Source organism: Erythrolamprus reginae, chromosome 11 (genome assembly GCF_031021105.1).
Source record: "Erythrolamprus reginae isolate rEryReg1 chromosome 11, rEryReg1.hap1, whole genome shotgun sequence".
Taxonomy (NCBI): domain Eukaryota; kingdom Metazoa; phylum Chordata; class Lepidosauria; order Squamata; family Dipsadidae; genus Erythrolamprus; species Erythrolamprus reginae.
The window spans coordinates 17,851,934-17,996,112 of NC_091960.1; the positions used below are offsets into that span (position 1 = coordinate 17,851,934).

General features: G+C 44.4%; 1 protein-coding gene and 1 long non-coding RNA gene across 5 annotated transcripts in view; both read left to right on the top strand.

Moving 5' to 3' along the window:
* The first annotated feature begins 44,156 nt into the window (after positions 1 to 44,156).
* On the top strand, positions 44,157 to 94,141 carry LOC139174255 (mitochondrial peptide methionine sulfoxide reductase-like). Of its 4 annotated transcripts, XM_070764515.1 has the most exons (8): positions 44,441 to 44,469; positions 48,610 to 48,737; positions 58,407 to 58,475; positions 59,076 to 59,195; positions 65,879 to 65,983; positions 76,879 to 76,985; positions 91,905 to 92,099; positions 92,402 to 94,141. In XM_070764515.1, exons 2-7 carry the CDS (start codon positions 48,674 to 48,676, stop codon positions 92,061 to 92,063), a joined length of 624 nt encoding a protein of 207 aa, XP_070620616.1. In that variant the 5' UTR covers positions 44,441 to 44,469; positions 48,610 to 48,673; the 3' UTR covers positions 92,064 to 92,099; positions 92,402 to 94,141. The 4 variants fall into 4 exon arrangements, with proteins under 4 accessions (XP_070620612.1, XP_070620613.1, XP_070620614.1 ...); XM_070764512.1 differs by lacking the exon at positions 48,610 to 48,737 and having other exon boundaries at positions 44,177 to 44,469; XM_070764513.1 differs by having other exon boundaries at positions 44,369 to 44,469; positions 91,905 to 94,141.
* A 43,241-nt stretch (positions 94,142 to 137,382) lies between these two features.
* LOC139173878 (uncharacterized) overlaps positions 137,383 to 144,179 on the top strand; it is a 30,338-nt gene continuing 23,541 nt past the window's right edge. The window contains exon 1 of the long non-coding RNA XR_011560253.1: positions 137,383 to 137,462. This is a non-coding gene — a long non-coding RNA (uncharacterized lncRNA). The remainder of the gene's footprint in view (positions 137,463 to 144,179) is intronic.

Below are 144,179 nucleotides of genomic sequence, written 5' to 3' on the forward strand. Positions count from 1 at the left end.
TATCCTCCCCCATCACCTTGGACTGGCCTCAACACACCCCATCCTGGCCCAAGCAGATGAGAATCTAATCAATATTTGTAATTCATTCCTTTGGAGTGCAAAGCCATCAATCATGCTGTCTGTGGCTGTAGGAACCACCCTCCCCAAGCCCAGTGGAAAACAGGAAAAAATCATAATAATGGGGCTCACTCAGCAGGGGGGACTAGTTTGGGGCTCCGACTGCTGCAACCCCACAAGAGCAGAAGGCTGTGAGGATGCTTAACTGCAGGGTGCAAAAAAATTTGACATCCGTTAGTAGCAAAGTGAGCTAGAAAGTTCAATCTCTGCTACCTTCCAGATGTCCCATGCAATTCTTCAGACGTTTCCTTTCCTCTTGTGCTTTGTTTTATCATTTATTTATTTGTATCCCGCCTTTATTATTTTTACAAATAACTCAAGGCAGCAAATATATCCAACGCACCTTCTTCCTTCTATTTTCCCTACCACAACAACTTGGTGAGGTGGATTGGGCAGAGAGAGGAGGGGACGGACTGGCCCAAGATCACCCAACTGGCAGGACTTAAACTCATGATCTCCAGCTTTGTAGCTTGGTTGCCTTCATCACTAGATCAAACTGGTTCCCCTGTTTCAGTTATTTTGGCTCGTCCGAACTTATGCTAAACCAGGAGTGGGCTCCTATGGCAACTTGACAATAGGTCGACTTCAACTCCCAGAATTTCTGAGCCACTTCAATTGAGTCAGGAGCCACAATTGAACATATCTTTGCAGAATTCCACATATTTGCCAAGGGGCATGAAAGCTCGGTGGTTAAAGACACTGAGCTTGTCAGATGGAAAGCTGACAACTTGAGTTCGAGACCTGAGTGCTGTGCGATGGGCGAGTTCCCATTTTTTGCTCCAGCTCCTGCCCATCTAGCAGTTCAAAAACATGCAGCTGTGAGTAGATTAATGTGCCACTTTGATGGGAAGATAACAGCATTTTGTGCACCTCAGCATAAAGCCGTTCTGCTCTGCACTATCTGGATTGGAACAAAGGGAGAATCCATGCACTGAGATTTCAAATAACATACTTTTATATAACAAACAGGATTTATACAAGCTAACTCATGCATTTCAGTCCATCTTGGCAGCTTTCCTTGTGAAATCGTATCACAGATAAAGGTCCGGGCAGCCACCGAGAGTCAAAGCTAATTACCATTCCTCAGTAAGATAAGGATTATTCAGTTATACACACACACACTCATGATTCTCCAGGTTTTGTTCACACAGCTACATCTCTGTCCGATGAATTTAGAAGGATAATAGCAGGTTTCCAGTGTGACATTTCTGGAAACCCAAATCTAGGACTGCCACCCTTATGAATGTTGCAACACCACACCCTGTTACCCAGAAATCCTCCTTTATATTCTGTCTGGGTGTGGTCCTAGAGATATAACTGTCTAGACTAGTAATGGCAAACCTTTTTTTCCTCGGGTGCTGAAAGAGCATGCATGCACGCTATCGTGCATGCGCAAGTGCCCACACCCATAATTCAATGCCTGGGGAGGGCAAAAACAGCTTCCCCTGCTTCTGAGAGCCCTCTGGAGGCTGGAAGCGGCCTGTTTCCCAAGTTCTGGTGGGCCTAGTTGGCTCGTCTTTTGCCCTCCCAGGCTCCAAAGGCTTCCCAGGAGCTGGGGGAGGGTAAAAACACCTCCCCCCACCCCCTGGAGGCTGTCTGGAAGCCAAAAATGCCCTCCCAGAGCCTCTGTGTGAGCCAAAAATCAGTTGGCCGGCACAGAGATGCACATTGGAGCTGAGCTAGGGCAACAGCTTGTGTATCAGCAGATATGGCTCTGCTTGCCACCTGTGGCACCTGTGCCATAGGTTTGTCATTACTATTTTTGGCTCTCACAAAGGCTCTGGGAGGGCGTTTTTGGCTTCCAGAGTGCCTCCGGGGAAGTGGGTTGGTTTTTTTACCCTCCAGGGAAGCCTTTGCAGACTGGGTAGGGTTAAACACAAGTCTACTGGGCTTACCAGAAGTTGGAAAACAGGCCATTTCCAGCCTCCAGAGGGCCTCTGAGGGGGCAGAGAAGCTGTTTCCGCCCTCCCCGAGCATTGAATTATAGGTGTGGGCACTCGCGCATGCGCAATAACACACAAGCTCTTTCTGCACCTGAGGAAAAATATTGTAGGTTCACCGTCACAAAAATCAGCTGGCCGGTGCACGCATGCACATTGGAACTGAGCTAGGGCAACAGCTCGTGTGCCAGAAGATATGACTCCACGTGCCACCTGTGGCATCCATGCCATAGGTTCGCCATCACTGACCTAATAGATCATGTTTAGAATATTGGGCTCTACCCTGCCTTCAGAAAATCCCTTTTGAAATACATAATGATTTTGAAAATAAAAAAGACTCTAGAACTACACACCATAATTTTGTCTGTCATAGAGTGCCAAGCAACAAGAAATTGCCCATTTTTTTTGCTCTCACATGTTCATCTGTTTCCACTAGACAAACTAGAATTCATGTGGGGACAATATTAGCTCACTTGGGACCAGAAAAATTGGAAGAATTGAGCAGCTGGAACCCATCTCTCCAAATGTTTTGGATTACAGTTCCCATCTTCCCCAAGGAACACTCCTACCTTGTGTTCTGTCTGGACCCAGCAACCAATCAGAAATCAAGAGCCACACATGGTGATTCAAACCTTGATCAAGCAAAATCTATTGGTAAAGCAAATCATGCAATCCATTAGTCAATGCTAAGGAATTTCATGCTGGCAGCGGCTTCTCTCTAATGAGCTGAAGATAAGAAAAGCCCGGGCTGCGAGCCAGAGAGCTATAAATGTAGTCCTTGGAGTGTTTCTGGCAGCTTGGACAAAACTTACTGTTCAGCAAAACTGTGCAAAGCATAAAACAGGCATGAAGGGAAAGGATTTGAACCCAGAAAGTCCTCTCAGCTTCAATTCTGCAGCAGCCATGTCGAGGAATGTTGTTCGCCATGCCCCCTTTCCCTTAGAAAGTCCCTTATATACCGGCAAGGCGTGGCCAAGTGTCCCATAGATCTATTAATACCAAGAACCCCTTCTTTTCAGATATTCCTGCCTACACCACATTCTTGTGACTCTTGCATCTAACAGGGGGGCCTCCTCTGATTCCCCATTGTCTTCTGACTCACTAAATACCATAACTGGGGGATGCTACAGTCTCTGGTGGTTCCTCAGTCTCCAATTCCCCTTCACTCTCACTCTTAGACTCAGATGTAAAGAACACAGGCTTCTGATGCCAGTATTCATCCGTCTCCTGGTCCTCAAAGTCTGTGACCAGCTGAGCTGGATGTGAACCACTCACAACACTTTGAACCCACTGCTCCAAATGTTTTGAATTACAGTTCCAATCTTCCCCAAGAAACGGTGCTACCTTGAAGCAGCTCTTCCAATTGTTTTGGATTACAGTTCCCATCTTCCCCAAGAAACGGTGCTACCTTGAAGCAGCTCTTCCAATTGTTTTGGATCACAGTTCCCATCTTCCCCAAGAAACTTTCCTACCTTGAAGCAGTTCTTCCAATTGTTTTGGATTACCATTCCCATCTTCCCCAAGAAACGCTGTTACCTGATGGAGGTGATGGAAGAGGCTGCCTAACCCTTCCAAATGATCACCCGGTTGGGGCAGATGGCCAACATGATTTCAGTGGCAGCTTCATTAAATGACCCACTTTCATTATACAGAGGAGGTTGGTGGGGACTCATTGTGGGAAGCAAGGTAATAAATATGTCCCTTGATTTCACCTCCTTTCGGGTCATCTATAACTCAGAGAGGTCAGCTGAGGCACAGCTGCACAGGCCCCATGCTTCCTCCTCTGCCTAATGAATGGAAATGAAAGTGTCTTTGCCCACAGCCTCCCAGAGCAGACCCGCTCAGGCCACGAGGTTTTTGTGCTTGTGCATTGGGCCTTGAAGAGTGTTTTTGTTTGTCTGCTTGAGGAAGAGGGATGCTAGCTGGGTCCAGGTTCTAGATCAAGGATGGAGAGAGAGCTGGGATTCACCCCATCATCTCCCTCAGATATGCCTTCCAAACCCTCTCTCTGTTTTGATTTTAATTCTAGGAGTTCTGATTCTAGGAGTTTGATTTTAATTCTAGGAGTTTTGGTTCTAGGAGTTCCAGATGGTTTGCCTACCAATTTCTCCTCTAATGTTATCATCACAGTCACAAACATGTTAAGTAGGCTGGATGGAGAAGCAGTGAATGATTCCCAGTATGATCTGTCCAGCTGTCTATATACTCCTTTCCTTTCCTTTCCTTTCCTCTCCTCTCCTCTCCTCTCCTCCCCTCCCCTCTCCTTTCTTTCCCTTCCCTTCCCTCCCCTTCCATTCTTTCCTCTCCTCTTCCCTCCATTCCCCTCTTTTCTCCCTCCTCCCTTCCTATGCCTTCAATACCCAAGCACAGACATCAAAACAAACTGTCACTAACCATCTGACTAGCTGAGTTTATTGGGAGAGAATGTCCTCTAAGCCAGCAGCCTGACAAGAGAGGCAGCTGAGGTCTAACAAAGCATAAATTTCCAGTGAAGCTGAGGTTGCACAAAATATTGTCAGTTAGACATTGTAGCATGTTTAGTCTTTAATTCACAGAGCAATCCCACTTGCCAAGTACAGAGATCCTGAGCTGTAAAGGGTAAAGCTTCAACCTCATCAAAGAGATTTCAAAAAGGAAAATATTTGCTTATTCTTTTTGTCCTCCAGAGTCGCGTATGGCCAGCAAGAAGCTATGAAAGTGGAAAGCCTTGTTCTCACCTCCCTCACCTGCCAGATCAAGGATTGAAGTCCACGTTGTATCCCTAGCAAGTCTCAGAAGGCCCCTCCCCTGATCTTAAAGGCACATTGTCATCTCTGTAACACATCACAACTTTATTTGTTCATTAAACTCAGGGGTGAAATCCAGCAGGTTCTGGAGAAATGGTAGTGGAAATTTTGAGTAGTTCGGAGAACCAGCAAATACCACCTCTGGCTAGCCACACAGTGGGGTAGAGATGGAGATTTTGCAGTATCCTTCCCCTGCCAGGCCCACCAAGCCACGCCCACCAAGGCACACCATGCCCACCAAGCCACGCCGACCGAACCGCTAGTAAAAAAAGTGGATTTCACCACTGATTAAACTTATATGCCATCTATCTCACCAAAGACTACTTGAGGCAACTTACAATCATTCAATAAAATGACTTGTCTACCTATCAAGTCCTTACAAGGACCTGGGATAGGCAAATCTGGATGTTTGACAGTATTGTTGTTGTAAAAGTCTTCGAAAAAGGGCGGCATACAAATCCAATAAATAAATAAATAAATAATAATGATTATTATTATTATTATTATTATTATTATTATTATTATTATTATTATGTCAATACAACACAGCAAACGAGATCACTATGCTGGATTTCGTATTTCATCACCAGTCGGGCGCTTCCCAAGCACCTAGGACTGTGTGATGTAGTGGCAAATTATGTTTGCCGATCCGAGTAAAGCGGCCTTTTGCAATTGACAGATGGAGATTTGGTCAGTTCCGATGGTTTTCAAATGTCCGCTGAGATCCTTTGGCACTGAACCCAGCGTGCCAAGTACCACTGGGACCACTTTCACTGGCTTATGCCAGAGTCGTTGCAGCTCGATTTTTAGATCTTCGTATTTCACTAATTTCTCTAGCTGCTTCTCCTCAATTCTGCTGTCTCCTGGGATTGCGATGTCCATGATCCATACTTTCTTTTTCTCCACAATCAGGATGTCTGGTGTGTTATACTGTACTTCAGAATTCGGTCAGTCGGAAGTCGGAAGTCCCACAGTAGTTTTGCTTGCTCATTTTCGACCACTTTTTCGGGCTTATGATCCCACCATTTCTTTGCCACTGGTAAATGGTAGTTCCAGCACAGGTTCCAGTGGATCATCTGTGCCACAGCATCGTGTCTATGCTTGTAGTCAGTCTAGGCAATCTTTTTGCAGCAGCTGAGTATGTGATCGATTGTTTCATCTGTTTCTTTACAGAGTCTGAACTTTGGATCGTCTGTTGATTTTTCAATTCTGGCTTTGACAGCATTTGTTCTAATGGCCTGTTCTTGTGCCGCCAGTATTAGTCCTTCTGTCTCCTTTTTGAGTGTTGCACTTGTAAGCCATGACCAGGTCTTTTCTTTATCCACTTTGCCTTCAATCTTCTCCAAGAACTGGCCATGCAATACTTTGTTCCGCCAACTGTCCATACGACATTGAGTTACATTTTTTCTGTACTGGTCCTTAGTTTGCTTCACCTTGAGAAGCTTCCTATTGTCGACATCCAACAACGCTGACTCTTTGCTTCAGCTAATGCATGCTTCTCTTCTTCCACTGTCTGCTTCACTTGCAAAAGTCCTCTGCCACCTATTTTCCTTGGTAAATACAGCCTGTCAATGTCACTGCAGGGGTGTAGTGCATGATGGATTGTCATTAATTTTCTGGTTTTCCTGTCCAAAATGTCCAGCTCTGCTTGAGTCCAGTTCACTATGCCAGCTGTGTATCTAATGACAGGTATGGCCCAAGTATTTATAGCCTTGATAGTGTTGCCACCATTCAGTTGGCTCTTCAAAAATTTTCTGGTCCTCCTGATGTACTCTTTGCTGATCATAGTTTTCACATGACCATGCTTGATATTATCCAGTTGCAAGATGCCAAAGTATCTGTAGGCTTCTGGCTGGTGGCACTTGATGATTTGACCATTTGGCATTTCAATGCCCTCACTTTCAGTGATTTTCCCCTTTTTCAGTGTCACCGTGGCACATTTATCCAGGCCAAACTCCATGCTGATGTCATTGCTGAAGATTCACACAGTGTTGGTTAGTGACTGTATCTCAGTTTCTGATTTTCTGTACAACTTCAGGTCATCCATATACAGCAGATGTGAAATTTTTGGTGAATTCCTAGGTTGGTAGCCTAGGTTTGTTTTCTGTAGGATGAGTGATAGCGATGATGAATAGCAGTGGGGTCCCCCTGGAAGATGCCCCTTCTGCTGTTGATCAATCCATAGCTTTCAGTCCCAACAAAAAGCTCAGTCTTCCAATATTTCATCACCTTTTCTATGAATTTCCTGATGTTTTCATTGACGCCAATGACTTTTAGACATTTTATGATCCAGCTGTGTGGCAATGAGTCAAAGGCTTTCTTGTAGTCAATCCAGGTCATATATAGGTTTGCTTCCCTGTTCTTACAGTTCTCCAAAATCATTTTATCAATTAGGAGCTGGCCTTTTGTACCTCTGCTTCATCTTTTATTGCCCTTTTGCTCCACTGGCATGATGTCATTTTCTTCTAGGTAGTCCTGAATTCTGTCAGCTATGATACCTGTCAGCAGTTTGAGCATGGTTGGCAAACATGTTATTGGCTTATAGTTTCCTGGTATGGCTCCTTTTGCTGCGTCTTTCTGTATTAAATATGTTCTGCCAGTTGTAAGCCATTCACTGATATTTCCTGTCTGCAGCATTTTGTTGAACAATTCGGCCATTTTTGCATGCAGGCTGGTCAGGTATTTCAGCCAAAAACCATGCACTTGATCAGTGCCAGGGGATGTCCAGTTCTTTACTTTCTTCACTCTTTTTGCAATCATTTCAGGTGTTATTTCCAGCTGCTGCATATTGCTCTTTGAGAATTTTTTCTCAAACTCCTTTATCAACCCAGCAGTTTTGTTATAGTCCTTTTTGACCTCCCAGAGATCTTTCCAGAACTTAGTTGTTATTTTCACCTCTGGCTTTTCAATTTTCTTATCTGTTTGCTGATGCAGGTTTTGGTATAACTGCCTCTGGTTGGATTGAAATATTTGATTCTGCCTCTACTGGGTGATCCTAGCTTCATATCACTCAATTTTCCTGGCTGTCGCTGTTATCTGCTGCTTTACAATTTCCAGAGCTTCCTCGATCTTTCTTGTACTAACCCAGTACTTTTTTGTCAAATAGTCTCTGATCTTCTGATTGTTCAGTTTCTGCTCCTTGATGTTCTTCAAGTTACTTGCATCTGATCTCAAGCTTTTGATTTTCAGTTCTAGTCGGATTTTCCATTTTGGTTTTCCAGTTGGTTTTCTGATTGGTTTCTGTTGCAGTAACCCTAGTTCTTCAGATACTATCACAGCTGTACTGTAGGCAAGCTGATTCAATTCTTCAATTGAAGTTACATTGACAGTTGCAAGTACAGAGTTAATATCTTCCATCAGTGGGACAAGTTGTTTCTTGCTTATGGGGTGCCTTGTGAGGTCGGTCCTCTCTTCCCTGCTATTTAATATCTACATGAAACCGCTGGGTGAGATCATCCAAGGGCATGGGGTGAAGTATCATCAGTATGCTGATGATACCCAGCTTTACATCTCTACCCCATGTCCAGTCAGCAAAGCAGTGGAAGTGATGTGCCGATGCCTGGAGGCTGTTGGGGTCTGGATGGGTGTCAACAGACTCAAACTCAACCCTGAAAAGATGGAGTGGCTGTGGGATCCCAAGGACAATCCCATCTGTCCATCCATAACCCTGGGGGGGATCATTGACCTTCTCAGAGAGGGTACGCAACTTGGGCGTCCTCCTTGATCCACAGCTAACATTAGAAAACCATCTTTCAGCTGTGGCAAGGGGGGCATTTGCCCAGGTTCGCCTGATGCACCAGTTGCGGCCTATTTGGACCAGGAGTCACTGCTCACAGTCACTCATGCTCTCATCACTCGAGGTTCGACTACTGTATCGCTCTCTACATAGGGCTACCTTTGAAGAGTGTTCAGAAACTTCAGATCGTGCAAAATGCAGCTGCGAGAGCAATCATGGGCTTCCCTAGGTATGCCCATGTTACACCAACACTCCGCAGTCTGCATTGGTTGCCGATCAGTTTCCAGTCACAATTCAAAGTGTTGGTCATGACCTATAAAGCCCTTCATGGCATCGGGCCAGAATATCTCCGAGACCGCCTTCTGCTGCATGAATCCCAGTGACCGGTTAGGGTCCCGACGACTAAACAATGGTGTCTGGTGGGACCCAGGAGAAGAGCCTTCTCTGTGGTGGCCCTGACCCTTTGGAACCAGCTCCCCCCAGAGATTAGAATTGCCCCCACCCTCCTTGTGTTTTGTAAACTTCTTAAAACCCACCTCTGCTGCCAGGCATGGGGGAACTGAGACATCTCCCCCGGGCCTATACAGTTTATGCATGGTATGCTTGTGTGTATGTTTTCTTTTTAATAAGGGTTTTTTAAAATTACTTTTAATTATTAAATTTGCTTTATATTGTGTTGTTATTGTTGTGAGCTGCCCCGAGTCTGCGGAGAGGGGCAGCATACAAATCTAATAAATTGAATTGAATTGAATTATGTTTTTTAAGGCTGGCAGTCTCTTTCACTCTGCATTGGACCCTGCATGAGCAAGTATTTCATCTGCAAGTGTCTCATCTGCAGTTTCTTGCTGTCTTTCCAAGTTTTCATCAGGCTCCAGTTGTGCAGTGACTCCAGATCTTATTGGAGCTTCTAATGGTGCCAGATCAGATTTTGGTGTTTCTATTTTGCAAATTTTCTGTATTTCTTCTAATTCGACTTCACTGAATATTTTGTTCCTGATTATGAGTCGTCGCTGATCAGCCAGTCGAAGTTCCATTATTTTTGAGTCTGCATATTCTTGTTTCCATAATTGGTACATCTGTCTTTGATATCCACGTTTTTCAGGCTCCGAGTTGTAATAACACTTCATGATTGTGCGATTCTATGACATTGAGAATTTCTGCCGCTTTTTGATTTGTAAACTTCGTTTGTTTTGTTCCTGTAGCTCTTTTGTCGATGGCTGCCCAGGTTCCACAGCAGCCACCATGGTCCTTTTTATCCTGGGTGACGACCAAGCCAGTATGGATTTCCTTTTGTTTTGTCTCTCCGTTAGTTTAAATGGGTTGGGTACGTTTAGTCTGGCTCCCCTGCTTTAACCACTCCGGCAAGGTTAGACCTACCAGTAGTTTACACTACCGCCAGCACAGCTCTCAGCTTCACTGAAGCACACAAGACAAGGCGTACCCATCAGTGGGGTAATAATAATAATAATAATAATAATAATAATAATAATAATAATTTACTTGTAATATGGATACAGTGGTACCTCTACCTAAGAATGCCTCTACTTACGAACTTTTCTAGATAAGAACTGGGTGTTCAAGATTTTTTTGCCTCTTCTCAAGAACCATTTTCCACTTACAAAACTGAGCCTCTAAATCTGTAACCGGAAAAGGCAGGGAGAAGCCTCGGTGGGGCCTCTCTAGGAACCTCCTGGGAGGAAACAGGGCTGGAAAATGTGAGGAGAAGCCTCCGTGGGGCCTCTCTAGGAGTCTCCTGGGAGGAAACAGGGCCAGAAATGGCAGGGAGAAGCCTCCGTGGGGCCTATCTAGGAATCTCCTGGGAGGAAACTGGGCCGGAAAAGGCAGGGAGAAGCCTCCGTGGGCCTCTCCAGGAATCTCCCGGGAGGAAATAGGGCCGGAAAAGGTGGGGAGAAGCCTCTGTGGGGCCTCTCTAGGTATCTCCTGGAAGGAAACAGGGCTGGAAACAGCAGAGAGAAGCTTCCGTGGGGCCTCTCTAGGAATCTCCCGGGAGGAAACAGGGCTTGAAAAGGTGGGGAGAAGCCTCTGTGGGGCCTCTCTAGGAATCTCCTGACAGGAAACAGGGCCTCCACCTCCCTATGGCTTCCCCAATCACATGCATTATTTGCTTTTACATTGATTCCCATGGGAAAAATTGCTTCTTCTTACAAACTTTTCTACTTAAGAACCTGGTCACGGAATGAATTATGTTCGTAAGTAGAGATACCACTGTATTTGGTTTTTCTTCTGGAAGCTTAGCCTTTGTCTTCATTGCTTATTTTCTTAAGAAACTGACTGTTTAATTTGCTGGTCAGGGATCATTACAAAGAGCATCTATTTATACATATATTAGTAATATCCTGGTTGGAAAATGCTTAATTGAGAGCCGCAATTAAAGAGCTCAGCCTTTACATGTTGTGCTCGTTTTATGCACATGAACGCACACACTTTGATTATACACACATACACACACACATACACACATACACACACATGTATATATATGATTTGTGTGTGTGTGTGTATATATATATATACACTTCCTTTTCATTATTACCAAAAATATGTTACACACACACACACAATCAAATTTAAGAAACAACTCTTCCAATCATATCAACACTGACCTACGCAGACCTGCTTGAGATCAACACATGCATTAGCAGAAATATTCAGCACAAGAACGGAATTCAGGACCTCTAAAATGAAGAGAAATAGTCCGTGTCAGTTCCATAAAAAAATGAAGAAGCCAAATAGATTAAAATCAATAATTATTATGAAATTAATGAAAAAGAATGAGAAATATGATTGTAGACAAAAAGAAAAGGAAGTAGCCTCAGATAATTATGTAACACAGACCTAAGATTTAAGAATATGAATACTGTACTTGAATTAAAAATGAAGAGAATTTGTATAACTGTTTGTTTGTTTGTTTGTTAGATTAAAATTAGCCATTGAAGTAAAATCTTATTTTTTTCTATATAAAATCTTTATTCTTATTAGTTTGAATGTTAGAGTAAATGGAATAAATATTGATGAGATGAAAATAGGATTTAGGATTTTTTTTAAATTAATCAATTAGCATATTCTTAGGCATTGATGTTATATGTGTTTCCATGTACTGTATATGTTTTTTATGTTGGAGAAAAAAATAAAAAAAATATATACCTGGGGGAAAAAAACAAATGAAGAAGCCACAGGAGGCCACGACATTCCCTTTCTGATTTTGTTTAATTAATTTGCTACACAGAGCAGGAAAGAAGGTCAGAACTACAGCTCGTCCTCGACTTACAACGGTTCATTTAGTGACCTTCGGAAGTTACGGCACTGAAAAAAAGGATTTAGCACCCTATATTCACACTTAATGACCATTGCAGCATCCCCATGATCACGTGATCAAAAAATCCAACACTATTGGTTCATATTTATGATGGTTGCAGTACCTCAGGGTCATGTGATCCCCTTTTGTGACCTTCTGAAAAGCAGAGGTCAAAGGGGAAGCCGGATTTACTTTATAGCCCAGTTATTAGTGACTCACTTAACAACCACGGCAAGAAATATCATAAAACGGGACAAAACTCATTTAACAAGCATCACTTAGCAATGGAAATTTGGAGCTCATTTGTGGTCCTAAATTGAGGACTCTCTCTGCAGTGACTGTAATGATGTGGACTGAAATATTCAAGTCCAGAAATTGAACACACCCGCATTTATTTGAAAGGCTTTTTGAGGCTGATGGTGTAAAGGAATAGTGACAGTGAAGGGCTGCAAAATTTTTTACTACCACACTGTGGGCATGGCTTATTTTGTGGGTGTGGCTTGCTGGCCATGTGACCAGGTGATATTGGCTTGACAGTCATGTGACCAGGGGGTGGCTTAAAGGTCATGTGATTGGCTTAAAGGTGGCCAACTTGAAGTCACTCAGGTCAAGGGTTTGGGTTAGGGTGCCTGGCCTCCCCTCGCCTCAAAGAGATACAATTTCCCTATCTATTTACTATTACTGAACATCCAAAATATACTATTTAATTCTATGTGTATATGCCATATGTGTACATACATATTACACACAGGCACACAAAAATATACATTATCTACTATATAAACTGTATGTGTATGTACACATAAACGCACGCACCACATTTACTGTGATAGGAAAAACTTACCCAGAGCCCAGAAGGAAAAAAAGAAAAAAAATCAAAATTTTTCTACCGGTACTGTGTACCTGATCAAAATTTTTCTACTGGTTCTGCGTACCTGACGGTTCCTGTAGGAGCTCATCACTGAATAGTGACCTTGAGGTCAGAAAGAGCATTGGCCAAAGAAAAGTAATATTATCGTGCTGATTTCATAATGTACTCATTTTTAACGCATGGGCTTTTTCAAAATTTATTTCTCATCTGAGACAGGCTTGTTATCTACACAGACAGCTAAAAGCACAGCCGGCAGGTGATGGCATATATTACATTGCAGGATTATGGGAGAACAATGTTCTGGCTGATAGAGCTGGTCCATTTGAGTGCCATCTGAATAGACGCAAGAATTGAGCCAATAGCTGGAATTAGTATCAATCAATCCTTGTTCCGATGGACAAACTATGAGGATCGCCCAGAACGTAATGCACCATTTTTTTTTTCTCAACGTACAGTAATGGTACGAATGCAAAACTTAAGATATACATTATTTGAAATGTTAGGAGTGCATGTGTAAATTTTGCATTTCTTCAGACAGATAGCATAGTTGCAGCAGTGTTGGCAGCGGCACTTACATGGTGTCTGTAAGTGATGTATGTTACAAGCAGCGTGTCGTCATTGAATTTCTCCCTGCAGAGAAGGGACCATTGGCCGCCTTCAAGCCGGTGGCGTTTGCAGTGGTGGCAGGAGCATGGAGGACACATGTGCACCAGTGTCCCCCGCCCCCAGCATGCCTCGGGCATGACGTGTATCTGGGAGGCGAGCGGCGACCCCCAGTATAAAAGGGGATGGAGTGCTGCTTGCCTCCCTTTTCTCATGATGCCGCCTGTCTGTCTTGCAGACACCCACCTGCACTCCCCCAGCCCCAGTGTGACTGGTGGTCACCTCCGGGGGCCGCGTAGGAATTTTTGGCAGCCGTAACACTAGGAACTAGGCTAATTCGTCCAGAATTTGGAGCATCTAATTGGTCTCATATCCCTCCGGTCACGGGGATTAGGCAGTAAGGGGCAGAAAAATTGGATACAGCAGCAACTGTGTGATTTCCTTTAGGCACCTTTTGGAAGGTGATGGGCCGCTCCCCACCATGATTACAAGGCTGGACCAGCCTGGATATGGAGGCGAGATGCCCTTAGGGCTCACCCACTGCATGCCCAGAGATGACAACCTGGGTGGGTGAGCCTCCCCACATGCATGGGTGTGGCAAAGAGCAAGGGAGGGTCAAGTTCAAGTTCAAGTCCAGGTTCAAGGTTATGGGGACCCTCTCTTGCTTGGCAGGAGGCTTTTGCCCTATAGTTGCTCAGGAATTTTATGGAATGGTTGTTCCACCCTCTTTCATTTTACCTCTACAGGTCTTAAGTTAAATTAATAAAGTGACCCTATGTCCCAGTTTCTGTGTCCGTGTGCTTACTCCATATCTATCGCAAAGAAACTATTGGGAACATTCATAAATGTTTGTGTACAGTTTCTGGAGGATCTGCAGTCGACAGAAGTATGGTTAGTCGCTGGGCCCAGAGAGTGAGGCCATTAGAGGTGATTCGCACAGTGCAGAAATGGCTTGGTGACCAGAACAAGGAGTGGTACCGGTAGGGCATACATGCCCTTGTGTCTTGCTGGAGGAAGGCCATAGAATGGGACAGAGATTACATGGAAAAATAGGAAGTGTAGAAGAAACATCATTCTTTCTTGTGTGTAAGTTTCATTGTGTTCAATAAATAATTGTTGAAGACAAAAAATGTGGTGCATTACTTTTTGGATGATCCTCGTACTTTAGATTTGGAGTCTGTAGATGAGAAATGGTCCCTGAGAGGGAAAAACAACTGTCAGAAAGTCTCAATAATTTTTTTTCCTCTTGAGGACAAAATGTGACAGAAGTTGAAGAAAGAGATAGACAGGCTCCATCCAGAGGTGATATTCACTTATTTTCCCTACTGGTTCACAAATGAGAGCGCTGCTAGCACATGCGTGTTGCCTTCTGTACATACGCTGCGGTTGCAAAACCATGGCTTGCACACGGCTTCAAAATGTCCTTAAATGGGACAGTATAGTGCCAGGGTAGATGGGCGTCACCCGCAGGTCGTTATTACTGGTTCACCCGAACCAGTTAGAACTGGTTTAATACCACCTCTTGGTCCATCAAAACTTTAAGTGGAAACACTTATTCTCACTCTTCCTTGATTTTCTCTCTTATTTCTCTTAAATGTCAAAAAAAGAAAGAAAGAAAGAAATAGAGGCAGATATTCTTCTCAGAGATGATCTCTTGCAGAAAAGTTTTGAAATTAGGTTGAAAATATCCTGGAATTAGTAGCAGGGTTTGATTGTACAATCCTTAGTACAAGGGAGCAATTCCCACTTTAGATAGATCATTATTATGTAGACCGGAAAATTAACCAGATCACTAGAAAAGCCAGAATAATTTATGCTACCAAACTTGAAATTTGGGACCTAGACAACTTAGAACTACACCGCCTTTGGTCTGACCTAAGCATAGTTCATAAAATTATCCACTACAATGTCCTACCAGCTTCGACCACAACAATACACGAGCACACAATAGATAAAAACCTATGGCTCCAAACTTGACTGCAGAAAATACGACTTCAGCAATAGAGTGGCCAATGGACTAGCTGACTCTGTGATTTCTTCCCCAAACTCCCCAAACTTTAACTTTAGATGGTCTACTATTGACCTCACCCGATTCCTAGGAGGTCTGTAAGGGCCATGCAGAAGTGCACTAGCGTGCCTACTGTCCCTGTCCTAATAGTCTTTTTTATTCGTATCCATTTCATGTATACTTAATCATATTTATACTCTATTGTTGTTGTTATGTTGTTATATTAACCAAACAAACAAACAAACCTGGCAGAAAGACCACTAGCATTGTTATTGCACACAGAGACTGTGTGTTTTAGCCCCAGCTCAGTTTGGTGCAAGGAGAAGCACTGGGTTCTTCTATTCTCTAGCAAGGAGGACACCTTTTAAATATTATAAGCAGACCCAACATGATAGTTGTTTTTTTTCTCCACAAAAGATGTCACTGGGATTTAGTGGTAGACAGGACACGCAGAACATGTTTGAACTTTTAGATACAAATATCACATATTTATCACATTGCAGATAATATTCACAGACGCAGCCCAGCTAATGAATCTAGAGGCAGCAACGACTTACAAGCTGCTGTTAGAATTGTCAAGTCAAAAAATCATTTGCAGATGCTTAGCTGTTCACACATCTGTATTTATAGGAGTAAAAAGACCCTATGTCAGTGATGGCAAATCTATGATGCTTGTAGCCATATCTGCCAGCATGTGAGCTGTTGCCCTAGCTTAAATCCATTGTACATGTGCACTCCGGCCAGCTGATTTTTTTTGGCTCATGCAGAGGCTCTGAGAGGGTGTTTTTGGCTTCCAGATGGCCTCCAGGAAGCAGGGAAGGGCATTTTCGCTCTCCCCAGCCTCTGGAGCCTGGGGAGGGTGAAAAACGGACCTACTGGGCCTACCAGAAGTCAGTATATAGGCCATTTCCAGCCTCCAGAGGATCTCTGGAGGATGGGGGAAACCGTTTCTGCCCTCCTCAAACATTGAATTATGGGTGTGGGCACTCATGCGTGTGTGATACTGCATGCACACATGCTTATGGCACCTGAGGGAGAAAAGGTTCGCCATCACTGCCCTACGTCAATCCTGAAGCCATTTTGGAGCATCTTCAGGGCTGCCACAGCTACATTTCCTACTGAGTAATTAGTTCCCATATTTATCAGAATAATAGAGTTGGAAGGGAGCATGGAGATCTTCCAGTCTAGAGGTCGGCAACTTTAAACACTCAGAGAGTCATTTGGACCCATTTCCCACAGAAAAGAAAACACCGGGAGCCACAAAACTATTCTCATGCCTGACTATTTCCTGAGTGGCCACAAAACTAGCATATGTAGTTGAATTAAAGATTTTATTTTCTTCTGAAACTTTCCTTTCCTTAAATTTATCCATGGTTGGCCTACCAGGGGTTGAAAAGCTTAATAAATTGCATATCGGTGGTGTTGCACATTGTTAGTTGTGATGCATATTTTGAGCAACAGGGAGCTGCAGCAAAGGCATGAAAGAGCCACAAGTGGCTCCAGAGCTGTGGGTTGCTAACCCCTGTTCTAGTCCAAAGTCCTGTTCAAGCAGGTGACCCTATACCATTTCAGGCAAATGGTTATCCAACATCTTTAAAACTTCCAGTAATGGAGCATTTACAACTTCTGGAGAAAAGCTGTTCCACTGATTAATTGTTCTACCTGTCAGGAAATTTCTCTTGGCTTCTCTCTTGATTAGTTTCCATCCTAACCAGCGAAGGTCTCCCATCTTCGGTGCTACTGGTGGGTCCTCCAAGGCTGTCATCGGCACAAGATTTGGCTTCTGCACATATGCAGCAAGCAAAATATTGGGTGTGAGAGTGAGATTTTGGTGATTTTTGCCGTTATTTTTGCTTCCGCATATGCGCAGAAACGAAAAATTGAAAATCTCGCTCATGTGACTGTCTTCCCATGAGATTTTGCTTGCTGCAAATGTGCAGAAGCCAAATCTTGCACTGGGGTGTACATGTGTATGTTAGAGTGTGCAACTGCGCATGCATCCCAAAAATCGCTACCAGAAAATAGCATCTTACCCTTTCGGTAGCAAGCCACCACTGATCCTAATCTTCTTCTCCTCCACCCTTCAGGTGCTTTGGAGAATGGGTTGACCGCCTCTTCTTTGTGGCGGCCCCTGAGATATTGGGACCCTGTTATCATGTCATCCCTAAGTCCTTCTTTTTATTAAACTAGTCATACCCAATTTCTGCAACTGTGCTTTATACATTTTAGAATATATCAAAGGAGGTGGCAAAACTTTGTTCAATCTGCATTTATACCTGAGAAGAATTGTTGCAAAACTTTGAAAAATCTATTCTTGTATGATTCATTGTTGTGTATTAATAGTTTCTCCTTTAAATCAGTATCCTCTCCTCCCCTGCTCTGTATAAATGGCTTCTTTTCTTTTCTTTTTTAAAAGATGGGTCTTTGATCATAATAAAATTGAACAAAAAGATTGGAATCAGATAGGACTTGATGTTGGCTCTAGGAGCTAAGCAGCATTATCCACGCAGTGGTAGGAAATGCTGCTTAATCAACAGGGGACATCAGCAAAAAATGTAAATAAAACAGAAGAAACCAAAATCTTCAGCACAAAGAAAACTTATAGATCACAAAATAGTAGAATATTTTTAGACACCAGACTTCTCAAATTTGAGAGAAATTTGCAGGGAAAACAATTCCCAGTTGCCATAGAATTCAGGGAAAGCATGTGGCTTGTTTAAAAAATCACAGGGAAAAAAAAGCTATATATTCATATTTCTCTGAAGCAACTGTAGGGAGCTGACTCCAAAGGACTCTCCCATTGTACAGTGTATGTTATAATACTATTTTGTTAATCTGTCCTTTTAAGAGCACATTTTAATAAAAAGATCTATAAATTTTTAAAATAATTTTTATTGGTTTTAAAAATATTTATCTATGAAATTTTATACATTTTATGCATTCTTTGGATGTTACGATCACAATGGAAAGCCAGCATCACATTTTCTCAGTGAACAAATATGTTAACAAATGTAAATGCTACAAGATGGCGTGTTGCATGAAATTGAGCCATGTATTTCTAATCCGATGGGCAAAATTTTGACGGCTCAGGTTTTAAATTGTTACTTTGTTCTGCAGCATCTCTGTTCTATAATGCTTGTCAATAATTTTGATACCATAATATTAAACATCAATCTGTGGAACCTAATCCTTTTATGTTCAAACAGAACCCTAAGGGCAAAGCTAGGATTGTTGGGGGGGAAATCTCAGTTAAGGTTAATATCATTTTAAGTGATCGAAAGCAAATTCAAGAGAACAGAATATGGAGCCATGGTAAATTTGCTACGAGTTGACTACTATAATAGCTTGTTTAACAGACGGTTTTAGAATTTCAGTTCTGTCTTTCCTTTGTTACTAATAATTTTATTACTTTTCTACTTTTACATAATATTCTTATGATGATGATTATTATTGTTCTTCCTCTTAACTTGTTATTAATACAGCATATACGTGACAGGCTAACAATTTATAAATAGATTTAATAGTTTAGTAGTTTAACATTTTTTGGCCTCTTTCACAAGGGGTGGGAAACTAACATTCTTAGTATTATATAAATCTGCATCCAACTATGAAGGACATTATAGACATTATGTGTATAAGTGTTAGTCTCCTTTTTTTAATATAAGGCGCCATCTCCTTTTTAATGTCTTGCTCATTGCAGTTTTTTCTTTTCCTGTCTCTTTTATTTAAATATTTTGGTGTTTCGTATTTTAATTTTGGTCTTGAATTTTTAAAAAAAAGTTATTGAGGAAAAAAAAAGAGAGAGACCAGAATGTGGAAGACATATTCTCTCCCTTCTCTCTACTGCTTCCCTCCCTCTTTTTCTCTCTATTTGATCAGACTCCCACCCACCCCTTGGTTGCCTGCTTGGGCATCGGAGTGAACAATTCCAAGCGCAATTCCAGTTTGCAAAAAAGAAGGGATGCGTCTGCATGAAAGAGAACGAGTCAGCCATGCTTTTCCACTGGCTTCATATGCAATTCTTTCGGTGCCAACATATATCCGGCTTTAGCCCTGCAGTATGCAGACAAATTCCTTTTGTGGGGGATGGTTGAAAGATTCAGTTTCACCAGGGCGATGCTTAGCTGCTTCTATATAGGTCAGCTGATATGATGTTTAATGCACAAACCATGGGGCTGTTTCTCCTTCCTATAGGGAAAGGATGAATGGGGGGGCGGGGGGGGGCGGGGAAGGGCGGGGAAGCAGGAACATTAGTAAGTGATAAGATGGGACACATTTGCTTGCTTTAAACCAAATATTTTACAGATAACTTCATTTTTAGAAAGATTTAATGTTTGGGAGTGTGTGTTTAGTGGTTAATTATGGACGTTTGCATTTTAATTCTGAAGCACATTCTGGATTTGGTGTATTCAAGCATGGGGCTTTGTCCTAATAATCAACCAGAAAATTCTTGAGCTGACTACATGGCTCAATGCACTCAGACTTGTATGATTTCTTCTTCATGGTAGAGGTTCTCCAGCCAACTCTCAAAGCGTCCAGCTGGAAGGAAAGGCAATCCCCTTTCTATCATTTATTGGTGTTGGTTATTACCTATAAAGCCCTACATGGCTTAGGATCAGATTATTTACGGGACCATCTTCTGCCTTACGCTTCCTAGCAATCAATTAGAACCTACAGAGTTGGCCTCTTCTGGGTCCCATCAGCCAAACGACCACGGGAAAGGGCTTTCTCTATGGTGGCTACGGCTCTCTGGAACCAACTCCCCCACCCAGTGCAAGACCAGGTAACCAGCTGTACAATGGGCTTCCCCCACCATCGGTTTGATGTTGTGGCCTGTTAGCATCCTGCACAATTAGCAATGGATCTAGAGGACTCAGAGACAGTGGAGGCACAGTACAAGTGACCTGTGTTCCTGGCACCCGAAACTGACAGTGATGTGGTGTCAGAGGTTGAAGAGCAACCAGGACCTTCTGCACCTCCTGAGATAAGTGACTCAGAAGAAGAGCATGAGCCTCTTCTTGATTCTAGGATTTGCAGGGCCTATAGGAGGCAAGAGTGGTTACTCAGGAGGAGGATTCCTCATGAATAACACTACTGGTTACTGGGCCATGCCCTCAGGCTATTTAAGGAAGAGTCACATGATGCTTTGGTGCAGAGCACAACACAGTTCTTTCCAGAATCATGTACTGTCTGCATTAATTAGCTCTGGACTTCCAGCCAGCCTCTGTAAGTCTATAATACAGAACTTTGCTACAATCTAATAATTACTGTTGTGCTTACCTATTCTTGGAACTCTGGCTAGCTGCCTTTGTTAGATTTTACTCGCTTTTATTCAAACTGCTAAGACTTTTGGTAGTAATAAAACTTTTAGTACTAAATCCAGTGGTGTGCATTTTATTTTGGGGGGCTCGATGCTGGGACAGAACAGTTTGGTATCAAGAATTCCCCATTGGGAGTCAGGTGGAGACAGAAGAGCTAGCAGTTATTCTTGTCCCTTGTGCTTTTTGGAAGAGAAAGAGGTTTTATCTGACAGAGAGCAAGCCAACTACATACGAGGGTCACCCAGAATGTAATGCACCACATTTTTTTCTCAACCTACAGTAATGGCACGAATGCGAAACTTTAGATGTACATTATTTGAATTGTCAGGAGTGTGTGTGTAAATTTTGTCTTTCTTCATAGAGATAGCATAGCTGCAGCATTTTTTGAAATGGCATCTGTAAACGATGTACATTACAAGCAGCGTGTCGTCATTCAATTTCTCACTGTGGAGAAAGAAACTGTTGGGAACATTCACAAATGTTTGTGTACAGTTTATGGAGAATCTGTAGTTGACAGAAGTATGGTTAGTCATGGAAGACATTTTGAGGATGATAAAGAGGTGATTCGCACACTACGGAAATGGCTTTGTGACCAGAACAAGGAGTGGTACCGACAGGGCATACACGCCCTTGTGTCTTGCTGTAGGAAGGCCATAGAATGGGATGGAGATTACATGGAAAAATAGGGAGTGTAGAAGAAACATCACTCTTTCTTGTGTGTAAGTTTCATTGTGTTCAATAAATAATTGTTGAAGCAAGAAAATGTGGTGCATTTCATTATGTTCAATAAATAATTGTTCAAGAAAAAAATGTGGTGCATTTCAGGGTGACCCTTGTAAAATTGTTTTTTCCAAACTGCAAGGATCTATTTGCTGGTGGGGGTGGGTGGGCTGGACTAGATGACCTACAAGGTCCCTTCCAACTCTGTTAAACTGTATCTGTATTTGCAAATATGTCCATTGCTCCATATGATGTTTATTAGGCACCTTTGTGTTGTATAATATCAAAGGCCAAAGAGACAAGCAGGAACACTTTGAGAAACAAGACATTGAAGCTTGCAAAGGTATTCAGTCTATCCCAAGGTACATTTAGTGAAAGAAAGCAATAAAGTTTACATCTGCCACAACATTCCTCAATAAAGCAGGCTCCATCTGCCCCATTCGATAACTGTCAAATCTGAACAAATCAAAGATCAAATATCCTAAAACATGGCCCATGGAAACAGCAACTATAATAATAATAATGATCAAAAAGGATCCTGGTTTCTGACATTCTCCTCTCAAATGTGCATGGCTGGGGGGCAGGAGGAAAGGGTGTTAAATCCTCCCCCCTCCCCTCCTGCACCCAAGGCTTTCCTCCTTCACATCAGCTCTCTTGAGCTCCCTGCTTGCCTAAAAGAATAACTGTAAAAAAATGGAAAAGATTGCTAGGCTGGAAGAGAAGGATGTTCTAAGCAAGAGCCGAAAGGGAGAAGGAACTTCATGCCCTCTTTATTATTTTTTTTAAAGGGGGAAAAATGGGTGAGTGAAGCAACTGTCTCTTTAAGAAGCTTCCTCAGGCTTCCAAATTTGGGTCAGGCTTGTGCATTTGACGTGAAAGCAAATCTGCTCTCAAAAACGTTTCAATTAAATAAGCTGCAGTGCAAAGGGATTATTCCACAATTTCTCCATCAGCCCCCATGAGCCCACATCTGGTGTTTGCCTTGCAACCAAAGAGATTCTCTGCCTTCTCCAATGGAGTAACAGATAGGAGTATCAAATTAACAGAGTTGGAAGGGACCTTGTAGGTCATCTAATCCATGCCCCTCCCAGGGGTGGGCTACTGCCCGGATGGGGGGGAACGTAGTGGGGTAGCGAAAATGGAGCTCCACCCCAGAGCACCCAATTTGCACTGAAAGATGTTGAAAGAAAGTGCAGGGTGTCCTGCATAAGCCACGGCCACAGTGTGGTAGTAAAATTTTTGGTAGCCCTTCACTGCCCCCACCCCACCCTAAGCAGATGACCCTACACCATCTCTGACAAATGGCAGTCCGATCTCTTCTTGAAAGCCTCCAGTGATGAAGCTCCCACAACCTCTGAAGGTAACATCTAGACCAGGAGTTCTAGTCCTGCCTTACTCACAAATGAATTGGGTGACCTTAAATCAGTCCCTTTATCTTAACCCTAAGAAGGAGGCAAGGCACAGGCACTTCTGAAATTGTGTCAAGAAAACTGCAGGGATGTCTAGACCAGTGTTTCCCAACCTTGGCAACTTGAAGATATTTGGACTTCAACTCCCAGAATTCCCTAGCCAGCGAATGCTGGCTGGGGAATTCTGGGAGTTGAAGTCCAGATATCTTCAAGTTGCCAAGGTTGGGATACACCAGTCTAGACAATCACCAACTAGCTCAATGGGACCACACTTTTTTTTAAAAAAATAAAAGTACAAGGATCTATTTGCTTAGGGCAGGTTTGACTAGATGACCTACAAGGTCCCTTCCAACTCTGTTAAACTGCAGCTAGAGCCCTTTGGAACCAACTCCCCCCAGAGATTAGAATTGCCCCCACCCTCCTCGCCTTTCGTAAACTTCTTAAAACCCACCTCTGCCGTCAGGCATGGGGGAACTGAGATATTCTTTCCCCCTAGGCCTTTACAATTTACACATGGTATGTCTGTATGTATGTTTGGTTTTTATAATAAGGGTTTTTTAGTTATTTTAATATTGGATTGGATTGTTACATGCTGTTTTTATCATTGTTGTTAGCCGCCCCGAGTCTACGGAGGGGGCGGCATACAAATCCAATAAATAAATAAATAAATAAATAAATTCTGTATTTGAAAATATGTCCATCACTCCATATGAACTTTATCAGGCACCTTTGTGTTGAATACAGTGGTACCTCTACTTACGAACTTAATTCGTTCCGTGACCAGGTTCTGGTCTGTTTGTAAGTAGAAGCAATTTTTCCCATAGGAATCAATGTAAAAGCAAATAATGTGTGTGATTGGGGAAACCACAGGGAGGGTGGAAGACCTGTTTCGTCCCAGGAGGTTCCTAGAGAGGTCCCACAGAGGTTTCTCACTGCCCTTTCCGGTTACTGTTTCAGAGGCTCAGGTTTGTAAGTGGAAAATGGTTCTTGAGAAGAGGCAAAAAAATCTTGAACACCCAGTTCTTATCTAGAAAAGTTCGTAAGTAGAGGAGTTCTTAGGCAGAGGTACCACTATATTCAGTAGTTCTCATCCCTGGGGGACCGGCTTGAAGAAACATTATGATTTAAATTTTGAGTTAAGTTTTGGTGATCTGTGGCCATGAAAGTTATTTAAAGGGGCTCCATCACAAATAAAAAGTTGAGAACCCCACTGCTCTAGTTATTGGTGATTTTCCCAACTTGCTTAAAAGGTGTGGGTTTTTTCTTTTTTAAAAAACAAAGTATGTCCTTTAACATGAGACTCATGTACAAACCTTGTATTTTGAGCATTTGGAATGAGCTATGTAGTTCTTTGTAGGTAGAGGTACTACTGTAATATCAAAGGCCAGAGTGACAGCAGGAACAATTTGAGAAACAAGACATTGAAGCTTGCAAAGGTATTCAGTCTATCCCAAGGTACATTGTGCTCATAATGTGTGCATAATAATCATAAACGTCAGCATTTGGAGTGTTTTCTCCACCCACCTTCCTGTTGGAAGAGCAGTGGAGAAAAACAAAGTAGATGGGTGCTGTTTACAAAAGGAAGACCAGTTCCCCAGCAATCATTCTGCCCTAAAAAGTTTTTTAAAAACCTTCTTTTTGGAAGTAGCAATTTTGAATTGTCCCTCCCAAGGTGACCCCACTTTGAAAATCCTAGGACATTTATTACGATGTTCCTGGTATGATCATCTCTCTGCAGATTTCCCTTGGTGCCGCAGAACTGGAGCCTGTGCCTACCAACTGCTGAGTCCTTTAAAACAGAAATACTTTTGTATCTTTTAAACATTCAAATTCCCAACCCAAAACGATTTGGTCGTGCCCAACCTTCCTCCTGTTACAAGGAACTTACTGAACCACTTGGTTACAGCATTGCCACTTGCTTAACTGTGGTCTTTGCTGAAAATCTTGGATAGTGGATGAAATGATCTTGCCGGCTTAAGAAAAAAAAAAGCTTCAAGTCTTAAACACATAGTGATACTATATTGCATCGAAGACTGAATATTCGTTCAACCTGCAACCTGCTGATAAATGAGGAGGCATGGTTTCTTCTGCCCTACTCTCAATTGCTAAACTATGCAAGTAAATTTATTTGTGCACATTAGACCCTAGAAGGGGGATATTCTCGAAAACACGATATATATTAGAAAAGAGGGACCATTTCAAAGGTAGATTCCTCAAGCGCCAGTGGAGAGGTTTCTACCCTGATTTTTTTTTTTTAAATCACAGTCCGTCCCCTCTGGACTTTATGCTCTAGGATTGTCTTTAGCCCAACAGGCCTTATGAACAGTTGGAGGGAAAAGATGCTTCAGGATGCTGAACCAGAAGAGAGCCTCTTGATTGGCTGCCAGTGATGTCATAGCCCTGCCCACATTCCCTGGGTGGTCTTTGGCCAAGCTGCTACTTAGATTGCACTCACGGTTTCCACTGCAGCATCTGCCTTCTTCCCCTTAGAAGTGCAGCAAGCATGAACAAGAGAAGAAACCACAGTTTGCTTGGGAATCTGGCCTCCTGTTTCTCAGAGTCCCATTTCTAGGTTTCGGTCAAGGAAGGAGGAATACAAAACCTCTAGAGCAGTAGTTTTCAACCTTTCTAATGCTGCGAGCTCTTAATACAGTTCTTCATGTTGTGGTGACCCCCAACCATAAGTCTAGTGCCAATTCTCCCAACAGAGTTTTAAGCTGATTGGCAGGAAGGTCAGAGGGACACCCCCACTGTAAACGCCTGTTTGGTTGGATTGTAAAAATATGTTCCAAGGCACCAGAATAGAAGCTTTAGTTCCTAACACCATGGGAAAATTGTCTTTTCCCATGGTCTTAGGTGACCCCTGTGAAATGGTCGTTTGACCCCCAAAGGGGTCTCGACCCCCAGGTTGAGAGCCACTGTCTAGAGCAGTGATGACGAATCTTTTTTTTCTTGGGTGCAAAAAGAGTATGTGTGCGGGCCCACACCCATAATTCAATGCCTGGGGGGACAAAAACAGCTTCCCCCACCTCCCAGAGGCCCTCTTAAGGCCAGAAACAGACTGTTTCCCAACTTCTGGTTGGTCTAGAAGGCTCTTGTTTCACCCTCCCTGGGCTCCAAAGGCTTCCCTGGAACTGCAGGAGGGTAAAAACGCCAACCCCGATCCCCCTGGAGGCTCTCTGGAAGCCAAAAACGCCCCCACCAGAGCCTCTGTACGAGCCAAAAATCACCTGGCCAGCACACACAGGCACTTTGGAGCTGAGCTAGGGCAACAGCTTGCGTGCCAGCATATATGGCTCCGTGTGTCACCTGTGGCAGCCAAGCTGTAGGTTCGCTATCACTGGTCTAGAGTTTTGGATTTTTTAAAAACTCTCCAGTATTGAGTAGCAATAGAACTAAGACCAGGGGGTCCCCAAACTTAGCAACTTTAAGACTTTTGGACTTCAACTCCCAGAATTCTCCTGCCGGCATGTGCAGAAGCAAAAAATCGGCAAAATCCACTGAAATCTCACTCGTGCAATTGTCCTCACACAAGATTTTGCTTGCTGTGCATGTACGGAAACCAAATCGTGCATGGTGACATGTGTGTGCGCATCATGGATGCACAGCTGTGTGTGCATCCCAGAATTGTTAAAATTATTTTATTTTATTAATTGGATTTCTATGCCGCTCCTCTCCGAGGACTGTTAATTTCCTACTGGGACGGAGCACCGGACCGTGTAAGCAGCAGCCCATCACTGATGCCCACCCAGCAACTGGGCAGCGAACCAGTTGCTAAATTTTTTCAATCCCACCACTGCAATGGCTTCCGTCCCCCTACAATGCATTACACAATCCAAGGCAGGACTTTGAACCTGTAAAAAGCAAACCAATGTTTCAAGAGTATTCATTTCTTCACACTCATTTGTATCGGGAAAACTTAAGCACGAGCTCTCCCCATGTAAAAGTTCTCTCCATCTACCTAGCTAGAATTCATCTTCCTCTTTTTGGATTTTGTTTCAAAGGCTGTTTCCTCCCCCCCAAGTAATATCAGTTTTTTTTAAATAATGAGGGAACTGAAATCAATGCACATAACACTTTTTCAATACTGAATTGAATCAGAATGATCCAAAATATTGAGGTTGACTCACACAGAATGCAAAACGCCAGTTGATTTAAACTGCAGATTGCTAAACAGAAAAAAAGGTAATTGTATAATACAGCTAAGTCATCAACCATACCTTCCCAATCACAATATCTAAGTTTATGTAATACACTAAGCCGATTCTAAATGAATCATGGATTACCGAAATATAAGGACCTAGTTTAAGAATTTATATTTGCAGCAAGTATTTGATCCTGGGAAATACTGGAATGGGGATAAATCTACCAGTCAAGTTGTTTGAATGGAATTCCATGAGGGAAAATAAAACAATAAATAAATTTAAATAGTGTGTTGCACAATAAAGGCCGTTTTCAGAAAATGCCCCTATTTAAAGTTTGTTTAAATTTGATCAGAAATGACTCCAAGGTTCCTTCTCTTAATGGAAGAATCCATTATTTGACTATTTCTCAAGGACAGATGCCCCTTTTTGGAATGATGGTAGCTGTAATGGAATTCTCTCATCCTGGGACTGGGAATCATAAAAAAAAAAAAAAAAAAAAATGCAGAACAGGAATATTTGTACATTCCTTCCTATCATGTGAACAGGTAGTGCTATCTCACCTGTGTCAAGAAACAGTTAGATAGAGGACATATAACAGTGATGGCCAACCTTTTTTTCCTCGGGTGCCAAAAGAGTGTGGGCGCACACTATCATGCATGTACGAGTGCCCACACCCATATTTCAATGCCTGGGGAAGGTGAAACAGCTTCCCACCCCCTGGAGGCCCTCTGGAGGCTGGAAATGGCTTGTTTCCCAACTTTTGATGGGCCCGGTAGGCTCATGTTTCACCCTCCCCAGGTCCCCAAAAGCTTCCCTGGATCCGGGGGAGGGTAAAAACGCCCTCCCCACCAGAAGCTCTCTGGAAGCCAAAAACGCCCTCCCAGAGCCTCTGTGTGAGCCAAAAATCAGCTGGCTGGCACACACATGCACACTGGAGCTGAGCTAGGGCAACTACTCATGCACCAGCATACATGGCTCCGCATGCCACCTGTGGCACCAGTGCCATAGGTTCACCGTCACTGACATATAACATGGAAGCTCTGTCTTAATGTATTTATGACTGGATCAGGGAGGGGTTGCCTCTACCACTGCTACCAGTGTGTTGGTGTGTATCTTCGGCTATCTGGCATGTGCACAAGTGAGTCCCAGTGAGATTTTGCTTCTGCGCATGTACAGGAAGCAAAATCTTGTGAGAAGATGCGTGTGTGAGATTTTGGCAATTTTTTCTTTCCGCACATGCACAGAAGCAAAATCTTACGCAGAGCTACGTGTGCATCACTGTTTTTACTACTGGTGCGAGGTGTGGCCCGTACCGGTAAGGAACCCAATACTAATCTTGACGCCTCCTATTAAATACCAGTTACTGAAATTTACCACTGGATTGCAAGAAAGAAAAACTAACTATACAATTTCCTGCTTTGGAGAAACTCAACATAATAAGTAAAATGGAGGCATTAAGCCTCTAGCAGAATTTACCTTGTTTTAAATGAAAGGTAAAGCAAAAATATTATTCAGATTTATGTACCTTTTCAATAACAAGCCAACTCTATGTGGTACATATGTCAGTAAACAGGTGAAAAAAAAGACAATAACATAACAATGCATAATCAACACATATTGTGCTAAAGAATAATTGTACCAAAATAACTAACCCTTGTTTGCTACAAGGGGGATGTCAACTTTCAAAAGAGATGCTAAAAACTGGGGTGATGGGAAACAGGTCCTACAGGCTGACTAAGGACCCCTAGAATTGATATTGTCCTGTTCCTGAAGGGGATGTTGCTTCATGGAAGGAGGTCAACAATGGAAATTTCTCACTTTGTGGCCCCTGTTGGTGGCATTTTTGTAGACAGGGTAGAATTGGAACTGGAAAAGATCAAGCCCACTTGTCTGCACAGTGCAAAAACCCACAATTAAGCCATCTCCAGGACAGATGATTGTCCAGTCTCTGGAAGTTTTTATCTCCATGTTAGATGCTTCCCCAGTTGAATACATCTTACAACCAGGACATACATTTCTTGTATTGATGCATGGTTCAATTAGTTGCAACTTGCACCCACAATTTCTAATCGTAGATTACTTTCTGGCTAGCTTCCTTATGGCATCCTTCCCTATACTTGGACCAGTGAAAGGCTGCAAATTTTTTTACTACCACTGTGGGCATGGCTTATTGTGTGGTTGTGGCTTGCTGGCCATGTGACCAGATGGAAGTGGCTTGACGATCATGTGACCGGGGGTGACTTAAAGGTCATATGACTGGCTTAAAGGTGGCCAACGTGATGTCACTCATTTCAAGGATTTGGGTTAGGGTGCGTGGCCTCTCCTCACCTCAAAGAGATACAATTTCCCAATCTATTTACTATTACTGAACATCCAAAATGTACTATTTAATTTTTTGTATATATCCCATAGCTGTACATACATACATATTACACACAGGCACACAAAAATATACATTTTATACTATATAAACTGTATGTATGCACACACAGAGAGGGAGAGAGAGAGAGAGAGAAAGAGAGAGAGAGAGAGAGAGAGCGCTCTTCTAAAATTATACACATTCAACCTCATTTACTGCAATAAAAAAAACATACCGAGAGCCCAGAAGTGAAAAAATGAAAACAAATTCAAAATTTTTCTACCGTTTCTGTGTATCTGACCAAACCTTTTCTACCATTTTTGCGTACCTGACCCAAATTTTTCTACTGGTTCTGCATACCTGACCGTACCCATAGGAGCCCATCACTGACTTGGACATTGAACTAATCTCTCCCTTTAATTCGGAGTTTCATCCAGAGCTCTCTGCATTTTCAGACAATTCCCTCCCCCTCCCCCTTCTCTTCCTTTCCTTGCAGCCTGTCACATTTCTGTGTCCCTGCCATGCCCCCTGCAGTTCTTGGAGAAAAATAAATAAATATATTTAAAGGATGATTTGGACAACAATGTCACTCACTATGTTCTAAATACACAGGTCATTCTGTGAATGGTAAATCTGGAATCACATGGAAACCAGCAAAGAAAAGACTAGTTCTGCTCTCCAATATTCCGATCCCCTTTCAGAAAACTATCAGGTTAGAATTAGAGCTATTGTTTTATTGATGATGACTTTTGGGTAAGATGTTTTTGTCAATGAGTTCTTCATCTATGCAAGCTAAAAGAAGCATGGAACTTGATATCAACATTTTCTCTGTCACTAGACAAGTTAAAAAGAGAGAAGACAGGGACTGTGGGTCGAATAGAAAGTACAAAGCGGGCATTCTGATCCCCCCCCCTAGTCACCCTTCTGTATGGCCATGATGCTTTGATGGTGAACGCTATAGATTATGCACTCTCCTGCTCACTAACCACTGGAATTTATTGAACTGGTTCTAACCTTATAAGGGATGGAGAAATACATTTCTAATTTATTTCTCCTCTTTATAATTTATTGGAGACACTTCTATAAAACTTCCTTACTCACCTTTTGGTAAGGGTAGGGGAAGGGATGTTATTAAAAGCTCCTCAACTTGTACCTTGATAAGATAGTTGTTCATTTTGGTGACAATATCATTCCCTCTGCATTGAGGAACAAGTAATCTTAAACAGGTTTAAATTTACCCTGGTCAAAATATGAAACACATCAGGTGAGTTCCTATTTCACAGACCTACACACCTTCTCAAACGTGAGAAGTATTAAACTTCCCCAACCTTCTTTCTTAAGGTGAGAGAAGGATTTGAATGCACTGCATTTTGTGGGTGTGTGCCTTGGGTAGGAGCGGATGACACAACTGGAAAGTAATATAAAAACTCATCTCTGGATGACTGGACGAAAACCTCCCAATGGCTAGGAACTCTCCATGGTACTGAAGAGGTGGAGCTATTCATCATGGTTTCTGTTATTCCAGAGAAAGACAAGAACGCTGTTTCTGTTCAAACACAGGTTTAAGCCCTGCTTGAGTTTCATCCACACTTAATCATAAATCAGGTCTGTTTACATAGTAGACTAAAGCAGGATTTTAAAAAAAATATTGTTCATGTTTATTAAGGAGATTTTTGCAGAGCGAAAACAAATTTCAAGAAAAAAAACAGAAAGAAAAGTGGTGAGTGAATAAGTACCGTGTTTTCCCCCAAATAAGACCCTGTCTTATATTTTTTTGAACCCTGAAATAAGCGCTTGGCCTTATGGCCATGCACTCAAATGTCCAATTGGGCTTATTATCAAGGGATGTTTTATATGGGGGAAAACAGGGTAATAAAGAAAAAGAAAGAAAACAAAAAAAAATTAAAGGCTTTGATTTTTCTTTACAAAAGTTATAAATGTATTTATATTCTAGTCTCTCTATATACAGTACATGTCTATAGCTTTATCTTGGCTCCATGCTTTCTAGGGTATGTTTTATCCTTTCTAATCATCCAGCACATTAATCACAAGTTCGTTTTTCTCTATTTTCAGCAAAAGGTCCAAATAAACTCATAAAACAGTTTCTGAGTTTGCAACAGCATGCTAAAATAAGTCACAAGTGGCTTAGGTGTATTGTGTGAATCACATTTTGTTTGGGTAAGAAAAAAAACAAGTAAACTCCTTTTAAATAGGAAGAAGGGGACTTTGGCCTGCTTTAATAAACTTTCATACATATTGGCAAATTCCTATGCTGCAAACAACGAAGGGTTCAAACGTATGGAATACCTTTTCAAATGTGGTGTATTATTGATATGTTAAGACTACAATTGCTGTCGTTCTGAGCACCGCCAGTGAGAGGATAATGGAGTCTGTAGTCAAATCTATCTGAAAGGTACCGCTGTGGGGAAGCTGAAGTCTTACAATTAATTTACACTTCATTTGCATTTCTAACGTTTCCTCTGCCTATACGCATGATCGGCTGAGAAACCATGAGGTAGCAGTTACGACACAAGAATGATGTGATCGCATGGACCGAATCCCATCAAGCTTTAGGACAGGATTGGATTTATATCCTACACCTCCGCAGCTAAATGCAAGTTTTAAAAAACGTGCATTGCATAGAAAAAAACCCAGGCTGAGTTTCAAGCATTACATTGCAGCTGCCATTTTGACTTCTTCTTTTTTGGACGTCAAATTCCTGACTCAGACACCGTTGAGCAAAGGAGCAAGCTGAATGAAGCCAGCATCGGGCAAGAAGGCCAGAAATGGACAAAGTAATGTCCCCCCTGCTTCCTTTCCCCCCCTGCTTTCTTTCCTCCTTTCTTTTAAACCATAATCTGTCCATCCACGTTCTTCTCCCCCTCCTTGTCCTCCCTTCTCAACTTCCTGTTCTGTGCTTTGAACCAGATTCTACACTTGTGCTAAAGAGAAATCGGGGCACAATTTCATGTTGCAAAAAATGATTCCGTGATGATGATGTAGGCATTTAAATGACAGGAATAAAAATGAGGATTGCATCTGCGACAGTGAACATGGGTAGCCAAATGTGGAGAGCAAGCCGGTGGAAAGGGTGCGTTAGTGAGCAATCCTAGGCCCACTCAGCCTTGACATAAGCAGGCCAACAAAGCTGTTTGCCCCCATTCCGATCATCTACCAACCCCTGGGAAATCATCTCCCACCCCCACCCAAACTAATCATGTGAGAAACCTATGGGATAAAATTCAGATGCATCAGCAGTGCCACTGGACTCCTGGTTCAATTTCATCTTCCCATTAGCCTTTGAAGTAGACCAACAAAGGAAAGGAAAAAAGATGTGAGTTGCAGCTGACTCTCACTTGCAGAGACAAACCATCTGTGTTTTGGGGGTTTGGGGGTGGGATTCCGTTTTATTTTACTATCGGTTCTGTGGGCATGGCTTGGTGGACATGGCTTGGTGGTATCGTAGGGGAAGGATACTGTAAAATTTCTATTCCTTCTTCACTCCAGGGGAAGGATACTGCAAAATCCCATTTCCTCCCAATCAGCTGGGACTTAGGAGGCAGAGAATAGATGGGGGAAGGGCCAATCAGAGGTGGCATTTACTGGTTCTCTGAACTACTCAAAATTTCTGCTACTGGTTCTCCAGAATTGGTCAGAACCTGCTGAAACCCACCTGTTTTTTGATTACAGCCTCTCTCAACTTCCTTGGTGATAGAATGCATGCTTGTTCCACAGAAATTCCTCCCCACCCAGGTTTTGTTCATTGTTGTCTTTCAAGGTCATTATTATTATTATTTTTTTGAAGTAGGGTGGCATCTGAAAGAGGAGCTATAATTCAGAAGGGGCTGGTGGGATGGGGAAATGGTTCTTTTGTCCCTCTTAAGAGATTGTTTTAAAGGCAGTCTTTGGAAAATAGGACAATCCAATCCAAGGCAGCGATGTCAGTCGTTGCTCGAGTCAAGAGTAAAAAGATGGGACATACATTTAAAGTCTTCAAGAAAGAGTGCAAGTAGGAGTCTGCTAATCAATACTTAAGAGTCGTTGGGGTTTCCTGTGTCCCTATCATTTATTAGCCACACAAAAGATGATGTTTTTCATATAGAATAGGATAGGATAGGATAGAATAGAATAAGAATAAGAATTAAGAAAGGAAAGGAGAGGAGCAAGAAGAATAGAATAGAATAGAATATAGAATTAGAGTAAGAATAGGAGAGGAGAAAAAAGAATAGAATAGAATAGAATAAGAATAAGAATTAGGAAAGGAAAGGAGAGGAGCAAGAAGAATAGAATAGAATAGGATAGGATAGGATAGAATTAGAATAAGAATAAGGAGAGGAGAAAGAACAATAGAATAGAATAAGAATAGGAATAAGGAGAGGAGAAAGAAGAATAGACTAGAATAGAAGAGGATAGGATAGGATAGAATGAAGTGGAATAAAATAGTACAGAAAAGAATAAGAATAGGAAGAAAGAAGAATAGAAGAGAACAGAACAGAATTGAATTCTTTATTGGCCAAGTGTGATTGGACACCCAAGGAATTTGACCGTTGTGCATATGCTCGGAAAAAAATGAAACACGTTCATCAAGAATCATAAGCTACAACACTCAGTGATAGGTTACTAAATTGAGTCAAACAATCAAAAACTGGGCATGACCAGGTTTTGAGTTCTAATTCAGATACCTATAAATAGCTTCCCTGGCTCAGCATGCACATCCACGCTCCCTTTATTTCTCCTTTCCTATTCGCACTGTTATCCTGACTTTGACTTTTGTATAATTTCAGGGTCTAGCACAAAATCACACCCTGAAGCCTGCACGGCCTTCTAGGGAACAATGGGGCTGCTGGGATGAGGTCGGAGGGCAAGCGGCGTTACTGAAAAAACACGCCAAGGGGGAGGGGGGGTCCAAAACGCTGCCCTCGCCGCCAGTGGCGCAGAGTTTCTGGCCTTTGCTATAACAACAGGAAGGACAATGGAAAAAAATTTACCCTGGCAATCCCAGGGGTGTGCTAATGCAAATGTGCAGAAGGCATGCACAAAACTGCGAGTGGGGTGGGGGCGGAAGAGGAGGTAGGGTGTTCATGCAGATAAGAAAGCAGAGGGACCCGGGAAGAGAAAAAGGGCGCAGTAGGACAGCAGGATTCAGAGGAGGAGCCGTAAGAAATAAAGCTGTATGGGAGCCAGAACTCGCTGCCTTGTGCCTTGTGCCAGCTGACTGGTTCGTTTTTAGCTGGATAGAAACTGATGTCAGTAGAGAGGGTGGGGTGGATGGCGTGCGGGGTGGGGGAAGTGGGGAGCTTAGCTGTATGACAATACATGCAGGGTGGGAGGGGGTTGGGTATCCGTCACGGGGATAAAACAATTGCTTTCATTGCCGGTCTCTTTGGGGGATGCCAAAGCTTTCCAGAGGTATGCGGCTATTCTTGGGTGACACACCGAACACCATCTATAGCCAATGCTGGGTTGGACCAGCAAAAGAACACAGATAGTGCTGAGCCTGTAGCATGTGTATATGTGCACTCACAGTTCTCTCACTTTTACACAGACAGACAGACAGACAATCCCACATGCACAGGAACACTCCCTCACTTAAAGGGCTACCAAGCAGGCTTTCTCATCCCTCTCCCAAGCCCCCTTTCCAAATTGCCTATTTAAGAACTGAAACAATAGTGTATTCAATACAGGACAGTGTTTAGCCATCTCTCTTTCTCTCTCTCTCTTCTGCCTCCCCCACCCATCTCTGAAATCCCTCTCCCCCTCCTTCCTCCCCCCCAACACCCGCTGAATCATAATTACCTTAATGTTTGAACTGCAGAACATTCCAAGCTGTTCCTTCTTGGTGGAGAGGAGAGAAAGATGCAGAGAGAGAAAGAGAGAGAGGTGGGGGAGGAAGGGAGGGAGGGAGGAGACTGGCTCACAGACAAATAAAACCCAACTGAGAGATGGTCTTAGCAGTGAGCTGATGGGTGACACCCAAGGTGTCAATGTCGCCTTTCCAAACGGAATGAGGCCCTTGTAAGGCTGTGCCCCACTCCACTGCCCCGTTCCCACCAACTCATAAAGTCTGCCTGTGTGTAAATTTAACTCCTTTGTGATAAAAGTCGCAAAAGTGTCTTCTGCCAGCTCCTACCAAGACAGGATGGAGCAGAAAATAGACCTGAGATTAAGAGCGGCAACCAGAGATGGACTCAAGGAGGACCATCCCTAAGATACGCCTGGGATTCAAATCCAGCTTTTCACCACCTTATTAGCAAGAAAAGGGTCTTTTGGTTTGGCTTTTGGAAATGGGGTTCCTCCAAGGTATGTCGGGGAGAGGCAGTGTGCAGATATGGAGAAGTCCTCTGCATTACCTGCCTCACCTGATGGCCTAGCTAGGGTGAATTTTTCTTTTCCTAACCAACTCTGGCAATATTACCAGTAGCCTTCAAGGACTGTAGTCAGCAGTTGTGGGTTCTTTTTGTCCTAGCTCTGCTGCAGATAAACAAGTCAAGGTCTTTCTGATGCCCCATTCCTCACAACTCTGAAAGGAAAAGACAATAGGGAGATGGATTTTTTTTTAAAAGCAGGGAGTTTTGGTTTTTTTAAATGTTTGCTTTTAACAGATTAGGGATTGAAATTGGCAACCGGATAAGGTTTGGGAGAGAGGGAGAAGGTGGGTTGACATTCAAGATGTTTCAAGTGTAAAAAAAAAACCTTCCTTTTTTAAAGGCTTTTTCAGATGTGTGGATCTGTGTGTAGGCTGGTATGTGTGTGAGAGAGAACAAGACAGAATGAACGGTGAAAGGGAAAACTCTTGGCTTCTTAGAATGTATCATTTTGAGCCATTTGCTTAGGACTCAAAACAGTTGAACATTTATGTAACAAGATTGGATTTTGGAAAAAAAAATCTGTGGGGAAGTTAGCTCTACTTTTAAAAACAATCAGGTCTGAGTCATACCTTCTTCTGGACGGATGAATGATTTTGGTGTAATAAATACAAAACATCATTTTTTTTGCAAATGGTTCTGCTTAAACCACACTCTTAAGAGCTTTTGAAAAAAGCGTCTCGGGAGCCACTAGATATTTTGAGTCTTCCGATGGTGCTGACAGAGGTCCAACTTAAAGAGAATATTATTACCTCACGGGGAAGAGATAATACAAAAAATTACAACCTGTGCTGAGACGGATAAATTAACGCTGGAAATTCAAAATAAAGAAGAATCCGATTTTTACAAGTGTTGGGATATGTTCTACCATTGCTTAGAAAAAAGGATTAAGTAATTAATGTACATTGGATTAATATTCTAATAACAAAGTTATTGCTGGTAATTGTATATATTGTAAATATATATATATTAGAGATAGATTGTTTATTTGATTTAGGATTTTCATTAACAAAACTGGTGTATATGACCTATCGAATATGAGCTGTATTAGAATGTCAACATAATTAGAACCTCTATTAGGATTAGCCACTTTCATCCAACTTTCTTTTCTTTTTTAAATGTTTTTGTGTTGTTTTGTGTATTGTGTCAATATATATATTTCAATAAAGTTAAAAATAAAAATAAATAAATAAGAATATTATTTATTTGTTTATTTAATATTTATTTATTGGATTTATATGCTGCCCCTCTCCAAGGACTTGGGGCGGCTTACAACATATTAAAAAAACCAATGAAAACATCTTAAATCCAATTAACTATAAAATTAACTAATCTAAAACCCAAGCTTCTTACAAATCAATTACTCCCATTCACACAGTAAACATACATTTTGTTCATCGGCCAGGGGGCAAGTAAATAATAGCCCCAAGCCAGATGGCACAAATGAGTCTTTAGACTCTTGCGAAAGGCAAGGAGGATGGGGACAGTATGAATCTCCAGGGGGAGCTGACTACGGAGGGCCGGGGCCTTCACAGAGAAGGCTCTTCCCCTCGGTCCCGCCAAGCAACATTGTCTAGTTGACGGGACCTGGAGAAGGCTGACTCTGTAGGACCTGACCGGTCGCTGGGACTCATAAATCAATCACGCAAACCTTGAAGCTGGTTTGAGTCAATTTCCTTCTGATGAAAGCAAAGAATAACAAGAGTCGGAAGGGACCTTGGAGGTCTTGTAGTCCAACCCACCAAGCTCAAGCAGGAAACCCTGTATCATTTCAGACAAATGCTTGTCTAATATCTTGTTTAAAAAACTGCGGTGTTGGAGCAACCCACCACTTCTGGAGAGCAAAGTCATTCTCACTGTCAGAAAATGTTTGTTACGGGGGCTTTCTAACCATCCTTCCATCCAAACTAATTGCTGTCAATACTGTGGAGCATTTTGTGCAAAGACAAACCTGTGCAAAGACAAGAAGCAATGGGTGAAAACTAAATAAGGAGAGAAGTAATTTAGGACTAAGGAAAAAAATTCCTGACAGTTAAAACAATTAACCCAGTGCTTCTCAAACAGTGGGGTGGGCCTCCCTCAGGGGGGCACAGAGCAATGCGGGTGGGGGGGGTTCCCCACATTTTTTGCCGCAGGGGTAGGGGTTTTTGCATTGAACAACAGCACACAGCACAGAGCAGGAGATATGTAGTGCAAATAACAAACCCTTAAGAGGCACCACAGAAACATATTTAACAGGGAGGAAAAGAAAGGAGGAGAGAGACGGAGATAATGAGACAAACGTAAGTCTCCTGAAAGCTAAGATGAGGAAATATGACGAAGCGTAAGCAGAGCTTGGCTTTACTGGGACTACAGTGGGAGACAAGGAAAGACTGGTATGTTTACTTTGTCTAAAAATGTTGGAAGTAGGAAGCCAAATAAATTAAGGGATCACTTAACCACATTACACCCCAATTGCTTGAGATTTTTCAGCAAAAATTTACCAAATATTGCAAACAATTGTCCCAGCAGAGAGGGGGGGCGCGCACAGTGTTTACTTCTTTGTAGAGAGGGCATAACAGAAAATAATTGAGAAGCACTAAATTAACCAGTGGAATAGCTTGCCTGTGGAAGTTGCGAACATTCCAACACTAGACTTTTTAAGAAGATGTTGGATAACCATTTGTCTGAAATAGTATAGGGTTGGACTAGAAGACCTCCAAAGTCCCTTCCAACCCTGTTGTTGTTGTTGTTGTTGTTGTTGTTGTTATTAAATCTCATCTTTGAGAATGGATGGCATGGAAGGGTAAACACGGAAACTGAAGGAGCCATCTTTATTAAAATGTTTAAATCAACAATGCTACACCAATTTTTCACCCACCAAAGGACAATACAGTATCTCTTCTTTGAGTTTGGTGCCTTCTATCTTCAATTTGGGTTCCCTCTCCACCCCTGTCCTATTATCATTTTCAGAACATGTTGATTGTGACCTAAATTGCTTGCACTGGGATTTTAATTCATTCTCAGCAGCGGTAACCATTGGAATTTAAGCTTTTCTTCTCCTCCCTCCCACATGGTATAGTTTCCCCTGCAATTTAATCTACAAAGTCATTTCCCCACTGAGGGATCCTTTTAATGACACAGTTGTTCCTGTTACAAAGCAGCCCTTCCACCCCCGTGGAGTTTTCTTTATACATTTCAATGATGTGTCAAATATTATTGGAGAACCTAATAAACTGTGGAGCCCTCTAGCTTTAGCTGACTGCTGTATGGGTCACAAAGCAGAGCCAATTCCACGTCACTTTCATTATTATTATTATTTGCTGGGGAGAATGCTAAATGTTTTTATTCAGCAATGGATCTTTTCTCACTATTTTTCTGGACAGACTAATTTATGTCAAGCCAAACAGTGGATCACCTGTCATTTTATATCAATGCAACTAATACCTGAGGATTTGAATCATTGCCAAGTTGGATCAACCTTAATAAGTTGGATATACAGTGGTACCTCTACTTACGAACTTAATTCGTTCTGTGACCAGGTTCTTAAGTAGAAAAGTTTGAAAGAAGCAATTTTTCCCATAGGAATCAATGTAAAAGCAAATAATGTGTGCTACTGGGGAAACCAGAGGGAGAGTGGAGGCCCTGTTTCCTCCCAGGAGATTCCTAGAGAGGCCCCAGAGAGGCTTCTCCCCACCTTTTCCAGCTGTTTCCTCCCAGGAGATTCCTAGAGAGGCCCCACAGAGGCTTCTCCCCACCTTTTCCAGCTCTGTTTCCTCCCAGGAGATTCCTAAAGAGGCCCCAGAGAGGCTTCTCCCTGCCTTTCCTGGTCCTGTTTCCTCCCAGGAGATTCCTAGCGAGGCCACACAGGGACTTCTCCCTGCCTTTTCTGGTTACAATTTTGGAGGCTCGTGTTTTTAAGTGAAAAATGGTTCTTGAGAAGAGGCAAAAAAATCTTGAATACCTGGTTCTTATCTAGAAAAATTCATAAGTAGAGGCATTCTTAGGTAGAGGTACCACTATATTGAAACATAAATGACTGGGTGGAAGAGTCCCTGGAAAGTAAGCTTTCTAAGTTCAAAGTATGACCAAACAAAGAGTTCTGTTTTTTTAAAATCAGGCAGCACTATAAATTTGAACCCCTATTGCAGGAGTCTCCAAATGTGGCAATGTTAAGACTTGTGGACTTCAACTCAATGTTGGCTGGGGAATTCTGGAAATTGAAGTCCACAAGTCTTAAAGTTGCCCCGTTTGGGGACTGCTGCCCTAACCCTATCACTCCATTCCTATAAGAACTAAGTTTTGATCCTGGGTACAATCCAGTGCATAAAGCATTGCAACCAAATGAGTAATGGAACAATTCATCCTTATATTTTGGCAAGTCCCACGCATTTCAGGGCTCCCTTGACTCAGTCTTTCTTGGCAGATTCCATTCTGGATTCCCATATATACTCTACACACAAAAACAGTTTGTTTGATTCGGGATTGATGTAATGCAATACTGTATTTTTCTAGCTGGCAACTTTAAATTGAACGGACTTCCAGAATTCCTCAACTAGCTCATCCTAAAGTTATCAAATTCAAAAATCATTCTAATAACCCTTCTGTAGCTTGTTCCACAAGCCATGGTTAAGACATTGACTTATGATGATTTGCAAATGTCATCCTGGGGCCTAAATTGTAGGCAAGGGAGATTTTATTTTGTGTTCCAAGTGTCAGCCTCCAACCTCTTAATTTTATTTGTAAAACTCAGGCTGGGCATTTTTCTTCCTGACAATGGTTGCCTTTCCTTCAGGGTTACCTCTATGGCAGTGCTTGCTGCTGGTGCATTGCTCAAATCAGCCTTGGGTAAGGCCAGGGCAGGCCAAGGGCTTCTGCCCAGGGATCTGTTGGCAAAAGAACAAATCCTTCAGGAGAAATGGGAAGCAATCCCCTTGCAGTGGGCTTTGGAAAGTCTGCCAAGTGGTAGAGAAGTGTGGATGAGTGTCATTCAAGATTAGATTGAGAGCCTCAGATTGGTTCACCTAGCGTATATCCTCAGCAGTGTATCTCAGGGAATTCAAAACCCTAAATCTGGATTAACGGACCAGAACTGCTGCCTTTGCTTAACACACTATGATGAACCAAACACATTAGGGATCGAATTTCATCGCCTGGTTCCCATCACATGATTATACCAGGAGTGAAATGCTCTCAGTTTGCTCATGCCTGTTGGTTGTGGGTGAGCCAGTCATAAAGGAAGCAAGAGGCTCCGCCCATCTGCCCGGATGCCATTTAGATTCTTTTGCCCTTTGTGCATGCGCAAAGCATTCTATGCATGCACAGAGGGTAAAAGAATGAAATGGCAGCATCCAGGTTGGTGGGTGGAGCCTTGAACTCCCTTCGCGACCAGCTCTCCATTGACCAACAAGCACGAACGAACCGGGAGCATTTCACCCCTGAATTAGACCCTGGCTTGGACTCCATAACACATTGAACCATGAGCTATCAAAACCAGATACAGATTAACAGAGTTGGAAGGGATGTGTGTATAACAAGTTGGGTTTTACAATATATAACTTAAGCCAGCAATGTATGGTTAAAAGAATTAGCACACTGCTGCTTTAAGAGCTGGTGTTGCAGTCAGCTCTAAAAGGGAGTCAGCAGCATCTTCCTAGTGAGACTCTCCGATCTTTCTCTCTCTGGTAGGGACTACTACTTTATGAGGACTATTCCATTGTAAAAATTACGTTGTTCTAATGTTGGTTTGTATAAGTATTGAGTAAGGCTTGCATTGTATATGTATTGCAAATATTGATGGCTGTATTTGTGAACGACTAGGACAGTTACTGACAATATTTGCCTACTGTAAATAATATTTATACATTTAATGTATGTGGTCTGGTTATTTGAAGTACTGCTCATATCCTTGGGATATTAGCTGGATATATTCTACCTCCATGTTTTCCTCTGTGCATCCTGTGTAACTAAGAAGTAGCACAGCTTACTCCCTCATCTAACAATCCAGTCCAACCACCCGCCCAAGCAGGAGATCCTACACCACTTCTGACAGATGCCAGTCCAGTCTCTTCTTGAAAGGCTCCAGTGATGAAGCTTCCACAACTTCTGAAGGCAACTTCTGTTCCATTGGTGGATTGTTCTCACTGTCAGAAAATTTCTCCTTATTTTCAGGTTGAATCTCTCCTTGATCAGTTTCCATCCATTATTCCATGTCTGGCCTTCAGGTACTTTGGAAAATAGCTTGACCCTCTTCTTCCTCTCTGGGGCAGCTCCTCAAACATTGGAACACTTTTATCCAGTTTCATTTACTGTATTGGACAAATTCAGCCAACCCGGAAGGAGGGACCGACTGACTGACTGACTGACTGAAGAGTGCATTGGAACAATAGCTCATTTAGGGGGTTCCGCATCAGTTTTTGGTTGATTTTATTCTGAATATTCTGAATATTTATTATGAATTTGAGAATTTGATTTTATTCTGAATATTCTGAATATTTATTATGAATTTGAGAAACATTGGGAAACAAATTGACTCCAGGAGTTCCATCTGTGAACTATGGGCAGGGGTGGGTTCTATTTACCTTCTATACCAGTTTGCATTGTGATGGATGCAAATAATCCTCTGTGCATGCTCAGTGCTTAAAAAAACCCCTTCCATATTACAAATGAGGCAAGGAGCAAGGAAAACAGCTGAGGAGAGATAATTCAATCTTCAGCTCCTGATCAGCTGGGCTTTGGTAGCAGAGATAAAGGTCAGTATAACCCAGAGGCAGGTGGGAAAGCTGACTTTCATGGATACAGAGGACTGGTTCACTCTCAGCTTGGAAATAGAGCTACTGGTTCTAAAGAACCAGTCAGAACTGGCAACAACCCACCACTGACTATGGGATACCAAGGATCCTTGAGAAAATACAAACAAGAAAGGGAAACATAAAACTAGCATATCAAGCTTATACAAAATCTAAACATACAGTGGTACCTCTACTTAAGAATTTTTCTAGATAAGAACTGGGTGTTCAAGATTTTTTTGCCTCTTCTTAAGATCCATTTTCTTCTTAAGAACCCAAGCCCGGAAAAATTTCCCAGGAAATTTGAGAGTGGCATGAAGGCCCAGCCAGTTTCCTGCCATTCCCCCTGGGTTTCTCTCCCTGGTGCAGTGTATGGGAGGCAGCCTCGTGCCGGGTGCATGGGAGGCACGTGCTCCTCCTCGCCGCCTCAGAGTCCCTCTTTTTTGAAAGCCTTAAAGTTTTGGATTTTTTTGATTCCCCTCACCTCACCTTCTTCCTTCAGCAGTGACTGTCCTCCTCCTCCTCCCACCCAAATTCCAAGCTTTTATTTCTTTTCTAATGGGTTTGCACACATTATTTGCTTTTACATTGATTCCTATGGGAAAAATTGCTTCTACTTACAAACTTTTCTACTTAAGAACCTGGTCACTGAACGAATTAAGTTCTTAAGTAGAGATACCACTGTAATTAAAAATCCTTATTGAATCATGTGATCTGCCAAATTTGAGGCCAATCTTCCTGGATATTAGGTACCTTTTCTTCCTGGTTAGATTAGGCCTCTTCCTTTACTCCACTCCATTCCTCCTGCAGCCAGGATGGAATGGGGATTTTACAACATCCTTCCCCAGGAGTGGGGAGGGGGTGGAGATTTTGCAATACTGTATCCTTCCCCCAGATATTGGGAGGGAATGGGGATTTTATTTATTATTTATTTATTAATTGGACTTCTATGCCACCCCTCTCCAAGGACTGGGGTGGCTTATAACATATAATAAAACAATGAAGAGTATATTAGATCCAATTAATTAATTTAAAGTCTAACCACCACCCCAAAACCCATAAAAACAGTCATTCTATTCACTCAGCATTCTCTCAACACATTCATTGGCCAGGGGGCAAGAATCTAATAGCCCCAAGCCTGGCAGCATAAGTGAGTCTTAAGACTCTTACAGAGATTCGTGGGGGCAGTAGAATCTCCAGGGGGCGTTGATTCGATAGGGCTGGGCCCCTCACAGAGAAGGCTCTCCCTAGATCCCGCCAAACAACATTGTTTAGTTGACAGAACCTGGAGAAGGCCGATTTTTCAATGTCCTTCCCCTGAAGTCTGGAGGAATGGGCTTTTGCAATATTCTTCTCTCAGGAGTGGGGAGGGAATGGAGATTTTGCAATATCCTTCTGCCATTGGGGAAGGAACAGGGATTTGACAGCATCTTTCCCCTGCCACGCCATAAGACCAGACCGGTAGTAAAAAAAATTGGATTTCACCACTGACTAAACATCTGCTCCCGGGGACCCACCGACACAGATCGGATCGTTGCAAAAACTCTTCCGAATCAACTGGGACTTCATACATAGGTTTGCAGCCGGAAGCCTCTCCTTGCGCAAAGCGGAGCGACTGAGCTTGTCCCCTAGCCAAGATGCTTAGGCGCACCCGCCCAGTCTTACGCAGGTTTGCAAGGAGCCGCGTGGGGGAAAGCGAACCCACGCGGGCGGTTCAGACGCGCGTCGGAATGCCACCCGCATGCCGACGCTGCACAAGCTTCTCTATTCCTGGCGCCGTCGCCTCGCCTCCCCTCCCCGCCCTGCAAAGGCCAACAGCCCCACCACCCCAGAGCCTACGTCACGGCCCACCTCTCGTTCCCCGCCTCCCCCAGCTGGCTTTGCAACGTGGCAGGAGGGGTCACCGTGGACGGTGGGCGGCTTCTTCAGGGGGCCGGGGAAAAACATGGAGATGCCGAGCCGGGACGGAGCTCCGCCGGGCAGAGCTGAAGCCATCGTGGTGCAAGGTACCCCGCGAAGATGGGGCCATGCGTGGCAGGGAGTTGGGAGCTGGTGCTTTCGAGAGCTCCGTTGGGACGTCATCTCCCATCGTCCTTTGCTGAGCGGGGAACGATGGGAGTTGAACTTCCAGCAGAGTTGCAAACTCGAGACGGAGCTGGGTATGCTGCGCGTAAAACGCGTGCGTAGTGCTTAGAACGGTACGCTGGTCTTAGGGAGCCTTGGCGAGGCGGGTGGGTTTCTACCTGCAAACAGACGCGGTTTGCCTCGCCTGCCGTCCTTGGAGCAGCCCCGCCTCGTGTCTGCGAACCGAGAGACCCAAAGTCCCAAGATCGGGCCGTCCACGTATTTTGCATAAGCGTGTAAAGGTCTCAGGATCGTTAATCCTGAAGCTAAAAGTCAATTGGAACCGCCAATTCTTTTTCCAAGCGGGACACGGAAGGACTTAACAAACTCCACCAACGTGGGAGGACACAACACTTGTTAGCAAAAAAAATACCGCTATATTGTAATGTATAAATAATAAATTTATTTATACATTACAATATAGTAATGTATAAATAATAATGTAATATATGTATATTGTAAAAATAATATTGCAACCATTATATTGTAATGGTGTGCAGAAACGCACCATTGTGCCTTTGGTCCCTGTCCTACCATCCTAATGTCCTGTTATCATAAACAATAAACAATAACAATAGAGTTGGAGGGGACCTTGGAGGTCTACTAGTCCAACCCCTTGCCTAGGAAGGAAACCCTACACTACTTCAAACTGATGGTTATTCAACATCTTCTTTAAAACTTCCAGTGTTAGAGTATTCACAACTTCTGGAGGCAAGCTGTTCCACTGGTTAATTGTTTCTGTCAGGAAATTTCTCCTTGGTTCTAAGTTGCTTCTCTCCTTGTTCAGCTTCCAGCCATTGCTTCTTGTTCTACCTTCTGGTGCTTTGGAGAATAGGTTGACTCCTTCTTTGTGGCAACCCCTGAGATTACTTTTACTTATGTTTATACAAACTACTATCCTATACATGTTTGACAAATAAAATAAAATAAATAAATAAAATATATTACATTACATATCTTAACCGCAGCAAGGAGCGGCATAGCACGATACTGGAAACAGAAAGAGGTCCCAAGTGAAAATATAGCAATTTAAGAAAATTTTGGAATGTGCAGAAGTAGAAAAAATGACAATGAAATGAAAAGAAAAGGAGGATTCTGGAATACTGTGAAATTTGGAATCTCTTTTATGATTGGCTGGAAAGGAGGTAAATAAATAAAAGAAAGTAGTAAATACCTAACATAGTAGATAACGTTACTTTGTATATACACTGCTCAAAAAAATAAAGGGAACACTCAAATAACATCCTAGATCTGAATGAATGAAATATTTTCATTGAATACTTTGTTCTGTACAAAGCTGAATGTGCTGACAACAAAATGAAATTGATTGTTTTGCTTGCTAGGTGGACAGTTTGATTTCACAGAAATATGATTTACTTTGAGTTATATTGTGTTGTTTAAGTGTTCCCTTTATTTTTTTGAGCAGTATACAGTATTATGTTAGTATAACTATAGCTACTGAGTTTCAAAAGGAAAAGCATTACTGGAAAAGATGATAGAAATATGTAAATTGTAAAAATTATATACATATAAAGCATCAATATTAATTGCAATAAGATAACCCTTACAGTTGTGTTGTATGGGTGTTTGTTATTGTTTTGTCTTGATGTGCTTCTTTTTTCTTTGTTTTTTTCTTTGTTTTTCTCTCTCTTTGTATTGCTCTCTTTTTAAATGTAAATAACTTCATAAAAATCATTTTTAAAAAACCAACAAGGCAGCGAGGAGAACAAAGGTGAAGAAGTGATTTCTGGGGACTATTCTCCTTTTGGCTTTGATTTATTTTTTATTGCTTAGCAAAACATCTCTCTCTTTTCCTTCCCTGGTTTCCTTGAAAACTCCCTTGTCCCATAAAGAAGAACGGAACGGGGAACCCGCCCCCAATAAATGGATGTTGCCCTCAAAATGGACATTGGCAGAGTGTATAAGTTTCCTTGTATGCCTATTTTAGGAAAACAACGGGCACTTCTGAGTGGACGTCAGGAATGTGGCTAGCTTCAGGGTTACCGATCCTAAAACCTTTACACATTTATGCAAAAGACGTTGACGGTACGATCTTGGGACTTTTCGGTCTCTCGGTTCGCAGACACGAGCCGGGGCTGCTGAAAGGACGGCAGGCGAGGCGAACTCGGCATCTTTGGAGGGAGCTCCCTAAGACCCGCGCACCCATCTAAGTGTAGTGCACGCATTTTACTGTACAGCATACCCAGCTCCTCCTCGGTTTTGCAACTCTGCTGAAGTTCAACTCCCATTGTTGCCTGGGGTAGGTCCAGAGGTGGGATTCAGCAGGTTCTGACCAGTTCTGGGGAACCGGTAGCGGAAATTTTGAGTAGTTCGGAGAACCGGTAAATATCACCCCCATCTATTCTCTGACTCCTGAATCCCAGCTGCTGCTGCTGCTGCTGATGATGAAATTTATATGCCGCCCTCTCCGAGGGCTCAGGGCAGCTTACAGCATATAAAAACAATATACATAGAGATATAATTAATTAAAATTGGGAATTACATTTAAAAACTAAAAAGCCTATTAACATACACACATATCCATTCAAACAAACCGACTATACATTCATTGGCCAGGGTGTAGAATCTAATGACCCCAAGCTTGGTGGCATAGATGAGTTTTAGACTTTTATGGAAGGCGAGGAGGGTGGGGGCAACACGAATCTCCGGGGGGAGCAGATTCCAGAGGGCCAGGCCCCCCACAGAGAAGGCTCTTCCCCTACGTCCCACCAAGTGCTATTGTTTTAGGTGGGGAGGGGGAATAAAACTCCTTAGCACCAGAGTTTGTTAATAATAATATAAGAAATAACTAATAATCTCATGGTCATTTCAAAAAATCATTTCTTATCAAGCACATACAAGACCAGAGGAGCATACATGCCAAGTTTCAAGTTTGTAGGCTTTACGGTTCTGGAGATTTCATGATGATGCATGAGTGGTATTTGGCTTTTATATATTTTCAAATTCAGCAAAAACATGTGACACACACACACACACGCATTCTGTACTGTCCAGGGGAAATGGATTAAGCAGCATACCAGTAACCCTCAACTTACAACCATTCATTTAGTGACCATTAAAAGTTACAACGGCACTGGGAAATGTGCCTTTCAGCCAATACTTACAACTGACAAAGCTTCCCATTGGTCCCAAATTTTGATTGCTGGCCATCCAGCATGTATTTGTGATGGTTGCAGCATCCTGTGGTCAGCGAGTGGCCATTTAGAACCATCCTATCTGGAGTCCTTGGAGAGGGGCGGCATACAAATCTAATAAATAATAATAATAATAATAATAATAATAATAATTATTATTATTATTATTATTATTATTATTATTATTATTATTATTATTACAATAAGCCAAGTCAATGGGGAAAGCTGGATTCATTTAAAGACTTTATGATTCACTTAACAACCATGGGAAAACTGGTCGTAAAATTGGGTGTGACCCATTTAACTGTAGGAGATAGCCAGGCTGAGCCTGAGGGAGAGGTCAAATGTGCCATCAGTCATGAATCCCTTCCTGCCCACAAGAGATCTAAGCCCAGCCTACCTTGAATTCCTTCTGCTCTTATCTCCCACTAATTTCCCTTGCCTATTAGTAGTTCAGATTCTTGTAGAGCAGCATCCCCCAACCTTTGGGGCACTAGGGACATGTTCTAAAGAGAGAGCTTTTTTGATGGACCAGAGGAGGCATGGTTTCATGTGCTGCCTGCATCCCATGGATGGAGTTCCATTTGTTTCTGGAACCCAGTTTCTGGCATGCCATAGTCCAGTGCTGGTCCACAGACCAGGGGTTGGGGGCCTCTGTTTTAGAAAGCTTAAGTTTGCACTAAATCTTTATACTCATTTGAACTGCCTGAATCTTCTGATTTCCCTGACGGTTAACATTAACAACTGCCTCAACTAACAACAGAAATTCTGAGCTCAATTGTAGTCCTAAGCCGTAGACCGCTTGTATAAATATTGTGAAATAAATAAAAATAAAATGGCATTACTTCTGGCCTCAAATGTACGCAGGCATGCCTGATAGAAGGGAAGATGCTGAAAAGGCTGTTCCACCCCTGGACTTTGGAAGTCAAATATGAGTTATTTGCCACCCTCCTGCTCCTCCCCCCCTCCTGCTCCTCCTCTCCACCATGTGAAAGGTTAGAGAATTGATCCTCAGAGAGTACAGCATGCATTTTTCAGCCACTGAATCTTGGACAGTGCTGTTCCTTCCTCTGCATTCCCTCTGCAGTTGGCAGTCTCTTGCTCAGGAATGAGAGCTGGGTGTACAATATGGTGTGTGTGAACGTCTGTGGTTTGCTGATTTCCCAGCTGTTCTTCCTGACCCCGAGTCATCTCTGTTTACATTCTGAACGTGTGCCAAGAGCCAATGCTCTGGAATGATATCCTAGCTGCTTCCCATGTGCCAAATGGGATGGGGCATACGGCCCTTTCCATGGCAACGGATACTGTTGCTAGGAGACGGAGGAATAAAAGACTTGGAGGGATGCCTGGCAGCCTTCCTACCCCCTCCTCCTCCTCCTCCTCTTCTGCTGTCTCCCCATTTGGAACAAGATGATTCCTGAAACATGGCAAGCACAGTTATGACCATGAGACAGGAACACCAGGACACGGAGGAGTTGGGGACAATGAAAGGCTGAGCATTTTGGGGCCCATCTCTTGGCTGCGTGGGGGACCAATTGTTTTATGCTGAGTTTATTTGAAATGATGGCCTGCTCATCAATTGGGGGGATGGCTTGCCTTTAATCTAAAGAAAGATGCTAGTCATGGATATGACCATAATGGGCTCTAAAATAAGAATCTTGCTGGCTCAGGTCTCTTCTGACCTGAGGGTGAGGAGGACCAGTGGTGGGTTTCTACCAGTTCACCCACTTCAATCGAACCTGTAGCAGTAGCAGCGAGAGGCTCTGCTCACCTGTCCAGATGTCATCATGGACATTCTGTGTATGTGCAGAAGGTTCTGCACATGCGCAGAAGGGTTGCATGTACTCCCATTCCTAAACTGGTAGCAAAGGTAAGTGAAACCTACAACTGGTGAGAACAGTCCCTTCTTAATAGTTCCCACTGTATTAGCAATAGCAGTAGCATTTAGACTTATATACCGCTTCACAGTGCTTTACAGCCCTCTCTAAGTGGTTTACAGAGAAGAAGCACATTGCCCCCAACAACCCTCATTTTACCGACCTTGAAAGGATGGAAGGCTGAGTCAACCTTCAGCCTGGTGAGATCCGATCTGCCAAACTGCTGCAGATCATACTAGATATGATTGGACTGGATGAATGTGTGTGAGTGTACATGGGGTCTTTTAAAATGTGGTTTTTAGTACATTTTCATAATTTTTATAGTTATTTAGATTTCTCATATATTGTTATATTTAATGTTGTATGCAATCCTGAGTTGCCTCGAGAAGGGCGGCATAGAAATCTAAATAATAATAATAATAATAATAATAATAATAATAATAATAATATAAAAATAAATATAATAAAAACAACAACAATAGTAATAGTAATAACTGGGCTTAACTTGAACCACAATTTGCTTCATCAAGCCAAAGGTTGTTTCAGGAAACAGAATTAGCAGTAGGTTTGTGCAGGTCAACAGTGGAACCAGACCTCGAAATATACCGTAATGGAAATTGACCTGCAGTACTGCACTTTAACCACTGCACCACCGTGGCTCTACAGTATTGAGTAGATGCATATGCTAGAGCAGGGGTGGGCAATTAATTTTGCCATAGGGCCACATGAGAAATTGAGATGGTTTTAGAGGGCCCGACTAATATAATTAATTTAGTTCCACCCAATACTGAGTTAATTATATTATAATTGTATATTATATATTATATCTTGAACACCCGGTTCTTATCTAGAAAAGTTGGACCAACCTCTGTGGGCCGGTCACAGACAGCGGGCGGGCCGCATCCAGCCCTCGGGCTGCATCTTGCTAAGGTCTGTGCTAGAGTGTTTAGTCTGGCAAGATTCTGTCCATAAGTGAAAAATAATAAGGAACTTAGCTTGGAAGAATCACTATGTGTCATTCTTGGTTTGGAGGCCTGAGAGATTTTAAATCAAATAAATTAGGAGTTTCCATTTGTATTACTCTTATCATTTCCCTGTCTTTTAAAGGGAAAAATTATTCTGGAAAATTATTTTAGATGGGCAGACTTTTGTAAACTCTGTTGTTCTTTTATTAGTTCAAGTATGAGAATGGATCGATTTAAGTTGAAGGAATGTAAGAAATAGTTTTAGGACATTTGTCTTGGGGTATTAGTAGATAATGACTGGGCAGGACAGAAGCAAATGTAATCCTATTTACCTTTCGCTTAGAAGTGGAATAAACATTTACTGCAGTTACTGGTAGTTAACGTATCTAGAAATTATAGTCTCTCTTATTATTCTAATGATAATCTTATCTGCCCCCAGTAATACTTAAAAAAAACAACAATTAGATGCTCTACAGCAGATCATTGAAAATTTTAAAAAAATGATTTAAACAAACAGCAAATAAAAAAAAACAGACTGGAGCAAACCTTGGAAGAAACAACTATAGAATTCTTTATTGGCCAAGTTTGATGGGACACACAATCAGTTTGTCTCCTGTGCACAAATATGGCATGGTTTGGGAGTTGCTTCACTGTCCCATGCTTCTGATAAAACCTTTGCCCTAAGGGCAGAAATGCGGAACGATGGCCCCTTTATGACTTGTGGACTTCAACCCTCAGAATTCCTGAGCCAGCATGTCCTCAGCTGATCAAGCAAACACTTTTGTTTCAAAACAAACAACTAAAGAAGATAGGGTCATTTTCAGAAAACTCAAAAGCTGTCTCCGAAGACCAATACCAAGCCAGGTTCTTAGTTTCCCACAATTTGCTGGCCTCAAGGGATATGGCCAGGAGGGAGCTGGTATAATATTGAGGAGAAGAAATTCTCTTCTTTTGGAGTAGAATTGAATAGAATTCTTTATTGGCCAACTGTGATTGGACACACAAGGAATTTGTCTTTATTGGTCAAGTCTGATTGGACACACAAGGAATTTGTCTTTATTAGTCAAGTGTGATTGGACACACAAGGAATTTGTCTTTATTGGTCAAGTGTGATTGGACACACAAGGAATTTGTCAGTGTACATAAAAGAGACATTTGTCAAGAATCATAGGGTACAACACTTAATGATTGTCATAGGGCACAAATAAGCAATCAGGAAACTATCAATATCAATAATCAGGGTACATATAATAATAAAGATTTTGAATTTTCATAATTCACTACTATTGGAAGAAGGACTCTTCCTGACACACTCATTCAGTGTTTCTCAAACTTGGTTTTCCCAACCTTTCATGGAACCCCAATAGAGCCCCACATTTCTGTTGCTTATCAAGGCAACTGCTGAGCAAATTTTGCCCTGTTTTATGAACTTTCATGGCCCAGTGGTTAAGTGAATCGTTGCCGTTGTTCGGTTAGTAATGCGGTTGTGAAGCAAGCCTGAGTGCCTTGTTGACTTTGCATGTCAGGTTGCAAAAAGCGAGCTCATGATCCTGGGACACTGCAATCATCATAAATATGAGTCATTTGGCAAAAGTCTGAATTTTGATCACTGAAGCATCACTGCAAAATCTCCATTCCCACCCCACTCCAGGGGAAGGTTATTGCAAAATCTCCATTTCCCCCTGATCAGCTGGGACTTGGGAGACAGAGAGTAGATGGGAGAATAGATGGATACTAGTCAGAGGTGGTATTTACCAGTTCTCTGAATTACTCAACATTTCTTCTCCTGGTTCTCCAGAACTGGTCAGAATTTGCTGAATCCCACCTCTGCAGAAAACCCCATTTCAGACAAAATGGTTGTCAAATCTCTTCCTAAAAAACCTCCCAGTGTTGGAGCACCCATGACTTCTGGAGGCAAGTCGTTCCACTGATTAATTGATCTAGCTGTCAGCAGACAATAACACATACTACTTTCTACTTGTAGTGTGTTGTAGTCCGCTAAGCATGAATATTCGTATGGGCAATGTAGTCCCTGTGCGTGCAGTGAAATAGGCAATTTATCAAGTCCTTCACAGATTTAGCATCCTTGATTGATTCTGTTCAGCATGACGGTCTTCCATTTTATAAAACTTGTTCCAACTTTATTCCTGTTTATTTACAGTTTGCTCCTTTTAGTGTAATGTTGGAAGAAACTTCACAGAGAATTAGGGGCAATGCAGTTAGCAATAATTGAAATGAATTTCCATTTCATCTGAGCCAAGAAACTACAGTATTGCCTGAGTAATCTGGACTATTAAAGTGTGTTTAATGTTGGGTTAATAAACCAAGACCGTTCCTTAGCTATAATGTCCCATATTGAATGCATTGGAATATGAAAGTTAATAGAAAATTTCCTAGTTCATATGAATGAAGAAAACCAAAAAAAGCTGCAAGTGTGAGCAGAAGTTCACTCCTAATTTATGAATGGTGGTTCACTTTTTAATCTTCCAGAAGTGTGGAAACCTTGAAATATAAGTTTTATTAGAAGGAATGGTTCCTTGATTTGTACAATGTATATTGGAGAGCGGCAACTATCTGGAATGCATAATGCAACAATGTTTTCATGCAGGAGAGTACAAATTTTTGGCTGCAAGGGAAAACTTAAATTGTTGGGGATAGGAAGGCTGCAGTCAACTATTTGGGGGAAATTTTGACATTTGGGGATTTTGAAACACCGGAGCTTATTTCAGGTTTTACATTACAGATGGTCCTAAACCACATGTTGAGCAACTGAACTTGCAACTGTTCTGACACTTACATAATCGCTCCTTCAAATTCTTGCCATCGCAGCCCGTATGGTCACGTGATTGCCATCCAGGTGCCTAATAACAGACCATTGCAGTATCATTTGTGACCTTCTCCACTGGCTTCCAACAAGCAAAGACAAAGAGTCATGGTCGTACGAGGGTCACCAAGAAAGTAACACACCACATTTTTTTCTTCAACAAATATTTATTAAACACAATGAAACTTACACACAAGAAAGAATGATGTTTCTTCCATACTTCCTTATTTTTCCATGTAATCTCCATCCCACTATATGGCCTTCCTCCAGCGAGACACAAGGTACTGATGCCCTGTCGGTATCATTCCTTGTTCTAATGGCCTCACCCTCTGTTCTTCTGTTCTGTTCCTTTAATGGCCTCACTCTCTGTGCCCAGCGACTAACTGTACTTCTGTCGACTGCAGATTCTCCATAAACTGTACACAAACGTTTGTGAATGTTCCCAACAGTTTCCTTCTCCGCAGTGAGAAATTCAATGACGACACACTGCTTGTAACATACATCACTTACAGACGCCATTTCAAAACACTGCTGCAGCTACGCTATCTGTCTGAAGAAATGCAAAATTTACATACACACTCCTGATCATTCAAATAATGTATATCTAAAGTTTTGCATTCGTGCCATTACTGTAGGCTGAGGGGGGGGGAATGATGCATTGCTTTCTGGGCGACCCTCATATGTGAGATCTTCACTTAATGACCCCTGATGATTTGCTTACCAATGGTAACCAAAGACTCCATTCTCTCACTTTGGGAAGAAATTATCGAGAAGTAGCACACAAAGATTAGAAGAGCCAGTTTTCTCCCTGAGCTGTTTGGAGATTTAAAGTTTCTTCTGCTCCTTTTTCTAATTTTGAACAAGGATGTTGGTTTTTTTAAAAAAATAATGGAAGAAAACTGGCATATCTAAAGGTAAATTTGTTCCCTTCTGCCTCCTTCTCCCTCCTCCCTTCTTCCTCCCTATCCCATGATGCATTGTACCTCGGCAAGCTGATGCCATATATAAAAAAAGGAGTTGTTATGCTGCCCATTCTTTTGATGGCAGAAGGGTGGGAAGAAACTGGCACCATTTGGAGAGGAAAAACTCCAGCCTTCCAACAGTAGCCTCCTGGGCATGTATTGTCTGACCTACTCCAACCCCTTCCTGGTATCCCTGAGCCTCCTTCAGTCAGAGGGCACAAAGCGGGCATCCAAAAAACCCCAAGCGGGTCCTAATCCCGAAGGGAACCAAGAACCGCCTACCCAAAAGGGGTAAGCTTTTATTTGGGCTCTGTTCTTTCTCCTCTTCCCTCTTCCCCCTTATTCATTCTTCTTTTGGGGGGTGGGTGGCGGTGGAGGAAAATAGAAGTACAGTAGTGTCTATGAACATTCATATCATTCAAGGTTTTCTCTCTCATATTTTTTTTTTTTGGCTCTGTTCCTGGGTTCCGAGAAGCAGCAAAGGGAAAGGGCGAGGAGAGAAAGAGAGAGAGAAAGAGGACCATGGCCATTGGGATGAAGGTTGGCAGGGAAGCCGTGAGACAGAGGGAGAGAGGGAGGGAATAAAAACTGGCACAGACTGGAGGTTTGCCAAGGCTGCTTGGCAGAGGTGCCATAGAAAGCCGGGCAAGCCCACGCATGGTAATGTATATTTCGGAAAAGAAATGCTGAAAAGCGAGTGTGGGGGGAGGCGGAGGGTTAGGGAACAGAATGAACGGCAGATCCTTGAGCTGGGCACCTGTTTGTTTTCTTTGAATATGGCAAATTGCTTCAATTTTTTTCCTTTCGATTTTTTTCCTCCCCTTTCTCCTTTGCTTGTGGTTATTGGATGTTCATTACATAGCATACGAGTTCCAAATGCAGAGTGCTGCGTTCAGGGAGCGTAGGACTTCCTGTGCTGATTGATTTGAATCTGGGCCAAGGAAATAATGTTGACTGCTATCTTTGCCTGGAAGAAGGGGGAAGGAGGGAGATGGGTAAGCAGGAATTGGCTGCCAGCTGCCAAGCTGCTTCGCCACCTTGGCAGGACATCATCGACCGGATCCAAATGGGCCTCCGGTGCCACCTCTGGACTTCTCTTGAATCTTGGTTAGGGGAGCCCCTGGATTCCCAATGTGACTTTTTCACAGGGACCCTTTCAACCTCGGAGGCAGGTAGCCCCAGAACAGGTAAGGAAAACCTCCAAGCCAACTGTGGTTCCTTTGTCTGGTTTGGTTTTTAAAAGGATGCCAAACCTGGAGATTTTTGCATCCAAAGTCCATGAGAGTGGGATTGGCACGGGGTTGCAGGCTGTGTTTTTAAGGGGCGGTTGTGTAGATTTTACCCTCACTTTGGGGGGGAAATAGTCAAGAATCAATGCCTGCTTTGTTGTGTCTCCTTTCTCAAACCGGCGTATGGCATGTTGAATGTAGCTCTGCATTTATCATCTTGAGATTGGCTCTTTGGCCCACCCTAGGGCAACTGTACCTGGCTGACACTTTTTGGCAGTAAGCCTCTACCTTACCTAACCCTTTGGCATCCGGTCTTTGGTCCTGGGCATCCAGAGGCTTAAGAAGGTGAGGCAGAATTTAAGTATGGCTGCAGCTTTGCTGGTTCAGGATTATCAGCTTTTCTAACTGTCTTTGGTGGGTTTGGTGTGGACGACGGGTTGAAGCCGGCAAGGAGCTCCTGCACTTGGGAAGGAAGCTTGGTGAGGATGCTATTCATTCAAAGATGGACCTATGAAAAAGGAGGAATTCCTGCTAGGATCTTTGCTGCGCTGCTCATTTTGAAACCTCTTCGCTAAAGCTGCTGGTGTGCTCTGCTGGCTTTGTAGGTGTGAGACGTTGAAGGAGACAAAAGAAATTGCAGTCTCGCTGAACTTAAACAAGGATTTGAAGAAAATGAGCCAGGCTTATGCTTGGGGTGCTCCTTTTTTTCCTGGGGTGTCCCCAGTTGACGTCTCTGATGTTTTGGTCTTAGTATAATGTATATTTTTTTTTTAAAAGACATTTCTTTTTTAAAAAATTAAACACATCTTGGGAATTTTCTTGGGTTTTCTGAAAAATTAATTCACGAAGGGTTGCTTGTTTTTTTGTTTTTTGTTTGTTTTTACATCTGAATAGAAATGAGAAAATATTTTGGGATGCCAGGAAGCAAAGTTTGATTCTGCAGCTGGCTGGCTCTGTTCTGAAGTTGTAGATGTAGAGGAAATACAAGCAGAGATTTGATTCAATGCAGTATAGCTAAAAGAAAGGGAAATATCCCTTTTTTAAAAAAAAGCATATTCTAAGATGGAGGCAGAAGCAGCAAGAAATTATCATAGGGATTAAAGAAAATACTACATTATTTGTAGCTTAGAACAGGGGTCCCCAACCTTGATAGCTTTAAGCCTGGCGAACTTCAACTCCCAGACTCCTATGCTGGCTGGAGAATTCTGGGAATCAAAAGTCCACATGTCTTAAAGTTGCCAAGTTTGGGGACATTTGGTCTAAGTCCTATTGTCTAATCTTTCGAAGTTCTATAAATTTAAACAGCTTTTATGGACTAACGTGGGGAGAGAGAGAGAGGGAGGGAGGGAGGGAGAGAGAGGAGTGTTTTCAGTGTGGCCTGCAACATGAACATGGGAGATTAGAAAGATTATTTAAAATAGAATTCTTAATATAAAATTGTAGTTCTAGGAGGAAAACAATCAGATTTAGGGTTTTTGTGGCCTTAGTCTGGGAGAGGGGGGGATGTTTGAATCACCACATTTGTGGATGAGCAGTTTATGATACAATGCCTGAGGACTCTCTTAGATGAAAAGAGTATTTCTCCATTGCTCTTGGCCAGTTTTGTATTTAGGAAACTTTGAGTAGAGCATTTTGAGCCACAGTGGCGCAGTGGTTAGGGTGCAGTACTGCAGGCTACGTGTGCTGACTGCCGGCTGCCTGCAATTTGGCAGTTCAAATCTCAGCAGGCTCCAAGTTGACTCAGCCTTCTATCCTTCCGAACTCAGTAAAATGAGGACCCAGATTGTTGGGGGCAATAGGCTGACTCTGTAAATTGCTTAGAGAGGGCTGTAAAAGCATTGTAAAGTGGTATATAAGTCTAAGTGCTCTTGCTATTGCTATATGCAATTTGGTTGCTGTCTCTGTCTGTCTGCTTGTCTCTCTCTGTATGTATGTACACACACACACACACACAATGTTTTTTTCCTGTCAAATCACCCTGATATATCCAAATGTGGGAGGGGCTTAATGCTTCCTTTTGCCTCTCAGCTCAACAGAATACAGTATAGTTTCTCAGCTATGAAAAAATTAACTGCCTTGGAAATGGCCATACATTGGCTGAGAGGCAAAAGAAAGCATTAAGCTCCTCCCATATTTTGGTATACTAGGGTATTTCGACAGAAAAAAACATTTTCACTTCCCTGGTACAAAGCTGAAAGGATGAGATCCTGTGGCCTAGAGGTTAATTCTCTGCCTTACAAGGCAGAGGCTGCAGGATCAAATCCCAGTGAAGGTATAGCTAGCTGATGAGCTTACAACAAGGTCAAAATAGATCTATACTAGTCTTCCTTCATTTTCAAATTCAGCAAAAATATGTTACTTACACACACACACACACACACACACACTGCATGCTAAGCAACACAGTTATAAACTGCAATGTCACATGACTTGCCCCACTTAGTGGTGACATTTTCAGCACCCCAGTTGCTATCATTAAGCAAGGACTTCATATGATGACAACTTGTGAACTGCTGCCCGTTTCCTCATTGACTTTGTTTGTGGGAGATTGGCAATCAAGGTTACAAGTCACATGACTACGGGATGCTGCAAGTGTCATAATTACGGAGCTGGTTGCTAGGCACCCAAATCGCAGTCACAGGCCTGCAAGGGACCTTGTGAAGGCTGCAATTTGAAGGACGGGCATACATTTCTGGTTCAATGCCGTTTCCCCAGTCACTGAATGAATGGTCATTAACAGAGACTAGCCCTGATGAATTTTCTTTCCCTGCCTTTACTTACTTACTAACTTACTTACTTACTTACAGTTGTCCATGCCGTCAATAAGAACCCAACATATCCCCCATTTCCTGAAGGAATGCAAATAGCAATATTTGGTGAGTATTGATTTGCCCATGACCAGATTTAATTGCACCCCTTCCCCTGCCACTTGGGGCTACAATCCTGATTCTAATTTTAACGAGGAAGTAAAATTTCTGCAACCAGCAACTAATGTATATGTTCTCTTCTGTTCTTTCTTAGATATATTTTACTATGAGCATATCCTCTATAACCTTCATTATGTATTTTACTTTGTGTATAAAACCTAAAAACCCCATTGTGTATTGGACAAAAACAATCAATCAATCAATCAATCAAATAAATAAATAAATAATGTAGTTCAGGGATCTCCAACCGTAGAAACTTTAAGACTTGTAGACCTCAATTCCCAGAATTCTTCAGCAAAGCTGGCTGAGGAATTCTGGGACTTGAAATGCACAAGGCTTAAAAGTTGCCAAGGTTGGAGACTCCCAATGTTTGTTGATACCATGCTGTTACTTGCATGGCTGGTTGGCTGGCTGGCTGGCTGGCTGGGGAATTCTGGAAATTGAAATCCACGAGTCTTAAAGTTGGAGAGGTTAGACACCGCTCACATAGAACATCTTCATGATTCACTTATTGAGATAGTTTTCCTTTTTTCTTTGCTTCCTCCACAGGCATGGGATGTTTCTGGGGAGCAGAAAAAATGTTTTGGAAACTGTTGGGAGTCTTCTCCACACAGGTGGGATTCTCAGGAGGCATCACCCCCAATTCTACCTACAAAGAAGTCTGCAGCGGTAAGTCTTCTTGGGAAGAATTCTGTGTGGAATCTCTTTCTCTCTGAAAGCAGTCAGAGGGCTGTATATATGAGACTGACGGGCTTAACTTTCTCCCCAGTTGAAACAAAGGATGTTAGTGGAGACTTACCTGCCTTGATTTTCTGATTTTCAAGTGTAGAAATCATAAACCCAGAGACAATATTTTGTCCAGGTTGGAAATATCTCTCTGGGATGAGCAGAACTACCTCATGTTCAGAAGTTCTCTTTCTCTGGACTTATACTTGCATTATTTATAACAAGCTTCTTGTGTATACAAATATAAAGTATTAACTCTCTACTTAACCTGCTTACAATATAAATGGTTAATATGTGACACATAGTATACAAATGAAATCCCAAGGTAGAATGGCTAAAATAAAGAGAAGAGTATCTAATTAGTTTTTTACTTTAGACAAATAAAGGGGTTTTAATTACCTTAGGTAAACAGAAATTTAAATGGATAATTATTTCCTTAAGCTAGTCCAAGCATGTAGGCTTGATTCTATCATATCCACAGAGGGCATTCCATATTCTTATAGACATGGATAGTTAACCCACATTTTGCTCTTTTCCCTAGATACACAGTATAACTTTTAGGCTTAAATAAGATAGAATAATGAAATGCTTTATTTGCAAGCTAGGCAAGCTAGGTTTGCCATATTGTTGCAATAATCAACAATAACCTACATTCAACTTCATACTGGTGTGGTTTATGACACTGCATGCTTAACCTAGTCAGTTTCAAACCAGGTCTGTGCAGAACTTTGGATTCAGTTCCAAAAAAAATATGTTCTTGAGCTTATAGGATGGCATGGCATCACCTACTACCCAGGTTGTTGGGGGCAAAATGCTGACTCTGTAAACCGCTTACAGCACTGTGAAGTGGTATACAAGTCTTAAGTGCTATTGCTACTGCTACTTCTTAAAGCAGCTACATAATCCACACAATCTTTCATACAAACCTAGCAGTTACATTTGATTCACAACTAACTATACTTAGTGTGTTATTCTAAGTAAGATTAATTTTAATTCTGGTAGGGCTTTATGTTTGTATATAGTTTAATCATTTGTACTGTACCTATACCTATACTACTATACCTCCGGGACCGCCTTCTGCCGCACGAATCCCAGTGGCCGATTAGGTCCCACAGAGTTGTCCTTCTCCGGGTCCCGTCGACTCAACAATGTCAGCTGGTGGGGCCCAAGGGAAGGGCCTTCTCTGTGGCGGCCTTGGCCCTCTGGAATCAACTCCCTCCAGAGATTTGAACAGCCCCCACCCTCCTCGCCTTCTGTAAAATGCTGAAGACTCACCTTTGTCGCCAGGTGTGGGGATAATTACCTCCCCCCCTTTGTTGTTCTTTCCGACCTCTGCTGTATGATGGACTGGGCTGAATGTGTATGATTGTGTAGTTGGTGATTTTATAACACTGGTTATGTTTATTGATATTTTTAATTGATTTTTAAATTTTATTATTAGATTTGTAATGTATTGTGTTATTGTTGTGTTGTGAGCCACCCCGAGTCTTCGGAGAGGGGCGGCATATAAATCTAATAAATTATTATTATTATTATTATTATTATTATTATTATTATTATTATTATCCAACTATTGGTTCATTTAACGTTTAAGGTCAGATCTTTATTTTGAGGAATTGTAGAATGATCTGAAAAATGCTAGAATGTTCCCTTTTCCTTCGGACCATGATGGACCTCCAGCTAGACTGTTGCAGTTCCTGGATCAGCAAGTTTTGTAGTTCTTTAGAGGTAGCATTGCCTTTTATGAACCCCAGAGAGGAACACTTGCCCAGACATCTATTGGCAGAGTTAATCCTCCCTCCCAAATCTGGATCCCACAGAAATGAGAGCAAACAGTTTTGCAGCTTAATTGCAAAAGCATTTTAAATGTGGGTGTGGAAGATTATCTGTCTGAAAGAAACATTCTCCACATCTGTCATTTGCATTCTGGGTATTAAGTTAATAATAAGAAAGGTGGTGGTGGGGACAATCTCTTTGCTTGCTGATACACAAACACATACACACACACACACACCAGAGGTGGGTTCTAACTTACCTCGCCACCGACTGGCTTCCTCCCATGCCACGTGGATGTGTGTGCATTGTGCACCATGCGGATGCACCATGCATGCAGGCATGCAGGCTAAATGCCAAAATCTCGGCTTTGGTGCATTTGCAGAAGCGAAAAACAGCAAAAAAAGCACACAAAAAAATGGCGGCCAGTAAGTGCCGAAAACTCAGCTTTTCTGCATGACCAGAAGAAAATTTTCAGCAAAAAATAGTCACCCCCCCCAAAAAAAAGATGGTGGCAGCCACAGACCAGCACCAACAGAACCGGCTCTGTAGCGTCACCAGTTTACTACCGGTTCTATATTACTTGCAGACAGCTGGTCCTTTGCATTATTTTACTGGGTTGTTAAGGTCACCTTGATATGACCTCCAGGTAACCTTAATGACCCTTTAAAAGATTATCTGCAAGGAGTATAAATCCTTCCATTCCCCACCATCCAGTCAGAGCTGAAGAAGCTTCTTCAGATGAGAAGCGAAATGTCTTCAAAGAAAAAAAAATCCACTTGCCACTTGAAAAAGCATCTTTGGGACATCCCAATGGGTATGTCTCCTATCTTGGTTGGCATCATATCAAGGGATTTAACTGTCCAGGCCCCAGTAGAATCAGAGAATCAAGTATCCAGGAAAGCTAAAATTAGGTTTTCATGTATTTTTATAACATTGCTGTTTTATCATTGTACTTTTTATTGCTTTTAGTAATTACTATTAGCTGCCCTGAGTCCAATTGGAGTGGATGGCATACTACTACTACTACTGCTACCGCTGCTGCTACCGCTGCTGCTACTACTACTACTATTACTACTACTACTACTACTACTACTACTACTACTACTACAAATAACAACAACAACATTTTATTGAGATTAAGCATAACAGAACTTGCTGATGAGATTGTGCTAAATCTTGTCCTCCTTCTGATTCCACTAGGGAATCGGGAGTGCCTTCCTGACCTGCTTCTGAATGTTATCTAAATGTTCAGGGCCTAAAGAACGTTTCAGTCCCTTTTGACTCAAAAATGGTTCCTGCTTATCTCCATAAAAGGTCATCTTCCTTACTTATTGCATGAACGGACCTGATCTAGTTCAGGGGTCACCAACCTTTCGGATCTCAGGGACCAACTAATTCATAATTTTAAATCCCACAGACCATTTGTATGATTTTTTTTTTTTAAAAAAATAGTATTTAGTGCAACATTTAAAATGCTAATAATTTTTCTTCGGATCACCAAAATATTTTCCACCAAAATTTTCTCAGGGCCCACCAGGGGTCCACGGACCACCGGTTGGTGATTGCTGATCTAGTGCTAAACAGTTTTAGGATAGAGCAGTGTTTCTCAAATAGTGGGCCGGGGGGGGGGATGCAGAGTGATGCTGAGGGGGGGAGGTGCGTGACTCTGTGGAATGTGTTTTTTTTCCGCAGGGAGTAGGGTTTTTCCCCCCATGAAATAATAGCAAACAGCAGAGTAGGAGATATGAAGTGCATATAACAAACCCTTAAGAGACAGCATAGAAAATATTTAACAGGGATGAAAAGAAAGGAGGAGAGAGATGGAGATAATGAGATGGAGATAAATCTCCCAAAATCTAAAATGAGGAAATATGACGAAGGAAGCATATGTAGTGCTTGGCTTCACTGTGACTATAGTGGGAGATGAGGAACAATTGGTATGTTTACTGTGTCCAAAAATGTTGGCAGCGGACAGCATTAAGCCAAATAAATTAAGTTGTCACTTAAACACATTATACTCTAATCACACTGATAAGCCGCTTGATTTTTTTCAGCAAAAGCATGCTGAATATTGCAAACAATCATCTTGGCAGAGAGTTGGGGGGGGGCGTGAAATGTTTACTTCTTCCGAGGTGGGGGGGCATAATGGAAAATAATTGAGAAACATTGGGATAGAGAGACTCAATCGGGACATACCTACCTTTTTGACCCTCATCCTTCCTGCTTTCTGATTCTTCTGCTCCTTGGGAATTACTTTTTGAAGTAGTGTAATGAGCTAGTTGTCACAAGAGGGCAGAGATAATGTAGCTGTGCAAGTTAGGATGTTCGGTTGTAGCAGGCTGCCTTGGGGGCTGCTGTTGTTGCAGATGTGGAATCGTTGGTACTTTCTAAACTTGGTTGGTTTCTTGCTTGAGCTGAGAGAACAACCAAGCTCGTAGAGCACCAAAGCCTCAACAGCTCAATCCTCAGCTGTAGATATTCCCCTCTACTGGTATTGTGGCAAATGTCTTCCCTAGTAGAGGATGAATGGAAATTAATCAAGGAGAGAACCAACCTAGAACTAAGGACAAATTTACTGACAGTGAGAACAATTAGTGAAGTAGCTTGAAGTAGTCAGGCAGAACACTCCCAGAAGTTGTGGGTGCTCCATCCCTGGAGGTCTATGGAGATATTCAGTCATCCAGGTCATGGTTTGCTTTTTTTCAAGAGGCAATTGGACTTTCTGGTTTTTTTCTTTGAAAGCATTTCACTTCTCATCCAAGAAGCTTCTTCAGTTCTGACTGGATGGTGGGGAACGGAAAGATTTGTACTCCTTGCTGACAGCTCGTCATTTGAATTCTTTTGGCTGGTTGTTAAGATCACCTGGAGATTTATCTGTGTCCTCATGGTCACCTGAGTGGTGCATATTGGTGTGGAGCCTTCTTGGAACTGCTGAAAGGACTGCATTGTAGATTATTGAGATGTTGTCATATCCCTCCCCCTCTATGTCAATTTTGAGATAGTTGGCCTCTTCAGCCCCTCTTTCAAACCAGTGATCCTCTCTGCTCAAAATGTGGACTTTGTTTTCTTCAAAAGTGTGGCTTTGTCTTTTAAATGCAGATGGACTGTTGAATTTAGTCCTGATGTGCTTTTTCTCTTATGTTGTGCTGGAGATCACTGAAGATTTTTAAGAACAGTCATTTGTCCAAAATCTTTATAGAGCAGTGATGGCAAACCTTTTTTGGTTCACATGCCAAAAAGTGAACATGTTAGTGCGCATGCATGTACCCACACAGATTCACTCACCCACATGCGTGTGCAACCCCACCCCCATGTTTCCCCTGCACATGCACACAACCTCCTATGGTATGCACACAGGTCTCACTGAAGCCTGGGATGGTGAAAACAATGGCAAAACAGGCAAATGGAAGTTCAGAAAAATAGACTTCCAGTTTGCTCATTGTGCTGTTGTTTGCACTCTGGAGGCTTCAGGGAAACTTTCTGAAGCCACAGAGTGTAAAAAACAGCACAATGGGCAAACCGGGGGTCCATTTTTCTGAACCTCTGGTTTGCCTGTTGGTGGTTTTTTGCACTCCAAGGCTTCAGGAAGCTTCACTGAAGCCTCCAGAGTGCAAAAAACAGCCCAATGGGCAAATTGAAAATCAATTTTTCCAAACTTCTGGTTTGCCCATTGTGCTGTTTTTTGCACAACTGGAGATTCGGAAGTCCATTTTTTCCAAACTTCCAGTTTGTCCATTGGCCGGCTTCCCTGAAGCCTTCGGAGGGCAAAACGGTCTTCCCCAAGGCTGAAAGTGTAGGCGTGCTGGAACTGACATGGGTCAATACATTGCGTGCCCTCTAATATGGCTCCGCGTGCCACCTGTGGCACCTCCAAAGTCCCTTCCAACTTCATTATTCTGTTATTTCTTCTGGATGTTTCTCAGCTTTTTTGGACTACAGGCCTTGTGCTTGTTCAGAGGGTTAAAAACAAGAACATGGCAGTGTACGGGCAGGTGGCCAGAGTCTTGTGCTGCTGCCAACACCAACAGCCACCGCTACCGGTATGTCTCGATTGGCAGCATTTCATCCTTGCTGTTCATCCCCTCTCTGTCCCTTTCTCATTCAACTGCAGCAGGGCCCAGCACAGTAGGCATAGCATGTTCACTAGCTTCTCTTGCCTGGTTGCCGGTGGAATTGAACATCCCCCCTCCCCCTCCGCTCCTTCCCACCCCCTCCTAATTACCATAGGAGGGTCAGCAGGCTTGCTTGAGCAAAATTAACTAGAAACTGCTCCAGGGAAATGCATCTCTGATGAGAATTTCAAACTCCACGGGGAGGGTACAGCAGTGAAAGAAGAAATTCCTCCTTTAGACAGGAGATATTAATCTAATGGGAATGTGTCAAGTGTTTCCAAGTGGGATGAAGGCTCTGGATTAACCCCTGCAGTGCTACTTTTAAATTGGGGTATGAATATTATCTGCTTCAGGAAGCATGCCAAGAAGTAGCTTGTGGTCTACTTGATGACATGATAACCGCAATAGCAATAGCATTTAGACATATATAACACTTCACAGTGCTTTTACACTCCTCTCTAAGCGGTTTACAGAGTCAGCCTATTGCTGCCAACAATCTGGGTCCTCATTTTACCCACCTCGGAAGGATGGAAGGCTGAGTTGAGCTGGTGGTGAGATTTGAACTGCTGAACTACAGCTAGCAGTTAGCTGAAGTAGCCTGCAGTGCTGCACTCTAACCACTGTGCCACCCCAGCAAGTAGAAAAATAGCACTGCGCCACCCCGGTTCTCGCAAAGCCAAAAAAAAAAAAAAAGTAATAAAAGCTCTAATTGGGTGATTTTCTCCATTCTATTTCCAGGGATGACCGGACATGTGGAGGTGGTTCGTGTAGTGTTTGACCCACAGAAGATAAGCTATGAAAAGCTCCTCCGATACTTCTGGGAGAACCACGATCCAACCCAAGGTAAACTCAAGGTTCAGGGAAGACTGTGATGGCGGACCTATGATACGTGAGCCGTCGCCCAGCTCAGCTCCACCGCCCATGCTTGTGGTCTATTCGGCCAGCTGAATTTTGGGATGCTTGGGGAGTCCCCCCATATGTGTGTGTACATCTTTGGGGGCAGAGATCATGAAGAGGGCAGTGTAGGGTGTGTGGCGCACCCCGCACTGCCCATTTTTTGTCCCAGAAGGCTGTAGGAGGCCTGCTAGGCTCAAAACGGGAAGCGGTGCACCCCCACACAGCCCATTTTTGCTCCAGGAAGCTGAAGTGATGCCTGCTAGGCCTCAGATGGGTGGAGGTGGTGGCACGCCCCTATGCACAGCCGATTTTTGGTCCCAGGAGGCTACAGGGAGGCCTGCTAGGCCCAAATGGGAGGGGATGCACCCGCCAGCCCATTTGTGCTTCCAGGAAGTTGCAGTGAGGCCTGTGGGCCCCAAATGGGTGGAGGCAGCGGCATGGCCCCCTGCACAGCCCATTTTTGGTCCCAGGAGGCTGCAGGGAGGCCTGTTAGGAGTCAACTCCCCCCAGAGATTAGGACTGCCCCCACCCTCCTTGCCTTTCGCAAGCTCCTGAAAACCCATCTATGTCACCAGGCATGGGGAAATTGATATACCCCTTAGCTATTATGGTTTATGTATGGTTTGTTTGGCTTGTATGATTGCTTTTTATTATAAGGTTTTTTAAAACTGTTTTTTAAACATTGGATTTGTACACTGTATATTGTTTGTTGTGAGCCGCTCCAAGTCTTCGGAGAGGGGCAGCATACAAATTTAAATAATAATAATAATAATAATAATAATAATAATAATAATAATAATAGCAAAAACTTCAGAAGAGAAGGATTTAGGAGTAGTGATTTCTGACAGTCTCAAAATGGGTGAGCAGTGTGGTCGGGCGGTAGGAAAAGCAAGTAGGATGCTTGGCTGCATAGCTAGAGGTATAACAAGCAGGAAGAGGGAGATTGTGATCCCCTTATATAGAGCGCTGGTGAGACCACATTTGGAGTACAGTGATCCCCCGCTCGTTGCGAGGTTTCCGTTCCAGGACCCCCCGCAACGAGCGGGTTTTCGCGAAGTAGCGCTGCGGAAGTAAAAACACCATCTGCGCATGTGCAGATGGTGTTTTTAACTTCCGCAGCGCTAGCGAGGAGCCAAAGATTGGGGGCGGCGCGGCTGTTTTAAAACGTCGCCGCCGGCATGGGGGGCTTCCTAGCAGCCCCCCAAACCCGGGTTGGGGGTCCGGGGGGTGCTGGCAAGCCCCCCATGCCGGTGGCGACGTTTTAAAACAGCCGCGCCGCCCCCAATCTTCGGCTCCTCGCTAGCGGGCAGGCAGGCGGCGGACAAGCTGTTCGCTGGCGCTCGCTCTTGCCGCTTTCGAGCTGAGTCCTGAAGCGAATTCGCTTCAGGACTCAGCTCCAAAGCGGCGAGAGCTAGCGCCAGCGAACGGCTTGTCCGCGCTCGCTCTCGCCGCTTTGGAGCTGAGTCCTGAAGCGAATTCGCTTCAGGACTCAGCTCCAAAGCGGCGAGAGCTAGCGCCAGCGAACGGCTTGTCCGCGCTCGCTCTCGCCGCTTTGGAGCTGAGTCCTGAAGCGAATTCGCTTCAGGACTCAGCTCCAAAGCGGCGAGAGCGAGCGCCAGCGAACGGCTTGTTCGCGCTCGCTCTCGCCGCTTTGGAGCTGAGTCCTGAAGTGAATTCGCTTCAGGACTCAGCTCCAAAGCGGTGAGAATGAATGGTGTGGGCGGGCGAAGGGCGGGCGGCAGCGAGGAGTTTGCGTGGGCGGTGGGGAAACTCCTTGCTGATGCCCGCTGCTCGCCCTCCCGCCAGCAAGAGGGGGAAGACCCAGGGAAGCCGCCCAGCAGCTGATCTGCCGGGCGCCATCTACGCATGCGTGCCCATAGAAAAAAGGGCACGCATGCGCAGATGGTGTTTTGACTTCCGGGTTGAAAAATCGCAAATTACCCTGTTCGCAATGGTCGGGGACGCAATAACCGGGGGATCACTGTACTGTGTTCAGTTCTGGAGACCTCACCTACAAAAAGATATTGACAAAATTGAACGGGTCCAAATACGGGCTACAAGAATGGCGGAAGGTCTTAAGCATAAAACGTATCAGGAAAGACTTAATGAACTCAATCTGTATAGTCTGGAGGACAGAAGGAAAAGGGGGGCCATGATCGAAACATTTAAATATGTTAAAGGGTTAAATAAGGTTCAGGAGGGAAGTGTTTTTAATTGGAAAGCAAACACAAGAACAAGGGGACACAATCTGAAGTTAGTTGGGGGAAAGATCAAAGGCAACATGAGAAAATATTATTTTACTGAAAGAGTAGTAGATCCTTGGAACAAACTTCCAGCAGACGTGGTTGGTAAATCCACAGTAACTGAATTTAAACATGCGTGGGATAAACATATATCCATTGTAAAATAAAATGCAGGAAATAGTATAAGGGCAGACTAGATGGACCATGAGTCTTTTTCTGCCGCCAGTCTTCTATGTTTCTATGCATGGGGGGCGGAGAGAGTGTGTATGGGTTAGGATTAGACACAGGCAGAGACACAGTTGTACAGAGATGCCATACCTGAAGTGGAAGCTGCTTGGGGTATTTTGAATACGCAACCACAATTCAGCCCAAAAATGTAAGTGAGTTTTGCCCCCCTTTACAATCTGCCCCTGTTGTTAAGTGAATCATTGTAGCTGTTAAGTTAGTAACACGGTTATTAAGTGAATCTGGCTTCCCCTTTGACTATGTTTGTGTGTCTGGGGGTTGCAAAAGCTGAACATATAACTTCTGCAACCGTCATAAACACATGCCACTTGCCCAAGCCTCCAAATTTTGATCATGTGACCAGTCAAGGTCTTGTCTCTGCCAGTGCACTTCCCGCCAAGTTGTGCAACTCCAGCGCACACTCACATGCATTGGCACGAGATTTGGCTTCTGAGCATGCAGAAGTCAAATCTCACACGAGGATGCATGGATAAACAAGATTTTGATGATTTTTGCTGATTTCTTTTGCTTCAGCACATGCTTGAAAGCAAAAATTGCCAAAAATCACCGAAAACTTGCTCTTGCATGTGTCCTTGTGCAAGATTTGGCTTCTGGCACATGCACAGAAATTGAATCTCATGCCGGCGCACATGCTCACCCACCAGCCAGCTGGAGCTGTGTATTCAGCTCCATTTTTGTTGCTGGAACGGAGTTACTCGGTAGCAACCCAATATTGTATGTGACCCCGTGGGGATGATTTCCCGGTCGTAAGTGTGAGAAATGGTCCTGTCACTTTTTTTTCAATGCCGTTTCGGTACTGCTGCTAAACGAATGATTGAAAATGGAGGACTCCCTGTACAGTTCATGGAGCTGCGTTAACCACCTTCATACCATCCCCCCCCCTTGTTTGTTTGCTGAGTCATTTGATGGCTCCAGCCCAAGATTACCTAATTTCTCCAGCCTGACTCACACGCCAGACTCCTGAGGCAGAGATTTTTCTCCTCAGGAATCACACCACACCTCTCGATTTTTTGTAAGCCGACCTCATTTTTTTTTCAGGCGACTGTGTATCTCTTTAAATGACTCCTCTCTATGGCTTCTCCCACCTGCCACCAAGGCCGGTAAAAGGTGGAGAAAACTCTTAGCGGAATCTCTGCTGAGGAGGAAGACATTCAGTTGTAAAGAAAGGGGGGAGGGCATGGGGCTGGGGATTTCTAATGTTTCTTCCCCCTCCCTCTTTTTTTAATAACCGGAGGAAGTGGAGGGGTGGTGGTGGAGGGCTGTTTGTAACCCATCTCACGTCAACAGTGAGCAACAGCGGGGGGAGGGTTAAAGGCCTTAGGAAGACTGAGCATTTTTGTAATGAAGTGTAATTTTAATGAGGAAATTAGCATTCTCTGTGTGTTGCCGGCTGGGCGCTCCTCTGGGTGTGTAATGGTGTGTTTGTGTTTTAATGAGTAACGTTGCCAGTGTAGATGGCGTATTAAGGGAGTAAGCACGTGGAGAGAGGGGAAGCCCTCCCCCCACCCCAGTCATTGTGTGCTAGATTTCAAAAGTAGATGTGCCTTATAGCTAAGGAACATTGCTGACTGTTCTTCTGTAGCGACATGGCCGGGCACAAAAGAAAGACATAACGTTTCCTTGAAGTCAAGTTTTGGCCCCTGGTGACTTACACGGCCACATCTGGGCACACTTTTCTTGCAAATAGCAAGGAAATGGGCCGCCACTGCCTTCTCCTGAGTTACATTGGGTCTCTGTGGTCCAGTGGCACAAGTAACGGGTTCCTACCGGTATGGATGAGGATGCCACACCAGGAGTAAAAATGGAGCTGCATGTGTCACTTTGAGTCTCTGGCGTGCATGCGTGCATGTGCCTCTCGGTGAGATTTTGCTTCTGCGCATGCGCAGGAAGAAAATCTTTTGAGGGGACGTGTGCTGAGAGATACCTTGGTGGGTTTTTTTGCTTCTGTGCATGTGCAGAAGCAAACAAATTGCTGAAATCTCTCTCACACACATGTTCCCTCACTAGATTTTGTTTCCTGTGCATGCGCAGAAGCAAAGTCTCACCAGGATATGCACGCATGCACACTTCAGAGACCCGAAGCCTGCGGCTAGAACGGTAAGGTGCTACATTCTGGTAGCAATTTTCAGGATGCAGCTGCGCGTGCCCACCTGAGAGTTGGCTTCTGTGCGTGCACAGCTAGTTAAATTTTATGGGAAGATACTCACGAGTGATATTTCAGCGATTGTTTCCTATTTTTTTTCTGCACATGCTTAGAAGCAAAAATGTCAGCGAAAATCACCGAAATCTCAGTCGTGCGAGTTTCATCACGCACAATTTTGCTTGCTGTGCATGTGCAGAAGCCAAATCTCACGCTGGTGGGTGGCATATGTCCACTAGACAGACACATGCCTGCGATGGCCCCAGAGGGCACACAGATAGCGCCAAAGACAGCTGTCCTTCGCTGGCAGCAGCCCCCGCCCGAGTGGCACCCAACTTTTTGAACAGAGAGAGATTAGTCCCGTGGAGAAAAGTCCCCCTCCCCTGTTGGGAGGGGATGTGGTTTGGTGTTCTGCCTACATCACATGGATGTGGCTTTGCTTTTTTGACCGGACCATGTGTTGGCATGCTGTGAGCGAGTTCCAGTCCTCAAACTGGCGATTAGGGACTGGTCTAGTCTACAATTCTGGGACTTTGTATTTTTGTCTCATTTGCAATGCACTCTTGTTCATCTTCAACCTTGTGTAGCTTTTTAAGGTCCAAAGTTGTATAACTTTAACTCATAGACTCGTGACTAGAGCAATTGAGCTCATTTCACAGGACCTTTATAAATGTAGAATCATAAGGCTGCAAGGGATCTCGGGAGGCCCTCTATTCCAGCCCCCCCCCCCACTCAAGGCAGGAGGTTGCACCATCCCACTCAAATGTCTGTCTAGTCTGTTTTTGAAAACCTCCAGTGATGGAGCACCTACAGCCCTAGGAGGCAAACTATTCTACTGGTTAATTGTTCTCGCTGTCAGAAAAATTCTCCTTACTTCTAGGTTGGATATTTTTTTAACAAGCTTCCACCAATTATTTCTTGTTCTGCCCTCTGGTACTTTGGAGAATAAGTCACTCCCCTCTTCTTGGTGACAACCCCTCAAATATTGGAAGACAGCATGTCCCCCCCCCCTCACCTGTAGTCCTTCCTTTCAACAGTCAAACTTGATTTCATTGAGGGCCGCATCAGGGCTGTGTTTGACCTCGGGGTGGGATGCATGTGTGGGATGGGCGTGGCCAGGTTGACGTCACTTGTGTTGTGTGTGTGTGTGTGTTGGCTATGATGGCCTGAGTGCTCTGCCAGCAAAAACGGGCTTGCAAACACTGTTTCCAGCTGTGACGGCCTCCTGCAACCCTCTGCCAGGGCAGTCCATGGCCCTCACAAGTTCAATTTCTGCTGGCAGAGGCACCAGAGGCTGGTCCTTCGCTGTTTCCAGGCAACCCTGAGGGTAAGATCTAAGCATCCCACAATCCACATCTGGCACCCTGGTCTTGAGTTGACACCTCTGGATTAGGCATACCTAGCTCCCTCAACTGTCCATCATATAATTTAGCCTCCAGTCTCTTTATCATCTTTGTTGCTCTTCTTTTCACACTTTCCAGGATCTCAATATCTTTTTTATATTGTGGTGACTAGAGCTGGATGTGTTATTGCAAGTGTGGTCTTACCAGGGTGGTGTAAAGTAGTGCCATCACTTCTCATCATCTTGATGTTATATATGTTATATATACTGTACAGTAGATATATGAAGTATGTATGTTGCCACTTTGGAGATTGCCATTCTGAGTTTAGTGGACCAAGTTTTCTGGACCAAGTGCCCAAAGAATGCAGACATATGTGTGAATGTGTATGTGCATGCTCGAACTCCCCAAATAAAACGCATGTGCAGCCACTGTGCATGCTCCCTGCCCCATGTGCAAGCAGCCCACACACGTGTCCCTCACATGTTCAGTCTCCGAATGCACCCTACCACCTGAGCATGCGTGTGTGCACCCCCATCTGCCCCACTGCCACTCATGCGCAGCAGAGACCAGCTGGCCGGTGGGAGGTGTGCGGAGCTGAACTGGGGCAACAATTTGCATGCCATCAGAGAGGGCACTGGGTGCCACCCGGTGATGGGCTCCCCATTGCCGACGCTCACGGTGCGCTCCCCATGATCAGTGTGGGCACATGTGCCAGCGTGAGATTCGGCTTCTGTGCATGTGCAGGAAGCAAAATCTCATGTGAGGATGCTCACATGCTTACGATTTTGCTGATTTTTCTTTGCATGCGCGGAAGCAAAAAAAGCCCCAAATGGGTGAAATCTCCCTCACGTGCATTGTCGCATGAGATTTCACTTCCTGCACATGTTCAGGAGCCAGATTTTCCCATTGGCATAGTGTGCATGCATTGGGGATGTGGAGATGTATGCGCACCTCCATTTTTCCAACTGGGACTGCGTACTGGACTGTCTGGGCAGGAGCCCACGACTGGTGCCACCTCTGGCGCGCCTGCCCTAAGTTCGCCATCACGGTTCCAGCACTGTATTTTCTCTCTGTTTCTATTAATGGGGCTACCTTTGAAGAATGTTCGGAAACTTCAGATCGTCCAAAATGCAGCCGCGCAAGCGGTTTTGGGTCTTCCAAGGCATGCCCACATTTTGTCATGACTCCACGGACTGCACTGGCTGTCGATTGGTTTCCGGACACAATTCAAAGTGTTGGTTATGATCTATAAAGCCCTACATGGCATTTCATTTCATTTCATTTTCATTTCATTTTATTGGATTTGTATGCCGCCCTTCTCCGTAGACTCGGGGCGGCTAACAAGAGTAATAAAAACAACGTGTGACAATCCAATACTAAAAACTAAAACCCCTTAATTTAAAACCAATCATACATACAAACGTACCATACATAAATTGTGGAAGCCGCGGGGGAAAGAATATCTTAATTCCCCCATGCCTGATGACACAGGTGGGTTTTAAGAAGCTTGCGAAAGACAAGAAGGGTGGGGGTAGTTCTAATCTCTGGGGGGAGTTGGTTCCAGAGGGCCGGGGCTCTTTCCCTGGGTCCCGCCAAACGACATTGTTTAGTTGACGGGACCCAGAGAAGGCCAACTCTGTGGGACCTAATTGGTCGCTGGGATTCGTGCGGCAGAAGGCGGTCCCGGAGATAACCTGGTCCGATGCCATGAAGGGCTTTATAGGTCATAACCAACACTTTGAATTGGGACCGGAAACTGATCGGCAACCAATGCAGACTGCGGAGTGTTGGTGTGACATGGGCATATTTAGGAAAGCCCATGATTGCTCTCGCAGCTGCATTCTGCACGATCTGAAGTTTCCGAACACTTTTCAAAGGTAGCCCCATGTAGAGAGCATTACAGTAGTCGAGCCTCGAGGTGATGAGGGCATGAGTGACTGTGAGCAGTGACTCCCGATCCAAGTAGGGCCGCAACTGGTGCACCAGGCAAACCTGGGCAAACGCCCCCCTCGCCACAGCTGAAAGATGTTTCTCTAATGTGAGCTGTGGATCGAGGAGGACGCCCAAGTTGCGGACCCTCTCTGAGGGGGTTAATAATTCCCCCCCCCCGAGTAATGGATGGACAGATGGAATTGTCCTTGGGAGGCAAAACCCACAGCCACTCCGTCTTATCAGGGTTGAGTTTGTCTGTTGACACCCATCCAGGCCCCAACAGCCTCCAGGCACTGGCACATCACTTCCACTGCTTCACTGACTGGGCAAGGGGTGGAGATGTAAAGCTGGGTATCATCTGCGTATTGATGATACCTCACCTCATGTCCTTGGATGATCTCACCCAGCGGTTTCATGTAGATATTAAATAGCAGGGGGGAGAGGACCGACCCCTGAGGCACCCCACAAGGGAGTAACCTAGAGGTCGACCTGTAACCCCCCACTAACACCGACTGCGACCGACCGGAGAGGTAGGAGGAGAACCACTGAAGAACAGTGCCTCCCACCCCCAGCCGGCGCAGAAGAATACCATGGTCGATGGTATCGAAAGCCGCTGAGAGGTCAAGGAGCACCAGGACAGAGGATAAACCCCTGTCCCGGGCCCGCCAGAGATCATCCATCAGAGCGACCAAAGCAGTTTCCGTGCTGTAGCCGGGCCTAAATCCTGACTGCTGAGGACCTAGATAATCAGCTTCTTCCAAGGACCGTTGGAGTTGGAGCGCCACCACCTTCTCAACAACCTTCCCCTAAAGGGAAGGTTGGAGACTGGACGATAGTTGTTAAGAATGGCTGGGTCCAGGGAAGGCTTCTTGAGGAGGGGGCGCACAAGTGCCTCCTTGTAGGGATCCGGAAAGGACCCCCTCCCCAGAGAAGCATTGACAATCTCCTGGACCCAGCTCCATGTCACCTCCCTGCTGGCCGAAACCAGCCAGGAGGGACACGGATCCAGCAAACAGGTGGCGGAACTCACAGCTCCAATGGCCTTGTCCATTTCATCAGGTGTCACCAGATCAAACTCTTCCCAGACAGGTGGACAAGTACGGGCTCCAGTCACCTCGACAGAATCGTTATCAGTCGACTCTGTTTCCCAATTGGAGTCGAGGTCCGCCCGGATCTGAGCGATTTTATCAGCGAAAAACGTGTTAAAATCTTCGGCACTACTCTGTAAGGGCTCCCCAACTCCCCCCTGGTTAAGAAGGGAGCGGGTCACCCTAAACAGAGCGGCCGGGCGGGATTCCGCTGATGCAATCAAGGCGGCATGATACGCGCATCTTGCCGCCTTGAGCGCCACTTTGTAAGTCTTAATATGAGCTCTTACAAGTGTTCGATTGGATTCAGACTTACTCTTCCTCCATCGCTTCTCTAGATGTCTCTTCTGGCGTTTCAACTCCCGGAGCTCCTCATTGAACCATGGGGCTCTACGGGGTCTAGCGCCACGGAGAGGTCGCAGCGGCGCAATTCGGTCAAGAGCCTCCGCTGCAGCCTTGTTCCAGGCCTCAGCCAGAGACTCTGCTGAGTTGTGGATGAGTGTATCTGGAATAACCCCAAGCGCCTTCTGAAAACCTTCTGGATCCATCAGGCGCCTGGGGCGGAACAACTTAATCAGTTCCGCCTCCCTGCGGGGAAGGATTGGAGCCAGGAAGTCAAGCCGCAGTAGAAAATGGTCCAACCATGACAAAGGCAACACTTCTAAGCCCCTTAGTCTCAGACCATTATTCAATTGCTCAGAGAGGAATACCATGTTGGGTGCGTGTCCCCCCTCGTGAGTCGGACCCTGTACTACTTGAGTCAGGTCCATGGCTGTCATGGTGGCCATGAACTCCTGTGCCAGTCCAGAGGTTACGGCGAGTGACGGCAGGTTGAAGTCCCCCAAGACAATAAGTCCGGGGAACTCCACCGCCAACCCGGCTACCTCCTCGAGTAGCACAGGCAGGGCCTGTGACACGCAGCTGGGAGGCAGGTACGTGAGAAACAGGCCCACCTGAACCCCTAAGTCCAGCTTCACAATGAGGGACTCGCAGCCCACAATCTCTGGAGCAATGAATCTACGTAGGCCCAGGCTCTCCCTGGCTATAATAGCCACTCCTCCCCCCCTTCCCTGGGGTCGAGGCTGATGCCATATCTGAAACCTGGCTGGGCAAATTTCAGAGAGAGGATCTCCTCCCTCCGGGCCCAGCCAGGTTTCAGTTATACAAACCAGGTCGGCCTCCTCATCCAGGATTAAATCCCGGCATAGGACCAGACTATCTCCGAGACCACCTTCTTCCGCATGAATCCCAGCGACCGGTGAGGTCCCACAGATTTGGCCTCCTTAGGGTCCCGTCGGCCAAACAATGTCAGCTGGTGGGGCCTAGGGGAAGAGCCTTCTCTGTAGGGGGCCCAGACCTCTGGAATCAACTCCCCCCAGAGATTCGCACTGCCCCCACCCTCCTTGCCTTCCAAAAGAGTTACAAAACTCATATTTGTTGCCAGGCCTCGGGTTACTAGACCTTCCCCCTGACCAACAGATGTTTTTTAGTATGACTTGCTGAATGAATGTGAATGGAAGTTTTCAAAATTAGAATTTTTAAGGATTGTTTTTATGTATATTAATTGGATTGATTTACTACTGTCTCTTTGCATATGCTGTGGGCCGCCCTGAGTCCTCGGAGAGGGGCGGCATACAAATCCAGTTAAAATAAAATAAATAAAATAAAAATAAAATAATGAAATGGATAACATGGAAATAAGGAAGGATGTCACTTTCCCCCCCCTGCATCTGTTTATTACCAATGTTGAAGTGTGACAAAGAAGACTCGACAAATATGAATCAGTTTAATCATTTTCTGCCTGATAACATGCATTGTTGTGGTGTCATTTCTCCTCCCTCCCCCCCAGGAGCAAAGCAGTACGAAGACTTTGGCACACAGTATCGCTCGGCCATCTACACTATTGGAGCAGAACAACTGGAATCTGCATTAAGATCTAAGGCAATATATGAGCAGGTATAGAGGAATGATGGATAGATGGGGACAGGAGATTGAGGTCCTTGCCGGTGATGCTGCTATTTATATGATTTAGGTCAACTCTTATTGACATTAACTTTGACCGTATTTGACCAAATATTTCCATTTTTAACCCACATTTATTTATTTGTTTGTTTATCAAACATGTACAAGATAGTAGGTATAAATATGAACCTGGACATGAATGAAGGAAATGTATACAAATAAATGGGGACAGTAGGGCAGGGATGGTAGACATGCTGGTGCGCTTATGCACACCCCCTTTACAGATCTCTTAGGAATGGGGTGAGGTGAGTTGGGTGGAGCATTCCAGGCCCTCCCCCGAGGCCCCACCAACCTGCATTGCTTAGTCAATGGGACCTGGAGGAGGCCAACTTTGTGTGCTCTTATTGGTCTTTGGGAAGTATGCGGCAGGTGACAGTCCCATAAATTGTCTGGCCCTGAACCATGTAGGGCTTCATAGGTAATAACCAACACCTTGAATTTTGCTAATAATGAAAATGAAGGGAGACTGGTATAGATCTATTTCAAGCTACTTAGCGCTCATCAGCTAGCCATATCCTTACTGGGATTTGAACCTGGGCAGTCTGTCTATAAGGCAGTAGTTTTTAACATCTAGGCCACAGGTTCTCCTCCTGTTTCAGCTTGTACCAGGGAAGAGTTATATATGTTTTTTTTCCTGTCGAATTATCCTGGTATTCCCAAATATAGGAGGGAGCATACTGCTTCCTTTTAGTCTCTCGACCCCTGTAGGGACCATTCAGGCAGTTAATTTTATAGTCAATAAACTATATATGTGTTTGTGGGTCTGGTGTGGGTGGATGTATAGGGTCAGGTTCTATAGGTCAAGCAAAATGCAAACAGTTCTTGTCTTACAATTATTCTTTTAGAGCAGGGGTGTCAAACACAAGGCCCGGGGGCCGAATCTGGCTTGCAATGTGGTTGTAAATTTACTAGTCTGCCCATGTCGCTTCAGCCTTGTCTACCCAGTGCCAAGAGGAAACATGCCAGCAGTTTGGGGAGTGGCATCAAGTTCGCCACACCCACCCAGTCAGCCATACCCAGTGAATGGCATACCCACTCAGTTGGCCACCCCCCACCCCCAAGGTCAGGGATGGGATTCAGCAAGTTCTGACCAGTTCTGGAGAACTGGTATCAGAAACTTTGAATAGTTTAGAGAACCGGTAAATGCCACCTCTGATTGGCCCCGCCTCCATCTATTCTCTGCCTCCCAGGTCCTAGCTGATTGGGAGGAAATGGGGATTTTGGAGTGTCCTTCACCTGCAATGCCCATGGAGCCATGCCACTCCCACCAAGCCATGCCCACCAAAATGGTAGTAAAAAAATTAGAATCCCACCACTGCCCAAAATCAACCAGAGCTCTGATGAGGCCCTCAATGAAATTGAGTTAGACACCCCTGATTTAGAGTCTTCGGACTATCATAGCATACCCACTGTCACATAACCAAAATTCAAACATTTGGCAACCAATATATATTGATGGCTGCAGTGGCGCATTGGTTAGAATGTCGTATTGCAGGCTAACTCTGCCGGCTGCCAGCAGTTCGTTCCTGACTGGCTCTAGGTAGACTCATATATGCAAGTAGAAAAATAGTGGTGGGAAGGTAACAACATTCTGTGCGCCTTTGGCATTTTGTCATGCCGGCCACATGACCATGGAAACATCTTTGGACATTGCTGGCTCTTCGGCTTAGAAACAGAGATGAGCATCACCCCCTAGAGCAGGAGTGGGCAATTAATTTTGCCATAGGGCCGCATGAGAAATTGGGATTGTTTTAGAGGGCCAGACTAATATAATTAACTCAGTTCTACCCAATACTGTATATTATTGGGTAGAACTGAGTTAAGTATTTTATAATTATAAATTATAATTATATATTATATTATATATTATATATATAATTATATATTATATCTTGAACACCCGGTTTCTATCTAGAAAAGTTATATATTATATTATATATTATAATTTTATTATAATTATAAATTAATTGCCCACCCCTGGTATATAGTATGCATATGCTGGTAACATGCTACATGAAAAAAGCTGAAATCATTTGGTCATTATCCCTTCCCTATAATTCCAAATTATGAAACATTTTGATCCTGGAAAGTTCCTTTATATAAATTTTAAGTTAATAATTCATCCAATTCATATGATGTTACCTGATTATTTCAATTTTTTAAAAAAATCCTAAAGTTGTCTAGTTTCTTTCAACTCCTATTTTTATCTATGAAGGAACTTGTTTGCTTTCCATAAAAGGGGAGAGATTCATATTTAATAGTTTTATATTTCCAGAGTAATACCATTTCTCCTTCCTTCCTTCCTTCCTTCCCTTCTCTCCTTCCTTCCTTCCTTTCTTCCCTCCATTCTCAGTCTTCCAATTCTTTCCCTGCTCCCCAACCTGAGAGGCTCCGCTGCGAATTCCCAAAGAAGATTAAGTCAACTTACGGAAAAGGTGGAGAGGGCGAGGCAGCACTGTCAGCTCAGGAACAGGCGACTGCTGCTTTTTCATTTTTTGTTTCTACGCCACACGGCTTTTGGGTTTTGCCTGGTTGGACTGACCTCCGCGGGCCGGTCACAGACAGCAGGCGGGCCGCATCTTGCCCAGGTCTGCCCTAGAGTCAGGAATGAGTAGCTTATATTATAACCTTCCTTCCTTCATTTCTCCTTCCTTCCTTCCTTCCTTCCTTCCACGGGCTGGTCACAGACAGCGGGCAGGCCGCATCCGGCCCCTGGGTCGCACTTTGCCCAGGTCTGCCCTAGAGAGAGAGAGATGAAGGCAGAGAGATGAAAGGTAAAGAGAGTGTGTAAAGACAATGCGTGTGTGTGTGGGGGGGAGAGAAATAAAGGAAATACTTAATTGGTTGCCAGTGAGTCAACAGGGGCTGGGAACCAATTAAATCCCCGGAGAGGGGCGGCATACAAGTCTAATAAATAATAATAATAATTATTATTATTATTAATAATAATAATAATAAATTAATAAATAAATCTATTTCCTTTATTTCTTATGGGGAAAATTGTTTTGGATACCGAAGATTTCAGTACTGACCAACTTTCCACTGTATGTATGTGTGTGTGTGTGTGTGTGTGTGCACGTGTGTATGTATACATACATACATACATATATACATACACACGCACATACACACACACACACACACACACACAGTGGGTATATATATATTATATATATATATTTTCTGTCGAATCATTCATTGAATGTTTTTCATTTTCAAATTCAGCAAAAATATGTTACATACACACATACACACACATGTATATGTGTGTGAATATATATATATGTATATGTGTGTGAATATATATATATGTATATGTGTGTGAATATGCATATGTATACGTATACGTACGTATATGTATATGTGTAATATTGGTGACAATTTTTAAAGTCTGGGACCTATATAAGCCCACAATTTTCTGTGTTGCGTTTACAGATGTTTAGGTGGCTCCGGTACAACTGTTTTTCCACAATTCTATACAGAATGTTTTTTGTCAGGATGTCGGCCAGTCTCCATCTTTGCCAGCTCGGCCTCTTTCAGCAGCTTCTTGAAAAATGGCCTTTCAGTCCCCCTCCCCCTCCCCCACCATCTTGTGGCTTGACGTTGTGTTCTGTTTTTACACAATATGGTTCTTTTATGGATACAATCTGTTTTGGAAACATGTTTAGAGAGAGACCCTTGAGGTATCACTTAAATAAGCTGCCGCCAGGAAGATGCTGGGTCTTTTCAGCGTGAGATTCACGATGGAGCTGGTAGGGAATCTGTTTTCCTCTCTCTCATGCGCGCACACTCCATCCTTCCCTTTCTTTCTTTCTTTCTTTCTTTCTTTCTTTCTTCCTTCCTTTCTCTTTCTCTCTCTCTCTCTCTCTCTCTCAGACTCGCACACAAGCATCCTCAGGGACTCTGAAGTGGCTGGTTTTTTTGTCTCGGTCCCCTCCCGTGAATAGAACGTGCCCCCAACGCCTTGCCCCATAACAAAGGCAGAGAAGCGAATATAGATAATTGCTCCTCCAAGGCCATTCATGCACTCTGGATGGAGATTGGGGGGGTGGGGGGTGGAGAGAAAAGGGATGGGGGAGGGAGAGATGTCTCAGTTTCCCTGGCAACTTGCCATGAGGGTGATTGGCAGCTAGAGAGCAAAGGTCACGGGAGAGGCAGGTGCAATATCTCCCTTCCAGCCTGGACCCATTTGGAAATGATTCACTGCCATAAACCGTGGCCCCCTCCCCCAAGTAACACAATTAAGGGCAACCCCAGCTTAAAATAGGCACGTGCTGGCTGGACATCAGTGGGGGGATGGGGGAGGGAGGGTATTTCTTGGGAGCTGCCAGTCTGTGGGTGGGGAGGGAGTGTGTGTTGTGTATTTCCAAGTGGGGCTAATGAGGTTGGGATCAAGGGAACAACTGGGCCGGTTTTGGAGGGAGACCCCCAAGTTGCCTCAGGCGAGGACAGAGCCATTCCAAAGATGCCAACATTGCTGGGTTTTTATGATGGGGGGTAGGGTGGGTTGGGGAGGGGACAGTTAGCAGAACATCCTTCCACTGCCCACCCACCACTGCGGTCGGGGTTTTTGGTGTTTCCATTATTGTTTCTTGGCAACTGCAGAAGGCAGACTAAGATGTGCTGAAGGAGCAGGGACGATCTCCACTCTGCAAGGGATTATGAAGTCTGATGATGATACTGGTTGTGCCTAGTACAGTGATGGCGAACCTATGGCCCGAGTGCCACAGGTAGCATGCAGAGCCATATCTGCTGGCACGTGAGCTGTTGCCCTAGCTCAGCTCCAACGTGCCCATCAGCTGATTTTTGGCTTGCACAGAAGCTCTGGGAGGGTGTTTTTGGCTTCCAGAGAGCCTCCGGGGGGATGGGGGAGGGTGTTTTTATCCTCCCCTGGCTCCAGAGAAGCCTTTGGAGCCTGTGGAGGGCAAAACAGAAGTATACTGGGCCCACCAGATGTTGGGAAACAGGCTGTTACCAGTCTCCAGAGAGCCTCTGGGGGCTGGGGGAAGCTGTTTTTGCCCTCCCCAGGCATTGAATTATGGGTGTGGACACTTGCACATGTGCGACAGCGTACGCCCACACTCTTTCGGCACCTGAGGAAAAAAAGGTTTGCCATCACTGTGCTAGTATAACAGAATTAGTTCAATCCTGATTATTTGCCCTGCGCTATCCATGGTCCTGAAAATGCTTACAGCACTGTACCTGTGAACAAATGAGCTTTGCCTCTCATAGCACTTGTCCTTCAGCTAGTTTTCTTGAAGTTCTTGATTAGGCCAAGCTAGGACAGAATTAAAACCAAACCAAGGCTTATTAAAGCAGATGTGGCAGAGTTATTCCTAGAAGTGGAAGACTTTGTTTCATTCTGGACACGGATCTAAGCTAAATCAAATTTGTAGCTAGTCTAACTTTTGGTAAACGCTCCTCATTTGATGGCAACACCTGCCACCTTAGTGCTACTGTTGTGCTGCTGTTCCTCTTGTATGCTTTTGGGATGCAAAGTTAGTCTTTGGAGGAAGAGACAGAATATTTTTGTGTGTGATGGTGTGGAGTAGGACTCTTGTTTCTTCAGCTGCATCATATAAGTGTGAGCTTTTAGTATGTTTGGAAAATTGGGTGATGCACATATCAGTTTTTTCATTTTGTAATGTCAGAATGTGAGATTCACTAGGTGTTCAGCAATGCTCCTGCTTGCACTGCTTCGGGCTATCTTATTATTTGATTTGTACATTGGTTGTATTGCCTAATAAAGTGCCAAATTAACACCCTCTCTCACACCTCCCCCATTTCCTGCCCCTCAGCAGCCTTTCGTAACATAATATCCTTGAGGGTGACTCCACAACCAAATTCACTGATGACAGTGAATGATGGGTTGTATAGCCCAGTCAGCTGGAGACTGTGGATGCTGGATGATGTAGCTCAACTCTTTATGTAGAGTACCTGTTCATCTTTGGAAAAATAGGGTTGGCAATGAATGTTAATCCAACATGGCAACCATCTTGTGACTACTCGTATTGTAAACAACTTACAGTCACCTTGAATTGTGAGATGGACTGGCATATAAATCAGATAGATGGATGGATGGATGGATGGATATAGAGATGGATGGAGAGAGAGAGAGGAGGATGGATGGATGATAGAGATAGATGAATGGAGAGAGAGAGAGAGAGGAGGATGAATGGATGGATGGATATATGGATGGATGATAGATAGAAAGAGAAGGATGGAGGGAAAGAGAGAGAGGAAGATGGATGGATGATAGATAGAGATAGATGGATGTAGAGAGAGAGGAGGATGGATGGATGGATGGATATTTAGATATTTAAATCCCTCCACTTAGTAACAATTTCTAGCATAATGCTCTCAAGATCCTAGGTGGATTATCAGTCCTCACTGATAATAAGTTACAAGCCTGTGAGAGTCAAAGCTGTTCTTCCATGCAGAGTTTCCCTGTTGCTTCTGCCAATGAAATTAAACATCTGCATGGTAGATGAACTGCATGGCATGAATGTTCCCATGGCCCAGAATATTGTTGTCCATTAGGGGAGGGGGAAGGAGAAGGGGTGTTCATGATGGGACATCATAACTGAGATCAGACTCTGGCTGTTTGGGAGATTTTGACAGACAGATCCCATCATTCTTCTCTGACAGGTTTCCTTCTAGTGGCCATTAAACATGCTAAGATATTCTCCACCAGGGAGTGGGGGGTGGAATCGATAGCTCCCCTCCACATCCCAGAGGACAAGAAGACAGCATGCTGCCTCTAGGAGCAATCTGTTATTTATGTATTCGGTTCCTAGGTATGGCTTAAATACCAAGCACTTGGTCTCTGCTCCTTGCTCCCTGCAGAGGCCTCGAGAGCTTTGTTCATCTCATCCTTGGGATGCGGCAGAAAGGAATATCTTAGCATTTATTGATCCCTCCAAGGAAGACAGACCTCTTGTTTGTCCAGATCCATCTAGGACAGTGATGGCGAACCTTTATTCCCTCAGGTGCCGAAAATATGTGTACATGCACGATTGCACATGCTCGAGTGCCCAGACTGCTAATAAGATGCACCCAAATTATCAGCCTCTTTTGGGGTATATACAGTATATTGGTTTCTTGCTCCTTCTGTCAATGATCTCTGGTCATGGATCTTTCCTGGTACTGCAGTTTGAGTTCATCTTCTATAAGACATTTCAGGGGATGAATTTAGAGGTGGATGTTTTACTGTGGCATCTCTCCATCCATCCATCTATCCCTCCATCCCATTCCAAAAGTGGCAAATTGGAATATTATACCTGCTAGGAGAGCTACTGTACCGTTTGAGAAAAGACAGCGAAGAGAAGATTCCTTAGAGCAGTTGTTCTCAACCTTTCTAATGTCGCAATCCCTTAATACAGTTCATCATGTTGTGGTGACCCCCAACCATAAGTCTAGCATCAATTCTCCCATCAGAGCTTTAAGCTGATTGGCAGGAAAGTCAGAGGGACATCCTCACTGTAAACACCTGATTGGTCAGAAAATATATTCCAAGGCGCCAGAGTAGAAGCTTTAGTTCCTAACACCATGGAAAATTTGTCTTTTCCCGTGATCTTAGGCGACCCCTGTGAAACGATCATTCAACCTCCAAAACGGTTGTCCCAACTCCTTGGTTGAAGGGTTCAAGGTGGGGGAAACCCTTGCTTGCTCTGTGAGACTTACCCAATTTTATCTTGCTACTGGAGAACATTTGAAGAGAACTTGTTTAGGTGTTCAGCATTGGTGCTGAGTAGGCGCACACTATAGCCTGGAAGTCAGACAAGAAAAGACTTTGCTTGGGACAAATTTGGACAGGGAGTCTCTACTCACAGTCAATCATTCCCTTATCACCTTGAGATTCGGCTATTGCAATGCTCTCTACATGGAGCTACCTTTGGAGAGTATTCAGAAACTTCAAATCGTACAAAATGCAGCCCTGTGAGCGGTCATGGGCCTTCCTAGATATGCCCATGTTTCTCCAACACTCCGCATATTGCATTGGTTGCTGATTGGTTTCCGGACACAATTCAAAGTGTTGAATTGTATAAAGCCCTACATGGCATCGGGCCAGATTACTTGCAGGACCACCTTCTGCTGTATAAATCTTGGTGATCGGTTAGGTCCCACAGAGTTGGCCCCTCTTCCAAGGGGAAGAGCCTTCTCTGTGGAGGCCCTGGCCCTCTGGAATCAGCTCCTCCGAAGATACGCACTGCCCCCACCATCCTCACCTTTCATAAGAGTCTTAAGACTCATTTATGTCACCAGGCTTGGGGCAATTAGATCTGAGGCCCCCTGGCCGATGAATGTTATGAGCGTCTGAGGTCTGAGTGTGTTATGTTAGATATTTAGCTAATTAATTGGATTTACCATTGTATTTTATTGCTTTTATTATATGTTGTAAGCTGCCCTGAGTCTTTGGAGAGGGACGGCATAGAAATCCAATAAATAAATAAATAAAATAAATAGATTTCCTCATCCATCATCATCTTCTGCCACTTTGCTTCCTTAAGATAGATTTAGCAGAGACTGGCTTAGCCCCCCCCCCCCCAATCTCCTTTTCAGTTTGAGTGGTCTGAGAAGAGATGTAGAGAGCTCTAACCCAACTCTATTAGGAAGCAACCTTAGAACCCCTTTTTGAATACAGTGATATCTTGGCACTCCGCTGCTTTGAAACTCATTGAATTTGGTACTCAGTGCATTTTGACCTGAACATTTTGTTCTGGTACTCGTATAATCTGTTTGGTGCTCAACACACAAGCTAGGACTTGTCGATATTGACTGCCTTGTGACTCACTGCATTATTCCTTACATTACAAATGTGTTTGGTACTCATTGTTTTTGGTAGTCTTCCTGCCTCCCAGAAACAATTAATGTTGAGTACCGAGATATCACTCTATAAAGATGTTCTCATAACAAACCAAACTATGTCACTCACGGACCTAAGAAAGTGCCTTCACACAATCAGTCAAAATTGGTTAATTTTAATCTTGCTTGTTTTATTTTTGGGGGTCGCATGTATACACAGTGGTACGTCTACTTAAAAACGCCTCTACTTAAGAACTTTTCTAGATAAGAACCAGGTGTTCAAGATTTTTTTTCCTCTTCTTAAAAACCATTTTCTACTTAAGAACCGGAGCCCAGAAAAATTTCCCAGGAAATTTGAGAGCGGCACGAAGGCCGGGCCAGTTTCCTGCCATTCCCCCTGGGTTTCTCTCTCTGGTGCAGTGTATGGGAGGCAGCCTCACGCCGGGTGTATGGGAGGCGCGTGCTCCTCCTCGCCGCCTCAAAGTCCCTCTTTTTTTTTTATGCCTTAAAGTTTTGGATTTTTTGGTTCACCTCCACTCACCTTCTTCCTTCGGCAGCGACTGTCCTCCTCTTCCTCTTCTTTCTCCTCCTCCTCCCACCCAAATTCCAAGCTTTGATTTCTTTCCTAATGGGTTGATTCATATGGGAAAAATTGCTTCTATTTACAAACTTTTCTACCTGGTCATGGAACCAATTAAGTTCTTAAGTAGAGGTACCAATGTATTATCAATGTTCAATATTCAGTACTAAACTACCTGAAATTGAGGCATGTGCGCTTACTTAAATAAGCAGAAATACAGTATTTTCTTCAAACAAGGTTGGAATCATATTTTCAAAAGCAAGAAAGGGACATAGAATTGAGTAAGAACGCCTTGATTAAAACACAAGGGGGCCTAATTCAGAACCATCTAAAAACACTTGGTTGACCTGAAGATATTAAAGCTTCATATCTCCTGCTTGACTGAATTTGGAGAAAATGTTTGTGAGAGCTAACCCCAATACATTCTGATCATGATTTAGATATTGGCCGTTCCTCTTGAATTAGAACCAGTGAACATTTCTAGAAGTGCTGCTTTGATCATTGCAAAATTTCTCAGATAGTTTAAGAAGCAGGAGAAGGAGGTTTTGTGAATGCAGCCAGTCACTGTGTCTTAGAAGCCCCAGGAGTCCCCTTCCTTCCTTCCTTCCTTCCTTCCTTCCTTCCTTCCTTCCTTCCTTCCTTCCTTCCTTCCTTTTTCTTTCCTTTCCTTTCTTCTTTTCCTCCCTCCCTTCCTCTTTTCCTTCATTCCTTCCTTTCTCTCTCTTCCTTCCTCCCTCTCTCCTGTCCTCCCCCTTCTTTCCTCCCTCCCCTTCTTTCTTTCTTTACTTCCTTCCCTCTCTCCTTCCCTCTTTCTTTCCTTCCTTCCTTTCCTTTCCTTTTCTCTTTTCCTCCCTCCCTCCCTCTTTTACTTCCTTCCTTCCTCCCTCCCTCTTCCTTCTTTTCCTCCCTCCCTCCCTTTCCTTTCCTTTCTTCTTTCTTTCCCTCTCTTCCGATGCAAAGCTGACTGCCACTGCTCTTTTCCTGCCGCAGCGTCTCTGCTGACGCCAGGCTCAGCTGGGTTCCAGTTAATTAACCATGTTGTCTTATCGGCTCTCTTGCACACATCATCCAGCCTGCATGCAAATTAACTCTGCCTGCGATAAGCCTCATTGTACTTAGCCCTGGAGAGCCACACACTTCCTTCCCCGACTTCCTTTCCCCTGACACAAACAATTGGGCTTCCCTCGGCCAAAAAAGCCTCCTGAGCGATCCGCTATTCCTTTGAAGTGGGCAGGTCCATTAATGGCATGGTTGAAAAATTGAGCCCCATTTCCTCTATCTCCCCACTCCACCGCCTCCCAAGGCCACCCTCTTCCCCAGTCGGTCGGCAGGGAGACCTCAAATTAACCACAGTTGGTACCAGGATTTCCATGGCTAAGCAAAGCAGTTATTTATGTGAGTCATGCCCATTTTTTTCTTTTTTTTTCTTTTTGCCTTGGTCCTTAAGAGAACCACTGCAATTGTTCAGCGAATGCAGCATTCCTCATTGACTTTGTGTCAACCCTGAAGCCATTTCTGGAGCATCTTCAGGGCTGCCACAACTATGCTGCTTGGAGCTGTGGGAACGGGCAGGGGGAATACAGTGGTACCTCTACTTACGAACTTAATTCATTCCGTGACCAGGTTCTTAAGTAGAAAAGTTTGTAAGAAGAAACAACTTTTCCCATATGAAACAATGTAAAAGCAAATAGTGTGTGCGATTGGGGAAATAACAGGGAGGGTGAAGGCCCTGTTTCCTCCCAGGAGATTCCTAGACAGGCCCCATGGAGGCTTCTCTCCGCCTTTTCCGGTTACAGTTTTGGAGGCTTGGGTTTGTAAGTGGAAAATGGTTCTTGACAAGAGGCAAAAAAAATCTTGAACATCCGGTTCTTATGTAGAAAAGTTTGTAAATAGAGGCGTCTGTAGGTAGAGGTACCACTGTATAGATAAATGGGGGCTTGCAGCCAACATAAAATTATTTCTCCTGGAAAGCAAGGACATTCTCACCAAGTGTTGGAGGGGAGGGGATCGAATCCAACTGTGGCTGTTGGGGCTGTGTCCAGTTGTTATTTTTTTTTAAAATAATTTATTTATTATATTTGCCAAGCATGTATAAGCTAACAGATATAAGTATAAACATGCTTACTAATACATGAAATGTATACAAATAAATGGAGACATTAGGACAGGGATGGTAGCAGTGGTGAAATACAATTTTTTTACTACCGGTTCAGTAGGCATGGCTTAGTGGGTGTGGCTTGGTAGGCATGGCAGGGGAAGGATGCTGCAAAATCTCCATTCCCACCCCACTCCAAGGGAAGGATAATCCCCATTCCCTCCCCAGTCCTAGAGGAAGGATATTGCAAAATCTCCATTTCCTCCCCACTTTGGGGCCAGCCAGAGGTGGTATTTGCCAGTTCTCTGAACTACTCAAAATTCTACTACCAGTTCTCCAAACTACTCAAATGGTTTCTCCAGTGAAGATGGGAAATTGTCAATACAGAATAGTTTTAAGAGTCCAAAGGAAAAGATGTAAAGTCTATTTTACATGACAGTTTTGGTGTATTTCTCTCCTGAAAATAGCTGGGGAATCCTGAGAATTGAAATCCATATGTGTTCACATTGCCAAGGTGGTGAAATTTTAGAGAAAGGGTGGAAGAAGCAGTGTGGAACTGGTGAAGTAGAGTAACAGAGTAGGTCTTGGAGGTCTTCTAGCCCAACCCCCTGCTTAACCAGGAATCCCTACACTACTTCAGACAGATCCAACATCTTCAAAACTTCCAGTGTTGGAGCATTCACAACTTCTGGAGGCCATCCTTCCGAGGTGGGTAAAATGAGGACCCAGGTTGTTGGGGGCAATAGGCTGAATCTGTAAAACTGCTTCCAGAGGGCTGTAACAAGCACTATGAAGTGGTATGTAAGTCTAAATGCTATTGCTATGCTATTTTTACCTGTTTTCGAATGGTTGGCAGAAGCTGGTTCAGGTAACGGGAGCTCACTCCATTACGCAGCGCTAGGGATTCAAACTGTTTGACTGCCCACCTTTCAGATAAGCATCTTGGCCACTGAGCCAACGCACCCCCATGTATGGTAGGTCATGTTAAAAGGAGATGATGATGATGATAATAATAAGAACAACAACAACAGAGTTGGAAGGAAACTTGGAGGTCTTCTATTCCAATCCCCTGCTTAGGCAGGAAACCCTACACTACTTCAGACAGTTATCCAACATCTGGCTAAAAACTTCCAGTGTTGGGGCATTCACAACTTCTGGAGTCAAGCTGTTCTGACTGTCAGGAAATTTCTCCTTAGTTCTAAGTTACTTCTCTCCTTGTTTAGTTTCCACCCATTGCTTCTTGTTCTACCCTCAGGTGCTTTGGAGAATGGATTGACTCCCTCTTCTTTGTGGCAACCCCTGAGATAACACTGCTACCATGTCTCCCCTGGTCCTTCTTTGCATTAAACTAGCCATGCCCACTTCCTGCAACCATTCTTCATATATTTTAGCCTTCAGTCCCCTAATCATCTTTGTCACTCTTCTCTGCACTCTTTCTAGAGTTTCAATATCCTTTTTGCATCGTGGCAACCAAAACTGAAATCAGTATTCCAAGTATGCCCTTACCAAGGCCTTATAAAGTGGTATTAACACTTCAATGATGCAAGATGATGATGATGATAATAATGATGATGATAATAATAATAATAGTAGTAGTAGTAGTAGTAATAATAATAATAATAATAATAATAATAATAATAATAATAATTTATTAGATTTGTATGCCGCCCCTCTTCGGAGCAGCTCACAACAACAATAAATACAATAAAATACAAATCCAATATAAACTATATTAAAAACCCCATTATTATAAAAATTAACAATTCTAAAAACAATCATACCAATCTCACATGTTGAGTCAGAAAGGTAAGGGGAGAAATTAATCCCCACCTGCTTGGTGGTATAGATGGCCCTTCAACATTTTATGGAAGGCAAGGAGGGCGGGGGCTATTCGAATCTAAGGGGGGAGTTGATTCCAGAGGGCCGGGGCCGCTACAGAGAAGGCTCTTCCCCTAGGTCTCGCCAGATTTATTTATTTTTATTTTATTTATTTATTATTTAGATTTGTATGCCGCCCCTCTCCGCAGACTCGGGGCGGCTCACAGCAAGATACAACAATTCATAACAAATCCAAATATAATTTAAAATATTTAAAAAGAACCCCATTTTACTAACAAACACACACACAAACATACCATGCATAAATTGTACATGCCCGGGGGAGGTGTTTCAGTTCCCCCATGCCTGACGACAAAGGTGGGTTTTAAGGAGTTTACGGAAGGCAGGGAGAGTAGGGGCAGTTCTAAACTCTGGGGGGAGTTGGTTCCAGAGAGTCGGGGCCGCCACAGAGAAGGCTCTTCCCATGGGGCCCGCCAACCAACATTGTTTAGTTGACGGGACCCGGAGAAGGTCTTTAGGACCTAATCGGTCGCTGGGATTCGTGCGGCAGAAGGCGGTCTCGGAGATATTCTGGTCCAGTGCCATGAAGGGCTTTAAAGGTCATAACCAACACTTTGAATTGTGACTGGAAATTGATCGGCAGCCACTGCAAGCCACATGGGCGTACCTATGGAGCCCCATGATAGCTTGCACAGCCGCATTCTACACGATCTGAAGTTTCCAAACACTTTTCAAAGGTAGCCCCATGTAGAGAGTGTTGCAGTAGTCGAACCTCGAGGTGATGAGGGCATACGTGACTGTGACCAAAGACTCACTGTTCATAGATGAGATCATGTAAAAGGGTTGATATTGTTGGTAGAAGTCAGGAGTGTATCAACAACAATTAATAGTGTTTCATTGTGCTACCCAACCCATTCTTATCTCCCCCTCCCTATCCTTCTGAACACTGAATGAATACATCTGACTGCGTGAAAACCTTGGGTGAAAGAAGTCTGTAAATAGACAGGGATCTTGGGAGCCCTCAAGTGGCCACGTAGGCTGTGCAGTCATCTTGCCATGTTTCAACTTAGAAAGAATCCTTAAAAACTATGAAAATATACCAAAACCTTAAGACAGAGGCAGGCAGGTGTTTCTACTTAACGGGGCTACTGGTGCGATGCTCGCACAGCTCTGAGGAACCAGTGGGCGGGTGCATGCTTCCTGGCAAGATTTGGCTTCTGAGCATGTGCAGGAAGCAAAATCTCACGAGGGGACGCGTGCACGTGTGTGAGATTTTGGTGATTTTTTGCTTCTACGCATGCGCAAAAGCAAAAAATTGCCATAATCTCTCTCTCGTGAGACGTCTCTACCAAAATCCTCTCTTGTGCGCGTCCTCTCACAAGATTTTGCTTCCTGCACATAAAATAAAATAAAATAAAAAAATAAAAAAAAATTAATAACATAATAAAATAAAATAAAATAATAAAATAATAAAATAATGAAATAAAATAAAATGTCCTTTCCCTGAACCTCATTTCTCTCTCCTCTTTGGCAGGAGTTGGCTAAGAAGCAACTGGGACCCATAACTACTGAGATTCGGGAGGCCGGCCAATTCTACTATGCTGAAGATTACCACCAGCAATATCTGCACAAAAACCCGGATGGCTTTTGCGGCCTGCAAGGCACTGGCGTTGCCTGCCCTGTAGGCGAATGAGGAGTTTCCCCAGTGGGAGTATCCTTGGGAGCCACGGTAATCATAACCCTTGAACGGTTACCATGGCAACCAGCGGCCTAGCATCTTCGTAATTCAACTGTGATTTAGCAATGGGGGAGGTGGGGGGCTTTGTTCCTTTCTTTTGTGTCTTGCAGGACCCGGCAAGGATTGGAGATGAGAGGGAAACATGGACGAATTTGCTGCGAATGTTAATACTTTGTGTGGGAGTGATAGATATAATTTCCACCAAACCGCAGATTTTTTGAGATGGCCTGAGAAGGCGCTGATAAATACCCATTATGCATTGATCCCTTTCCTTGTCTCTCTACCATCCCCAGGAAAGCCGATGGAGGCAACTCTGACTCCTCCATCTTTGCTGTGAATTTTTTTCTCTTGCCCAGGTAGATCTTCGATTTACAAAACACTTGAGATCGCAATATCCATTGCTTAACCAAGATGGTTGCTAAATGAATTGTGCCTGATTTTATAATCTTTTTGACTGTGGTGGTTAAGGAAAACACTGCAATGTAACTGGATCATGCCGTCGTTAAGAGAATCCTAACCCTTAACTTAGTTTGTTGGAATCTGGATGGGAAGGTCACAAGTGAAGATTCCCATGGAGTTCCCATCACACAACGTTGGGTCATTGCAACCATCTAATTATATACATGCCGTTTCCCAAGCACACAATTTTGCAAAAGTTGTAAATACAAATACTAATTAAAAGTCACCTTTTCAGTGCCTTTCTGATTTTAACTGGTCACTAAACAAATGGTTATAGGTCAAGCTCTACTGTATTGGTCCAAACCCATTTCCCTACCTTGCTTTCTCTTTGGGGTTTTGGGAAAGAAAAAACTGCAGAACAAGAACTTTGCTCTTTTGATCTCATGAAGGATTCTATATCTGCACTTGGAATGAAAACCCAACTTTCACGCTACTCTGAATCTACCTCGGCCCAATGGATCTATTGACAGTAAATTCCTCCACACGGTGCTAATGAACAGATCTGCGAGCAATCCTTTTGGTGTGGGACAATTTCCACATCTCTCTTCATTTTTAATTTTTTTTTTACCAAATGCATTCAAATGTAATTTCTCTTTTTTGTTGCGTTCGCTTGCCTCTCAGGAAAGGAGAAGTTTTGTACCCCACAATGGGCATTTTTTTTGGACAACAGGCAATTGTAAAGAATTGGCCATTCCCTGGGGGGAAACTCTCCTTTGGTGGAATGCAGTATTACAGGCTAATTCAACTCATTGCCAGAAGTTCAATCCTGACCAGCTCAAGATTGACTCAGCCTTCCATTCTTCCAAGGTTGGAAAAATGAGGACTCTGATTGTTGGGAACAAGAAGCTGACTCTGTAAACCACTTAGAGAGGGCTATAAAGCACTGTGAAGCAAGCAGTATATAAGTGCTATTGTTATTGGCCAAAATTCTCACAAAATGCCTAACTGCCGCCTCTGTCAGCCTCCACTTGGCCTGCTTGCTTCATCTGTCATAGAAACGGGGGTGTAGGTTCTGCAACTCAACGAGACCAACACAGACTTCAGAGAATAGTTACAACTGCAGAAAAAGCAATTGCTGTCAACTTCCCTTCCATAGAGGACCTGTATACTGCACAAGTCAAAAAGAGGGCTGTGAAAATATTTGCTGACCCCTTGCAACCTGGACACACACTGTTTCAACTGCTACCCTCTAGTTATCTTGCAGACCAAGATAACTAGATGCAAAAACAGTTTTTTCCCGAATGCCATCACTCTGCTAAACAAATAATTCCCTCAACATCGTCAAACTACTTACTAAGGTTGAACTATTATTACCACCAGTTTTTTCTCATCATTCCTATCACCCATTTCCTCCCACTTATGACTGTATCATTGTAACTTGTTGGTTGTATCCTTAAGGTTTTTATTAAGGTTTCTTCATTGCTTATTTGACCCCTATGACAATCCTTATGTGTTGTACCTCATGATTCTTGACAAATCTATATTTTATTTTATGTACACAGAGAGCATCCGCACCAAAGACAAATTCCTTGTGTGTCCAATCACACTTGGCCAATAAAAATAATTATATTCCATTCTATTCTATTCTATTTGGGTGGGTGGGGGAGCGTGCTAGAAGTTGCTCTCCTTCTGTTTGATTAGAATGCTAGGGAGGAAAGTTCTCATTGCAGACTGCCAGGCACTGCCAGGCTACATGGACATGTTTATAGCCTGCTCAAGGTCAGCGGCTTCACCAGACCAGCTGTGGAAGACCAAATGGCCCATGCACCCACCTGACCTCTTGGGACATGGAGATGAATTGCCCAAAGGGGGGGTGTAACTTGGGAGGGTTTTGGGATTCTTCGTACAGTAATACCTCATCTTACGAAATTAATTGGTTCCGAAAGGTGGTTCGTAAGGCAAAAAGTTCGTAAGATGAAACAATGTTTCCCATAGGAAACAATGTAAAAGCGATTAATGTGTGCAAGGGGGGGGGGAAATCACAAAATGGCGCTCCGCTGGGCACCGTCGCCTGGCTGTCACCTTCTGAAATAGCCGGGGGGCTTCTCGGCGTTCTCCAGAATGCCGAACCCAGAAGTTCGGCAAAAGTTCGGGTTCGGGAGGCTGCCAAAACATGGCCTCCAGGAAGGACGTCTTCGTGACGTCAAAGCTCTGCCCATGGAATTCCCTATTGGGATTCCCCACCTCCGTTTTAGCCTCCAGATCGGCCGAAAACGCTGCTGCTGATTGCAAAAACGGCGCTCCGCCGGGTGGTGCCACCCAGCTGTAACCTTCTGAAACAGCTGGGCGCTTCTTGGCGGCCTCCAGAACCCGAACCCGAACTTTTGCTGAACTTCCGGGTTCGGCGTTCAGGAGAACGCCGAGAAGCCCCCCGGCTGTTTCAGAAGGTGACAGCCGGGCGGCGGCGCCCAGCAGAGCACCATTTTGCGATCTGCGGTGGGTTCGTAAGCCAGAAAAAGTTCGTAACAAGAGGCAAAAAATTTGTGAACCCCGGGTTCGTATCTCGAGATGTTTGTATCATGAGGGGTTCATATCATGAGGTACCACTGTATATGCATTTTACCGCCTTTTGCCTCAGCACTTGCTTTCCTTTTGTTGCCATCCCTTCTTGTCTAGTACAAGTACTCAGTCAGGGTCTTTCTTTCCTGGACTTTGAATGGGAGCACACCTGACATGCCCTGCCAAATTGTGGGCCCTTTTTCTGGTGTTTTATCTTGGACACACAGATCTATCCACTCCACAGGATGCCATGTCTCTTATAAAGTTGGGGTACTCTCCAATTGTGTGAAATTTACCAGTCAACCATGCCAATGCCAGGAATTTTGAGTCTTGGCCGACATTTCTGGAGAATACCCATTCTTTCTAGCCAGCAAACCAAGCCATACAGCTTATTCCATGCCTACGAAGTTCTGATTAGCTCTCTTATTCTTAATGAATGTATTTTTAAAGCACACTGAGAGTTTATGCACCAAAGACAAATTCCTTGTGTGTCCAATCACACTTGGCCAGTAAATAAATAAACAAATAAAAAATAAAAATGGATTGATGGATGGATGGACGGATGGATGGATGGATATGAGGGTCGCCCAGAAAGTAATGCACCACATTTTTTTCTTCAGCAATTACTTATTGAACACAATGAAACTTACATATAAGAAAGAATGATGTTTCTTCTACACTCCCTATTTTTCCACATAATCTCCATCCAGTTCCTTCCTCCAGCAAGACACAAGGGCATGTATGCCTTGTCGGTACCACTCCTTATTCTGGTCACAAAGCCATCTCTGTCTTATAATGGCCTCAACCTCTGTGCCCAGCGACTAACCATCCTTCTGTTAACTGCAGATTCTCCATAAACTACACAAACGTTTGTGAATGTTCCCAACGGTTTCTTTCTCTGCAGTGAGAAATTCAATGATAACACGCTGCTAGTAACATACATCACTTCCAAATGCCATTTCAAAACACTGCTGCAGCTACACTATCTGTCTGAAGAAATGCAAAATTTACATACACACTCCTGACGATTCCAATAATGTATATCTAAAGTTTAGCATTTGTACCATTACTGTAGGCTGAGACCCTCATAGGTAGGTAGGTAGGTAGAGATACAGGGAGTAGGTAGGTAGGAAGGAAGGAAGGTAGGTAGGTAGGTAGGTAGATAGATAGATAGGTCATGGATGCAACTATGTTTATTTATTATTAGAGTTGAAAAGGACCGTCAGGTCATCAAGTCCAACCCCCTGCCCGAGCAGGAAATCCTACAGCACCCCAGCCAAATGGCAGTCCAATCTCCTCTTGAAAATGTCTTTTTTTTTTTAAAAAAAAAAGTATTTTTATTGATTTTATAATATAAAACACACACACAACATATAACAAGTGCTCAGTGATTGTGCCGACCACCAGACAAACATTCATACCCCACCAATCGGGGGTGTTTCTTGTATAAACCATTTTAACCCAAGAGCAAAATATCTATTATAAAGTGATTCCAATTTGTTTCTTGTAGCTTGGTCTCGGATTCTACTCGCCATGTATCATCTTACCTTGTCCCATTCTCCCATCAGTTGTCGCAAGTCAGTTTCTTTAACCAAATTCATCCTTTTGGCCATAATCTCAAATTGAATGTGGTCCACCATGTACCGGTACCAATTTTGCATTGTCCATTTTGTCACATCCTTCCAACCCAAGACTATTACTGCCTGAGCGCTTTCTATCGCTGCTTGTTTTATTTCTCTAAATTCTCCCATCATTTCCTTAGTAATTATCTATCTTATATTTAACATCCTATTAATATCCTCTTGCACTTTTTGCCAAAAATTCTGCACTACTGGGCATTCCCAAAACATATGCATAAACACTCCTTTATCTTGGCACCCATGCTAACAAATACCCTTAACATTCTGCTGAAAGTATGCGAATTGAACGGGTGTGTAATACCACTTATGTAATATTTTCCTTCTCATTTCCCTAACTCTTGTATTCTTAGTTTTCCGTATATTCTCTACTATATTTTTCATCTCTTGCGCCTCTACTTGTATCTCATTTTGCCACCATTTAGTCAATCCTTGGATCACTGACTGCACTAACATCTTATATATATTACTGGCCTGCGCCTTGGTACCCTCATTTTTTTTCTTATTATTTTCTCTAACTCTATCTCCTCCCTAAATAGTGCTTCTTTATTCTCCCTTTCATTCAGATATTTACATATTGTATTTGTTTGTAGCCATCTTCCCTTACCCAACCACCATTCTGTACGATTTCTACTTGGCCTCCCATCCTTCTCATATAACTGTTCTATCTTAATTATCCCACTTCCCTTCAACTCTCCTATAACCCTATTTAAATTTGTTTTGTTATCTCTATTTATTACATATAGCAATGACAGTTTTGATTTATATAATCCTATTTTCCCCTGCCATTTTTTCCAAATTTCTATAGTCCCTTTCACGGGACCTATTAATTTATCTAAATCGCTCCTATTTCACTTTATAAAAATTAATTCTCTATTCTTCATCCCGTTTATCTGTTTTTCCAATTTCACCCATTTATTTTTGAATATTTGCAGCTCCATTAATCTTTCAATTTGAAATGCTTCCCTATACAACTCCAAACAAGGAATTCCTCATCCACCCTCTTTTTCATTCGCTATTAACCACTTTTTCCTTATTCACCAAGAATATTTTCTTCAACCCAATAATTAAGTTTTTTATCCCAGTCTCTAAACTTGGATGCTAATAGACCTCCTGGCAATACCTGAAACAGGTACATCATTTTGGGAACTATCATCGTTTTCAAGGCTCTTATTTTAGAGATTCTCCTTAGCTTTTTCTCTTTCCAGCTCCTCATCTGTTTCAACATTCCCTCTATATTAATCTATAATTCACCTCCTCGATTTTCGCTGGGTTTCTCAATAACCAAATTCCCAAATATTTAATTTTCTTTAATCCTAACTTCAACCCTGATTCTTTCCTAATTTCTATCTGCTCTCTTGGATCTATATTTAAACACATAATCTCTGATTTTTCCATATTGACCGACAATCCCGATTCCTGTTTAAACTCTTGCAAAATATTTCTTATACCTTTAATCATCTCCATTGGGGTCTGGGTCAATATAATTGCAACATCTGCAAATAGGTTTAATTTCATTTCTAATTCCCCTATTTTATACCCTATCCAAGTATTATCTTATTAGCTAATGTCTCTATTGCTATTACAAATAACATTGGAGATAAAGGACATCCCTGCTTGGTGCCATTTTGTATTTTAATTAATTAATTAATTAGAATTGAAAGGAACCTTGCAGGTCATCAAGTCCAACCCCTTGCTTAAGCAGGAAATCCTACAGCACCCCAGCCAAATGACAGTCCAATCTCCTCTTGAAAATGTCCAGCGTTGAGGAGTTCACAACCTCTGCAGGCAGGCTGTTCCACTGGTTGATCGCTCTGACCGTCAGGAAGTTCTTCCTTATTTCCAGGTTGAATCTCCCCTTGGTCAGCTTCCAGACATTGTTCCTCGTCCAGCCCTCTGGTGCACTGGAAAATAGAGTGACCCCATCCTCTCTGTGGCAACCCCTCAAATACCTGTATGCTGCTATCATGTCACCTCTGGCCCTCCTTTTCTCTAGGCTATCTATGCCGAGTTCCCGCAATCTCTCTTCATAAGTCTTGGTTTCTAGTCCCTTAATCATTTTGGTTGCTCTTTTCTGTACCTTCTCCAGAGTTTCAATGTCTCTTTTGAAGTGTGGTGATCAGAACTGAATGCAATACTCCAGATGTGGTCTGACCAGGGCTTTATAGAGTGGTATTAATACCTCTCTGGGCTTGGAGTGCATCCCCCTGTTGATACAGCTTAGGATTGTGTTGGCCTTTTTAGCTGCTGCTGCACCTTGCTGGCTCATGTTTAGCTGATTATCCACCAAGACTCCGACATCACTTTCACAGTCACTACTGCTAAGTGGGGTTTCTCCCAGGCTGTATGCATGTCTAGGGGTTGGTTTTTTTTGCCTAGGTGAAGGACTTTGTTGAACAGCATTTTGTTAGTATGGGCCCACAGATCTTTCTGTATTTTGAGCCTATCCTCTAGGGTGTTGGCTACCCCCGCCAGCTTGGTGTCGTCTGCAAATTTGATTAGTTCCCCTTCTATTCCTTTGTCTAGGTCATTGATGAAAATGTTGAAGAGCACAGGGCCCAGGACAGAACCTTGTGGTACCCCACTGCCTACCTTCTTCCCTGTGGATTTGGAGCCATTGAGGATGACTCGTTGGATGCGGTTGGTCAGCCAACCGTTTATCCATCTGCATATGTTGTAATCTACCCCGTATTTTTCTAATTTGTGAATTAGGAGATTGTGGTCAACTTTACCGAAAGCTTTGCTGAAGTCCAAATATATGAGGTCTACTATGTTGCGTTGGTCTACCGATTTGGTTATGGTGTTGAAGAATGATATGAGATTGGTTTGGCATGATTTGTTTCTGATAAACCCATGTTGGGTGTTGGATATTATCTTGTTTGTTTCTAGGTAGTGGCAAAGCTGTTTTTTTATTATTTTATCCAGTATTTTTCCAGGTATAGAAGTCAGACTGATAGGTCTGTAGTTGCCTGGGTCAGTCTTTTTACCTTTTTTGTGGATGGGGACTACATCAGCTCATTTCCAGTCTTCCAGTAGGTCTCCAGTGATCCAGGATTTTTGGTAGATGAGAAGTAGTTCCATGTCTACAGGAATCCACTGGGTGATCAATAAATGAAGTAAATAGGCATAGCAGGTTGTGTCCCAAAATTATTACCGAACATGCCATTTGCCTCTTCACATCATGCCAGTAGTGGACACCACCTAGTACAAAGATGATGCTCTCCATGCAAAGCACCTGTTCTACTTCTTCTATTAGGTAGGAACATATTTTGCACAAAGTTCTTCCTTTTAATGCAGGGAAGCCACATCAAAACTGCTTCGAAGCGGTGCCATTCTGGTGAAGTTTGAATTTGGAAGTTGAGCATCCTTTTAAAGCAGACCTGATAATTTTATAGCCCACAGGCCATATCCATCTCTCTGCCTCTTCCTATCCAGCCTGCGTGGATTGCTTTTATTTTGAAAGCAACTGCCTTCAAAACTAATGTAATGTATGTAGGTGCACGCATGCCTACACACAGTCACAGCCTGATTGGTTTGGCCCTTCACACAGTTCCCGGTTTTCATATGGCCACTTGGGAAAATCAATTGCCCACCCCTGCGTTGAGGAGATGCAGAGTCTTGGTGTGGTGCAGGGGTCATCAACCTGCGGCTCTGGAGCCACGTGTGGCTCTTTCATCCCTCTGCTGCAGCTCCCTGTCACCTGGTTGGCACCACAATTTTGAGAGGGAAGCATGGCTTGCCAGTTGGAGGCTCTATAGCAATGATGGCAAACCTTTGCATGCTGAAAGACCGTGGGATGTGCTATTGCACATGTGCGAATGCCCACACCCATTATTCAATGCCTAGGGAGGGCAAAAACAGCTATCCCCCTCCCCCTGGAGGCCATCTGGAGGTCAGAAATGGCCTGTTTCCCAACTTCTGATTGGCCCAGTAGACTCGTGTTTTGCCCTCCCCAGGCTCAAAGGCTTCCCTGGAGCGAGGGGAAGATAAAACACACTTCCCCATCCTCGCAGAGTCTCTCTGCAAGCCCAAAACACCCTCCCAGAGTCTCTGTGCAAGCCAAAAATCAGCTGGACAGCACACACAGGCATGTTGGAGCTGAGCTTGGGCAACGGCTTGCGTGACAGCAGATATGGCTCCGCATGGCACCTGTGGCACCCATGCCATAGGTTCGCCATCACTGCTCTATAGCAAGAGATGGGTTTTCTGGTCAGCTCCACAATTGATAGAGTTTTTGATTAGGATTGGTAGAGAAAAAATAATGCCACACTAGGAGACTCTGTGGTAGGGGAACTGGATTTCCAGTTGGCTCCAGAAATGAACTGGGGGCTTCCAATTAGGACATTTGTCACTTTTTGAGTGTTTAAGGTCCCCTGGTGTGGTGGAATGTGATCTCGTTTCCCAGGAGGGAGGGGCTGCATTCCATAACAGCAAAAAGACAGCAAAATTTATCTATATTTAGGCAAGAAAAACAAAATGCACAAGTACAGTATATGTGGTACATAGTTCAACAGTGGTAACTGTGAGGGGGATCCTGGAGTCCTAGTGCACAACCATTTAAATATGAGCCAGTAGTGTGCAGCAGCAGCCAAAAAAACCACACAGTTCTAGGCTGCGTTAACAGAGGATAGACTCAAGATCACGTGAAGTGTTAATGCCACTTTATAAGGTCTTGGTATAGAATAATGCACTTGGAATACTGCATTCAATTTTGGTCGCCACATTGAAAAAAGGATGTTGAGACTCTAGAAAAAGTGCAGAGAAGAGTGAGAAAGACCGTTGAACTTACCTGAACGGTCTTCTCGCTGCACTGCGAAGAGAGTCCAAGGTGGGTTATTATTCAGCCTGATTGGCAGGGACTGAGTTAAAAATTAGCATAATTGTTATGTCCCGCCCACCACTACCCTCCTTAGGTCAGTCAAGAAAAAACAAAGGAATAGTGAAACAAGGCAAATTTATTCAACAAACTTTAACCATAGAAATTAACTGAACTGTGCACCTGGGCAAAAAGCCGGGCGGGTTTGGACTCTCTTCGCAGTGCAGCGAGAAGACCGTTCAGGTAAGTTCAACGGTCCTTCTCCACTGCACTGCTTCAGAGAGTCCAAGGTGGGATATACCCAAGCAACACCTTAGGGAGGGTTAGGCTGGCCCAGGGGTACTGGAACACAAACTCTTTGTAATACTCTTCTCCCGAGGGCTGCCTCAGCAGAAGCAAACGAGTCCAAACGATAATGTCTAATAAATGTTGTGGGTGCAGCCCAAGTGGCTGCCCTACAAATGTCCTCAATTGGTGCTTGTGTGGTCCAAGCCGCTGAGGTGGCTGCACTCCTGGTTGAGTGGGCTGTAATCCTGTCCGGTAATGGAGTTGATTTAGCCTTATATGCCTCAATGATACCGGAACGGATCCATCTGCTGAGAGTCTTAGCCGAAACTTTCCTCCCCATGGAACCGGGAAGGAAGGAAACAAAGAGAGCTTCTGATCTTCTGAATGCAGTTGTACGGCGAACGTATATTTTCACTGCTCTGCGAACATCCACTTTATGCCAACGGAGCTCCGATGGGTGGGAGCCATGGGTGCAAAAGTCCGGGAGCACTATGTCCTGTGACCTATGAAACCGAGTATTGATTTTAGGCATGAAGCTAAGGTCCAAGCGGAGAGTCACTCTGTCCGGGTGAAACATGCATAAGTCCGGGCGCACCGATAGGGCGGCTAGCTCAGAAACTCTGCGTGCAGAGGTTATGGCCACCAAAAAGGCCACCTTAATGGAAAGGATGTGCAGTGAAACCTCCCTCAAAGGTTCGAAAGGAGGAGCCGTGAGGGCCTGGAGAACCAAGGGTAGGTCCCAGGATGGAAAATGGTGAATCACCGGTGGGGACAGGTTCGCTGCTCCTCGGAGAAAATCTCTGACCCAAGGATGGTGAGAGATTGGGCAGAGTGGGTCCGGCCGGAGTACAGTTGCGATGGCAGCTACCTGTCTGCGAAGGGTGTTAGGAGTCAACCCCTTGTCGAGGCCCTTCTGCAAGAACTCCAGTAAATTGAGGACTGAGGAGGCAGAGGGTAAGACCCCTTGTGCCCTATAAAAGGTGCTGTACGCTGCCCAGGTCGCCTGGTATATGCGGGTGGTTGAGGGGCGCCGTGCCGCTTGTATGGTGTGGATGACATTATCCGGCACCTGTCTCTCCCTCAAGCGGTTCCCCTCAATTGCCACACGGCAAGCTTCCACCACTGCGGCTCCGGGTGAATTATGGAGCCCTGTGTCAGAGTCAGCTGATGGCATGGAATCCTCCATGGGGGAGACAGCGATAGGTCCATCAGGTCGGCGAACCAGGGGCGCCTGGGCCAGAAAGGAGCTACCAGGAGTATCTCTGCTCCTTCCGCGATGATCTTGGCTACTACTCTGTGTATTAGACCAGTGTTTCCCAACCTTTTTTGAGCCGCGGCACATTATTCATGTTTTCAAAATTCTGGGGAACACTGAAGGGCGGGGCGGGGGGGCTAAAGAAAAGTTTGGACAAAAAAAATATCTCTTCCTCCATTTCACTCTATTTCTCCCTCCCTCTTTCTCTCTCTTCCTTCCTTCCCTTCTTTCTCTCCATCCCTCTTTCTTTCTTTCTTCCTCTCTTTTTTGCTCTCTTTCTCTCTCCCTCCTTCCCTCCCTCTATGTCTTTCCCTCTCCCTCTTTCCCCCCTTTCTTTCTCTCTCTCTCTTGCTTTCTTTCCCTCTCTTTCTCTTGCTTTCTTTCTCTCATTCTCTCTCCCCTCCTTTTTCTCTCTCTCTCTTTCTCGTTCACCATGTCAGCAACAGAGAGAAAAAGAAAGAGCGAGAGAGAGCCGGCGAGAGAGTGGAGTGCGCAGCAGCCATCAGCCTCCTCGCCCTCCCAGACGTCCCCAGCGCCCGGCCTCGCGCCGCCTCCCGTTAGCCCGGCCGAAAGCCACACAGTCCCGGACTCCTGGATCGCTCGCTTCTCCGGCCAGCGCGGCGCTTTCCTGGGCAGATGGCTTTGCTGACAGGAGAAACGAGCGATCGGGGAGTCCGGGACTGTGTGGCTTTGCGCCATGAAGAGAAAACGGCAGCAGGGAAAAGTCGGCCGTTTTCTCTTCATGGCACAAAGCCACACAGTCCCGGACTCCCGGATTGCTCGCCCCAAGGCAGGAGGCGGGGGCGGAGGAGAGTGGGCGGATCGGGCGGTCAATGGGGCAGGGAGGAGAAGCCAGGGGCACGTTTGGCCGGAGGCACCGTGGGGAGGCAGGGGCAGGGAGGTGCGGCAGTAGGAGTAAAGGGAGCCACGGCTGCCCCTGCCTCCCCACGGTGCCTCCGGCCAAACGCGCCCCTGGCTTCTCCACCCTGCCCCATTGCCCGCCCGATCCACCCACTCTCCTCCGCCGCCTCTCGCCGCGGCACACCTGATGGTGTCTCGCGGCACACTAGTGTGCCGCGGCACACCGGTTGGGAAACGCTGTATTAGACTGACCAGAGGGAAGGCGTATAGGAGACCGGTCGGCCATGGTGACAGGAGTGCATTCGTCTGCTCGGCTCCCAGCGTTGGGAACCGGGAAAAGAACCGTGGGACTTGGTGGTTGAGATGTGAAGCAAACAGGTCCACGACTAGAACGCCGTAACGATGGACTATCAGTTGGAATGTCTCTGGATTCAGGGACCATTCTCCCGGGTCTATTGTTGTGCGGCTGAGTGAACAATACGCAAGCGTATTGTCCACTCCTGAAATATGTTCTGTATGGATGGAGGCGAGGTGAATCTCCGCCCAAGACATCAGGGCGTGCGCCTCCTGCATTAGGCGGTCCGACCGTGTGCCCCCTTGGTGATTTATGTGGGCTCTTGTTGCCACATTGTCTGTTAGTATGAGGACTTGACGGTCCGCTACAGTCTGTGAAAAGGTTTGCAGTGCTCTGAAGACTGCCCGTAGTTCCAGGAGGTTGATGTTGGGATCTGTCAGGTCTGAGGCCGACCATCTGCCCTGCGCAACCTGGGATCTGGAATGCGCTCCCCATACGGACAGACTGGCGTCTGTGGTGATAGTCACCTCCTGATGGAACAGAAAGGGGGAACCCCTGGCTATTGCTGGAGATGTCCACCAGGGAAGGGAAAGCCGAACTGCTGTGGTCAGGTGCACTCGATGCTTGGAATTGCTTAGCCGAGCCCTTTGGAATGGAAGAAGGAGCCACTGTAAGGGTCGGGCGTGCAGCCGAGCCCATGGTACGATATTGATGCATGAAATGAAGACTCCCAGCAATTGGGAGAGCAGTGCCAGGGGAATCCTGGTGCGGCGTGATATTGAGTATATCAGTGTCCGTATTTTCCTCTGCCTCTCTGATGACAGGAAGGCCATGCCGGAGGAAGAATCTATTGTCGTTCCCAGGTGGAGCAGACACCTGGTTGGGTGCAAGTGGCTCTTGTCGTGGTTGATTGTAAATCCTGCCCTTTGAAGACAGTCTACTGTTTGGGCCAAATCCCGGTTGGCCCGTTGAGGGCTGCTGGAAAGGACGATTATGTTGTCTAAATAAGCTAGGAGCTGTATGGACTGTGACCGGAGACTGGCTGTTAACGCATCCAGGAGCTTGGTGAAGGCCCTGGGTGCTGAGGACAGGCCAAAGGGCATGGCCTTGTACTGAAAGTGCCTGTCCTGGAGGCAAAAGCGGAGAAATTGACGGTGTTGCTGATGAACCGGAACATGTAAATACGCCTCCTTGAGATCGATGGATGTCATCCAATCCCGATGACGGATGGAGGCCAGGATGGTTTGTAGTGAATGCATCTTGAACCTCTGATACCGGATGTAAATGTTCAGTTGTTTGAGGTTCAAGATCAGGTGGCAGCCGCCGGAGGACTTGGGGACCACGAACACTATGGAGTAGAACCCCTTGCCTCTCTGCTCTGCCAGGACCGGTTCTATTGCCCCAATGTCCAAGAGGTGTTGGACCTCTTGAAGAATAAGAGATCTCTTTTGAGGATGACTTAAAATAGGACATTGTACAAATCTGACTGGAGGGGTCCGCCAAAAGTTTATCCGCAGACCTTGGCTCACAGTCTCTAAGGCCCATGCGTCGGTGGAGATGGAGCCCCAAAATTCGGTGAAGAATTGCAGGCGTCCATCTATGGGCGGGTCGTGGCCGGAGTCACTTCTGCTTGCGGAATCCCCCTCTGTTGCCACCTCTGTAGGATCTGCGAGACTGCTGAAACTGGTGGTTTCTATCTCTGTATCCGCCTCTGTCAGATCGAAAGGACGGTTGGGTATATGTCCCCTGTCCATAGGTCCGAGCAACTGGGGATGAGGTCGAGGATGTCTCCGGCCGAAAGGACTGCCTGCGAAAGTAGGGGGGCCCTCGCCTATCATGTCTCCTCGCTGACCGTGGCAACACCTTTCTCTTGTCCCTGTCTTCGATCAGGACAGTGTCTAATGACTCACCAAAGAGTTTAGTACCCTGATATGGTGCAGTGGCAAGGCGCCATTTCGATTTCACATCTGCTTGCCATGACCTGAGCCAAACCAATCTTCTGGCAGAGAGATGAGTTGCCAATGCTCGAGATGAGAATCTTGCAGACGCTAGGGTGGCATCTGCAGAGAACTTAGTAGTGGCAATGAGTTTGTTAATATCCTGACGTAGGCGAGCGTCCTCTGGGCCCAGCCTGGAGAGCATATCTTGGAGCCACAAGATGGAGGCCCTGTTGAAGAAGGAGGCCACCGAAGCAGCCCTCAGGGACCAGGCCGAAAGTTGGTGCATTCTCTTGACCAGGTTCTCAGCCCTTCTATCCTCTGGGCGTAGGCCATCTGCCATCTCTGAAGGTACCACTGCGTTGGACATCAGAGAGGTGATAGGAGTGTCCACTGAAGGGTACTGGAGTAAGTCCTCCACCTCCGGATCAAAGGAATAAAATCTCCTGTCAATAACTGATGGACCCAGGGCTGCTGATGGGTTCTGCCAGGGCTTTTTAATATTTTCTGCGAAGATAGGCACGGCAGGGATATGCTCTGATTCCCTCTGGGGCTCATTAATTAGCCTGGCCGCTGGCATGATGCCTACTTCTTGGCCAGCTGGTTTAGATGAGTTATCTGGCAGCAGCGTGGCCTTGGCCTTGTTCAAGAGGGTCCTAAACAAGGAGTGTTTGAACAGTCCTATTAAGGGTGGCTGCTCTGGTAGGGTGGTCTCATCCCCTGAGAGCTCATCCTCTGCATCTGAGGCCATCTCTCCTGGATCCAAGTCTTCCTGAAAGGAATCATGCAAGGAAGGAGCAGGAGCAGGAGCTGTCCAAGGGTCTGATCTGTTGGCTCGGGCTGGCTGGGGAGATGGGCGTTGCTGGGCACCCACTGCGATACCCTGGGAATATGCAGACGCTATCATGTCCTGTAGTGAGGGGGACATAGTCTGCCAGTTGTCCATGGGGCCCCTGAGCCCCGCAGCAGTTGGGGTAAAGGTGGCTGCAGGCTGCCCAGATTGAGACCATGATTGGGATGGTGTGGACCATTCTGCTCTTTGAATCCCTTCTGATGGAGGTGGAGCACTCAATGGCCGGTCAGGAGACAATTCCCCAGCTGCAGAGAGATGTGGTCCCTCAAAGGGAGCAACAGAGACCGAGGGGCTTTGCTGATGCTGTGGAATGGAAGTGGCAGAAGGGCTAGGGCCTTGCCTTGGCTTATTCAATTCCAATTGGGCCTCTAGGGCCTTGATCTTCTTCTCAGCCTCCCTCAAGGCTGAAGATTGGGAAGACTTCCCCTTGGACTTAGAGCCTTGGCTCTTATCCCTCCCCTTGCTAGTGGAGGGGACAGCCGGGTCAGCTGTATTATTCTGTTGTTGAGACATTATTAATGATCAACACTCACGGTACAGTAAAACCAAGGGCTGGATATAACAGGAACTGGAAAGCACAATTAGAGAGAATGCTATCTCATTCCCCGGAGGAACTAGTCATCAACTTCCTGTCAAGTGGTTGGGATAGACTGGTCTCCTGAATTGCCCTGGCCACGCCCCTCTCCTTCTGTGGAGGTAAAATGGCCGCCGTGGAGTGCTAGCAATTGCTGACTCACTGGCTGATGGCCCCCACCTTTGCTCCAAAATGGCGTCCCCCACAAAGAGGGGCGGAGCTATCCTGCCCTCGGAGGCTTGAGGACTCACCCTGCCTCCTTGCCGGCAGCTCGGTGGGTACCGCCCCAAAATGGCGATCTTGCCTCCCGGTCAGCTACGGGACCTTACTGGGAGCCCCCGTTGCGGTTTTACCGCCATATTGCCCCCTTGCGGTCCCGGTCAGCTACATGACCTCACTGGGAGCCCCCTCAGCTTTGCGGCTATTCTGCCCATCTGCGGCTCGTCACGCCACTGTAAAGCATCGGCGGCCGCTTATAGCGCTGCCGAACAGCTGATCCCTGCATCGGGAAGCGTCGCGGCTTCTCTGTCGGTTCAAAGTGTCTTCCGCGGCCGATTGCGAGGCCGCCAAACAGCTGATCTCATTCAGGACAGCCGAGCCGAAGAGCGGTAATCTGGCGACGGCGAGGGGGGGGGTGTCTGAGCGCGAACATCAGGGACCCCATAGTCATCCTCCCTGTCTACAAGGCAGTGCTCCGGAGAGCAGAGGCCTCTCAGGGGTGAAGCATTGGAGAGCAGTACCCCAGAGGGAAGAGGCTCTCAAGGAAAATCCATTCTCTCTTCTTCCTGAAAAAGAAAAGAAGAAACAATTAGAGAAAAACATGCATTTATTAAAAGAATTTTACTCTCCGTAGAGAGGAGAAAACTCAGCGTCCCTACACTATGAGTGAGTTTTTTAGACTGACCTAAGGAGGGTAGTGGTGGGCGGGACATAACAATTATGCTAATTTTTAACTCAGTCCCTGCCAATCAGGCTGAATAATAACCCACCTTGGACTCTCTGAAGCAGTGCAGTGGAGAAAGATGATTAGGGGACTGAAGGCTAAAACATATGAAGATTGGTTGTGGGAACTGGGCATGGCTAGTTTATTGAAAAGAAGGACCGGGGAGACATGATAGCAATGTTCCAATATCTCAGGGGTTGCCACAAAGAAGAGGGAGTCAAATTATTCTCCAAAGCACCTTAGGGTAGAACAAGAAACAATGGGTGGAAACTGTTCTGTCTGGGTGCCCCCAGACTTCAACACCAACTGGAAAAAGCAGCCAGACACGCTGGTAAAAGCAAAAGCACTTTATAGTTTGAAAAATAAACACAGAGAAAAACCTGTTCTTCCCAACAGGCAGGCTATGAGACTTCACAGCAGAGTCCTGATGGCCAGACAATACAGCAGACTTCTTGCTGGCACACCCACCACTGTAGAGAATAAGACCCACACCTTTTTCCCCCAAGGTTTCAGTATTCAAAGTCACAAACCAGAATTCCAAGACGCCAAAGATCACAGCCAGGTCCCAGGACTCCCAAAGATAATACTCCACAAGCCAGGAAGGTTGGGTCTGCCTTTTCAGCCTTTCCAGAGAGCACCACACCCAAACCCAGCTGTTGCCTCTTTAGTGCTGAAAGTACCTGGCTAATTGTCCCCTTCGTTGTGTTGCTCTTCTCTGCCGGAGATCGATTATTGCTTGTGCATTTTCATCTAAGGAATCCAGGCTGCTTGCTGGGGAGAGCTCCCTCTCGGGGGGCTCTGGCTGTCCTCCCTCTCCCTCAGCCTGAGATTCCTCCTCCCCGTCTGCCTGAACCTCCTGTTCCTCATCCTCCCCTCTGAGCAGGAAGCCAGCAGAGGATCAGCCGTTCCCTGAGGGGCCTCAGACGGAATCACAACAGAAACTAAACAAGGAGCTAAGTAACTTAGAACTAAGGAGAAATTTCTTGACAGTTAGAACAATTAATCAGTGGAACAGCTTGTCTCCAGAAGTTGTGAATGCTCCAACACTGGAGAGGGTTGGACTAGAAGACCTCCAAGGTCCCTTCCAACTCTTGTTGTTGTTGTTGTTGTTGTTGTTATTATTATTATTATTATTATTATTATTATTATTATTATTATTAGAGTGTTGGTGTGGGAGAAAGAGAGTGAAAGAGCTCCTTTGTAGATGTTCCCAGAGTGTATATCATGGTGCATGTAGCTGCTTCAATTTGACACGATCTCTGTCAATAATTGAACCATAAAAGAAAATGCTTAGAAGAACCTCAACATGTTTTTCTTATTTTTGGGATCCTGAAACCTGTTAATTACTCTCACTGTTTTATCCAGTTCCTGTACTTAGTGTTAAGACAATAAAATCTGCCTTACTCCCAAGCCTGAATTTCATGATTGTTAACACAATCTCTCCAATAGTAACATGCAACAGATAATTTTAAATGTAGATTTTGTTCGTGACAAATATCCAGTATCAAATGACTTGCAAGGCCAATTCAGAGAGTTTTGTTTTTATAATGGTGCCACAAGAGACAGGATCATCCACTTTGGGGAAACTCAAATATTTGCAGAAGTATAAAGCATCTTGGAGTAGGAAGGACTTTACTACCCAGCTGGTGGTTTCACCTCACTGCTTACACGATAAACCACATTTTTGTACAGTATGATGGGCGGGCAAGTCAGCTTAGCTTCCTGCCTTTGAACCAGCCAGCTGGCCAAGGTAGAGCACCAAAACTGACAGCTGGTACCCTTTGCCCTTCGTTGTCCTCCTCTTGGTTCAGTGGGGTGGAAAGGAGACCCCAATGGGCTTCCCTGGGAAGGGAGGGTGGTTGTGCCTGGCATAGCCATGCGATGGAAGATTTGCAACCATAAACGCAATGCCTGTCCATATTGGGAAGAGAGGGCAACCAAAGGAGCATCTTCATGGAAACAGACTCAGCTACAACAACCCCCCCCCCCAAATGCAGCAAAACTCTGGGTGCAATTTTTCCCCCTGGTCCAAGAGTTGAGTCAACTTCTGAACCTCACCAAAATTTGCAGAGATCCACGGGGAAAGCAAAGCAGCCTCAGAGCCACACATAGTCCTTGCCTTATCACCAAACTGGGGTCAGAATTTCTGTTGCTAAGCAAGCTGGTTATTAAGTGAATTGCACCTGCCACATTTGCTAAGGCGGTTAAGCGAATCACTGCAGTCAATCACAGGTTCCGTAAGTGAATCTGGGGTTTCCTTTTTTTAAAAAAATATTTTTTATTGAATGTTAAAAACAAAGCACAAAACAACAACATTAAACTTTCGATAAATTTGTACAGACATAATGAATGCTAGCAAATGAAGAACAAAAGAGAAAAAGAAAAAAACAAAAACAATGAAAAAGAAAAAGAAAAAACCAAACATAAATAAAACATACATTTGGGATAGTTACATCCCCTTCTCATTCAGAATTTCAATCGGAGATATAAGTATTTTTGTTTTGATAAACGTATTGCTTTGCCTATTTACATATTTGCCTACTTTTCTACAAACCTAGATTCTAATCTTTTGAACTGTCTTTCTGTATAGTTTCTTTTCTTTTATCCTTCTTTCTTTCTTTTAACCAATTATAAAAGTTCTCCCATATTTTATAGTAGCCCGAATCCTCTTTCCCTTCTAGTTTTCTTGTCAGCATATCCATCTCTGCACAATCTATCACCTTTTTAATTACCATCCCTTCTGCCGGTATTTTTTCACTTTTCCAATGCTGAGCATATAGTAATCCTTGCCACTGTCAGAGTATGGATAATCAAATACTGGACTTCTTTTTTTATACTTCTCAAATCTGGAGTTTCCTATTGATTTTGCCTGTCAGAACCTAGCTGAGAAGGTCTCAAACAGTGACCACCCATCTCTAGGATGTTTCAGCTGTTGTAAATGCTCAGTGGTTGCCAAGCACCCAGATTTTGACTGTGGAGATTCTACTAATGATTTTGATATTTTTGAGGACTGATCATGAGTCACCAGTTTTCAATGCTGTTATAACAGAACAGTCACTAAATGAATAGTTGTAAGTCAAGGACATCATTGCCCTGCATGGAAAGACCCTGCTTATGGCATTAAGTGTGATTGGTACCCTAGGGTGGTTATGTGCGAACCAAAGATCAACTGGCTGGCACACACATGCACATTGGAGCTGAGCTAAGGCAACGGCTTGTGTGCTAGCAGATATGGCTCTGCATACCACCTGTGGCACCCGTGCCATAGGTTCACCATTATTGGTATAGGGTCTCCTGCTTGAGCAGTGGGTTGGATCAGAAGACCTCCAGGGTCTCTGCCAACATTTGTTATTCTGCTATTCTGACTTGGCTCACTGATTGGCCAGCTTCTCACACACCATTATCAGGTAGGACTTCAGAATAGGCCAGCTTCAGTTCATCAGGGTTCATTGAGGGCTGGTTATGGGACCCACCAGTGTGCTCTTTCCCAACCCCAACCCCAATAACATGCACATGCTGGCCAGCCGATTTTCGACTGGACACACCCCCTCCCTTCCCAGGAGTCTCCACATGGCCCTTTTTAAGGTAAATAAAGGGATCATGGAACTCATTACCGGACTCAATTGTGTCAACCCCTAACCCTCAACATTTCTCCCTTAGACTCTCCACGATTGACCTCTCCAGGTTCCTAAGAGGCCAGTAAGGGGCGTACATAAGTGCACTGGTGTGCCTTTCGTCCCCTGTCCAATTGTCTTTCCTTTCTCTCACTTATCATATATATTCTCTTTCTTTCATATATCCTCTCCTCTAAGTTCACTTTTACCCTTATACTACCTGTCTGTTTTTCTTCCTATGTATTTGTGTATTGGACAATTAAATAAATAAATAAATAAATAAATAAATAAATAAATAAATAAATAAATAAATAAATAAATAAATAAATAAATAAATAAATAAATAAATAAATAAATAAATAAATAAATAAATAAATAAATAAATAAATAAATAAATAAATAAATAAATAAATAAATAAATAAATAAATAAATAAAGGCTCTGGGAGGTCGTTTCTGGCCTTCTTTGCCCTTCCCAGCCTCCAAGAAAGCCTCTGGAGGCTGGAGAGGGTGAGAAATGGGCCTTCTGGTCCACTGGAAGTCAGGAAATAGGCTGTTTCCTGCCTGCCGCTGGCCTCCTGAAGGCCATTTTCGCGTACATGCATGGGGGGGATGCATTGAATTATGAGTTGGGGCATGCATGTGTGCAACCCCCTCCCCTGCACTCTCCCCCCCCACACCTTTGGCACATCAGGGCAAAAAGATTAGTCATCACTGTCCTAAATCATATGGGAACATGGTTCTGCAGCCTCCAATGCAAGTACAAAGAGAATATGACGTAGGGCTATCTCATAAGATTTGGCACATCAACCACACCGCCAGACATGTTTTACATGTCGGAAAACATGTAAAACTCCATGGTTTGATAGCAAGTCTGACCTGCTATAAAAGATCCTCCTATGCTGTCTACTGTATCTTTAAGTGGGAGGGAAGTATCTTTAAGTGGGAGGAATGGCACACGGAAACGATTTGAAAGATAGGCTCATTTAACTGGCCTTCGCTGATAAAGGAGAAAAGTTCCTTCTGACAGTCCCTAGGAAGTGGGTGGCATAAAAATCGAATACAGTACAGTACACTGTAAATAAATATTAAGGGTAGGATAATTCCACAGATTGCCAGCAGAGGGAGCCATTTGGCTAAGCCTAGTGATCATAACCCTTTACTAAACTTGCAAATGGTTTGGAAAAAAGATTTTAAAAAAGAAAACAAGCAAGCAGATCCCTCAAAAAACAGAGAGAGGGACTCACAACACATTTAGACAAGGCCTGATGCAAAAGATAAAATGGCCTGGAGCAGGGGTTCCCATTGCAACAACATCACCAAAAAGGCTTGAAGAGTTGTTAAGTTAATCCTATGTAGTTTCTTCTCCGGTAATATCACTCTACTAACCAGAGCATACAAAACTTTCACCAGACCAATCCTTGAATACAGCTCATTTGTCTGGAACCCACACCACATTTCGGATATAAACACTCTAGAAAATGTCCAGAGATACTATACTAGAAGAGCCCTCCATTCCTCCACTCGCAACAGAATACCCTACACAACTAGACTAACAATCCTAAATTTAGAAAGCTTAAAACTAAGTCACCTTAAACACGACCTAAGCATAGCCCATAAAATCATCTGCTACAATGTCCTTCCTGTCAACGACTCCTTCAGCTTCAATCACAACAACGCAATAGATACATACTTAAAGTAAACTGCTCCAAACTCAACTGCATGAAATACAACTTTGGTAAACTGAGTAGTTAATGCATAGAACTCACTATCTGACTCTGTATTATCATCACCTAACCCCCAAAACTTTACCCTTAGATTTCTACTGTTGAGCTCTCCCGATTCCTAATAGGTCAGTAAGGGGCATGCATGAGTGCACCAGTGTGCCTACCATCTCCTGTCCTAATATTTCTCTCTTACTAGTATCATGTATAATCATGTATACAAAGTATCATATATCATGTATACATTACTAGTATCATATATCATGTATACAAAGATATAACATTGTTATATCTTTGTATACAGTACTATCAATATGTACTTGACAAAATAAATAAATAAATGAATAGATAGATAGATAGCTAAAATAAATATAAGTACTTCCACTCCCAGAATTTCCCAGCCAGAGTTGAAAAGTCCACAAGTCTTAAAAAGTGGCCACCATTGGTAAATTCTGGCCTGGAGCATCAAACTTTTAAAGATTCTTTCTCCAACCAACCACTTCTCCAGCAATGCATAAATAGTTGACGTTCCTATACATGGAGAGGAGCTGAATGAAGACTAGTGAAGGCTTTTATTCATCCCATGAGAGAGAGTTTCTGGTGAAGGAAGAAAGGCAGGGAAAAAAACAATGAGGGACCTGGAATTCTTCTATTCTAATTATTTTTAAAACAGGATATAAAGATTGCAGCCTCCTTGATTCTTAAGAAACCTCTGAATCATCATGTCAACACCAATCCAGGAAGTTGCTGACGGCCTTGAGCTCCCCGCGACCTTCCCAGTTTTAAAAAAGCAACGTTAGAAAGCCCAAGGATGGCTTTCTATTATCTCTACTTATCTTTTTTGGCTTCTGAAATGGCTGTTTCCGAATTTGCTGCTTTTTATTCCTTCTAAACTGGAAAGCAACCCTGTAACAAACCGAGGCTGCTATATCAGTCTCCAATTTCTTTTATCTCTTGGTGAATAAAGAATGCTGGAAACCATTCAGGATCCCTCTCTCTCTCTTTTTTTGCCTGGAAACATTTGGGGAGAGAAAAAGAAAAGAAATTAAGATAATTTGACAGCGGCTTAACTTTAGAAGCAGAACGCATTCTGTGCTGATGCAGGAAAACATTTCTCTCTCATTAATCATCGCCATTCCAGCTGCAGATGGGTGAAACAGCTTGAAACAGCTTATCGAGTGGATCAAGGCCATCGTATCATAAATCTCCCACATTCCAGTTCTAGTAACCATTATTGGATAAAAGCCATGGTTGAGAGTCCTTTCTTTCGAAGTCCACTGGGATGAGCAAATTAGTCAGTGATGGGCTCTTATGAGTAGGGTCAGGTACACAGAACCAGTAGAAAAAATTTGGTCAGATACACAGGACCGGTAGGGGAAAAAATGATTTTTTTCTTTTTTTCCCCTTTTGGGCTCTGGGTATGTTTTTCCTATCGCAGTAAATGAGATTGAATTTTAGAAGAGCTGTGCACGTGTGTGTGTGTGTATGTACATACACATACAGTTTAAGTAGTAGATAATGTATATTTTTGTATGCCTGTATGCAATATGTATGTACACATATGGCATATATTCATAGAATTAAAGAGCATATTTTGAATGTTCAGTAATAGTAAATAGATAGGGAAATTGTATCACTTGGAGGCGAGGAGAGGGCAGGCACCCTAACCCTAACCCCAACCCTTGACGTGAGTGATGTCAAGTTAACCACCTTTAAGCCAGTCACATGACATTTAAGCCACTCCCGGTCACATATCCATCAAGCCACACCCACTTGGTCACATGGCTAGCAAGCCATATCCACAAAATAAGCCACACCCTCAGTGTGGTAGTAATTTTTTTTGAAGCCCTTCACTGAAACTACTGTACCAGCTTTAAAACTTCAGGTGACTCACAATAGGAAATAGGTTGGAAGCCAGCAAGAGGGTAGATGCTAACAGAATGGCATGAATCAAGAAGGCATTGCTACCATTCCGGTAGTGGAAATGGAGCTGCCGTGCATGCACACAACCAATGTAGGCTTACCAAAATGTTCACTACCACATTGAGGGCGTGGCTTGTGCATTTTCTTTCAACATCTTTCAGTGCAAATTGGGTGCTCTGGGGTGGAGCTCCATTTTTGCTACCCCACAGTGTCCCCTCCCCGTCCAGGCAGCAGCCCACCCCTACACGCAACTGATGAGATTTCAGTTAAAATCACCAGTTTTTTGCTTCTGCGCATGTGTGGAAGCAAAGAAATGGAGATTTTTGCCAAAATTTTGCACTGCGCGGGGGACATTGGTGTGAGATTTCGGTTGCTGGACATGCGCAGCAGCCGAATCTTGCTGCGATGCATAGAGCAGCAGAGCATGGCAGCAGCAACAGTGGTGGTGCCGAACTCTTCTTGGCACGGCGAGGTGAAGACTTTGCTGCTGCTGCTGCTGCTGCTGCTGCTGCTGCAGGAGGGGTGCCTGAAGGAGCACGCGGCCTTGGCTTCTCTCCAAAGCAAGGTAAGGGCTGGGGCCAGGCGTGCTATGAGCACTGGCGGTGCTGGGCGGGCTGTTGGGCAGGAGCAAGCACCAGGAGTGGGTAGGCATGTGCAGAAGCAAAAAAAAAAGGAAAAATCTTGTTCTCGCGCGATATTTGGCAGAAACCAAATCTTTCGCCAGGAGCATGAGTGCGCTCATACATGCTTGCTCCCAGCCTGTTCCAGTAATGCCGGGAAATAGTGGCCCACCACTGGCGGGGGGGGGGGAAATCACCTTTTGACCTCCCAGGTGTCTGGGATCAATTAATTCTGGTGGAGGAGATCTTCCCGGCAGAAATCTAGGATCCCACTTAGAACAAGGCTGTCAAAGGTGATTTCATTGAAGGCCACATCAGGGTTGTGCTTGAGCTCTGGGACAGGGGTGGATTCTTATTACCACCACTACCTGTGCATTGTATGCTCAGCTTTGGCTACCTTGTATCTACAGGTGTGTATCCCAGTGTGTTTTTGCTTCTGCACATGCACAGGAAGCAAAAACTTGTGAGAAGGACACGCATGCACACGAGAGAGATTTCGGCAAATTTTTTGCTCTATGTGCAGAAGCAAAAAGTTGTTGAAATGTCTTGCACGCATGTCCCCTCAGTATGCAACCTGTGTTGCATACTGAGCCTTGGTTTGTATAGTGAGGCTCACACTCTAAAACTGGGACAGGATGCAGATTATTCGGGGGCGAGCCAGACTTTGGCCACTCATCCACCTCTTTACATCCCCCAAAGTCTTATGGAAGCCTAAGGTCACACCCGAGATCCTAGGCACCCCAGAAGAGTCTACAAGAGGGGTGCTATTGAGACCCCCTTCTTGCATTCTAACTGACAGACAGTCTGTAGAGATTCTTCAGTCATCCAGGTCATGGTTGATCCAAACAGGCTTTTTTCAGGAGGCAACTGGACTTTCTAGGGGTTTTTTTTAATTTTTAATTTTAATAATGAAAAACAAAACAACATACAAACATATATAGAAACATAAAATGAGCACAAGATCAATCAACTTAATATGTTACAATTCTGTTTTCAACTATTCTTTTTTTTAGACGTTAATTTAATTATTTTTCCTTTTCAATCCAGCTATAAGTTTTCCCCAAACTATGTAATAGTCTTTAATTTGTTTATTCTGTAATTCATATGTTGATTTGCTTAATTTCTCACAGTCTAGCATTTTCCTAATCACCATTTCTTCATTTGGTGTATTTTCATTTTCTCCAGGTTTGTGTGAACACCAACCTTGCTGATGTTAATATATGTGTTATCAAATAGTAATCTTCCTTTCTATGCTGTCCTCTAATTATTCCCCAAAGATACATTTCAGGTTTCATTTCCAATTCATAATTTAACACTTCTTTCAACCTATTTTGAATCCTAGAAGCAATAAATACCACCCCCAAATAGTTTTTTTTTCTTTTGAAGATGTTTCACTTCTCATTCAGGAAGCTTCTTCAGCACTGACTGGATGGTGGGGAATGAAAAGATTTATACTCCTTAGAGACAACTAGTCATCTGCTTCATTTTAGAGGGGCCTTAAAGCACTTGGAGGCTTATCTGTGTCCCCAAGGTCACCTGAGTTGTGCTCCTGGTTCCTGTAGTCTGCAATTTTTTTCCTCTGGAAATCCATTCCTACTCCCACACCATTCAAAGGGTGTTCATCCCAAATCGTATAGCTAGAAGTCTATACAGAGTCTCAGTCATCCAGGTCACAATGGACCAAAGGTTCTTTTTTCAGAAGGCAATTGGACTTCCTTGTTTTTTCTTTTGAAGACTCTTTCTTTCTTTCTTTCTTTCTTTCTTTCTTTCCCTCTCTCTCTTTCTTTTTTTTGATTGATTGATTTCTATGCCGCCCTTCTCGAGATGACACAGGGCGGCGAACAACATTATAAATGCAACAATATACACTGCTCAAAAACATAAAGGGAACACTCAAATGACACATCCTAGATCTGAATGAATGAAATATTCTCATTGAATACTTTGTTCTGTACAAAGTTGAATGTGCACAAGAGCCTGTGAAATTGATTGTCAATCAGTTTTGCTTCCTAAGCAGACAGGTTGATTTCACAGAAGTTTGATTGACTTGGATGTATATTCGGTTGTTTAAGTGTTCCCTTTATTTTTTTGAGCAGAAATCTAAATTACTTTTAAAAGAATTATGCAAAATTACTAAAAATGTTAGAAAACCCCCTATACAGTCATACACATTCATCTAATTCAATCATTCATAATATCAGCCAGAGACAATCTCAACACTCACGGCCCCCATGTCCATCGGCAGAGGTAGGTCTTCAAAGCTTTACAAAAGACCAGGAGGGAGGGGGTGGTACGCATCTCGGGAAGGAGTTCATTCCAGAGGGCTGGGGCCGTCACAGAGAAGGCTCTTCCCCAAAGCCACTTCCCTTCTTCTTTTCCTAGAAGATGCCGCAGCCTTTAATGCAATCGCTACTGATTTAAGCATCTGGAAGCCATCTTTAGGCCTTGATTGTGTGGTTTTTTCTGACTTCACCGTGGATCCTCCCTCCTTGTCTGCCTTACAATTTGCAAAATAGGTTTAGACAACAATATCAAAATTCCATGCAGACACCAAACCTAACAAACCACCAGTAATGAGAACTTATGCATTATTCCGGCCGTGAATTGTGAAACTCAACAGGAAGGAAACCATCAAGATAGGTTAGAATTAGAGATGCAAAAAAAACAAATACAGCTCACCAAGATTCCTTTCGTGGACAATGGAAGCCTGAGGAGTCAAGCGATCCAAAACGTTTGCCCCATTGTTCAGATCTGGAAGGGAACTCTAGATGGCAAAGAAGGGTCTGCCACACTTTCAACCAGCTGTAGATTCCAAGATTTATTTGATTTGATTTGATTTTTTTCATTTATTTGTCGAACATGTATAGGATAGTAGTTTGTATGAACATAACATAAGTAAAAAGTAGTGATAAAAGAGGACAATAGGATAGGGACTGTAAGCACAATGGTGTGCTTTTGCACACTCCTTACAAACCTCGTAGAAAAGGGGAGAGGTCAACTGTGGACAATCTAAGGTTAAAGTTTTTGGGATTTGGGGAAGAAACTAGAGAATCAGGTAGTGCGTTACAGGCATTGATCACTCAGTTGCTAAAGTCATATTTTCTACAGTTGAGTTTAGAGCGGTTTACATTTAGTTTGAATCTATTACATGCTTGTGCATTGCTGCGGTTGAAGGTGAAGTAGTCATTAACAGGAAGGACATTTTGGTATATGATTTTTTGAACTACGGTTGGATCAGATCGGATATAGTTGTAAATTGTCTAATCTCAGTATTTCAAGTCTGGTGGAATAAGGTATTTTGTTGTGAGCGGAGGAGTGAAGGACTCTTCTTGTGAAATATTTCTGGACTCTCTTGGTTGTATTAATGTCTGATATGCAATGCGTGTTCCAGACAGGTGAACTGTATTCTAGAATTCGTCTGACAAATGTTTTGTATGCTCTGGTTAGCAGTGCAATGTTGCCAGAAAAGAAGCTTCGTAGGATTAGATTAACAACTCTTAGTGCTTTTTTGGCAATGTTGTTACAGTGGGCTCTGGCACTTAGGTCACTGGATATGAGTACTCCAAGGTCTTTCACAGTTCTATTTGGATCAGGTCACAATTGTCCAAGCAGGTGCATGAGTCACTACTGCTAGGCCCTTTCAGCCAGGGCGGGTTCCTCTTTCCTTCCTTCCTTCCATTGCATTGACATCATGATGCACATGCATTCTCACTATGCTCACGCACATGGCCCCTTCCGCGCATGTGTAGAGGGATGATATTCTTTCTGTGCATGCCCAGAGAGCAAAAAACATGCAGAAAATTAGGGGGGGGAAATATGGCACTGCACACAGACCGGCAAAGACAGCACTGGAGCTGTCATGTGCAAATTGCGCAATCAGTGGGCTACCACTGTAGCTGTGCGTTGGGGTGCACCGGTAGGAACTCATCACTGCTTCCACCTAAGGGAAAACTGCATTGGGAGCACCAGCTGAAGCAGGAATGCTTCCCGGTTCGCTCGTGCCTGTCGGTCGCAGGAGAGCTGCTTGTGAAGGGAAGCGCGGGGTTTTGTCCACCTGCGCCAACTGCCATTTTGGTTCCTTTACCCCCTTTGCATTCACAGAAGGCTTTCAAAAGAGACCTTCTGGTGTTCTATTTTATTCTCCATGTCCTTGAAAATGTCTCCCGATAGTGTTTTGACTGGATTGGCAGAGGAAGCGCTACAACCGATCTGATTTTCTGTTTGCGGGTGTGCTCTTCGACTTTGATCCAATTTGGGTAATTGACTCTACTTGGATCACTGATCCAATCTGAATCAAATTGGGGAAAATCTAATCACTTCCAAGATCCGTCTGAATTACCTTGCAGCTTGAGACAGTCACCCCTAATTTGATTTGTTGCGTTAAAGAGAGATGCTGTCAGGCCAAGCCGCATTGCTAGGTAGCTGAAATAGGCAATGTTTGTCAACTCATAGACTCAACAGTCTATGTCAAAAACGTTTCTTCAAAATTAAGTAAGACAGAAAATCCAGTTTGAGGAGGGGCAGATATAAGAAATGAAAAGATCATTCCTATCACCCATTTCCTCCCACTTGCAGCAGAGGCGGAGTAACGACATGGACACAGAGAGCTGGATTTAAAATTGGGTCATTTTATTAATTAAATTTGCATAATTTATTCATTAAATTTGCATAATTTAACTAAACCTAACAAGGACCCGCAGGGTCAAACAATTACTTCCGGGGCGGAAATGACGTCAGAAAAACTTCCAGGTAGCTCCATGCTGATCCAGGTAAAGGGCCCCGCCCTCACCTGGATCCCAGCCATGCACCTGCATGTGGGAGGTCTCGCTGTCTAACCCCTAAAAGGGGATAGAAATGGGCGGGACCCAAGGACAGGTTCCCCCCAATTGCTGAGATCGAACTAAAGGCACCATGAGCCTTGGAGAGAATCTGTCAATCATCCCCAAAGATGCCCAACGGAGAACACGCAGTTGCTAAACACCACCCAATTTCCGTCCCTAACCTGCCACGGAGGGGGGGTCAGATCTCTATCTTGGCCCTCCGACTCCCCCCTAAACCTGCACCAGCTCACGCAGGGACCTCTGCGGGTCCTGTAAAAGATGGTGTTCTCCTGTTCTGACAGATGAATGCCGCCAGCGCGGTGAAGCCGCGGCTGAACAAAAGCTATATTGGGATGGGAAACCACTACCCCACCCAACTCTCTAACCAGTTTGCCAAAGGCCCTGTACCTTTTCACCTGACCTTATGAATGGCGCTAGGGGAAATGTCGTCCCTCAAAATCCGTGGAAGGATTTCAGACCAGCCACTTGTGTGGCTGGCCAACTAGGCAAAGAGCCGCAGGTCTTCGCAGGCCTGGCAAAACATTGCCAGGTGACCATTACATAATGTGAAGAACCACAGGTCTTCACGTGCCTGACAATTCAATGACAGGCAACCAGGAAAAGAGGCAAAGGGCCACAGATCTTCGCGGGCCTGACTATTGAATGACAGGCAATCAACATATTAGGCGAAGAGCCGCAGGTCTTTGCGGCCTGACAATTCAATGACAGGCCACCCACTACAGATAAGTCTTGCTCCCTTGTGCAAGGCTGGCCACTCGGGTTTAACCCATCATGGCACACGCTCTGGGGCAGAGGGCCAAATCCAAACATGATGCAACTAGCGCCCTGGTCGAATCTCCCCAAATTTGATAGCGGGGATGTGGGAAACCGTCTTACAGACTCCCAGGTACCCCTGACCCACTCTGCCCATAGCATAAAGGGGGAAGAGCCGCCACCGACAGACAACTAACTGGTGGCTGCCACGCTCAATCCCCCCTGGTTAATTTAGGATGTCTCCTAGTAGGGAGACGCACTTACCTAAATTAAAGGTCTAAGACCGCAAACCCTCTTAAGTGATCTACCCCTTTAGAGGAGGCTTAAGCCTCCCCCGCTCGAAGGCCCTGAAAAACGTCACATCGGCCACCGCCTAAAAGGCGGACCTCAGACTGAGAGGCGCACAGGCTGATCCCAAGACCGTTAATGAGGGACAGCTGCTGTACAGTTGTGCCTGACTACTGTCTACTGGGGCTAAGTCGTTCCCTCATTCATTCCCCTAGCATCTTCCAAACGCGGAAATTGCGAGAGGAGTCGGGAAACCCCTGGCCTTAGAAAGAAAAGCCATGCCTGCCGTCTAACCAAATAATGTTTACCGACAGGCCGCACTGCTTAAGCAGAGCGCAAAAATTCCCTCAAGTGATCAACCATGATGGACCGGGTATGCGGGTAACCTTAGACTGTCCCGATCCAACAGAAAACTCGCTACCTGACTATTGATAGAAACCCAAAGGCCGGGCATTACTGAGAAAGCCAGGCCCTACCTGCCTCAAACTTCCACTGCTCAGGAGCCCCCCGGGCTCCACATGTAGCAGGGGAAGGCTTCTAGTGACGCGCAAGCCCCTAAAGCCAGCGTCCTAAACCTGGACAGCTGACCACGGGACAAGGCGTCAGCGATCCCATTATCTATCCTGGGAGCGTGCTGGGCCAGAAACAATGCATCTAGAGACAGGGACCTGTGCACAAAATGGCGGACAAGTCGCATGACCCTGTCATTTTAGAAGACAGGGCCTTCGCAATGTGGACTACGGCCAGATTGTCACAACAGAAGTGCACGGTCCTGTCCCCAAATTGCTCCCCTCAGATCTCTAAAGCTAGGACCAATGGGAAGCGTGCTAAGAAGGTCAAATCCTTGACCACTGAAGAGGCCCTCCATTCCGGAGGCCACATGGAATAGCACCACTGGTTGCCTAAAATAACCTCGAACCCACGGGTCCCCACAGCATCTGAACACAGTGGCAACTCGGCTTCCGATAGAAGTGTGTGCCACCAGAAGGACAGACCAATGAAGTGGGCTAAGAAGACCCGCCAGATGTGTAGGTCATCCCGGACCCCAGTACATAATGTGTTCGATGAAGGGGCAAACAGAGCCCCTTCATTGGCAAGTACACACGCCGGGAAAAGGCCCTGCTGGGGCCACCACCCAGCAGGCGAGATTAAGTAGCCCGGCCAATTCCCGAAACTGGTGAAGGGTCACCTTACGGCTAGCCAACACTTGGTCGAATTTACCCTGGATCTTAATTAGCTTTTCTAAGGGCAATCTACAGGATTGCTCGACAGAGTCCAATTCAACACCCAAAAGGTAATCCTGGTGGCAGGACCTTCAGTCTTTTCGGGGGCCAAAGGAACCCCCCAGTAGAGCACAAAGGGCTCAAAGGCCGACATTAGAGCCAAAACATTGCTCTGAATGCACAGGCCCAGCCACCAGGAAATCATTGAGGTAATGAATTGCTGAATCCGAACCGGATCGCCTCCTGAGCACCCCTCCAAGAAGGTGCTGAAGCTCTCAAACAGGGAGCAAGATATGGAGCAGCCTATGGGCAGTGCTCTATCTACATAATAGCCACCTTCAAAGTGGAAACCCAGGAGCCCGAAACCATCCGGGTGTATGTGAAGGAGCCAGAATGCAGACTTAATGTCGCATTTTCCCATGAGGGCTCCTCGCCACACTTCCTATCCTATCCACCACCACATCAAAGGACGCATAGCGAACTGAGCAAAGCTCATCAGGAACAAAATCATTCACTGATTCTCCCTTTGGGAAGGACAAGTGGTGAATCAACCGAAATTCACCACTAGCCTTCTTGGGAACCACCCCCAAGGGGGGACACCCTAAAAGCCGGTGAAGGCGGGCACGGGAAGGGACCCAATACCCTTCCCCCAGACTTAAGGTTTTGGCTATGAAGGCCTTCCTAGGCCCAAAATATGGTATCCTAAAGCCCTCTGTAAAACCCTGCAGGAGCGCCGCCGCGTTCCTGCGAGGGTAATACCCTCTAAGCAATTCCTCCAGTACTCCCAGCCTAATTGGGCTGGGACCCTTTCCCCCCAGAAGGCGGGAGCCGTTTAGCCGGCCCCACCCCATCCTTTTTACCTTTGCTCCCTTTGGGCTTAGAGCACGCGCTGCTGGCGTGGGAGCCCCAACAGTTCCCCCACACGTGTCTGAACCTGCAGAGGGGACAAAAACACGCCCCCTGGCTGCAAACTCATGACACGGAGGGGCAAGCTTCACTGCACCTCCCCCAATTGCCCGGGCCGCAGGCGTCGCCGCCGGTTTGTGCAAGCTGGGTCGCATTGAACCACAAATCCGGGACAAGCATGTCCCATGCAGGTGTGGACTCAAAGGCCACACTCATTCTAAATGCTTCGTCATATTGATGCTAAACCATGCCTATGTACTCAAAATGAGCACATGCTATAAGGTCAATGTACTTAAGCATAGAGGCAGCCTGTGCGGGCTCCCTCTGACTGACCACTAACAAGTAGGTTAAAAGGCGTACAGCCATGAGCTGAAACACCTGCTAACCCCTACCTTCTTGGGCTTGTCTGCCTTAGCCTCATCCTCTTTCTCCTTCTTGGGGACTTCTCTATTCAGAAGGGAGAATATATCCACATATTCTCCCTTCCAAATCTGCCCCTCAATGGAAGGATGCAGGTAAAAGCCTAAAGGTGTGGAGGGTAACCCCCAAGGAATGGCCACTGCCCATACTGAAGCCAAGGGGTCTGGCACCGTGGAAGCCACGGTCCCCTCGCCCGACCCTGTCGAGGGCACTGAAGCCGTCGAAGGGGCCTGGGCCACTGCAGTAGCAGAAGCCCACACTTGGCTGCAGGTGAGGACTGGACTACCCATGATTGTGTTGACCCCACTCCCAAAACCCGGTGGCACAAGAGCCTGCCCGGCCAGAGGGAGGGGCAGTGTGAGTGTTGGGTGCAGTGCTGCCTCATCTGACCCCAACGGGGTAGAAGCCATCCACGAAGACCCAGCTCCCGCTGAGCCAGGCGTCGTTGTCATCTGCCTGGTCTGGGCCGCTGGTTCACCTGGTGGCCTGCCAAGGCCGCTGGACTGATGGGCCCTTACACTGACCTCCAGCGTGCATCCAAGACATCCAATCTCTCAATTATCCTGTACTAAGAATGAGAAGGTACAGTAGGTTCAGTCAAAGGGGAGATCCCTCACCCTGCCCTCCCGCCTGGCCCTGACTTGAGCCACCTCTTGTGCCAGCCTGGCCTTGACAGAGAGCCTCATGGCTCTCCTAGGCCACGCCACCATCTCCATAAGTGGAGGTAGGGGCTTTTGCCTTTTAGGAGCCAAAACTACCAATAATAAAGCAAGAGTAAGGGAAAATTTACAAAAAACTCTGGCCTGTGAGGCCCACAGAGTGCAGGCCCGCCTCAGGCCTTAACAGGCCGCACCGCAAATTGGGGCCTGTAAGGCCACCCACCTCCCCCAAGCCCCGGCCTAAGAAGGCCAAATGGGGAACTAGGATAGCGCTATTTCGCCCTGTTCTGGACTTGATCCTGGGGCCTCTGCCTTGTAGGGTTTTTTGTTTTTGTTTTTTATAAAATCAGAGCTCAAAAAACCCCTTTATTGGGATTTGCTCTGGCAAATCCTGCCTTGTAAGGCAGAATTCACTTTAATGCGAGCAAAGGCTCGCCCCTGGGCCTCTAGGCCTAAGAGGCTGAAGGCCTCAACCAGGCCTGCAAGGCCGCACCACCCTCCGCCCCGGCACAAGGCCACCCCAGGCTGAAATGGGGAAAACACCCCCCAGAGGGGAAAGGCAATCGCCCAGGAAAATTCCCCCCCTGTATTCCAGGGGGGGTTCTCCAATCTCTCCGCCCCCCATGACCCCCAAACCAGTCCTTGTCCACGTTGCAGCCTCCAAAATGGCCGACGCCACGAGGCTGTCGTTCAGGATGGCCGAGGGTGAAGAGCGAACCCCAGCCAGATGTTCGCTTGCTTGTCGTCGGGGCGAAAAGGAGGCCCCAAGCCTGCTCAGCCTCTTTTATAGGGTGGGCTGATGACACAAAAATGGCCGGGATCTCGCGAAATCTCGCGAGATCCCGACATTCAAGATGGCGGCTGCGCCGAGGGCCGTGTCTCCCTGGCCCTGCAGCAAATCCGGGCCGGGGGGGGGGGTGAGTCACCGGCCACGCATTATGGCTGTAACTTGTTTCTTGTATCCTTAAGATTTTTCTTAATATTGTTTCTTTATTGCTTATTTGACCCAATCATTAAATGTTGTACCCAGAGGTGGGCAGCAGGCAGGACGGGGTGGAACACAGTTTCACCAGCGGAAATGAAGATGCATGCGCAGCTCCAGCTGATCAGCAGCTGTCACTTCCTGGATTACTGATCTCGGCTGAGCTCTCCTTTTTCCCCCTGCTGCTGCTGCTGCTACATCTGCGCTCCTTGCTTTTTTCCTCTTTCCTCCTTCCTGGTCTCGGATGAGCTTCCCTCTCTCCTGCCCAGCTCCCCTCCAGCCTCACGCGGCCACCTCCAGCCTGGGGTGCAAGCAGAAGGTGTGGGTGGAAGCTGCACTGGCAGCATTTATACTTCTGGCAGCACCCGTACACCTAGCTACCCAGCCTGAAGTGGGGGGTGACCCAGGAAGGAGAGTGCAGGAAACATGAAAAAATTGTCACCCCAGCGAGCGACATTGGTAAGACTATAAGTTGAGGACTTAACAGTTCACTTGAACGATGATGACCGTTCAAGCCACTCCCACCTGGTCACATGTCTGGCAAGCCACTCCTACCCAGTCGCATGACCATTAAGCCACACCCGCAGTGTGGCAATAAAAATTTTGGCTGCCCATTACTGGTTGCACCCCATCATTCTTGACAAATGAACATATGCACCAAAGATAAAGTCCTTGTGCCAATAAAGAATTCTATTCTATTCTATTCTATTCCATTCCATTCCATTCCAAGAGTATGTTAAACCCCTGCAAAATACAAACAGCATTTTAAAAAATGTACTTATTTTCTTTAACCACCCCTCTCAATCAAAATCAAACTGAATTGGACCCAGTTTGACTCAGTGGAACTCAATTGGGCCCAATTTGATTCAAATGAACAATCTATGAATTTATCTCTTTGATGCCTCCCCAAAGGTTCATTGGAAAATGGGAACTGAAAAAACTAATTGTGATGAAGCTCTTAGGGCCCCAGAATATATTTTTTTGCAATTAAGCCAGGTTTTATGTATGAGATACCTTAAGGCTACAGAGATCTGAAAAAAAAATATGTCAGCCTAAATGTACCAGGTATAATAGCTGGGGAATTCTGGGATTTGAAGTTTATCCACCTTATAGTTGCCAAAGTTGAAGAACGCTGAACCAGACAAACTTTGATACCTTTTTCCAACTCTTTGATTCTTTGATTTAATGACTCATCGTTCACATATTTTCCGCTCAAAGAGGTTTTGTTCCATTGATGAAGCTTGCATAGCAGCCAGAGATGGAAACCAAAATGCTTAGCTTTGAAAAAAATATTTTGAATTTGTTAGCCGCATGGCACACACGCCTAATTCACACTTTTCTAAATATTTGCAACTGTATTTTGCACTGCACAATTAAACAGGTGCAAGGGAAACTGCAGGGTGGATGTGGTATTAAACATTTCCATGCCAAGAGGTGGAATTTGCACTGTTGGTTATCAGCAAAAGAACTGAAACAAATGGTTAGTTTAAAAGAGTCTGGGATGTGGCGAAATTATGCAAGAACATAATCCCATCCTGATACATAAAAAGTTGTAGATACTTTAGGCCTCGATTAACCGGGGCAAAGATACATCCAAGCCAGGGTCTTACAATTCTTTTTACCAAGTGGAAATACACCTCCAAAAAAATAAATAAAATAAAGGGAACACTTAAAACAACACAATACAACTCCAAGTAAATCAAACGTCTGTGAAATCAACACTTAGAAAGCAACACTGATTGACAATCAATTTCACATGCTGTTGTGCACATTCAACTTTGTACAGAGCAAAGTATTCAATGAGAATATTTCATTCATTCAAATCTAGGATGTGTTCTTTGAGTGTTCCCTTTATGTTTTTGAGCAGTATATTTCATTTCAATATTGGAACAAGTATTCCAGTTAGATGCACTCTGTGACTAAGAAGACACTTCAGACAAACAAATGGAATGAATTAAAGAGGGTTTCCCTCGCCTTCGGTTAATCTGCATATAATTATCATATTTCTACGGAGATTCTCAGTCATCCAGTACATGGCTGTCCCCCAAACTGCTTTTTCAAAAGGCAACTAGACTTTGTTTTTCCTTGAAGGCCTTTCACTTCTCATCCAAGAATTGAATTGAAGATGCTCAATGCTCAAAATCAAAAATGAAAAAGCACTTTTGGTACAACTGCCATATACATTAAATCATCACTTTTTCCTTCTTGAGCGACACTCTTGAGTTGAGGACTTCAGGCTAGTTTTTTAAAAAACTTTATGTATTCAATTTTTCATTTTTAAAAAATAACACAATACCCACCTCTTATATAATATATCTCTTATATTGTACCCATTCTATAATCTACAATTGTTATTTATATTTATAGTATATTGACATATATTATTTTTATTTACAGAGTTCTAATTTTCATATGGTCTTTCACATGCTATCACATACTTTTTAATTTGTTTTCCATCCAGTTACACCATCTTTTCCAAGTACCTGTACTATGATATTCTGAATTGTTTAATCCTTTGATCTCCATCGTCAGCCTATCTGTTTTTGCACATCTATATATTTTTTCTAGGACTGTGTTTTCTGGTGGTACTATATTGTTTTTCCAAAACTGCATAACGAATCTGAGCTGCAGTTATTATATGGATTATTAAATATTGGGTTATTTTATTATATTGTTTCTTACCAATTCCTAACAAAAACTGTTCTGGATTAAACTCTAATTCCGTTCCTATTATTTCTTGTATCCATCTTTGTATCATCTTCCAGAGATCCTTAGCTTTGGGGCAAGTCCACCATTGGTGAAAGAAGGTGCCTAACTCTACTTTGCACTTCCGGCAATTTGAATGTGGAATTTGGATATATCTTTGCCAATCTGCTTGGTGCTAAATAGTAGCTACTTTTAAACTACTTCAGAAATTCATTCTAGGCAGGTAACAAAGTCCCTACTGGCACCACTAAGATGGCTGCAAATATCCCACTTGGCAGCTGTTAGATTCCCTGGCCTACTTACGGCAATTTTTAAGGGCTGAACAGGGACAATGCACCTATCTTTATTTTCTTAGTTCTCCCAGTAGCCTTTGATATCACCAGTTTTGACCTTCTTTAAACCAGTGATGGCAAACTATGGCACGGGTATCATAGGTGGCACATGCAGCCATATCTGCTGGCACATGAGCCATTGCCCTAGCTTAGTCTGCGGAGAGGGGCGGCATACAAATCTAATAAATTATTATTATTATTATTAATAATAATAATAATAATTATTATTATTATTATTATCATCTCCAACGTGCATGTGTGTGCCATCCAGCTGATTTTTGGCTCACACAGAAGCTCTGGGAGGGTGTTTTGGGCTTCCAGAGAGCCTCTGGGAGGATGGAACGACGAGGGAATAGAGGGGGAATTAATTAAATTCACAGATGACACCAAGCTGGCAGGAGTGGCCAACACCCCAGAGGATAGGCACAGGATACAGAAAGATCTAGACAGATTTGTACAGTGGGCCGGAATGAAGTTCAATGTAGAGAAAAGTAAAATCCTGCACCTAGGCAAAAAACCCCCAAAACATGCATACAAATTAGGCGAAACCACACTCACCATAAGTGACTGTGAAAGGGATCTTGGAGTCTTGGTGGATAACCAGCTAAACATGGGCCAACAATGTGCAGCAGTGGCTAAAAAAGCCAACACAATCCTAAGCTGCATGAACAGGGGGATACACTCCAAGACCAGAAGGTAATAATACCACTCTATAAGGCCCTGGTCAGACCGCACCTGCAGTATTGCATCTAGTTCTGGTCACCACACTTCAAAAGAGATATAGAGACTTTGGAAAAGGTGCAGAAAAGAGCAACTAAAATGATAAGGGGATTAGAGACCAGGCCATACGAGGAAAGGTTGCTGGAACTGGGCATAGATAGTCTAGTAAAAAGAAGGGCTAGGGGGGAAATGATAGCTGTATACAGGTACTTAAGGGGTTGCCATGGAGAGGAGGGGGACACACTGTTTTCCAGGGCACCAGAGGGCCGGATGAGGAACAACGGTTGGAAGCTGACCAAGGAAAGATTGGTCAACCAGCGATCAACCAGTGGAATGGCATGCCAGCGGAGGTTGTGAACTCCCCAACTTTGGACATTTTCAAGAGGAGATTGGACTGCCATTTGGCTGGGTACTGTAGGATTTCCTGCTTGAGCATGGGGGTTGAACTTGACCTCCGGGGGGTTGGGGAACTGCTTTCAGGCATTGAATTATGGGTGTGGGCACTTGCGCATGTGGGGGGGAAAGTTCACCATCACTGCTTTAAACCATCTGAGACTGTTGAGAATTGTATATACTCAATGCTGGAAACTTGAAAATACACCAAGCGATGAAAAGATTACATATAAAATACCAGAATGTGCAGAGATGTACAGGCTCACTTTGGAAATGAAACGCAAAGAGGAAACAGAATTTTATGAGGCGTGGAGTAGGTGGTATAATTGGTTAGCGCAGAGAAATAAAGATGTATAGAAATAAATGTAAATAAGCATATGATAATATGACACAGCACTGTTAAAAAAGTTTATTGATTTGTACATTGAAAAATGAATAAATGAATAAATAATTTTTAAAAGAGAGGCCTATAAAGCACTGTGAAGTGGAATCTAGGTTTAAGTGCTGTTGCAATTGGTAAATAACACATTTTAGGATTAATCAAAGTAACACACAACACAGCTAATATTAAAAATGTTTTAAGAGGCCTATATTATTAGACATAATTACAAAAGAAAAGAAAAGATATATACCAAAAGAAAAGATTAAGAGGACAAAAATAGATACTGATCGATGACTTTGATTAGATTATGATGTAACTCAACTGTTGCCAAAAAAACAGTTTTCAAGCATATGATGCCTATGATATCTGTCAGGAGACAACTAATAAAAATATAAATATGGAGGTGTTTTTTTAAAAGGCATGAGAGACGCCATTTTGCACCACCCTGAGCACATGGTTCCATTCACGGCAGTGGAGAAGAGATCGGACTTGGGTTTGGCCACTGTGGGGTGGATGGGGGCACAGAACTCTGGGGGGTTGAAGTCCACAAGTCTTAAAGTTGCCAAGGTTGCAGATCTCTGCATTGTGTGTGTGTGTGGGGGGGGAGCATTCCCAGTCGGGCTATATTATCTGATTTTTTGTGTGCGTGCACACACACACACAAACACACATGTTGTTTCCTCTCTGTGTGTGATAACCAGCTGCTTTGAAAACATACATATTTATTGCCTGCTTAGATTATGTTCCCCCTGCTAATCAGGTTATCTCACCTGTAATCAGATGGCTGTTGATTGAGATTTCCTGAACAACAGTATCAGAAGGGAAAGGGGAGGAAAGATCAGTTGTGCAACTGCTGAGTCAAAACCTCCCAAACTTCAAGGAGGCGAGATGATCTTATTACTTCACTGAGTCCTATTGAAAGAGTTGCCAGCAACATCTGGCGGCTTAGCCAGGACAAACGGGGGATTCAGTTGGCTTCCAGATAAGGCTTTGGATTCAGGGGTGGGTTCCTTTTACCTTTTGCTACTGGTGTGTATCCCAACGTTTTTCACACCCTCGCTGAGCTCGGCATGTGCGTGCATCAGGGGCGGATTGCCACTCCCATCTCTACTGATGCGCTGCGCTCACCGCTTCGTGGGTCCAGCATGCGCACATGCACATCCCCACGAGATTTTGTGCATGCGCAGGAAGCAAAATCTCACCAGGGGACATGCACGCATGTGAGATTTTCGTTAAAAAAAATTGCTTCTGCACATGTGCAGAAACAAAAAATCACCGGAATCTCATACACAGAAGCAAAACCTTGCTGGGACATGATTGTGCGCACGCCAGACACCCAAAGCTGTGCACGTAGCTCCAGTTTTACTCCTGGAGCAATGGTGTCAACCGTATCAGTAGGAATCCAATACTAGCATGCATCCCCTTGCGTGATTATACTTCTGCGCATGCTCAAAGGAATGTTTCAGCTTGAAAGACAGCTGAAGAGCTGTGCTTCAGACGAAGAAATAAAGGTCGGTATTAATCTGGGGATGGACAGGAGGGCTTTTTTCCCCAAACACAGGACCAGGAGAAGCCACCCAAACCTGAAAAATCGCCGAAAATTACAAAACAAATATGGCGGATGCACGGACCGGCCCAGACAGTACCAGGGCCGTCACACCAAAATTGCATAATCAGCGGGCCACTAGCGGAGTGCCTGCGGCAGTAGGAACCCACCCCTCTTTGGATAGTAGCCCCAACTCTGTCACAGGATGAGGTTTGGGGATTTTTGTTGCACACACAAGCATAATAATTGTTGTCCAATTATGCTTGTTGGGTGCTTTTTCTGGGTTGTATTCACCCAACAGAAGGGCTGGTTTGGCACAAGAAGATAGGACAGGGTCATTTTAGGCATGAAATGCATTGGGCCAGATTACTTGCAGGACCACCATATGAGTCCCAGTGACCGGTTAGGTCCCACAGAGTCGGCCTTCTCCAGGTCCCATCTGTTAAGTCTGTAAAAAGAAATTCTGTAAAAATACTGTCTCTGTCAATTTAAAATGTGAATAAATCAAGGTCGCGTCTGATTGGTTAAGACGCGCGGCCGTTTCTTTTAGGCGCGAGCCTTTAAAGTATAAATAGGGCTGTTTTGACACTGACAGCCCAGACGCGTTCCTTGCTGAAGTCACTTGCAAGAGAGCTGAATAAACGGAACCGTCTTCAAAGATTCCTGTGTGGTCTGCTTCATTTCACTGGCGACGAGAGAGCGACGAATCCACGTGTCAAGAATGAACAACCTCCAGATCGGCCGGGCTCCCGACTACTTCGACCCCGAAAAGTCGTCATGGGACGCCTACATGGCAAAATTCGAACCAGACAATGTCACTTGGCAGGGCCCAGGGGAAGAGACATCTCTGTGGGGGGGCCAGCCCTCTGGAATCAACTCCCCCCAGAGATCCGCACTGCCTCCACCCTCCTCACCTTAAGACTCACTTATGCCACCAGGCTTGGAGCGATTAGATCTTAGCCCCCTGGCTAACGAATGTTTGTTTGATTGTTGTCTGAGTGGATATGATTGGTTTTTTAATATCATTGGATTTTAGAATAGTTACTTAGTTTTAATTAATTGGATTCATTCATTCATTCATTCATTCATTCATTCATTCATTCATTCATTCATTCGACTTCTATGCTGCCCAATCCCCAAGGACACAGGGTGGGTTACAACAATAATATAAATACAAATAGATACAGAACAATAAGTAGTCGAATATAAAATCTAAAACTATAAAACCCCGTATTAAAAAGAACCCATCTAAGCTACTGTATTTTATTGTTTCTTTTTACATGTTGTAAGCCACCCTGAATCCTCAGGTTGGCTTACAAAATCCATTGAATAAAAAAATAATCCATTGAATAAAAAAATAATAAAATAATTTTTCACTTATTTATTTATTATTTATTAATTGGCCTTATAAGCTGCCCCCTCTCCGTGGACTCGGGGCAGCTCACAACATTTTCGATAAAAAAAGATACAATATAAAACATTTATAAGCCAATTAATAGAATAATTACTTTAAAAATTGTCTTAAAACTAGTCATTTAAAAACAAACAATCACATACATACTGTCACATCCAATACATTTACTGGGCAGAGGCTGGGGTCTAGTGACCCCAAGCCTGCCGACATAGGTGCGTTTTCAAGTTCTTACAAAAAGCAAAGAGGGTGGGGGCAGTGCGAATCTCTGGGGGGAGCTGATTCCAGAGGGCCGGCCCCCCCACAGAGAAGGCTCTTCCCCTAGGCCCCGCCAAACAACATTGTCTGGGCGACGGAACCTGGAGAAGGCCAACTCTGTGGGACCTCTGTGGGACCTGACCGGGTGCTGGGATTCATGTGGCTGAAGGCGGTCCCTGCTTCTCAGCCAGTGCTGCAGAACCAACCCATCTACCCCACCTTTCATGGAAGATGTAGCTAAATCCATCCTTAACAAGCACAATGAAGTCCAGCCTTTTTGTTGCTAAGCGAGACTGTCGTTCAGTGAGTTTTGGCCTCAGCCATTAAGTGAATCATTGCAGCTGTGAATTCAAGTGTTAATTGAGCCTGGCTTCCCCACTGACTTTGCTGGTCGCAAAATGGAATCGCATGACCCCAGCACAATGCAACGGTCCTACCTAGGAATCGGTTGCCAAGTGTCTGAATTTTGATCATGTGTGACCCCCGAGAATGCTGTGGTGGCCGTAAGTGTGAAAAATGGTCATCGGTCCATTTTGTCCACTTCAAACGGTCAGTGAAAGAAAATGGTTGTAAGCCCAGGACTAACAGTGTTATGTGAGCTGAGAAACTGAGGAATGTGCATAAGTGCACCAGTGTGCCTGCCATTCCTGTCCTCCTCTCCCCATTGATTGGTTTACCTATTTCCTGTGTTCATGTTTATAATTATACCTGTTATCTCATTCACGTTTGACAAAAGAAAGAAATAAAAATAATAAATAGTAAACAAAAACTTGCCCTAATTTGATAAACAGGGAAAGCGTGTTCTGCCAAGGGATAATCTTGTATTTTCTTCTTCTTCTTCCACATGTCTTTCCTCCTTTCCTCCTATCTTTCTTTCTTTCTTTCTTTCTTTCTTTCTTTCTTTCTTTCTCTCTCTCTCTCTCTCTCTTTATTTCTTTCTTTCTTTATCTCTCTTTCTCTCTCTTTCTCCCCCCTCTCTCTTTCTTTCTTTCTCTCTCTCTCTCTTTCTATTTCTCTCTCTCTCTCGCAACTGAGGCATGAGGTCAGGTAGGCGGGTGTCGATGAAAAAAACAACAGGAAACATTTGGGTCTTTTATTAGCTGCTGTGCTGCTGCCTCACAGCTGTAGGTGACTAATCTGATCTCTGCATCTTTGCGGTGTCCTGTTTGCTTGTGCCTGCACCCCATCTCGGCTCACCTGGTGCCGGACCAGCCTGCCACTCAGCCCCGGCGTCAACACACCCACACCCAGGCTGCTCTTCCTCCCACCCACGGGCCTTCTGCTTTGCCGCTTGCAGCTCACAAGAGCAAAGCAGCTGACCCAGCTGAGCCCAGCAGCAATGCACTGACTTGTATTGCCTGGCATTGCAAGCTCTCACCGTGCCCTTGTTTTAGAATGATGTCATGGCACAAGTCATCATTTGGACATTGTTGAGACATGTAATGGGAGTCCATGCTCGGGGTGGCTAGATATTACAAGCCGACAGGGCTCCTTCAAAGCAAAAGGATTTTCAATAGTGCCGATTATAGGATATCCTAGAACAGTGATGGCGAACCTCTGGCATGGGTGCCACCAGTGGTAAACGAAGACATATCTTCTGGCACGCGAGCCGTTGCCCTAGCTCAGCTCCAATGTGCATGTGTGTGCCTGCAAGCTGATTTTTGGCTCTCACAGAGGTTCTGGAAGGGTGTTTTTGGCATCCAGAGAGCCTCCGTGGGGATGGGGAGGGTGTTTTTACCCTCCCTCAGCTCCGGGAAAGCCTTTGCAGCCTGGGGAGGGCGAAACATGAGCCTACTGAGCCCACTAGAAGTTGGGAAACAGGCCATTTCTGGCCTCTAGAGGGCCTCTATATGGGGAGGGAGCTGTTTACGGGTGCGGGCATTCACGCATGTGCGATAGCGTGCGCGCGCACTCTTTCGGCACCTGAGGAAAAAAAGGTTTGCCATCACTGTCCTAGAGCAAGATACAATGCAGTGCTTAAAACTACTTTCCTGGATCCCTGCTTTTTAAAAAGTCCTCAATTTATAGCCGTTGGCATAGCTGCCATGCAAAATTACAAGGGCCCTGAAAAAACGATGCCAACCGATGCTTTCACCTTTGAATGGTCATGTAATCAACATTAAAATCACTTGGCAACTGACACACCTATAACAGTGATAGGTTTCTCCTGGTTCAGACCAGTCCTATGCAGTGATGGGCTCCTATGGGTGCGGTCAGCTACACAGAACCGGTGGAAAAATGTTGAATTTTTTTCTTTTTTTCCCTTCTGGGCTCTGGGTATGTTTTTCCTATCGCAGTAAATGAGGTTGAATGTGTACAATTTTAGAAGAGCTATGCATATGTGTGTTTACATACACTTTATATAGTAGATAATGTATATTTTTGTGTGCTTGTGTGTAATATGTATGTACACCTATGGCATATATACATAGAATTAAATAGTATATTTTGGATGTTCAGTAATAATAAGGGAAATTATGTCTCTCTGAGGTGAGGAGAGGCCAGGCACCCTAATCCAAACATCATCATTATTATTATTATTATTATTATTATTATTATTATTATTATTATTATTTAGATTTGTATGCCACCCCTCTCCGAAGACTTGGAACGTGAGTGATGTGAGTGACATCAAGTTGGCCACCTTTAAGCCAGTCACATGACCTTTAAGTCACTCCCAGGTCACGTGATCACCAAGCACTCCCATCTGTTCACATGGCTGGCAACCCACACCAACAAAATAAGGCACACCCATAGTGTGGTAGTAAATTTTTTTGCAGCCCTTCACTGAGCAGAAGTACCAAACACATGGTTCTGGGGCAGCTGACCACATGGAACTGAAAGCGAGGGGATTTTATACCTTCTTTGGGCTTTGCACTTGAACTTCCTGTTCCTGTGCAAGAACATGTATTCTATTGGCTGTTGTCAGACTCCCACGGGGCAATATAGAGGTCATGTAGGGGTCGTAGCTGACTCTATAGGTTTTCTGAGCTCCCAGGTTTGATTGAAGTTTGTGAGGGTGATGCAATGAAGGGGCATTGGACAATTTATATTATGGCTGAATGGCTTTTTCCTGTGTTGAACCTTGGGTGAGGGTATTTGCATATGAATAGCTGACTCTATAGCTGACTCTATAGGTTGTCTTAGCTCCCATGTTTGGTTGACGTTTGTGAGGGTGATGCAATGAAGGGACAATTCCTATTGCCGCTGATTTGCTTTTTCCTGTGTTGGATCTTGGGTGAGTGTATTTGCTTATGAAATCTATCTCTTTATCTCTTAAGTGCTGATATCTGCTGAGGGGTGTTAAGAAAGTGGGGGCTGCTTTCTCCCTCTAAAAAAATTTCTGTCCAGGGAAATATCATATTTTGCCTTTTTTGAAATATTTCTCCAAATATTTCATTCTTTTCGGAGAGGGGTGGGGTGCTAACTTTCTACACAACCGTCCAAGCTAGTTTCTGACAAGCCAAATTCATGGGAGAAGCAAAGATGGCCATATGATTTGTTTAGCAACTGCTGTAATTGGCTTAACAACCATGACAAAAAGGGTTGTAAAACTGGGCACAATCCAGTTAACATCCGCTCTGTTTAGCAATGGAAATTCCTGCTCCATTTGTGGTTGAAAGCTGAGGACTCCCTGAAGTGCGGTCAGATAAAGGCAATGAAAATTAGTGTCTCCCTGAGATATGGACATGCAGATGCCATGAAACCATCAAAAGTTTCATGCTCACCAGGCTGAGCATGTTATGCAAATGGCATAGCCAGCCTTGCAACTGAGGAGGCTAAGTGCAGAGTGTGGATTTAGCCGCTAATTGAAAGCATCAACCTCCAAAGTGAACCTGTCTCCCCAGAATCTAGAGTGGTGGCTTGTGTCTATAACATCTGGAGATCCATGTCTATTGTAATTGGTGTCATAATTGTAAAGGTATTGTAAGTGTTAATCATCGCTGAATATGATTATGTTTATCGCTGTCAAGCACGTTCTCCATCCTGACCCAAATAAGTTTTTCTTTTTGTCTTATGGGAAACTTTATGAAGGCAAATAGGCCAGCCCCAAATTGGCAAAAATTTTCTCTTGCATGCATCCTCGTGCAAGATTTGGCTCCGTGTGCATGCACAGAAGCCAAATGATGCACAGGTGTGCGCGCCCTCCTGCCAGTCACTCGGAGCATGAGTGGTAGCGGCGGCAACAGGGAACCCGTGCCTGATATACAGATAGTCTCAACTGATAACCATTCATTTAGTGACTATTCAAAGTTGCAACACCACTGGGAAAAAATTACTTAAGACCAGTTTTCATACTTACAATCGTTTGTTTGTTTATTAGAGTTGGAAGGGACCTTGTAGGTCATCTAATCCAACCCCCGCTCAAGCAGGAATCCCTACACCCTTTTGGACATATGGCAGTCCAGTCTCCCTTTGAAAGTCTCAATTGTTGGAGCTCTCACAACCTCCGCAGGCAACTTCTGTTCCACTGGTTGATCGCTCTCACTGTCAGAAAGTTCCTCCTCCTTTCCAGGTTGAATCTCTCCTTGGTCAGCTTCCATCCATTATTCCTTGTCTGGCCTTTGGGTGCCTTGGAAAACAGCCTGATCCCTCTCCTCTCTTTGGCAGCCCCTCAAGTATTGGAAGATTGCTATCATGTCTCCCCTGGTCCTTCTCTTCACTAGACTAGCCGTGCCCAGTTCCTGCAACTGATCATCGTAGGTTTTAGCCTCCACGTTTTATGGAACCAACCAACCATAATTGTCTGAAAGTGAACATTCAAGCGAGCATTCAAACATTCATAATCACCAATGGCTCATAATCAGAACCACAATGGCTGGAGGACCCAACGGCCAACCCAAAATTAATGGCTCAAAAGTGGCATCAATGGTAAAGGGACATTCAAGTCCACCCTTGACTGATGCTCACTAGATGGCAACAAAGTTTTGTTGCTTTGAATAAAAAGAAGGGGAAGGCCTCTTTTGCCATGCGTTTCCTTGAAAGGAAGAATATAAAAATAGAAATAGAATATTGGAACTTGCTATCTTGTCTCCCCTGGTTCTTCTCTTCACCAGACTGGCCATGCCCAGTTCCTGCTAGGGCAATGGCTCGTGTGCCGGCAGATATAGCTCCATGTGCCACATGTGTCACCCATGCCATAAATTCACCATCACTGGGCTGGGGTCTATTGACCCCAAGGCTGGCAGCGTAAATAGATTTTCAGATTCTTGCAGAATGTGAGGAGGATGGGGGCAGTGTGAATCTCTAGGGGGAGCTGATTCCAGAGGTCCGGGGGCCCCACAGAGAAGGCTCTTGCCCTAGATCCCACCATAGTGTCATATTTATGACAGTTGCACCATGCTGGGATTGTGTAATCAACTTTTGTAACCTTCCCAGCTGGCTTCCGACAAGCAAAGTCCTTGGGGGAAGCCAGATTCCCTTCATGACCCCATGATTCAGTTAACAACTGTGGCGATTTGTTTAATTGGGTCGTGTGATCCTGACAAGCAATGTCAAAGCCAGATCCACTTAACAACCACGTTATTAACTCCACACCTGCAGAGATTCACTGTGGGCAAGGAAGGTAACAAAATGGCACAAAACTCACTTTTTTTTGCTTAGCAACGGGATTTTGGGGCTCAGTTGTGGTCATTAAATCAAGGGCTGCCAATGCTGCCACCAGCCTGTCATGATCCATGTATTGTGAGCCTGCCCTGAAATAGAGCTGGGGTGGCGCAGTGGTTAGAATGCAGCACTTCAGGCTGCTTCAGCTAACTGCTAGCTGTAGTTCAGCAGTTCAAATCTCACTACCGGCTCAAGGTTGACTCAGCCTTCTATCCTTCCGAGCAGTAATGGGGGGGGGGGCGGTTACGCAATGGGGGTAGTATGTTTATGCACTATTTATTGAATACAGTACTTAATAGTTTTTTTCATTGTCCTTCCTTCTCTAGTACTTTAGTATGATCCTTAATTACTTTTAAAATAGGAAATAATTAAATAGTATGTTTTTACCCATAAACGCTTTAATCATTTTAATCATTATCTAGAACTGAACTTTTATAGCAATTAAAGAAAATTGAGCTACTTGCCTAATCTGTTATCATACTAAACCATGTTGGTTCAGTACAAAACCTTCAAATGTTACTGTGCTCCTCAGCAAATAATGCTGCCTCTATCATTTGTCCTTTTTGTGGTTATTCAAATAATGTGACTTAATCAACTGAAAAAGAGTCCAAGCACCTATTTGAAAACTTATCTTGATCGGTTAGCCACTCCCATCCAGTCACATGACCGTTAAGCCACCCCCTGGTCATGACTGGCAAGCCGCTCCCACCCAGTCACATGACCATAAAGCCACACCCATAAAATAAGCCACGCCCACAGCATGACAGTAAAAATTTTGGCAGCCCATCACTGCTTCCGAGGTGGGTAAAATGATGGCTCAAATTGTTGGGGGCAATAAGCTGATTCTGTAAACCACTTAGAGAGGGGTGTAAAAGCACTATAAAGTGGTATATAAGTCTAAATGCTATTGCTAAATCCATCCTCCACTCCTCCCATTCCCAGACACTGAACTTCGTTGAGCTTCAGTTCCTTGTTCCTCTTTCATGTGTTCTTATATTGTTTCTGTTTGTCCTACTTAAAGAGTCCCCGTTTTGTGAGTTGGAATTTGGAAGTCAGAATATGCAAAGGAGAAGGACCTGGGCCTCCCCCCTCCATCTCTGGGAAAAACTAGTAGGGCTAAACCAGGCCCAGACAAAGAGGTCATGTTCTTCGGTAGGCCTACTGACTCATAGGAAGCGGCCCATCTTGATTCAACAGCCAAAGGGGGTTTGCTGGTTTGTTTTATTTCCTCCTGGAGTGTTTTCTTACAATCTTTTTTTAAAAAATAAAGTTTTATTGTTTTTCTCTACAATACATCCATATATATACAGTGGTACCTCTACCTAAGAATGCCTCTACTTAAGAACTTTTCTAGATAAGAACCGGGTGTTCAATTTTTTTTTTGCCTCTTCTTAAGAACAATTTTCTACTTAAGAACCTGAGCCCGGAAAAATTTCCCAGGAAATTTGAGAGCAGCACGAAGGCTCAGCCAGTTTCCTGCCATTCCCCCTTTAATCCCGGCAATGTTGGGTTTTTCTGGGCGGCCAGAGGAGGCTTTGGCAGTCCAAAGCGAACGAAGCATTCTCTGAGTGCTTGGAGAGGGATTAAACCACTTCACTGTGTTGACTCCCTCACGCTGCCCCCCATACACCTGGCGCAAGGTTGCCTCCCAGAGCATCTGGGCGCAAAAAGACAAAAGGGGGCGCTTGGCCCCAGCTCGATCAACTCAGCTTCAACCAAACCGAGGAGTCACTACAGTGAAGGAAAGGCACCGGCTACAAAGTGAGCAAGCGAGAAGAGAGGGGTGCCCTTCAGCATGGGAAGGAAGAGGAAGCAGGTAGCAGCAGCAGCCGCCTTTCGGTCAAAGGAGCGAGAGGTTCCCCCTTTTCGCCCGCCTGGGTTTATCTCTCTCTGACACAGTGTATGGGAGGCAGCCTTGCGCCGACTGTATTGGAGGCACGTACTTCTCCTCATTGCCTCAGAGTCTCTCTCTTTTTTTTTAAGCCTTAAAGTTTTGGATTTTTTGATTCCCCTCACCTCACTTCTTCCTTTGGCAGCGACTGTCCTCCTCTTCTTCTTTCTCCTTCCTCTCCCACCCAAATTCTGAGCTTTTATTTCTTTCCTAATGGGGTTGAACGCATTATTTGCTTTTACATTGATTCCTATGGGAAAAATTGCTTCTACTTACAAACTTTTCTACTTAAGAACCTGGTCACGGAATGAATTAAGTTCTTAAGTAGAGGTACCACTGTACTTTAATTCTTAACAATAGCAATAGCAGACTTATATACTGCTTCCCAGTGCCTCTCTAAGCGGTTTACAAAGTCAGCATATACAGTATTTTCCCCAACAATCTGGGTCCTCATTTTACCCACTTGGGAAGGATGGAAGACTGAGTCAACCTTGAGACTGGTGACATTCAATCGGCCAAATTGCAAGTGGCCAGTAATCAGCAGAAGGAGCCTGCAGTACCCACTGCGCCACCATGGCTCTTTATACACATAGTTATACATTTCTATTTAATAATACATGAACCAATATCTTATTATGCACTTTTTATACATTAATTCCTTTATCTTCCTCTCTTCCCTGTATGTTCTTTTTCCTTCTCTCCCAGTTCCCTACCTCCCTCTCCTCTCCTTCTTCCCTTCTTTGTCTACTTTGTATGCCGCCCTGAGTCTACGGAGAGGGGCGGCATACAAATCTAATAAATAAATAAATACATAAATAAATAAATACTTCCTTTCCTCCCACTTATGCTTTCCCTGAGTGTATCTATTCACAATACGGTGGTACCTCTACTTATGAACTTGATTAATTCCATGACCAGTTTCTTAAGTAGAAAAGTTTGTAAGAAGAAGCAATTTTCCCCATAGGAATCAATGTAAAAGCAAATAATGCGTGCCATTGGGAAAACCACAGGGAGGGTGGAGGCCCCAGTGAGGCTTCTCCCCGCCTTTTCTGACCCTGTTTCCTCCCAGGAGATTCCTAGACAGGCCCCAAAGAGGTTTCTCCCTGCCTTTTCTGGCCGTTTTCTCCCAGGAGATTCCTAGAGAGGCCCCACGGAGGCTTCTCCCTGCCTTTTCTAGTTACAATTTTTGAGACTTGGGTTTATAAGTCGAAGATGGTTCTTGAGAAGAGCCAAAAAAAAAAAAGTCTTGAACACCCGGTTCTTATCAAAAATGTTCATAAGTAGAGGTGTTCTTAGGTAGAGGTACCACTGTACATCCCATAGTTAATCGACAGGTAACTCATGTCCATAATCCTTTAATTAGTGGTGCATCTCTTAAACTTATTTTGCTCCCAGTATCCATATCTATGCTTAATTCTTATATTTTCCTAGGAATATTAACTACTAAGTTAATGCTGTATTCAGGGGTCGTGGCATTAGAAAGGTTGAGAAACAATGATCTAGAACTAGGGTAGGCAAAGTTGGCTCTTCTATGACATGTAGACTTCAACTCCCAGAATTCCTGAGCTAGCATGATTGGCTCAGGAATTCTGGGAGTTGAAGTCCACAAGTCATAGAGGAGCCAACTTTGCCTACCGGAGTAACTTCCTGACAGTTGGAGCAATTAATCAGTGGAACCACTTGCCTCCAGAAGTTGTTGGATGCTCCAACACTGGAGGATTTTAAGAAGGGAGTGAACAACCATTATTATGAAATGGTACAGGGTCTCCTGCTTGAGCAGGGGGTTGGACTAGAAGACCTCCAAGGTCCCTTCCAACTCTATTATTCAGTTATTCCACTTCCCACTGGCTGGTGGGGGCAGCCGAACCCAAAGCACGGTTTGCAAGTGAACTCAGTGCTAAGAACTGAAACCTGCAAATGGTTAAGTCAGCAGTTTCCCAGGGGAGAAATTGGCCAGCCCACATTCCCTTCCTGTGCCTGCACTTTCCCTTTCAAGGTTCTCAGGGTAATTAATACCTCGCTAATGACACACCTTCCAGGCACTTGCCCAGGTGCAAAGAAAAGATTGCTCACTCTGTGCCCAGGCCTTGTCCTCACAAGTCTAGGGGGAAGCGGGCGCCTTGCCTGATGGAGCAAGAGAGGAAAAAAAGGTCAATCAAACGGGATGATTATATCTAATGTCCCCCCTTCCTCTTCCTTGCACACGTGTGCCATGCGCACGCAGAACACGGCCCTGCTTTTGCACCACGCTTTCATGTGTGATTGGGGCCCAACAGCACTTCCTCCCCTGTGTTTGTATGCCCTGGGGATATATTCCATCTGCCAGGAAAAATACAAGATAGCAATAGCAATTAGACTTATATTCCGCTTTACAGTGCTTTACAGCTCACTCTAAGCAGTTTACAGAGTCTCCATATTGCCCCCAACAATCTGGGTCTGCATTATACCTGCCTCAGA

What these genes read in the sequence shown, in the direction of transcription:
- LOC139174255 (XM_070764511.1), top strand. Translation starts at nt 44,205, where the DNA reads ATGCCGACGCTGCACAAGCTTCTCTATTCCTGGCGCCGTCGCCTCGCC. An exon ending in TGAAGCCATCGTGGTGCAAG is followed by an intron (nt 44,470 to 58,406) that starts GTACCCCGCGAA and finishes ACTTACTTACAG; the next exon opens with TTGTCCATGCCGTCAATAAG. An exon ending in CTAAGGCAATATATGAGCAG is followed by an intron (nt 76,986 to 91,904) that starts GTATAGAGGAAT and finishes CCTCTTTGGCAG; the next exon opens with GAGTTGGCTAAGAAGCAACT.